Genomic DNA, 144179 nt, shown 5'->3' on the forward strand with positions numbered 1-144179 from the left:
AAAATATGGGAAAATGCGATGTTTTCTTGCTAAGATATGAGTCTTATCTCAAGATATGCTGATATGCTGTTACGACAAATTCAACAATCTATCCGGACACGCTTCAAAATAAAATGAAGTTATCTCAATATTTAAAAATGTCACGTAAATTGAAATCTCGGTCACCTGGAAGTCGCATGTACCGTAGTCTCCTGATAAAAGAAAGTCATTCGTAGTTGCACTTCATGGTACCAATTAGTTGTGGGGCTGGTTACGTGTATTTGTGTTTTTTATGGGGTTTCAAGCTTGTAGCGAATATGGAGTTGTCTGAAGTGAACGTGAGCTGTATCGATTGCGGGTCCCAAGGTCCAAATCAGAGCAGCCTGCCAGCGCAGAACCCATCCGCTGGAATGACCACAGCGCTAGCCAGCGTGCTGATATTCACCATCGTAGTTGACATCCTGGGAAACATGCTTGTCATCTTGTCAGTATTTAGGAACAAGAAGCTCAGGAATGCAGGTAAGGAGACACTGCTGTTTGTTCACCGCCACTACCTCCCCACCCTCACTTTTTTTTGGTAAATATAAAATATTCATCTGTTGTATTAATCGTTCAGTAACCTGTATTTAACTATTATGTACAATATCCTGTATTGTACAGTATTTCTTATTTCACAAGGCCATATTGAAATAGTGGCCTTATTAATATCCCGCAACTTGTTGCACTATGTAACTTCGTTAACAGTTTCAGAAATACGTGATAGCGTATTGTACGAATTGTAGTTATTTTATGTAAGATGTCTTAGATAAAGGCGTCTGCTAATTCATGATAATCCAAATAAACGGATTTCAGGTTTAGTTTAAGATTTTAGATTTGTCTTAATGGTGTAATAAGAATACCCCAAAAGTTCGTTAATTTTTTCTTATTTTTATAAGATGTTTTTATTATCCATTATTTAATGCTAATAATAGTAATTGTGGGCGCAGTGGCAGCTCCGTTAATTATTTTTTAAGATTATTAATGTTAAATGGTTTGGTTGAGCTAAGGTAATGCACGTGTATTATAGCAGATTTATCCATGAAAGTACAAGATGGCAACAGGTATGAATAATTTCTACATATAGTGAGTGTTTCATACAAAAAACAAATTTAATGTTATCAAATACCACAAAAGAATATAGAATGTTGTAAAGAATAGTACATCAGTTAACAGTAATTAATTAAACACGAAGTGGGATTATACCAATACTTTGTGAATAGAGGGCTACTGACAAGGATTGGCAAATGAAACGTATTATCCGACTGGAGTCATAATATTGGAAAGAGAGTTTAGTGGTGAAACAGAAGTAGTGGCAATCTGTTATGTAATTTCTCAATTCAGTAAATTAAATGTCACCTTTACTCTCGGCTGACCGATCTTCTTGAATGGAGGTCAAACATCTTTTGTATATGGTACAGTGTATGCTGTAAAGAATCCTGACTACATCGTTTTGAAAGCAGAAAGTTCATTAATTTTATCACGCAGTTACAAATTCCAAAATGAATACAATAATTTCTTTCAAAGGACAGGAAATGCACTATATAGTAATGTTAAAGGTCTTGCTTATCAGTTATAACTCTTTGAAGCTAAATGTTGTATCGATGAATGTGCCAAGTCGCTCGTTCAAATCTGTCTGGAGTGGCCAGATTTTATTACTGAGACTTGCAGTGTGAAAATGATTCAAAATTAACTCTAAAGGCCATTTGAGTGACATATTCATTGAAAAGATGACATACTAAACTGTCTGGGTTGGAATGTTTCAAGAACTCCAGATGTTGATCCAAAAAAATATCTGCTTTATAAATCCTTTTGCAAAGCCAAATGTAGAAGGAAAGGAATACATCTAAAAACATATACTGTATGCACAAATTTAGTAAGCTTAATTTACTTTCTAGAAATACATTTTTGATTTTATATGATATAAAATAACATGGACTCTAATTTTAAGTCTAATCTCAATATATTGTACACTTTGGCATATTCATAGGATGGGCAAGATAATGCAAAACTGTATTTCTGTCAGCTCTGAATAATTTTCAAATACTTTTTTACTCCTGGTATGTAATCATTAGTGTTTACTGGAGCTGGCAATCAGTCAGTTGTAACTTACACATAAGTTGTGAATCTATCTTGATTCTAATAGAAGATCTTGAAGATGTTAACTCTAGGTATAGCAAATATGAACCATCCACACTTATTGTGAGATTCCTTATAATCTACCATGTAGGAACCATTCCAAGTGTTGCTAAAGAAAAAGATAGCAGAAATTGGCATTTTCATTTTAGAAAGGGTTTTGGAGATTTTTGGGCTTATTATAAAAGCATGATAAATGGTTGCAATTTTAATAAAACAAATACAAATGTTCTAGTTTCAGATGTAGTGACTATTAGATTAAGAAATTCTGGGTGCAGCTACTAGGGCTTTGTGTGTGCTGTATTTCAAAGGGCAGAAATATATTTTGAGGAACCTGAATATCATTTATTCCAGTACAATTGTTTTGGATGCAAATATTATGTTTAAAAGAAAATACTCAATTGCAGTTTTAATTTTCTGATTTGCTTATCGCTTTAGAGGTAAACCATTGCGTTTAAACGATGATACATACAAAAGCCCTTTTCTGTTTTGCTGTACAAATACTGCTTTATATTGAGTCTTAAGGAAATATACCCTGATTGGTCATCTTTCTGGGGTTATAAATATGTGTGTGTAAAAAAGCAATTTCGTCTTCAATTCAATAGTTGTGGTTTGACTAGTGAGACCAGTTTAACTTATAAAAAGAAATTAAAATAAAACAGAAACTAATGTTTTATAATGCAATATTCATCAACTTGGACTAAGGTACATCTTATCTCCAGTTGTCTCCAGCCTGCAAGAACTTAAATATTTATTTTATGTCAAGAAATAAAATTATCTAGGAAGCAAAATTATATTAACTTATTAAAATTGAGATTTCTCGCAAAGAAATATATCCTGAAAAAGTTGGAGCACAGTATTTTATTTCCATTTCTAAAAACTAACAGAACTGTAACCCAACAATTATCACAAAATTGTCAAGTCCTATTTACTATATTATAATTACAACCAGCAATAAAAATGGGCTGTAAAGCCTGTTAATTTAAACTTAACTGAGTTTGTATTAATTCAGTTAAATAATTCACGAATACAGTTAATCCTATTATGAAATGTATGAACTGAATTGTAATACTCACTGCCAGGATGTGGTATATGCAGGAGTATAGAATTAAATAATAATAATTCTTTGTTGAATATTCAATTAGAATCTTGCACAGTTTCCTTTTCAGAATAATATGGCTTTGTATTTAGGTTTCCCGCTCTTATTTGGACCAGTTTGGTATAGAAATGTTGAAAACCATCCCAAAACTGTTTTGGAGAGACTTGTGCACATACGCGCCACTTAAAAGCCAGAAAAGTGGATATTGTCCATCAAGCGCAAGGACGATCCACATTTGTTTTGCTGTCAAGTTGGATCTTCATTGTCTTAATCTTCAAAGTATTGGATTCTGCCCCTTTCATCTTCTTTATCCTTTTTTCCTCTGTCACGTGAAAGCAATTTTTGGGTTTAGGCATGCAAATAAGGAGTATTCAACTTGTCAGACTTAATGTTAACTTGAACAGGAAACTATAAAAATGTACTAATTCAATTTGTGCTCTGCCTCCTTTTAATTAAACCCGAGCTCTTTTCTCACTACAGAGCAGTGATTTCATTGAAATGATTTATCCTTTTTAGCACAGCACAGAGTTACCTTCTCAAGTTGTAGGATTTGTAGCCTCCTAAAATATTCTGACGTTTCAAGAAATTTGTATGAGATTTTTTTTCATTTGCTACCAGTAACACGTTAAAGAAATATAAAAAATAAATCTTTGAGTAATAAAAGACAACAGAAAAATGCTTGCCTGAAACTTTGGGTGTACAGATGAAAGTTTCTGTCCAAATTCTGGGCAAGCAAAGCATTATTTACTAAAATATGTAAGACTTTAAGTAGTTTAAGTAGTAGTAATAGTGTAAGGAGTAGCTGTAGATCACATTTTTATTTGTGGTTTATTTAAACTGTCAGGCATTCAAATGGTGCTTTAAAGTGTTATGCAAAAGAAATAGTAATAGGTTTATTCCATGCTGAAATGTGAGAACACACCTGAAGAAGGCTCCACGGCCGAAACGTTGTGTTTTCTTTCTTGTCTTTTAAGCATGGAATAAACTATTACTTGTTCCATTGCAACCTACGCATGCTGACATAGCTGCCCACCTGAATCTTTAAAGTGTTATGTTGACTGCTTGCAAATATAAACCAAGATGTGATGGCTTTTGAATTCACAGTAAATAGTTTTGCACATCAAATGTTATCCCGTGTGTAACTTACCTAAGCTTATTTTTCTGTTCTATGAAAAATATTTTGGATTCAAATCACACTGTATATTAATAAATGGATAATAACACTTAAATGACAGCATTTTTCTTCATCTTTACATCAGTGGCTTGCTTGCTGTTGCTGTGACTGCCCACTTAAGAGTTCTATGACTATATTGAAAGCCTGGAAAAGAGAGCTCCTTTCCTTAGGTTATATTAATTGTATTGTGGAGATAAGGTTCAGGCCAGTTATTAAGTTGATAACCCCCATGAGGAATTACAGTCTTACTGCACCAAAGCGGTTTGCCAGAGCATTCTTATCTAAGAACAAATAATCTCTTTTCCGCCTGTGTTCATCATTTGAGGAAAGAGCAGCCATAAATTATATGAAATTCTTTGATCAAGACTTGTAATGTGACAAACAAACACCCGGGGTTAGACATCTGTTTATCTGAGCTTTCCATTCTGATAAATGTGGCATGTTTTCTTCCAGATAATAATATAGTATCAAACATATCAGAAACATCCAAAGGAAATACAAATTGGAATTGGTTGATTCGTATGATACTTTGAATTTAAAAAGACAAAGATCAACTACAGCGACTAAAAGTGAAGGATTGTGCTAGACTACTGCTGCTTTTTAAGCTTTGTTCCTAATGAAGCTATTGTTCGGATTTTCACTTATGTAGTTGTTGGCAATTAATTTTGTTACTGTGACTGAAAAATTCGTGTAAATAAATATGATGAAAATCGGTGTCCTGAAATGTTCAGATAAAGTAAACCAATGTAAAACTAAGGTCATGCAAAACATTCATAAAACACAACGTACTGAGAGGCATTAAAAATGCAACAGACAGAAGTTTTTTAACTAATAGTAGGTATTTGATAGGTATTTGTTGTGTTTTCAATGCCTCTCAATATACAAAAGTAAAATGGAATCTTAGGATATGAGAATGCCAAAGCATTAAATTCCAAACTTATCATTTATAACTGTGAAAGTTACATGCCATATATCTATATTTACAATAAGAAATATTTCATAAATTAGGGAAATGCTTGTTTACAGAGGCTGTATGTATATTCTGTTACTGGATTGAATGAAGTCGAACTTCAGAGTTAAATGCTGTAACAGCATGCTGCAATATGGCCTTTAAGAGGCAGCTGTGAACCCAGTCAGAAGTAAGTGCCCTTGTGTGTCCTGCATTAATAAAGACATTATGGAGCACTAGAATCTTATGTCAGTGTTGTCAGAATTTAAATCAGAAGGGTTTCATGGGACTGTTTCAAAGTCACAGTTGTATGGTTTGTGAAGAATCCCAGCAAGCATGTACAGTAAGTAGTGCACGTGCTTTGAACTGAAAGCAGAAATAGTTTACTGAAGCACAGCTTGCCATGATACTAAATAATGGATGATAGGTTCAAAATTGGCTTTTTAAACTTAAAGCATGTCAGAAGTGAGTTTATTTTTTCTTATATATTTTATTTTTCATTTTATCATTATATCTCCCACCCAGTTTGGAAGTGCCAATTGTGTTTTCAGGTCTGGGCTCACAGCGAAGACTCTAGTACCCTCATGGGGAGAAAGAGGCAGTATAGACAGGCTCCTCCGATGTATCTACCCATCAACTCATCCAGCTTTATGACACTCCACAGCAAGCTCTGCCTACAAGCTCTGTAGTGACATGCCAGAGGTTCAGTGCTGATTGTAGGAAAAGAGCATCTCATACTGATGTCAGCACTATGCTACAGGTGCCGTGGAAGTCAAAGGACTCACTCTTCTGTTGAAATTAGAGAGACCAAGGTCGACTGTTCCTGGTCAGTTGTTCACTTCTGTTTGAGGAGGGTAGTGGATTTTCTTTAAAACTCTAATTATTTCTGAAGGAGTGTTCTGAGCATATACAGAAGTTCAAAAATTTTGAATACTATGTCATTGTGGATAATGGAACTTCAGTAACTGAAGAAAAATCGAATTTTAGCTTTTGGCATACAACGCCTGTTGGAACTTTAATTCTTTATCATAAAACAGCCCGACATTTTACCAAAGTATGCGATTATGCAGCTGACATCATTTGTATTTCTAGAAACATGCTAAAATAATTTCACATGAACAGCTCAACTGGTAAAGCAGTAGAATAATGACCCCTTCATTCTGAGTTTTGTTTAAAAAAACACCTTTCCTGCCAGGTGGGGTCATTCTTCAGCTGAAAATGTAAGACACATTATGAATGATACTACATTCAAGGTAAGAAAACAACATTTTCTGAAATAATGCCTAATGAGGTAAAAAATATGAAAAAGTTCTGATCAATCATTTGCATCATTGTTAATGATTGACAATAATCTTCTCTAATATGTGAGAAGACTGTTCTTTAAATGTAGTCTAAATGACTTGTTTTGGGGATAAGATTTCCTTACTGATACAATGTTAACTTATTTTGTTAGCATTTTTGATTAAAGATTCATTAAGTTAGAAGGTAGCAATCTTTTTTAACAAAAATGTAGAAAACAAAAATGTGTTTTTCACCACTCCAAAGCAATTAATAGGCATTTTACAGTTTTAACAGTTTTATATTGCATTATTGAGGAATTATGTCTAAGTCTTAAATAGTTTATTATTATTCTTGATGAAGGATGATAAAAAATGAAAGTGCAAAATTGCACATTGCACATCACCTCAGATATTGAAAAAAAAATCAAAATTTGATATAAAGAAAAAGATGTGAGTTTCAATACACCCTTAACAGTACATCATTGTGGGTCAGCTATGAAAGCATTTCATAGGAAAAAGTTATAAAGAACATATTCCATATATAACTTTGGACTTCTTTAGAAGTAGGTCAAATGCTTTATAATTCATAAAACAAAATTCATCTTGTAGTAAAAGATTCTGCATCTGAAAACGTTTCATATAAATACATCTGCAGTGGAATTTGTTTACTAATAGCATTTTGAAATAAGTAATGGCAAATGGTTTAGAAGGAACAAACACAGTTCGTTGAGCACCAGAGTCTGTAACAGAGTACAGCTAGTGTGAAAGCCATGTGCACTGTACAATTGTATCTTTCTCTAAGGAAGGCTTTGTTGCTGCAAAACATTTAGCTATCCGTTTTGCTAAGTCTGCATAAAATAACAATAAATACCAGCTTTCCTTCTGAGGGATGGCATGGTGGTGCAGTGGTTAACATTGCAGCATTACAGCAGTGGGGCCCTAGGTTCAATTCTTTTCCTGGGGTGCTATCTGTGTGGAATTTGTATGTTCTCCCCATGTTTGTCTGGGTTTCCTCTGGATGCTCCTGTTTCCTCCCACAGTCCACAGAGGTACTGGAAATAATTAGGAAGTAATTAGCTTCTAGGAAAATTGACCTTAGGTGTGAGTGTGTTTGTGTCTCTGTGGCTGCCCTAGGATGGACTGGCATCTTTGAAACACTGTGTCTAGAAAACACCTCCACTTTTAGTATTTATAGGGGAATTTGATTTTCAGGGCTATAACGAACATCCCTCCTGAGGTCCTGCAGTCAAAATAAGTGAAACAAAGTTGATTGGTTTTATATATCACAAAAGTTGACCACTTTACTAATTGCTAGAAATTTTGTTGACACTCCTTGGTGGTACTATGTGTTGTAATAGAACATTGGTTACTAAAATAAACCAGTTATCCATGTAATGAAAGACCTCAGGCATTACATAGTATGAATTCATGAACCATGAATGTCAGTGGTAATGATAATGAAACATGAATGTTCAAGGATTAAATTCTCATATAATGGGATGGCATCATGATTAGCACTATTGCCTCACAGCTTCAGGGTTCTGTCTTAGGCTTTCTGTCTGTGGAGAGAGTTCATGTGTCCCTGTGTTTTTTGGGAGTTTTTCCGGGTGCCCCAGTTTCCTTACAAAGACAAGCAGGTTAGGTTGTAATGAAAACTCTTAACTGCCCTTCTCCAGAAAAGGGATGTTTGAGGGAATTTTATACCTTACACTTAAATTACTATACTTTAGGAGTGTTGTTCCTATTATAATTAGTACTGCAACTTGGTTATAGAGAAATACAGTATAGTAGGACCTAATGAGCACAATGGGTAAGTGGGCTCTGCTCATTTTTAACCATTATGATATATGGGTAGGATAACAGATTGGATTTCAAATGTTATATATTTTTGTAAAATAAATCTATCATGAATGCCTGCTTTCTTTGCGAGCTTATGCAATAACAATAAACCAAGACGGGAAACTTGCTTCGTGCTAGAAGGCAATGTCAGCTGCTTAGGACTTATTTTGTATTCTGCACATAGCCTTTTGGACACAGTGTGGTTAAGGAGATGTAATTTAGTGAGATTGTTTTTAAATGCATTTGAATATAATTCATTTGAGAAGTCCTGATTTACTAATTAGTGACTTAAGTGTCATCATTAGCAGTAAAGCGCAGTAATTAATATAATCCTAACAACACAATATGATGTTATGCATTTAGAAGGTTACTGGCAGAGAAACCCCTAATTAAATGATTTAATGTGATTCGTTAATGATTAAAAAAATGTATTTTTCCATATCACAGTAGATTATATGCATTTTGGGGTGCAGAAATACAGTACACTTAGATCGACTGTAGATTGTTTTCTTATGATCACCAAAACATACAGTGGTAAAAATGTACAAGTGAAAACACAATCAGTTGTGTTACACTACAAATTAGTTATGAGGTAAGCAGATATAGTGGCCTCTAAGTGTATTCATATCCTTGATGAACTCTAACTAACATTGATTTAACAAAGAAAATGTAGCTGTACTTTGATGTTTTGCAACATCATGTTTTGCATGTATAAAAATAAATGAATATATACGGAATATATCAATTGTCCAGCTGTATCAATGGCCCTGCTGCAAAAATATGCATTTAGAAATTAACTGTATTCATATGTATTCAGACTCAGCATATACTGTATAATGAAAAGAAATGTCAATTTATTGTAATCTTCTGTTGTTTTTTAGTCAAATGGTAGTTTCACAAAACCTTGGGAAGCTTAAGATGCTTCTGAAAGTCACTTTGATTACCATATTCCAGTTTCATCTGTAGTGTCCATCGAGGCTTAAGTATTATACAAAAGGTTGTCCTTTAGTATCTGAATTTTCTTTTAATTCTATATGTACTCCTCATTTTTCATGCTGACTTTAATAATAAAAGTTCTTGCATTTTTATAGTGATTTACTTTATAGGTGAGGACCCATTTCATTCAACTAAGTAATGCACAGGAGCTATTATGTGCCACAAGGCTAACTACATAGCAGCTCAGGAAAAGGTCATTAAATTGAGGAAGAAATTAAGGGAGACCAGGTAGTGTAAGATCCAAGTGCAATTTAGCCAGGACACTGGGTAACACCCATCTCTTATAAACAGTGCATTGGGATCTTAAATGGATCCCTTTAATAATCTAATAATCCTCCCTTTAATAATTTAATAATAATATGTAAGCACCTCAGTTGAGCATCCTGTATAAAGGATGGCACCCCTCACACCAGTTTCCTGAATCGCCATACTAGGAAAATTTATCCTACTGGTCCACCAACACCACTTGCAGGAGCAATGCAATGTTCATTAGAGGTCTTCCACCCTAGTACTAATGCAACCCAATTTTGCTTATCTTTTGAGATGAAGATCTGATGGGGTGACGCAGTGAGGTTGTAACAGTGTTGCTGTTGACCCCTGAAAGTGGAAAATACAGTGCTGACATCAGCATGTGCATTCTCTCCTGCACTTTTAAAGGCTAATCCATAAACCAAATGGGAGAACGTTTACTTCTAACCTCCGTCCTTTGTGAAATTTAATAGGCTAGGATACCAAATCAATATGGTTGTGATGTGTAGGTTGAACACAAGCCAGTGAAGGTCAGCCTTCAGTCACTGTTGCAGTTTTAAAACTTACTTAGCTGGCCACATTTTTGTGCCAGATGTAATGCTTCGCGTTTAGACTAGAAAGTTGGTTCTTGTCTGACTGCAAAACCTTTGTCCTGGCATGACTTACCACATGTTTGCAGTATGAAACTGAGAAGCTTTGTTGCAGACTTCAAGCAAGATTTGAGATGGGTTTGTCAACAGGCCAGTTTTGTGGTGTGACCACGATATTATTGACTCTTTATACATTTTTTCTCATCTCAGGCATTGAACTCTGTCTTTTAAAATTGCCACTGGCCTCGTGATGGCCTCCCTAGCCAGTTTCCTCCTGCTCAGTGCCTGGTTGCATACATCTTCCACTACTCAATGATTGATCTTACCATGCTCAAAGGGGTATTTAGAAGCTTTCTAGAAGCTTTTTTTAGAAGCTAGACGTTTTGTATGCTCTTCTCCTGAAGTGCTGGAGTGTGCCTTTCTTCAGCTTTATCCCTGAGTTTTTTTTTTAAATTCCAAGGTCTTCATGGTAAAATGTTTGCCTGAAATTCAATAGCTGACTTTGGACCTTACAGAGACAGGTGTATTTATTCTGTAATCATTTGAACCACTATTTTTGCACACAGAGAGAGTGCAGTCAACTAATTGTGTTACCTATAAAACTGCGTTTGTGCACCTGAACTAGTGTAGGTTTGCTATAGCAAAGATAGTGAGTACTTATGATATTAAACATATTTTAGTTTTGAAGAAGTTCAAGTAGGTAGCTACGTCAGCATGCAGAAAAGAGAAGAAAAGAAACACAACATTTTGGCTATGGAGCATTCTTCAGGTGTGTCATGAAACTGTGTTTCTTTTTTTCTCATATTTTAGTTTTTAATACATTTATATTTTTTCAAAAATGTGTGTATTGTAAATGGTCAAAATGGGACATTATTGAAAGGGGGTGAATACTTTAGCAAAGCACTGCATTTTGTACTAAACACAGAGGAAAACAGTCTTCACTACAGCGAGCTTTGTAGACTATTTTTAAAAAGAATTGCTTGCTTCCACCTACAAATTGCATCTCATTATATACATGTAAATCCTCTGCTTTGTCATATGTGGGTTGCACAAGAATAAAGGATTTTATCCCTAAATGTGCGGTACTGGTGACATTTCATTTATACCATGGTGTTTTTATAAAAAAACCTAGGTGTACAGTAACTGTCCTAATGGACTTTTTCATTAGTTCAGGTTTTACAATAATTAAAACTATACTGTTTTCTAATCTCCCATTATCTGTGAAAGCAGAATTTATTTGAATATACATAGTGAGCTAATTCATTAAAAGTCAAATAACATCAGCCAACCTAAATCCCTCAAGAGAAACATGAAACTCTTGTTATCTGCTGTGTGTTATAAATAGCAGAAAAATCATATCAAAACAATGAAATGGACCCATTTGTAACCCATAAAGAGAATGTTATTTTCTTTCTAATGCCTGCTAGTAGTTGAACCCCTGCAGCTACAGTGTCTGCCTTTTAAGCACTTGAAATCTCCATTTATACAAGATGAAGAACAGGAACAGCAGATTAAGAGATGGGTGGGTGGCACAATATTGTTTGTGTAAGTAGCTAAATCATAGCACTTCTATTCATAAGCGAATTGAAGATAAAACTGGAAATAATGGAAACATATTTCACTGTTACAATGGGATTTTGAGTATGATACAGTTAGTATCAGTAACGTATTCCAAGATAGAAAACTGCAATGCACATTGATATGATTGTTAAGATAAGGTAATAAAATAAAATGACAGATTAAGACAAAATCAACTCAAACAATGAGGTATATCCATTGATAGATGGATTATACTTTACATATACGAGCAGCTATAGATGTTCTTTAGAGATGAATTAAAAATAGGGTAACAAGGGCATAAGCAAGGCCAATAATAGAATTGCTAGCACAAAAGCAGTTTTTGTGGGTTTTGGTTGTTGTTCTAAGGAAGAGAGAAAAGATCAAATAAGCACAAATGTACTGTGTGAAAAATTGTATTCTATTTGGAAAACACGACATCTGTTAATCACATTAACTAACCTGTCCTTTTCAAAGCAGGAGTGACACAGAGATAGGCTACAATATGTATTTGTCATTTTCAGAAATCTCATTATAAGGGCCTACCAAATATCATCTCTTTATTAGCTGTTCAAAGTATTGCTTTCGATAGAGACTTTACAGTTTAAACTTACAATGTAGTGGTTATATTAATAGTAAAATATCACAGTAAAAGAATTTTTGCAGAGGTGGCAGAGTATATATGCAGTAGTCAAAGCAATTCCATTGTTGTGCAAAACTGATTAGTTTAAGTGACTGTCACAGCAATGACAAGTGGATCATATCTTCCCAGAACCCACTGGGCAGCCACTGACCAGGGTCCCTGAAGAACTGTGTGAAAAGTATTGATTTTTAATAAATGTAATTTTTATGTTTTAAAGACAGAGAAGAAGCACCCATCTAGGCCCAGTTGAGGGCTTTGGTTTGGCCCTGTGTAAATACGCCTACTGATAAAGCAACTCAAAGCAGACTTTGAATTACACACACCTGAGCTTTGACATTGGGGCATTCAGAGGATTAATTAGAATTCCATAGGAGGGAAACAAACTGTTCGGATGGGCTCTCTTGGAGGTAGCCTCACCCATGAGCAATTCAGAGCCTTGTGAGAGAATCACCTCAGGAGATAGTAGGAGGCAGAGAGGTAGAAGTCTGCTCCTAGACACAAATGGGAAGGAGCAACATATCAGACTGCCTGCTGCTTTGTCATGGTGCCAGTTTTTAGTATAGAGAGGCATCCATGACCAAATGAGATCAGTGGGGAGGGAGAGAACTTTAGGGTTAAGCAAATAAGAGCTGGAGCTACACTGGGCAAGCTATCAGCCTGTGGAACTAAGAACACAGTGGGCTGCATGATAGCTTGAAAAGATACAATATACTCAGGTTTGTCACAATTATTGGACAGGTGGGATGCATGATAACTCATTGACAAGGCCTAAAGACCAGAGGATGAGTCTGAAGTTATAACATAACAACAGGCCACTAAACTTTAGTTATTGGGAAAATATTGGTGCAGGTCCGATGACATTAGATCATGGTTGGCTGAAAGTTATAGTTGTCACACCCCCTTCAATTAAATAATTTGCTCTGCAGGATACAGTTTTGCACAATTTTGTTGTACCACCCCTGTAAATAACCTTTGGATTCACCACATACAAAATTCACTTTTAGGTTGTTTTGTCAACAATGCCAAGGGGACCCAGTTGTAATGTGACTGTTATCATGGAAGCTGGAGGCTAGCAGTGGAGAGACCGGTGGAATGAGAAGACCCTATGCGAAGCGTCAGGAACTGAGCAAAAGTGGGGGGTCCGCTGGGGGCTCAAGGTATTGGGCGGAGTCGGGGACAAGACCAAAGCTCTCAGGCCACAGACGTGGGGCGACCTGGTGAGGCCAGCCTCACGACATCCGGTCCCAATGCCAAGCGAGGAAGACAGGACAGACTGGAAATAAATAGCACACCACCAACAAACGCACTGGAAGCACAAGAAAGAGCACAGGGAGGTTAGGAACAGGACAGAAAGGTGGAGCGCCCTCTAGGGGTAGGAAGAGGTTCATGACAATTGCACTTAATTCAGGGCATTTTTAATTTAAAAAAGATGATCCAACTGTTTTGAATGTATACAGGGGCTCTGCTCGAATTCTCACACTTTCAGTGTGTTTTCTCTCTGAGCTGCATGAAGTTAAATTACTTCCAGATTGAATACTATTGTAAATGGATCTGTTGAGAAATATACATTTTATATTTCTCACGTCTGAATTTCTTAGGATGCAAACTCATTAGGCTGCATATTTGCTGAGTTTGAGCAGAAAGCAGGATTTAGATATGCTGTTCAAAACTCTTTGTGAAAGTTGAATTGCTCTTTATGTGGTAAACGTCTTGCATTTGCATTCCGTATGCTATCAAGCAATTTAAAAGAAAGATCTGAGGAATTATTTTGCCACCCTTCGGTGGGTAACTATTTCTTGAGAAAATTGTTGTGGTGCTGTCCAGCAGCATAACGAAATTGAGAAGCAAAAAAAACCACCCTCTCTTAAGCTTAACTTGAATTCATAATTCTTTGTTATTTATTGATCTGAAGCTGCATGACCAGCAAAGTGTAATGTATAAAATATGTCAATATAAACACTATATCAAGTTAACCAAGGTTGGATTCCCATCCAGATAATCTTGGATTTCACTTATTATAAAATACATCATTATAACATGTTTACAGCTATGCTTCTCTTTCTGTCTGTGTGTTTCATGGAGAGAAAGTTGGGGTATGCGAAAAGACAAATTCCTCATACAAGAACTTGTATATGGCCAATAAAATGATCTTATCTATCTGTCTTATCTAAAATACAGTGTTTTCATAGATAAAAGAAGCATAATTATACCATCTTTAGTAATGAATTTAGTGTTTCATTTTGAGTGCAATTTAATACAGTGATACATGCCTTTCACAAGGTTTCAAACTTACATTGCTGTGTAAACGTTTGTATGCTGCGTTTTTCTCTCTTTACCAATTTTTCTTATTTTTGCAGAAGCTCAATTCTATGGCAGAGTTTTAATTAAATTCTAGCTGTTACATTTCAAGGTAGCAGTTAATCCAGACTATACTTGAGGCTGAAAGGACTCTAATTTGCAACTTTTTGCAAATGTATGTTGTGTGTTATGTTATAAATGTTCTGTTATGTTCTTATGTCTGCGTTTTGCAAAGCAGTTCATGTATTTCTTTGGGGTTCAGACTCGGTTCAATGAGTTCCTTCATATCATGGAAATATACAGGGCATGAACAAGGTGAAGCCCATGAGAATCTTTCTGGTTCCTAGAAACACAGTACCTCAAAGAGCATTTTCCTGTGAATTTCATGTGCCACGGGAGTAGAACTTTCAGTGGAGGTGTGTGGAATGTGGTCTGGTGAGGTTGCATGTTTAAAGTGGACTTTAAGTTTGTTAAGTTACTTTTCTTACATCCCAGTAGTCAAGTCCTTCCTGAAGCAAAGTAGCCTTTGGATGTAAAAGAAAATCCACTGTAATTTATATGCTTTCATACTTTGTTGATAGTGAAATAATATACTTTATATGACTTATGCACTTTGAAAAATCAACAGTTTGGTGTTCATTAGCTTAAAAACATTTTATGAGCACGAAAGGTGCTCATTTGGTGAAGTGATTGAGCCCTGTAGTCTAGACGTGATGAGTCTGAGACTGGCCTGTGTCATTACCTGAATATGACTGGGATTTCTCATGCAGTAGTGCACATTTGGCCACGAACAGCTAGTATATAGTTTTCCAGAGTGTCCTCAGCTTGTTAAATACCAGTGAATTCAGTCAATTGAAATCAAAATGAAATATTGTCTTCAAAATACAAAGTTGAAAATTTAAAGTTGGAGTGCAGAGCTGATAAGGCAATCATTAAGGTGGGAGATACAATATAGAATGTAGTCATAAAACAGTCCCATGGGACTGAGACCTAACTGAGATCTAAGAGAAATAAATTGTTGAAAACTGTATGAGGATTGTGGGGATGTTTGGTCTTGAACAGATGCCAATGAACATCACTGTGAAATAATCAACTAGTGTCAGTAAGTTCTGACATCTCGGTCATTTTTCTTTCCGAGTCCGAGAGTGGTGAACTTTAAGCCTGTGCAGAAAACATAAAGGACAACTTGATATAATCAGGCCATTTAAGAGTGTATGTTTGTAACAGAAACACGTGCCCTTTGGCTCCCTGGTATTTTGGTATCATTTATTAAGAATTTTTGTTCTTATTGGCTCCTGTAAGTCTGTTACGTATAAATGAACTTATTTCTGTCAGTCAAATGACCAAATGCATTTTTTTTCAGCAACAGCAGTCTGGGATCATTTTGTGTCTCAAATGGCTGCTTCAGATACTGAGATTTAAAGAGTTGATGGGAGAGGAGCTCCCCATCTAAAGATTTCCTATTTCATCTTTTTTTGGATCGTCTTATTTGTGTTATGCCAAAATGGATTTGGTAGTGATTGCAATATGTATGCACACACTCAGAACACACTTACAATACAGTACGTACATAGCAAATAGGTTGGGAAAACTAATTTAATAAGATGCCCTTTTAAAAACTAACTGCAAACTGTCTCATCTAAAATGGTAGTCATGCGAAACCTTTCATATGTTCTGCTTTATGAGTCTATTTCCATAAAATAATTCAGCTTTTCTCAAAATAGCTCTTTTACAAGTGTTATAATCAGGAAGCACTGTGAAGTATTAGAAAAAATGACCTGCCATCTTACATGGAATTGACAAACGTAAGCCAAATGTATTTTTTCTCAGTAAATCTAAGAAAAAAAGCAGCATCTGTCTTTTGCTCCATGACAATTAATGGCTGGCTTCCACATATCTCACTGTCAGATCCTCATCTCAAAACCATCATGTTGGAAAGGAGAATTAATAAGTGGCAATTAAACTATGATTGCCGATGTCATCCTGTAATTAAATTTAACTGCCGTTTCCCTCGTAAGCAGTTCCAAAAATTAATTGTGCTGCTAATTTGCTTTGAAATTAAATTTTAATTCATGTTGCGCCTAATGAAGACTTTATTTTATTACGACTCCTAAAAATAATTAAAACCCAGCAGTTTTCTATAAAGTTTAATAAATAGGAATCCTAACACATGTTCTTGCGATGTTGTTGATGTATTTATCTGTTCTTTTACTTGAACGGGTAAGGTGTGACCTCTCATCTAAAATGTGAGACTATAAAAAGAGTAAATTTTCTAGACAGATTAATCCATATGAAAGAAATGTTACAGGAATCACATATGCAGTAGTGCTGTTATCGTTTTATCAGTGGAGTGCTCCACGAAATTCTCTGTGTCAGTTTTTTACAAAGTCTGGCTGTTGGTGACAGGTTGAGTCCATTTCTTTGTTGGATTCTTTAGCATCTTCTTATGGGGTCCATTCATCAGGAATCCTAGCTGGAGTTCACTGTAACTGCATCTATCAAAGTGTCAAAACAGACCCAGTTGAGTGTGCTTTGCCTGTAAGACTCCTTTCTGTCCTGTTACCTTCTAAATTCCTAAATTTTATAATGCAAATTGTAACCATGGTCACAGTTTGTCATTTGTTACATATTCTATTAGAAGTGTCATACTTGGTTTTAATTGTTTCTTCTTTCTTTTGCTATCTCACTGTTCTATTAAACTTGTGGAAACTTCACATAATGTTCCACTGGCAGCATCATCTGCATTAAGTATTTTAGGAGGGAATGTACTAGTATAATATTTATGAAGAGATGCAGTGAAGTCTGTACATTAAAATTAAGCAGTTATATTAACACAGGAGTCGAGGTGAGTGTGTATTATGGTATATTATCAGGAAGTAGACAAGTGAACTGTACAGTACTTGGATGAATGTTGCTGAAGTTTATATAGTCTTTATTGTGGTGTTTAAGAGGTAGGTCTCTAGATCCAGCACTTTGATTTAAAATTGTAACTAAATTTGAGGTGACTTAAGCTTTATTATCCCTAAGGGAATTTGTCTTGCACATCAAGAGCTCACAAACATATAACATATAGAACAACAATAATACAATACAACAGCAGTACAATACCAGAATACAAAACAGCATTCAACAACATCGCTCAATCAGAACTCTTCCACTACCATATCGTTAAAAAATAGTTAGCTTGTAAAGAGTCTAAACACAATAATAATAATACTTTCAAACAATTTTCTTTGTTGTTGAGCAATTAAATGCTTTTAAGTATCAAGGAAGTAAATAATCTCTTAGTGTTTATACAGGGAATTTGTTACCTCCTCTTAGATTACACTGTAGGGGAGTATATGCTAAAAACAATCCGTTTTGTGTACCTTCTGTGTACCTTTCCTTGTTCATTCATATGAAACAAGTCATACAAAGTTTTTTTAGATAGTTGTGTCTCAGTTAAGGGACATAGTGCTAAATGAGTAAAATTGACATTTGGAGAAATAATAATAGTAATAATAATAATAATAATAATTGCTTACACTTATATAGCGCTTTTATGGACACTCCAGTCAAAGTGCTTTACAGGTAATGGGGACTCCCCTCCACCACCACCAATGTGCAGCATCCACCTGGATGATGCGACGGCAGCCATGGTGCGCCAGAACGCTCACCACACATCAGCTATCAGTGGGGAGGAGAGCAGAGTAATGAAGCCAATTCATAGATGGGGATTATTAGGAGGCCATGATTGGTAAGGGCCAATGGGAAATTTGGCCAGGACACCGGGGTTACACCCCTACTCTTTTCGAGAAATGCCCTGGGATTTTTAATAACCACAAGAGTCAGGACTTTGGTTTTACGTCTCATCCGAAGGACAGCGCCTGTTTACAGTGTAGTGTCCCTGTCACTATACTGGGGCATTAGGACCCACATGAACCACAGGGTGAGCGCAAAAAAACAGAAGTAATGGAAAATGAGTAAACTGTTTTCTGCCTAGTGTGATCTGAGCCAATAGCATAATTTTCAAATTGAATACACCCATGGCTTTAAACGATTAAAATATTAATTCTTAGATAATTATGGTGACAATATTCCCCGTAGCCAAAAATGGGACACATGCATTTTTTTTGGTTTCTGGGGGGCATCTCCTACATTTTCCCTCCTTTTTCATCTCATACATTTTTTAATTTCAGAAGCACAGACCTCTTAGCATTTTTGCTTTCCAAAAAATGGGACAGATAGCTATTTTTTTTTAAGTGAGGACGCTCAGTACAGACCTTAAATACCAGGCTATCCTGGCGAATATGGGACACACAGTCAAGCTACAAATAATTCAAAATGTTATTTTATAGGATGTACAGTAAATGCATTAATCATCTTGATACTCTCTGTAAATTAAGATGCTGGTCTGACTAGGAAGGTTTTGTTGTCTGTGTGATAACTCCTGATCTGGCTGTGTCTAAAGAACATACCAAAATTGTGTTCTTGAATCCAACAGAGGGCATAGAACTTTTGCCACAACTCTACTGGTAATTATATATGGTTAATTCATTTGTAATGTATTAATCAAGCAAGCAATTGATATAATATTTGTATCCTACACAAATCTCAGGATAAAATAAAATACTACACAGTTTAACTGACTTCTTTTTTAGAATGTACTTTCTTGCTAACAGGGACATTTATATCAGCATAATCAATGATACTACATGCTGTCTGATTCAAACCTGACAAGATCAATTTCTGAGAACAATAGCATGCTTCTACCAACATCTGTTTCAAACCATTTCTTTTTGAATAGTGTACATCCTTATAGTTCCACTATCATTATAGGTCCACAGGTGATTCCCATAGGTGGGGATATATCTGCTATAGAGTATAAGTCTCCTTTGTCACACGAATTCGTATATACGCATAGACGGAAAAATCGTTCATGCTGTTAGGAACTGTGTAGCATTCATAAAAATGGGGTGTGCTTCTCAAATATATGAACTCATCCATCAAGAGCAAGCCAGTGAGATTTCTGTGCTTTATTCTCCTTGATGGATGCAGGTCAAGACACATTCCACTGGATGTGGAAAAGTTGGATTCTTTTCTTCTCCATTCTTAAAAATGCTAGAACCACTAATCAACCTCAGCCACTTGTCAGTTTAATATGATTTCTTCTCTGAATGCACATATATACCGTATATGTATAATAGAACCAGAAAATATTTGTAAAATATGGAAGAAGAATGTAAAGTTTTACTTAACCCGTGGTGCGTGCTTATTTATTTTTCCATTTCTTAACCACAGCCAGGGTAAATGTTCAAATTTAGCTAGTCATTTTCCTTTTCAGCTGAGGTAGCTTAATTCATTGAAGTATATAAATAAGCCATCAAAAGACTGTCCTTCTTCTTCCTTGGTGTTGTATTTCCCCTGAACTGACTACAGAAGAAACAGGGCACAGCTGATACAATAGGTGCCAACAAGGCAGCTTCTTTGAACAAGGGATAAAAACATAATTGTTGCTTAGTCTTAAATTGTACATCTGTCCATCTACCACGTACTGTACCATTAAACATCAACTAGAAATTAACCATTTAAACACCTTGTAAGTGAAAGGATGGATATGCTACAGTATCACGCATTGTCTTATATCTGTGTGAGCATTGTCTTAAATCTGTGAAAACGCCTGCGTATCAGGTTGTAAATGGTTAATCAAAGGACTATGTGATACTTTTTGTGATACTTTAACATTGATAAATAGCCATTGCAAGCTAAATTATTTTGGAGCTATTTTATTTTTTCTCCATCTCTTCAGGGATTGTGGAGTTTATTTCAGGATAAGTTAGTGGATGGATGTTAATATTAAAAATATTTAAAAAAAAATAACAAAATCTCCATATGACTGCTGAAAAGCGGTGCTGTGTGGACAAAGATTTTATTAGCCCTTGACCTGGGGATAGACAGGCATGATATGATTTTCAGTTTGATTGCATTTAATAAAACACCTCTCATTTTTAAATTGTAGTGCACAGAAAAAAAAAGAAACCCCATATTTTTAGGATTGAAGTCTTTCTCACTGTGAGTGTAACTCTTTGATGAATACTTTGGAAGACATTTGCAAGCAGCTAACACAAGGCTAATAACTTACAATCATTGATCAAATGGATTTGTCTGTTCTCTTTAAGAATGCATGAACAATTCCATGCCTCATTTTATATTTCTGATCATAGAATTTGGAAGTCATCCAAATTCAGGCTCAAAGGAATTAAAAATGATACAATTTTTAAAGTTAAAGAAAATGTAAGGAAGAAACTAGAAAACTTTGATGCAATATTATGAATTTCACTGCATACTTTTATTTCTGTAATTTGGATCTGAGGAATTTATGGAGCCTAAGGCCTCAGCATTAAATATTTTTTTAGCAAGCCAACATATCTATGGATTTTAGATAATCAACTCTAACACTTCAGACCAGTGGTTTGATGGAACATTTTGGATGCTAAAGCATTATAGAAAACTCCAAATATAACACTGTATATCACACAACAAATTATGGTTGTTTTAACATATACAAAGCAAAACATTATATACAGTAGTTCAGGTGGGTAGCTGTGTCAGCATGCATAGGCTGCAAAGGAACAAGTAATAGGTTTATTCCATGCTGAAAAGTGAAGAAAAAAAACACTATGTTTCGGCTGTGGAGCCTTCTTCAGGTGTGAGCTCACTCGCAAATGGTACCTGAGGAAGTAATATTAAATTTGCATTCACTGACAGTGTTACTTAACGAAAAAGCTCCAGAAATGTACAAATGCAACATGTATGTACAGTACACACACACTTGGCTTACAAAGAGTATGATAACTCTTTAAGATAAAGTTGTTGTAACATCGTTATAAAAGTGTGATTGGAGAGACAGAATAAACTATAATCTCAGTAATTAAAGTTTTTGATTATGCAAATCAGTACTGTGTAAAATTGCGAAATCTGAAATTAAGGTGCCAAAGATTAATGTTGGTAGGAAAGTTGTGTATTGTTTTCTTTCATTTTGTGCTAAATCTTATTGTTAAGAACTTTATAATTATAATATAAAGTATTTTTTATTTACTTTTCATTCTTTTCTTCATAACCTCAAATTCAGATAACTGACTCACAAGTGTGCAATGTAAATTAATATTAGAGGCTTTAGGAACAATTTTCATATCATGTACATACTGTACATATTTTTGTCTAAAATCCAAATTGCTTGACTATACATCAAATATAGCAAGTTTGACTTACCTTAGGACCTCACTGTGTATGAGGGATTTTATTTTTGTGTATTTCTGCACATACACTCTTTAATGTTTTAGAATAATACCACTTTTTGGGTTCCATTCCCCTATTTATGGTGTGTGCAAGTAGTGGAACAAATTGACTTCAAGCAAATTGAAGTAGTATAAAACTTAGTATTTGGTAGTAAATCCTTTAAACACAATAACTGCATCAAGCCTGTGACCTGCTGACACCAAACTCTTAGTTTACTCTTTTGAGAAGCTTTGGCAGATCTTTGCTGTAGCCATTTTCAGTTGCTGTTTGTTTTTGGGGTATTTCTGACTTCAGTCTCCTTTTCAGCAAATGAAATTCATTCTAAATTGGATTTAAGTCAGGAGATTGACTTGGCCAGTCTAAGACTTTCCACTTTTCTCCCCCCTGATGAACTCCTTGACTTTGTTGTGCTTTGGGTCTTTGTCCAGCTGCATGATGAAGCCTCAGCCAATGAATTCAGAAGCATTTTCTTGTACAGAGGCAGACAAGGTGTTTCTGTACACTTCTGAAGTCATTTTGCTGCTACAGTGATTTACAACGTCAATATAGGTGAGTGCGCCAGTTCCAGAGGTGGCCAAGTCATGACACCACCTCCTTCATGTTTCCCAGATGAAATGGTGCTTTGGATCGTCTGCAGTTCATTCCTTTCTCCACACTTTCACCTTGCTGTCACTTTTGCACAAGATTATCTTTGTCTCATCTGTCCACTCTGTTCCAGAACTCTCCTGTCTCATCTTCGTCCTTTTTAGGAAACTGTTCTTCGACCTTTCTGCTTTTGGTGCTAATGAGAGGTTTGCATCTTGCGGTGTAGCCTTTATAATTCTACTGTGCAAAGTCTTCTGCGAACTGTAGATTGTGATACCATCACTCTTGCACTTTAGAGGTTGTTGGTGATTTCACCGACAGTTGTTTTAGAGCTCTTCTTCACAGCTCTGAGAATTTTTCAGCTGTAGTTGTTTTCCTCAGCTGACCTGGTCGTTGCCGAGTGCTAAGTTCACCAGTTCACTGGTTTCTTTCTTTTTCAAGACATTCCAAATTGTTGATTTTGCTATGCTCATTTTCTGCGTATTGGTTCTGATGGAATTGTTCTTTTCTTTAAGCACCCAGATTGCTATTTTTTTCATAGACAGCTCTCTAGTCTTCATGTTGGTTTGGACCTACTTACTCCAAAGGCAGGCCAAAGGGAAGAAAAAAGACTACAACCATCATTACACATTTACAGCTTCTTTATCTCAATCAATGCAACAGTGTGCTCAACCAATGCAACAGGAAACACCTGACCAATCAGAAACACCTGGCAGCTGATTGTCCCAATATTATCTTACCTGAAATGGGAGAATTGAGCACAAAAAGTGCTATTAATTTAAAATGGTAAAAAAAAACATAAACACAGAAATACCCAGAAATAAAGTGACATTCTGTAATTTTGCATCATATTCATCTTTTCATCTCAAATCTGAATTGCAAGAGTACAACAGCAGCCATATCATCCTGCAGATCACAAATGGCAACCCACTGAAGCTAAGTAGGTGTGAGCCTGGTTAGTACCTGGATGGAAGACCTCCTGGGAAAAACGAAGTCTTTCTCTGCTTAGAAGAGGTATTAGATGGGCCAGTAGGGGGAATTCACCCTGTGGTCTGTGTGGGTCCTAATGCCCCAGTATACTGTAAAAAAGGGTGAGACATAAAACCGAGGTCCTGACTCTTTGGTCCCAGGATGTTTCTCGAATAGAGTAAGGGTGTTACCCCTTTACCAATCATGGCCTCCTAATAATCCCCATCTACAATACGAACTGGCTTCATCACACTGTTCTCTTTCCCACGGATAGCTTGTGTGGCTGCTGTTGCATCATCCAGGTGGATGATGCACATTGGTGGAGGTGGAGGGGAGTCCCCATTACCTGTAAAGTACTTTGAGTGGAGTGTCCATGAATTATATTATTGTATAGCAAAAATAGCAATTGTCGCTTAGTTGTCTCAATATTTATGGAGGCCCCCAGTGTGAAAACTGCTTTCATATTTTCGAACTGAGCACCAAATTGACTTAAGAGTTTTCAACTGGGGTTTCTCAGCAGTCCAGGTTTCCAGAAATAAAGGAGAAAGACCAGATTTGTCCAAAATCAACACTCTTGATTGCACAGTAATTCCTGTGCAATCTGGTAATTCGTTTTCGTTGTACTAAATAATTAACAGAATAAATTATGACAGTTGTATGTTTTGATTAGATTACATGTTTAAACTGTGATTATCCTTATTGAATCCGACTTCTTAAAAACTGAGTAGATTAAACTTCAATGAATCCTCATCCCATTTGAGGAAAATCAACTCTCAATTTGCGTATTTCTAAAAAATGAGTATAATCTTTACCTTCTGGGTGCTAGGAGACTTGTATATAGGTTTGTTCCCTCTACAAATATTCACAGTTCTTCATTAGCAATAATTTTGATGCCAAATGAATTGCATTTACATTATGCATTTTGCACTGACAAGCTAAGTGTGTAGTCTTTTGCTGGCTAGTGTAATTGAGTGTGTAGATCCCCTTTTATTTTGCCTGTGTGGAACTTATCATATATGTTAATAGGAAAAGCTCAGTAAGTCAATCCACTCAAGTGCTTGTTGTTTGTTGCTTGGCACCTACCTTCAAGGCATAAAGATTTTTTTTTAAATTATAAGCACTTAAATATAATCAAAACATCCACTCCAATTAGTAGAATATTCTGCATTTAGAGAAATGGAAATCATATACTGTGGCATCTGAAGAGTGCTGATTTATTGTAGAACTAACAAAAACAGACAAGAACAAATAATTATGTATGTAAAATGAATTGAACAATTCATGTGTTCCCTTCAGGCACTGGGTCTGCTGACTGAAACGTTTCTGTAAAGCAAATCATGTGTTAAACAAAAGCATCAATTTAAAAACAGATTTTTTTTCAAATTTATTTTAATTAAGTTTTCTGGGTATACAGGAAATAAACTCCTTATAATGTTTTTAGAACATTTAGTATTTGGGTCTTTAGCTTCTGAAGATTAGTAAGTAAGAATGGGATGCTTCCTGGTGAAATAAAACATTAAAAACTGGTGCAATGGAAAGGTTAAAAGCATCAATGTTATATAAGAAAAACAGTACTAGATTAATGACAGAACTGTCTTGTCTTGTTCCATTAATCATGTCAGGTTTTTTCCATGCATGCCTGAAGGAGCAACTGAGATCCCTTTCAAGATGAATCTGCCATTAGTGGCATTTTATGACAATTAATAAATGAACATGCAAGGAAATTATGAAACTAACTCTGGACTATGTGGAAATAAACAAGGACAGTGGCAACAATCAGAACATCACAGAGGCCAGAAGACTGTATAAATTATTGTGCCCAATTGATTTTGTTTCTTTAAAGTTTTTAACTTTATATCTCTATAGAGTCTTTATAGTTTTCAGGATAAGGCTTGTCGCAAAGTTTCATCTTTGGTAACCATGGGAATTTATGTTTTTTCCTGATAGAGTTTAATAATAGAGAAAAGATTTACTTTACTGTGGTGTTACCCATAAACATTTTGATGTCATAATTACATGCTGGTACTGTCACACCCTCTGCAGCTAGAGGGCTCTCCTTCTCTATCCTGTCTCTCGTTTCCGGTGCTTTGCTGTTCTTCCGGTGTTTCTCTGTCTCTGGGGCTATATATTGATGTTCGGATGTCCTGAAACCCGCCTAGCACCAGGTCGCCCCACGTCCGCTACCTGAGGGCATAGGTTTCCATATGGCATTTCCTGAACAGCTGAGCCCAGGCTAATCCCCGTTTCGCCGCTACGCATAGGGTCTCTTACGCTCTTCTGCCATTCCATGGTTCGTCCCTTCCGACATCCATGACACTGGCTTTGATAGACAAGGCAGACTCCTTGAAAACATAACATTCTCACTCTGCTATTTTCTACTTTACTCCTTAAAGGTAATGCCCATTTGCCTCACACTGGAGCGCTGAAAGTATTCACATTCCAGCAAATATTTTAATATGCTATTTTAATAATAAAGGGAGATATCACCAATGGTGATACTTGGTGGCCAAAGAAAATGAAAGCTTTTAGATGTTTTTCCCCACTTTATTGTTGTCACGAACTGCATTCCTATGAGCACCTCTCATTGCCAACACCCGCACACTAATTAATTAATTTTCATTCCTCATGCTCTTCCCTATTTATACCCCCTCACTCCACTCAGTCCCTGCTCAATATTGAGAATAACCCTTGGCTTTCTCTTGTGCGTGTATACTACTCTTGACCTGATTTCTGGCTACCCGACCTTGTTTCCTCCTGCTTCAACTTCGCCTGGCTTTTTGTTTTGGATTTGGATACTCTCGACCTGACTCTTGTGATACCCAACCTAGTTCATTTACCTCGACTACGACTTTATGCCTTTTACCTTTGGGATTTGGACGCCAATCACTAGCAACAACCTACAGTCTCAGTGCCGCATAAGGTCCAACCAGGTGCTCCTAATGCCCTCGCTGACAATTGTCAGATAGATTCGTTCAGTTCAAATCAGTTTTATGATTAAGTTGTTTTTATCATTTTATGGTTTAATGGATTACGTGTCAAGTACTGTAACGAAATAATTCCCATCCAGCAGTTATAGTATATAAAATGGCAGTTGTTTTCGTATAGTAGGGAAAGCAAAAGAGTACAAACACCTAGATCAAAATTCTTTTGTTTTTGCACTGAAAGTCCTTACAGTTGAGTGTCATCCATTTGTTATCAATTTACAGAAGCTTTAAACAGTCTCTACAGTAACAGTTGCAGTCATTGCCCTTTTTAGCTCACAGATAAACACATACATAATATCACCAATTAATGCAAATTGCCTTTCCAACCTATCACTCCTTTCTGCAGATAAAGTCTGCAGGGGTGTTCTCTTCTAACATTGCTGCATGATGTATGTGTTAAAAAAAGTCTCGTATGTAGGACCTGAAACAAATTAGATACAAATATATTAAATTTTTTCTCAAGGAAAATTTCCTTGTGGTGGATGGGATATATTAAATTCCTTTGAGAGATACAAAATATTTGAACAGGATCTGGGCTTTTGAATAGCATCTGAAGTTACATTTCAGGAAATCACCTATATTAGGTGATTGTTTTGGACAATGTGGACTCTTGACCTGAGGGTTTTGAGTTCAGATCCCAGTTAGGTCCTACCCTTGATCAAGGCACTTTTGCTCAAATTGCTTCAGTAAGTCTGGTACAGTGTAGTATAAGTATAGTACTCTGGTATAAGTGTAGTATAATTAAGTTAGTCTGGGTAAGTATAGTACTCTGCTATACTGTATAAGTGGGCACTGTAAATTTTTGTAACTGTTTTTTGCCTCATTGTTTATATACACAATTCCATTAAATAAAACAGAATGGTAAAGTAATTTATTTTTGTCATGTTCAACTGGTGCCATTTCTTGAGATGCTATTAGATTTGAATAATTACTTCCATATGTTGTTAGCTGTTAGCAAGATTATAATGATTTTAAAGTAAATCACATTTGAGAAAAAAAAACGTCATCACCATAATTTTCATCATCATTATAATAGTTAAAAAAATTTCATCTTTAATTTATTTAGCACATTTCATAATGGATCATCGTAAGGTACCTTACAATAAAACAATAAAAGGGATAGATATACATGTACTGTATTAATAGAGCAAACTAAACAGAATTAAAGGCTACTGTGAGGATTTTAGGAAAGAATTTGAAGGTTAAGATTGGAGCGCTTTTTAACATCTACTATGACATTCAAAAGAATATGGGGAGGTTAATTCCATGCTGATGTGTAAAAAGAAGGAAGAAAAAGCACAACGTTCCATCTGTCACATACCTGATGAAGGCTCCACAGTCAGAACTTTGTTTTTTTTCTTTCCTTTTACTTTCCAATGTGGAATTAACCTCTACTTTTTCCATTGCAGATCTGAAAGTGCTGACTGACTTTCAAGATCTGATATGAGCTGGGAGATCATTCCACAGCATTGGAGCAACTGTACAGAAATCACAGTCTCCCAGGGTCCAGAGCCTCATTTTTTTAACTAAAATAAGGCCCAAATCCAAAGAGCACAAACAATATAAATGTGTATAGTGTTGTGTCACACAAATGACAGCAATTCGGGTGTCCATGTAGCAGAAGTCTTCTTTATTACATATGCATATGGGAGCCTAGCTCTTTCTGGACAGACTCAAAGAAGTATTACAAAGAGTGGTCTTTTTATACAGTAAGGTCTGTAAAACTTGTCCATAAATGGGATTTGACTTTGGCTGTGCACGTGAAGACCAGTCAAGCAAGTTCCTCATTGTTTTTGTAACTCTGCAAGGAATATATGGCAGTTATACCTTGCAACATAACATACTGTATGTTGAGAATACAGCATATATAGACAAAAGCAGAACAACATACTTTCACAACCATTGGAAAGTTTCAAGACACAAGTGTTTAAGATATAAAAGACCTATCAGACAAGGAATTAAGAATAATTTCCTCGACAGGGAGTTAACACTTCATTGATGTGGCCATGTGCATGTACATATATAGGGAGTTAACAGCTCACTGATGTGGTCAGAAGCATGCATATTACTTTTCTTGTGAGTTGTTGGCTGGTATTTTAAAGTCAAAATAATTTTGTTCATCCTCTAGTCAATCTGCTGGAAAGCAGCGGTGCACAATTGATAAATATCTGAAATCCAAGCTTTATAATTAAGGAATTGTTTGTAAAAATAGTACTTTTTTGCCTAACTTTGTAAATATGGTTACTACTGAATTTTATATATACATACTTTTATTTATTCTCCAAATGTTTTAAGTCCACATATTTTCAAAGAATGCCCTAAGGATGTTTTTGCATAAATCATAAAGTATTTGAATTTAGCCAGTTTGGACATTTAGGAAGGTATTGTAAGGTACATTCGTGCAAGGTAAAGTACATTGTGCCATATTATGCTGAACTGTCACTCAAAAAGCATAAAAAAGGAACTAACTAAACCTTTTTGTGTATATATATCAGTCATCATTTGCCTGTCCTTTAAAAACACAAAACATAATGACATCTTATTATTTCACTTAATGTGTTATGTACAATATTAGAAAATGTTTGTGTGATATTCCACTGCTTTAACAATAAAGTGTTAAATGAAAAACATGGTCTCCCATGTTGAATTTGCTTTTAGTCGTTAATACTCCTGTCAGCACTTAGACATGACATATTTTCTCATTTTAAAAAAGGTCTGTATTCCCATTGAAGGGTTTGGCAAACTTGTTTACTGAGGAACTGCTGTCACTAACCAGCACATATAATCTATAGCTTGACTGCAGTCTGCAGATCTCCTCAAGGAATCAGTTTATGAGTGTGCAGGGAAATAGATTTTTGAAAGATCAGCCAATGATGACACTAAAATGTGGGGAGAGATTGATCAATTTTAATCAAAGTAGCTCTATTTTGAAGAGCTGTTTCTCAGTCTAGAAAATACTACAATTCTAATAACTGATACTAATATGCATTTTTAATCTGCATGTTTTCTAAAGAATGTTGTGATACAAAAACATTTTCCACAATGTGTAATGTGTAAATGTTTGTACATTATATATAGGAGCAAGATAAAATACACTATTATCTTTCATTTGGCTTCTGTTCATTTTTTCTACAGTATGTTTTGTCAGACATGAGTTTCAATCTGCAAGTGCAATTTAAAATAAATTTTCGGAAATAGATTTCAAAAACTTTAATTCAGTTATACAACATTCCTCGTTTACTAAAATAGCTGAAAAGCTGTAAAGTGATTTACCCCTTTCAGCTACTACTTTCTGTATTCATGAGAATTAATGAAAAGTATGCAAGTGTATTTAGTTTAAATGATATCTTGCCAATTAGGGTAAGAATGAAGACCTTTCTACAAACACCTTGTACTTCTTACTTGTTCACTTGCTTTTTAAAACCAAAGTTGTTTTTAATTTGCTATTTGCATAATACAATGGATGTCTATACATCTTTTCAATAAAGAGTATTATAAGAAAGAGCAGGAAGGATATTGTACTCATTTGGATCTTCTTTAAAAACAAGTATACCTTTGTTTAAGGTCTAGCTAATAACAATTTTATTAAATAAAGCTTTTGAAAAATTGCTCCCTAAACCCTGTTGATTTTTTGGAAAAAATTGTGAAATTCTAAGAACATTAGTTTGACTATTGTCGTGTCAAACTAAATGTCTTGTAGTGTAGAAAATACTACAATACTAGTGACTAATATTATATGCATTTTGGCTCAACTGGTGAAGGATTTTCATTACTTGCTACTACCTCTCTCTTGCCGCACCCATGAACTAGTTAACAACGATGTATTTCATGTTAACTTAATGGGCTCCAGTTCCCCCGTCACCCTGTATTAGATAAAGCACTTAGAAAATGGATGGATGTTATGTTGTTGATTATGGGTAACTAGCCTGATCCATGCCACTTTTCATACAATGTAACTGAAGGACCCGAGCTGGCAAAATAGATATATAATCTATTTAAGTGATAGCACTATGGCACTATAGTAGGACAGTCAAACAGGGCTCACGTCTTTGTATATCCGTTGTATGTCCTTGCTTGGTGTGGCCACAAGAGGAAGCTAAATCTCCGTAGGGCACCTCTCACAGTGCAGTTTTTTGGTTAATCCGAGAAAGTGTTAGCAAAGCCAGTGGTGCACGCATTACCCACTGTCACTTCTTAAATTTGCTTTCATAACTAGAGGCGCTAGAATGAGAATAGAAAATAATATCTATTCAAAATGTAATACAGTAACTGTTTGGCTGTTACCTACATTTGGTTATCATCCACAAAACTTTTTTTTACTAATGCACCTTTTTCCATCACTTTCACATGCAGCTGTTTTTGTCACTGTTGGAAACCAGTACTGGTAACCTAAGAAAAAAAAAACAGCATCCCCTTGTAAAGAGAGCTATCTATACCATAGAAGAGATATCAGCTTGTGATGGTATCAGTTACTGATGTATTTTGTTTTTCATGGTTGGGTCGTGTTCTGATTACGTAAAGTTCTTCCTGCTCAGGGTGTCATCATCTTCGTTAACGTATGACAGGAACTGTATGAAATCCAAGCCTGTGAAAGACAGAGCTGCTGTTTGCATGTCTATTTTTTTATTTTCAAATCAAGATTTGAGGTACTAGCCTGACCTTGCCTGACTTGACAGAGTTAATCAGCCATCACCACTGAAAAATATTACCGAATTCCATTCCCTGAATCTTGTGTGATTTATCACTACTCTGGGACTGAAGCCAGTACTAGAATTCAGAATACTGTTCTATGAATTATAGAATGAAAAAAAGCTGATGTGTGTTTTGTTTTATAGCTTTGCAGGTTACGAGCAAAGAGATCAAATTCCTCAATTTCAAATTAACTGTTGCTTATAAGCTTCTGCAATTCCTTGTGATGTTTAGGATGCAGTGAATAAATTAGAATGGTTAGAAGTGCCTCAGGGTGTTCTAAATTTGAAAATGTTAACATATTTGAGCCTTTCTATTGATGTTACCTAAACCACACCAAAAGGGTGACATTTTTTAGTTACAATCCGATTTCTTCTTTGAAATGTGTCCATTTCGCTACATGTGTGTGTTTTCTTTGCTGAAGTGTTTCAAGTTAGTGTGTATGCTTGTTATTATGTCTTTTAATTCTTTAAAATGAAATGACAGTTCATCTTTTTTAAAATAAAATATTCCTATTTAGGTGCTTTGCAGACACAGACACCTAAATAAGTAGACACTGGTATAGGCCTAGTCAGCTCTATTAAATAATGATCTTTATACAGAAGATGAGCTGCATAGAGTAGTGGGTAAGGCTCTGAACTCCTAAATAGGAGGTTATGAGATAAAGTAACTGCCATGGATAAACCTCTTCAAGCAAGATAATTTACCCCAATTGCTGCAGATTGTCAGGAGTGCTGACTGCTCATTGAGAGAACCTGTGAAATGGGTTGCAGCTGCTTTTAATGAGTAATTAGTACTCAGGGGAAGAGACATTCTACATGAGGGAAAAGGAGCTATTGTGTTTAGCTCTGTGTGCGATGGACCATTGTGCTGGGATATGTGCCTTATAAGAGTAGCTGAGAAAAAAGTAATGGTCTAAGTGTAGGCTGCAACCTGAAAAAGAGTTAGTGTCTGAGAGCTGTACTGGGGGCTTGTGAGAATCTGCAGGTCTAGGGTACTTGAGAAAATGCAGCTTACCTCTGTACTGATGTGCCGGACAGGTGGTTGGGTAGTTCTTACTAGGCTTACTGGGGTTGTAGTTTGTTGCAAAGGAATAGGGTGGGCCAACTAAACCAGGGCTGCTGGGAAGCATTATTACCTGATGGAGTTGGTACTAACTGAAGATTTCTGGTTAGTGTAGCAGCATGCTTTCTCCTCCTTGATAAGCAACAGAAGTCTAGACAGCATAGGCTTAGTCTTGAGTATTCAGCTTTAATGTCAGCAAAAAATGGGCAGTCTAGGTGCAGAATTAGAAAATGATAAAACAGTCTGCTGCTGCTGTGTCAGGGGGCACAGCTTTTTATATAAGAATGTTCTCCATGGCCAAACAGGATCAGCCAGTAGAAATTCTAATGAGAGAACTCAGTGGTTACTAATTAAGACCAAGTGGGGTTAAGCTGTGTTCAATGCATCAGTGTCTTTGTGTAAAAGTGACTTGTTGAATATTGTAAATGGGCAACCAGCGGAAACTGAGTGAAATTCAGCTTTGCCTATTGACTTTGGAATGACAGGCTACTGAAAAGAAGTTATAGTGGCTTGAATGCATTTAACCAAGTGAACTGCAGCTTAGTGGTGGAGAGGACCTTGCTTTCTTCATTGAGAGAGAAACGCCTTTAGATTTCGGATTCTGGTCAGGGTCTGAAAGACAAGGACAGACCACTCAAATGTGAAAAACAAAAGTGACATTCTGGTGGTGTCAATTACACTGGTGGTGGTGGTACTGAGTGTGCTGGCACTGTCACACAGTCCACCTAACTGTAAACCATTAATACAAGGTATAATGCTGCGATTGACTAACATCCCATCCACTTGTGATGAGCTTCCAGTTTGATGAATGCTACAGAAATGGAGATAAGCTCTGACCTGATGAGTCACTTGACCCGTGAAAAGTCTTACTACTACTTTCTTTCACAGAAAAAGCTGAAGATGTCTGATACTTAAGAGGCCTAGCACAAGATGTCATCTTCTTCAGCAGAGCACCAGGCTGGGTCGAGTACCACTGATGACATTGTTACTGAACTTGGCAATGTTCTTAACACTACTATCCTACCTTGCAATCTCCTGAACATCTCTACCACAGATTGATTCCTTCTCCCTTAAGTAAAATCCTCTCTCCCATTGTTACAGGTACGCCTAAATTCTAATTTCTCCAAATCAAGCAAAATAGCATACATAAAAGTAGTACTATCTGAAAAACAATCCCACAATATGATACTGCAGTACTTTATTGTCTGACTTCTCAGAAATGTATTTTACATTCAAGCAGCTGTGTTTTACACACATGGAAACTTACAATTAATCTGTTTATGTATTCCCATTCTGGCTTTTAAACACAAAATGAAAAAAGAAAACATTTATTTATTACTTAAGGGAAAGAGAGGATTTAAAAAAAAAGAATGATCTGTGGGGGAACCTTGGTGCATGGTGCTGTAAAATTTAGCTTCATATCGCCATTCCATGAAACCTTAGAATTTGGGGGAAAGCCACTTTCATTTCAGCTAATGTAACTAGGTGTATTCAGTCCAGCAATAGTAATATTAAATGAGAGAGTATAGGAAGTCTGAAGTGTTATTTTGATTTAAATATGAAGACTAATATGCGAAATATGTTCTGAAAATGAGACTCACACTCTTCAGCCTTTTATTTTTGACTTAGGAAAAGTGAGCAGAGCACAGTTAGCTGGTTTTAAAAAAAGCTGTGGTGTGTAAAGCTCATTTGTTAGAAATCATTCATTTTATGCAAAAGGTAAAATATTTTTGTTTTGGAATAAGCAAAATAATTTGAGTACATAAAAAATGGTATTATGACCACATTAGAGAAGGAAGTCATCCTTTAATAATGTTGCATTTTTTAAATATATTTTTTTCTTAGAGTGACATTGAAATGGAACACTTTTAATGCCCTGACCTTGTCCAATATCAATTTTGCTGATCTGGACAGTGATTTTACACTCTATGGGTGAAGAGTTATTGAAACAGATCCCCCTGGAACCACACTATCTTTTCAAGAGCAACTGCAATACACCGCACTGTTAGTCTCCCATGTCAAATACACTAGCTACCTTGGGTTTAAAAAGCCCCAAGGATATGTTGCTGTGCTGGATATTGTCAGTTTAATAGATATCTCTCCCACCATCTTTGGCAATAAAAGACAGTGCTGTCACATAGAGAAATACACTGTTTCATAATTTCCAAACAAAACAAAAAAGAAATCAAAACATATTTCTGTGATGCCAAGGTACATTGTTTAGAACATCTAAATTTTGACTCTAGTATGATTGTTCAAATACTATGTTACAGGTTGCAAATACAGACAAGTAAATTTTCCTGCTTTTACATTTTTTTTCAGCCAGGTGTAGGACTAATGAGGTAAGGGGGATGCTATTGGATTCTCCTGATTGATCCCTTCAAATCTTTTGGTAGTAACTTCGAAATCAATAAAATATACAGACTCTGCAGACTTCCAGTCCTTGCACTTTTCTGAGAATTACTGTTTTGTTGTGTGATGATCAAAAGAGTGTGACATTTAATTTTTTAGTGAATGACTATTTTTGAACTTGAAAAAGTGACCTATCCTTTGGACTCAAGAGGAATAGATACTTTTTTTTTCTCTTGTCCACATCAAAGCGTTTCCATAAAAGTGATTTCTAAGTGTGAGTATTGCGGGTATCAGGTGATAATTTTTTATAAGTTCTCTAAATTGTCCAGAACAAGTACTCAAGACACAGTGTGCCTGCACATTTTCATTTCATTTAGGCTATAATCACTTAACTTATCTCATTATTGACTCAAGGGATCCAGTTTAAAAAACTTCTCTTAGCTCTTCAGGTGCTTTGAAAGGACCTACACATCCTTCAAATACACCAGCCTTCTGGCAATAGGATTGCCCATCCCTTAGAATATATAAATATTCATAAGTATCTTGTTCAGCCTCAGAATGTTTTTTTTTGCTTCCAGCAAGTCACACTTTGCACTCCTCTAAATTAAATGTCATCTTCCAGGTGTTTGCTCAGGCTTGAGATTTCTTAACATTATTTAGGAGTTCTTTTGCATCTTCTATAGTGTTCACTAAAACTCCTGTTTTGGTATCATGTGCAAACTTGCCTAGTTAACTAATCATGCCAGAATCTAAGTTATTGATATAAATTAGGAAGAGCAGTCGTCCTAATAAAAACACTAATTACTTCAGTCCAATTTGAGCATTCACCCATTATCTGTGCCCTCTGTTTCATGTCCACTAACCAGTTTCCAATCTAAATTCATGCATTACATCAAATACTTATTGCCTTTAATTTGAGAAATAATCTTTTATGAAGAACTTTAACAGAATCCTTCTTAATATACCATATCTTATTGAATACTGTATTTGTTTGTTCCAAGTACTCTAACAAGTTAAACAAGACCTGCTGTTTTTAAATCCATGCTGACTACCCTGCAGAGTTATTTTCTGTACAAATACTGCAAATACTCTAGTTAAGTTCTAATTATCGTTTTACCAAACTTTGCATTTAATATTAGTAAAACATTTAATACATCAGACACTGATCCCATGTCTTTTCTTTCCTTTTCTATGTCTCTTAACTCTCATTTCTTCATAGTCCCCTTTCCTGAAAATGTATGCATGTTTTGAACTTTATGTGTACAGTTTAAAAATATGAAACTAAATACACTTGACAATAAACAGATTGCAGCACCATTTCAGATTTTATGCTAGGAATGCTTTCCTGTACAACTCGTACCTGCATCCACACACAGAATGTCAGTCCTAGAAGAAAGCTCTGGAATTCATATACTATACAACTTCCAGACTGATGCACTTGCAGTTCTTCTATAACAGCACTGCTGTTACATATTAAACAGCTTTTAATCCATCAGTCCATTATCAGAAAGCCAATTATCCTGGTCAAGGTCTTGGCAAGTGCAGCCAATGCTAAAAGCACAGGGCACAAGGTGGAGTCTTGGGCATATTTCTCATCACTCCCTGTAATAGTTGCTAGTGCATTGCAGGATCGCTGAGAAAAAGACAAGTGTAAACAGACTCCAGCCTAGGCAGCTTATACCTTTTGGAAGTGGAAAGACACCAGAGCACTCGGCAGAAGCTCACATCAGTACAGAGAGAACATGAAGATTTAGCACAGTCCCTCACCTGAGGCTGGAATGGACCCCAGGAACCTGGAGCTACGCACTAGCTCTGACTTTTGGAAGATCACCAATGAAAATGCTAAAATGAGAAAATTATTTTATGATTTTCAGTATTTTGTGCACTTGAAATGCAGTGGTAATGAACATATACAGCATTCACATTTACTGATAAAACACATTTTTATGAATAGCATTGATGTTAAGTCTTACCTGCTTACATAAACTGCAAAGCACAGGGCATTGTGATGAAGTGCAATTAGTTATCGACAAATATGTAACTGCTTCTTTCACATTTAGTATTATTTCTCCCTGACTGTAATATGACTTGTGTAATCTTTCTCTTAAACCATAGTCCCTCAGATAATAGTCTACTGCTATTTTCCTGTGTTAAAAAATAATCATACCATACTTTATGACCCAATTAGGGATACAGACAGTACACTAATGCTTTTTAGCAATTTTGTACTGTCTTCTTTCCTGAGCAATATGCCCCATTTTACAAACCACAATACAGTTCTGCAGAAGATGAAAAAGATAATTGAGATGAGCACAGAAATTATGCTATATCTCTTTGATTTGTTTTCTTTTGCTTTAAATGTATCTTGGTAGATTGGTAGATTGCTAATAAAAAATGGAAACTGTATCATAGAACTAAGAGATCATCTTTGTGCTGCACTGGTAAAGAACCATAATCAAGGAATATCTTATCTAAAGTCAGTTATAGCTCTGTTGTAAATAAAATGGGACAGGTTAAAAAACGAATGGAAATTTCCATTTGCTATTCTTGTAGTTACTTCAGAAAGTGGCAAGACTGATCAGGACAAGTTCTTAATTTATCCATTGTCATACAACCCTTGAAAAATCTATCCTGAGTAGGAATGAATGAATTTATCTTGTAGACAAACTGTTCCTTTGCCTTAGCATGAATGTGATATAGAAGTAGAATCAATAATAGAGAATATGACTGTTTTAGGAGAGTAGAAGAACAAACAGAAAAAAGCTTATTTACTGAAACTAATTTTGCAACCTATACATATACTGTACACATACATATACACCAATCCATACATTCAATCTGTAAATATTCAGTTTAGTACAGGGGTCAGCAACCTTTCAGAAAGGGTGTGCTGAGAGTTAGCCCATGCACTTGTTTTTTACAGATGTGCCGTCGATACTTTTTTAAGGTCAATAATAGCCATATTTTGATTAATACAAATGTAACATTTAAATATAATAACTTCTAAAAATAATAAATCAATACACAGGATTAATAATTTGAATTATAATAATTAATAATCTGAATTAATAATAGGCTCATAGTTTAACACTTCTTCAGTTGGAAACTGGCCACAGGAGAGACAAAGACAAAGACAAAGAACTGAATTTATGCATGAAAATACCTGCTCACAGAGGTGTGCGGATCCAAATGCATTGAAAATGCTACTTTCTCCAAAGAGTCAAGTTTCACTGCCAGGGACTTCCAACAGACCATGATAGAGACACTGTGATCACTATAAGTAGCCTTAAATGTGTTTTGCAGTTCCATATACCTAAGCACTGTAATTAATTTAGATGCATTTCAAAATCCTCAACACCTTCCCACTGAGCCATCCAATAATGGCACTTGTGTTTGTAGGTTGCCAATCCCTAATTTAGTGCATTGTATTTTCCTAGTAATTTATAAACCATTTTCCCCCTGTTATTAACTGAATTTTGGGTGTTTTAGGCTTTGTGTTGTAATGGGACCATTAGGTAGGCCTACTGTAGGTAGACCAATGTATGATACATTAAAAAGATTTCAGTGGTATTATAAATCTTCTTTTTGTAATCAATATTTTATAATTACATACAATTTGGAATTGTCTTGTTTCTCTAGCGACAACTCCCAGATCTACATGGGAGAGAACAAGACACATGGATTAGACCTTCTAACACCTACTGTACCTGGAGAGTCACTTGTCATTTGACTCTTGTTACTGTAGGTGCCTGACAGGAGAATTAGCACTGATTAAAGGAGTAGTGTATCTCCCACTGATACCACTACAAGCCTGCAGGCTTCCTGCAAATCATTATAGTTGTTTGCCATAATGCCTAGAGAGCCCTGGCCAGATAAGCCTAGCCCCGTCTTTGTGGGATTCTGCCTAGTGTGTTATACTGCTTAGGGAATCTCATTCATAGTTAGGACTCATGACCAAGACTCATATTAGTGACGTGGATTGTAGTACTCAGTTTGTGCTCTTTATAAGTGCCTTTGGTGGTTCAGCCTTTTGGGAGAACCCTGATTCATTGAAATCTACTGCTAAGGCAGTGTAAAGTATCATAAAAATAAACAGCAAAGCAAATGATCATACTTCTAAGGGTGAAATGCCTTCTAGTCCTAGCGTTATCGAAGATAACTTATTCAACATTGATATTTCAATGTTCCGTATTGTTGCAAATCTGTTCTAAATATAATTTCACCAGGAATAACAACACCCAAGAATTAAGTGTACTGAAAGGATTGGAGTGTTTTAGTCAAAATGTGGCTTATTCCGCTTGGCTGAGAGCTAGCCTCCTAGCCATAGGATGAGGAGACTAGGGCCCCAATGTTGAATGAGGAGTCACCAAGGGGCAGCTGCAAAGGTGGAGGTGGGATGCAGAAAGACATGTGCAAGGAGAGAAGGGGACAACTTATAGTATTTATTATGTTTTCAGTGTGGAAATGACATCAAGAGTGATTACGAATTATTGACAGCTCAGTGCGATTGAACTTGGCTGTTGTCATCCCTCCCAAACTTTCATTATAAACTCCATTTTATGTCTCACAGATGTTGTGAAGAGAAAAATAAACACTAAGCCCCCAATATTCATTAACCGGCCTTGACATTTCAGAGGTTTCACCAAAGCAATATCTTAGTACATATTCGTCTTGTAGTTCTCACTAGGTGAAGCTGAAAAATAGTTTATTCAAGACAGACCTGAATTAAGAGAAAGTACTCAACACAAAAAGAGGAAAAAGAAATTCTTCGATTCACATATGAAACACCTATGAAAGAGTAATTGAGGCTTTGGAGACGTTCTGACATTAAGTGATGAAATCTGCAAAACAAATAATGGTATTTTTATGTTTTTTTCACCCCACATAAGACAATAACATTTAAATGCAATAAAAAGTATTTTATTGCTTTTTATGAAACTCCAGCTTTTATATTTGTGATAAAGAGAGCTGTAATGAACCTGTTTACAGTAAAAAAACGTCTCTTTATCTCTGTACTGAGATCACTATAATGATAATAGTCACAATACACTCTTGGAAAAAGATATTTTATCTCTAGATATCCTTCCTACATATTAAATAAAATCATTTTGTACAACATATCAGACTCCTTCACACCACAAGAAAAAATCTCCAAAAGTTGTCCCCAGAATTGAAGGATGTTAGCAGGATTCATCACAGGTTTGGCATGCCTACTATTACACATCAAGCCCCACTGAATAGGCTGGATGATTTTCAAGGTTGAACAAGAGATTGGGAAATGGCTGCTGAATATTGATTTCACATAGGACAGAAATCTGTTTCTGACATCTGTTTTTGAGGAATAAGCTACAGTATGAGAAAACCTGCAATATTGATGTAGAATTAAAGACAAAAAAATCTACATATTAAAATGACACACAAGTGAATAAGGAAGTGTGCTTGAAAATGTGAGGAGATAGATAAATAGATTTTTATTGTTATTTATTGTTAAGCTATAAAGAAGCAGCATTTTCCTAAATCTGCACTTCAAACCTAAAGCTATACATTGTTCATAATCCATAGTTTCTGGATTTTGGCTGCTGGAGAGCTGTTTTTATTACCAAATATGGGAAAAACTTGGAAAGAAATCTGCTGCAAGTATTCATCTTCACAGGAAGGGAGAGTATGCATTATTAGCACCCTGAGGGGCAGACTAGTGAAACAGTATTATTTTACTAACACTAAGCATAAAGAAATTGATCTATGGAAAATAAGCTTGAAGATGGATGTCCCAGGGAATCTGAAGAAAAGTGAACAATCGAGGGAATCTGAACAACTTGGAAAACACCTGCTTCGGGTATACAAGAGAAGGAGACATATCAGTCTGGGTCTTTAGACCGACCAGCGAGGAGGTGACGAGACACAGAGTGAGACAGAAAAAAATAACTTTTTTTGGAGAAGGAATTTGATCTGGCATTTTTGAACTTGAATTGGCTGAGGAATATCAAGTTCAGGGTCAAGTTCAAGTTTATTTGTCATTCCAGCCATATACAAGTACTATATACAGATGAGCGAGATATCGTTCTCTAGGTCTACGGTAAATATACAGACAAGGCACTGACAAGACAATGCTGTAGACGAGGTAGACATAGACATTTCTGACAAGGTACAGGGTACATAAAGTGCAATGTGCATAGATCAATTTGCTTTACAGGATTGTTCAAATAATTGTGCAAAGAATACATCAGACAGTATACCTGACATTATGCAAAAAAAGAACTAAGTTTCAAGATTTGGAGTAGGTGCAGTAGGTACAGGGAGCCTGACAGCCTGTGGAAAAAAGCTGTTTCGGAGCCTGGTGGAGCTGGCCTGTATACTGTGATACCCTTTATCAGATGGTAGGAGGGAAAAGAGGTTGCAGGAGGGGTGGGAGGGATCGTTCACAATACTGGAGGGTTTGTGTGTGCAGTGTTTGTGGTATATGTCCTGAATGGACGGAAGGGAGGCTCCAATGATGTTTTCTGCTGTATTGACAATTCGTTGCAGGGACTTGCGGTCTGAGACCTTACAATTCCCAAACCAAACAATGATACAGTTTGTCAAGATGCTCTCGATGGTACCTCTATAGAATGTGGATAGTATGGGGGGGGGAAGGTTTGACCTTCTCAGTTGTGCAGGAAGTGGAGACGTTGTTTTGCTTTTTTAGCTAGGGAGGTGGTGTTGATGGTCTAAGTGAGGTCATCTGTGATATGCACACCAAGAAAGTACTTCTAGCTGTCTCCACAGGGGAGCCATTGATGTGCAGTGGGGAGTGATCAGCGCGGGCCATCCTGAAGTCAATTATCATCTCTTTTGTCTTATCTACATTCAGAGACAGATTGCTGTTTAAGCACCTAATTGCTCCACCTCCCCTCTGTATGGTGCCTCCTCGTTGTTACTAATGAGGCCCACCACTCTCATGTCATCAGCAAATTTGATTATGTAATTTGCACTGTGTTTAGCAGTGCAGTCATGAGTCATCAGAGTGAACAGGAGCGGGCTGAGTACACAGCCCAGGGAGGGGGGTTTCGGTGTTCAGTATGGTGATACTAGAGATGTTGAATATGATTCTGGGGGAAATGAAAATAGACAGAAAGATAGGGAAAAAAAAGCAGTTTTATAAATAAAATAGTACTGTTTTCTCTAAATGCTGCCTATTGATGCCTGCACCCAGTGTGGAACATATAGCATTAGAACATGCAATTTCAGATACCGTCCACTATTAAGTATAGTGGAGGCTCTGTTAACTGTGGGACAGGCTAATCCTTCTACAGCTGAGCTCGAGGAGTGTCACCTAGCAACAGACAAACTATTCGAGATCTTTAAGTCAACAACCTGTAACATTCTTGAGCCTTCTTGTGAGGTAATAATGATTCTGCAGAGAGAATGAATATGTTTGTGGGAAGGGAAGTCCTGGAGGGACACTATGAACAGCTGGGAAAATGACTCAGAGGAAGGAATGTATCTATAGAAACAGGAACCAGAATCTGCTATCTCTGTGATCTGCCGGGATCTTTATCTTGGAACTATCCCCAAAATGTTGGATTTGAAGAACACATGGATGCACAGGAGCCTTCCCAGTGCATTACATTCCAGATTGACTATCTGTTTGACATCTGTCACTAAGCATGCTTAGGGACTCAAGCAAAGTATGATGGATTAACCTGACCTTTGGTGCTGATGAGAAATAAAATGATACAACCATTTTTTGACTATTTCTCATCCAGAAATAGGGTTAGTATAGTCTTAAGATACCTACTGCCTGATTAATTCACTGATTAATGATCCAGCACTACTTCATGTTTGAAGTGGCAGAATCAATTTACGTTAAGTGTGTATTCATTACACTTTATGTGTCATCCCATAATTATGGATGATTTCAGTAACATGAATGATAATTTATAAGTTTCTGTTGCCTAACTTTATAACATGAAGGGCAAAAACAACTTGAAACATAGATATAAAGTGATGCTCTGGCAAGGTTACAGTATTTTCTGTTTATCAGACACCTCATGATTTCTCTTAATTTATCTAACACACAACATTTTTAAAACAAAGGTTCTTGATTTAATTATCTGATTTCCTTTAAACAGTCTCTGTATGTAAGATCAGCTGTTTCAGTCTGGTTTGCATTTGTTTAACCTAAATGAACTTGAAACACTATGTCATCTATCATTTCTTTTCATATAACACTGCTAAATTAAGTTTGCTAAATGTTTCTTCATTTCAATGCTGGTGAGTGTTTAATAAACTGAAATGCAAAGATAAAATATAAGGAGGCTAAGTAACATATTCTTCATAAAGAAGAAACACACAATAACTACTAAAACATAACGTACTTGTGAGAGTTGTGAACAAGTCATTTTTACCTACTGCTTTTCTTGAATATAAGTTTCAGCTTAAATGATGAACTCATGAACAGACTAAACCATTTATGATATAAGGTTTTCACCAAAGTACCATTTGACCACTCAAGGTATTTTTAAAAGGTAATAAAAATTATAAACAAACTGTAACAAAATCATCTTTTAACTGTGTGCATTATTAACAGTAAGTAGTATGTACCACAAGGATATGTCTATACTATACCAAAACAGAAAAAATGAATATTTAAAAAATATATTGTCACAACATACAGTATGTTACATACAGTGCTTATAAATTGAATTCTTTTTATTATGTCTCATAACAGTTAAAGAATTGCTGTTTAATAAGAACAGGGGGCACCTAAGTTTTAAGAAACAGTATTTTAAATAAAATACAAGGACTAGGACTGGGGCATTACCTTTATTGGTAACATATGGACCAGAGAGTATGCAACTTTATAAAAATGATATTATAATGGTACTATGATATTATGAGTTATGGATACAAATAAAATGTCTAAAAATCCTGATTAGTGGGTAGGATGGCAGAGAATATACAGTAAATCGTATTTTATATCATGATTTATGTGTCATTAAGCCCTATATAAGAGTGATAGAAGTAGATTACTTAGTTTTATTTCTTGTGGATTGAAGTTTTATAGGCATTAGATATTGCTTTCATCTTTGCCACATGCCCTGGTGTGGGGTGTCATAAAATAGGAACTTTGATAAGCCAGCCAAGGTAAAACACACACATAAAACAGTTGCAAAGTAAAGAAAAAAAAGTGCTATTTTATTTACAGTGAGCAGGAAAATACTCAAAACAAAATAAAAGCCTTTTGAGCTTTTCAATTGACTTTTTAAAGTCCCCTGACTAACAGTATTCAGGCTAAACTGCATACCAGCCTCAGAACACACAACTCTCAAACTCTGGTCTCTATCTCTGAGACTCTTCCCCCCAGTCTCTCTCTATGATTCTTCAAAACGTCAGTCTCTCTATAAGACTCTTCTCAAAAGAACTATCAAAATTATTCAAACTCACACAATGTTCCTTAGTCTGTGGAGTCACCCAACCAATTGTCTTGTTTCAACAAGTCAGGAGACTGAATGTAGCAGCGCATTCCTCACAGCATTCTGAGGAATTCGATCTTGACAAGAATGACCATTTTGTCTAAACTCAGTCCTTTCACAATTTTTTTAAAATGTCTTGCCAAAGTGTTAATATTATGCTATGGTGTCCTATTTTCTGAAATTACAAAATTATATACACACATTTTAAGATTTTACTCAGAACTTGAAATGTTCAAACTAAGGAGTTCTATGGTATAATACATTACAGTAAAGGTCAGCAAAAACACAAGAAATAAAAATTGAAATATGTTGATTGCATAAGTATTCAGATCCATGAACTCAATATTTGGTGGAAACACATTTGTCAGGAATTACTGCCACAAGTCATTTTGGGTAAGTCTCTACTAACTTTTTTTGCCATTCGTCTTTACAGATTTGCTCAATCTCTGTTACGTTACTTGGGAATTGCTTATGGACAACTTTTCAAGCCTTTCCACAGATTGTCAGTAGGATTCAAGTCAGGACTTAGACAGGGCCACTTAAGGACATTAACTTACTTATTCCTAAAACAGTCCAGTGTAGATTTGACCTTTTGCTGTGGATCATTGTCCTGCAAAAATGTGCATTTCTGTCATGTTTCTCTAAATCCTCTATGATTCCCAGCACTTAACTCCATCTACGATATTTTCCCATTAGTGTTGGCAAGCTTCCCAATCCCTGCTGATGAGAAGCAAATCTTTTACATAAAGCTAATACCACCATACTTGACAGAGGTGATCGTGCTGACCGAGTGATGCACTCTATTGGGTTAGTGGCAGATGTAATGCTTTGCACTTAGGCCAAAGTTACAATTTAGTCTTTTCTCACCGTTTATCACATCTTTTATCACATGTTTTCAGTATAACTCAGGTGTTTGCAGCAAAGCACCTGAGACACTGTGTACGGCAAATAGTATATTTGCAGGATTTAAGATGATGTTTTTTTCAGGTCCATACAAATCCCCTTTGTGTTCTGACCAGGATATACTGTAGTTGACCCATGGATATTTTCTCTCATTTCAGCCACTGAACTCTGTGATTCTTTCAAAGTTGCTGTTGGCCTCACAGTGGCATCCATAACCAGTTTCCTCCTTGCCCAGCTGCTCAGTTTTGAGGGACAGCCTGATCTAGGCAGTTTGTGGGAGCCTTCCACTTCTCAATGGTTGTCTACACCAGGAGCAAAATCGATCAATTACAGTACAAAAACATTTCAATGTTGATCAGTATCAAAGATATTAAAGGTCATTGAAATATTTCAATGCTCTTTCCTTGAACTGTACCTTATAATTTTATCCCTGAGTTACTCCTTGGTCTTCATGGTTGAATCATTTATTGAAATTCTGTGACTATTCAAAAATCATGTAACCTGTTACTTTTGCACACAGATAAAGGACAGTTGATTAATTATGTGCCTCTTTAAGGTAATTTTGTGAACTTAAATTAATTTAGTTTTGCCATAGCAAGAAGTTTGAATACTGCCATCATGACTTTAGTTTTTATGTTTCATAATAATTAGGTTTTTAATTAACTTCTTTCTGTTTTTTTTTACTTCGAAAATGTGGAGTAGGTTGTGTGTATAACATATTAATTGTTACTTCACAGTATCATGACTGCAAGCGTTAAATCCACAAAATAATAAAATTGCTCAATGGTCTGAATGCTTTTTCAAGGCACTGTTAATTGTCACTCAGTTAGTTAATTAATGGATTCTGCAGAATTAGTGCTCAGAGGGAACAGAATCTGCATTATACCTGTAGTGTCAGGTTGGTGTTAACTTTGTCATTTATATTAGATTACAGGCACTGTAACTGGAGTATTCTTCATTGTCAGTGTATGACTTCCAGTGTTGCAAAAACAGAGATAAATAGCAGGAATATCTACATAAAAACACACGTTTTAACCTGATAAATCAATTTTCTTATATAAAGCAAAACAGGAAAAGAGAAATACTGGATTTTAATAAATGGCCACATTATGGTCATTGTTTGCATATGGTTTCCTTTGGAATCTGAAGCTGTGGCATGTTGTGATATCTCAAAAACACCCACCTGTGAAGGAATTCTTAAACATTTTAGATTGGATGTTTTTAGTTATTTATATTTCCAAATATTATCAGTATTTTCACTGACATGGCTTAAATAACTCTCTATACAGATATCCAGATACTGTATAGGAACAAGTAATAGGTTTATTCCATGCTGAAAGAAAACGCAACGTTTCGGCCATGGAGCCTTCTTCAGGTGTCACCAAGGCTGAAACGTTGTGTTTTCTTTCTTCTCTTTCTTTCTTCTCTTCTTCTTTTCTCCTTTGCAGCCTATGCATGCTGACGCAGCTACCCACCTGAACTACTCCAGATACTGTATATGCAGGCTTAAATGGGTCTTTGGCCTCGTTTCTTGTACAGCAGACATTTTCATTAGGCTAGATTGTTTAGAGACTTAACAATAATGCATCTAGCCTGAAGCAGTGCAGCATGAAATGTCTGAATGCAGTTGGTGTCTTGCTTATAATTAATTTCAGAATGGACATTTTTTAATGTTGGCATTTTTTCATGTTTTATGTTGTTTTTAATCAGCATCTTGGTTAGATATGACCCTCTTAACCAGGTCATTTGTAATGAAGAATTTATTCTCATCTTGTTAAATAAGGAACTGATTAATTGGCTGATTTATGTGTTATTTATGTGTTTAATTAAATAACCCTTCAAATGAGGGTTATTTAATTATTTAACACAGGGCTCTCAGTGTTTTGTAACATCATGCTTTCCTTTTTCTTCGAATTGACTGCTTTCATGAACGCTCATTAGTAATGTTCAATTTGATAGGGCTAGAATAATATGGATGTACAGTACAAAAATATATCCTTGCATATTTGTAATGGGGCACAATGACTTTCTGTTTTAATGGGTTTACTACGTAACGCTGTATCCATCCCTAGCTAATCTAATTATTCCTCACTGCTATCCTCTGCCTTCTAACATATATGAGGATTCTGGTAGAATGTAAATTTCTTTTTTCACATAAATTGTGTCAAAATGATTGTTCTGGAAGTAAAATTCCACACCATACCTCTGCCCAGTAATTTTAGTCAAGTGTTATTAGTTGTCTATTTTCTGCTTGCATCTCTTTGGATTCTGTTTCTTCTAGATCATTGTTTCTAAATCCTTCTCTTAATGGTTATGAGAGCTTGTTGGATAATACATGGACATTACATGTTGAAACAACTCTAAAATGATGCCTTTGAAACCCTTGTCCATGTGACTTGTGGGTCAGACATGAATGCAGTGACATTATTACACTTTTGCAAAGATCTCTGCTATACTGAACAGAGTGCAAACAAGCAGTATTTTGTATTACAACGTTTATAATAATTTTCAAGGGTGCAACTGCCTAGAATTTGTTAAACAGAACTCCTCTTTATTTTATGGGCTACTCAGACTACTCTTTCCAGATCACGGCAGTCTCAGGAGAGCTAAGGTTTGATGGCTGTACTGCCAACTACTGTACGTGTAGTTGCTGACTTGCATTCTATCGCCCGGATCTTATGTGCTTCACAATCAATTGGGCTCCATCAGTGTGTTTTGTTGTGCACAGCATCCATTTGGGTTTACAACGCTGTTGTGCTTTTGTTTGGGTGTTACTGCGTTACGGCACTTTGGCGGGTTTTTGCCGTTATGGGAGTTATGCACAATAAAGGGCAGACGTCTACGAAACCTGTCCTCCTCACTCCCTGGTTTTCCGCAGTGCAACACAGTGTTCCTCCAAAATATTACACATATGAATCTACTCAATCAAAGCTCTCACCTGCATCATACATGCTTTTAATTTAGTCCTAATGTGGCACGTGTTCTCTGATTTGTTCCTATGAAACTTTCCAACTCACCCCAATATCTCTGCATCCATGTTTTGGGGGATATGGCCTTCTCTGAACCTCAGCAAGGCATGTTAACAACAGACACTAATGTATGAAGTACTCTTTCCCTTTATATTTGTCAGCTGGTTTTTAATTAGAATTTGGCTGAAGTACTGTAATAGGTATTGATGTGGGATCTATGAAAGAAAGAGATTTTCCCTTTCTAGGTACATTCTCTCTGAAACAAGAAATCTAGAGTTAGAAAATTTCTGCAATCTTCAGTATTATGGGTCATTTTATTATTAGCTAAACAGCCGATGTTTTGATGACTCAGTCATGCCTTCAGAGTAATAGGAGTGACTTGGGGGCAACAGTTTGTTTCAGCCATCAGCTTATACAAATTCATTGTGATGCAGCACTGTTATTCATCCAGATAATCAACATGATCATATCACCTACTGTCCTTTAAAGAAATGTACATGAAAACTGAACATATGTCCTCATATGTCCCTTAAAACTCAAACACAAATCTCATTCCATAATCCATCTTTTCTAATTCAAACATTTATACAAATCTAATAGAAAATAGGTTTTATCATTGCACTAGACTGGCAGATGTATGTAAAATAAGAAGTGAGAGAAAACTAAAGCTCAGATTTCATAACTATTCCCATTATAAAAAAAAACCCAGCAAGCATAAAGCATTACACACCACAATATAAATATTCCAGCTGTTTTTTTTCAGTCAGTCTATGTCATTCAGCACATTTTTAGGGTTTTACAACTTTGCTCAAACAAAAAAAGGTGCATTGTATTTTTGAAAAAAAAAACATTTAATGATTTCAGTCATTTTAATTTTTTATAAGATAGTGTGAAGTGGGATTACAGTTTCTGTATAATATATAATTTTAAATGTGCAATTCATTGAAAACTTAAGTAATTTTGAAAATTCAGCAATTTACTACCCCATCTATTGCCAAGCTACATTATAATTATATGACTACTGAGCCAATCAGCTTAACATTAGTCTCCTGCTAGGGTGTGCACTGGAGCTGTGAAGACTTAATCATTAAAACGAGAAAAAAATATAAAACTGTTCAAATGTGTTTGCCATAATTAAACACTCATTTGCATTAGAAATCATGTAATAGATTTGACCCAAAACTGTGCCAAGGTCAGTTTTTAACAGAACAAACACTCCAAAGTCAGCCAGCTATACAGAGTAGCTTAACACATCTGGTGAGTGGAAATGTTTGCTGTTTTGGAGGTGACTCTGTTTCATGTGTACATTATCTTTTAGGAAGAAAATGGCATTGATAGACGATAGATATTATGCGTCGGGCATTGCTTAGTGTAGACCCTGGGGGGGGGTTAAGTTTAAAATCCAGTACACAGTGGTGACTGAGGTGCATGATGTTACCAGAATCCCCAGAATGTTTGTGTATGACAGGAAGGCTTTGAGACAGTGAGGCTACAGGCCCAGGGCAACACATGTGCCTGTGAGCAGATAAAGAGGGAAAGTGCTGCTCCTGCCAATATTTTTATGTAATAAATGAAATGGTATTAAATACTGCCTGGCTGATTCAGGGATTCACTGTGGCCTTCGGCTTTTATTGTCCTTCCACTGTTGTCATGAAGCCAAGGTTCACTTAATTAACTTCATTAACTCCTTTAGACACTTGTAACTACCTGCAAAGAAAGTAAATGGGAAAACATCTAACAGGGATATACTGTAGGCGCAAACACTGATTGTAGTATTTACTGCATATTTAACGGAATGGTGATTGCTTAAGTTTCTGATTGTAATTTTAAAAAAGCTCACATATGTGTTGTACTGGTCAAAAAGGTGTAGCAGCTGATTCCTTTTCTATAACGGTGACTGGGAAATTTACAATTTATCACTCATCCATAAAAATGAAGGCAAAACCAAATCAAGTAATTATAGACTAATACTATTTGTCTTCTGTTATGTGCAAGAATATGCGAACAATAGAACAAGAGTATGACAAGTATGACAAGAGTATTCGTATGACAAGAAGATTCTACAGAGTAGTTAACATGGATTTGCAAAAGGTAGGTTCTGTTTAACTAACTTGTCGGAATAAACAACAGCAATAATGCGTACAAGTAGCATATGATATGGAATATTTTTAGAAGGCTTTTGATGAAGTTAAGGTAAAGGTTTAATTGTCAGATTTTATGAAGTGGGGATTTAAGGTAATGTTTATACAGTACATATATTAAGAATTAGTTAATGGAGAGAGAAAGAGGGTACAGATAGGGGTTTAATAATAAAATTGAGGTGATGTATTTAGTGGGGTACTTGTAGTGGGCATTAGGATCACTGCTCTTCCTAATTTATATCGGTGATCTAGATTCTGCCATAATTAGAAAACTAATTATCTGATAATACCAAGATATAAAGATTAGAAAACACTGAAGAACATGCAAAAGAAATTAAAAAAGATTTACACTAGGAGTTAGAAATCATCTAGAAAATTATGGAGCTGCTGTTTCTCAGAGCTGTCTGTGTTAGTTCAAGCCAGCAGTGGATGGTTTAGGGACAATTTACAGAATAAATGCAGGTATTCACATAAGATTGTAGGAGAGAGATCTGGTTCAGCTTGTTTCAATTAGATTTCTCTATATATAGGTAAGAAACACGGGAGAAGGTGTCTAGTCTTATGCTGATATCAGATCAGTGCAGCCTCTTAGATTAGTATCTTGTGAGAATTGTCTGTTCATAAAGTAAGTTTAAGAGTCAGCAGCTATTCTGGCATCTGATAAAGGTCTGTGTTTGCCCATGGACTCAGGTAACAGGTAACATTTACAGTGTAAAAGTATTTGTCACTGGTTAGTCACATAGATATCTCTCTCCAAGCAGCCAGGGCTCTGTGGGGAAAGGTGAGACAAAGAAAGTTCTACAGCTGGTTCAGGGTGAAGCAACCCCTTTAAGGATTAGATGAAAGGAGGAATTGAATAGGCTAGCAGGTTGTGGAGAAGATAGATATGTGTCGAGCATTGCTAGGATGGGATAGTGATTTTATTACACCGGTTTTGGTAAAGCCTTACCCCCCACCTCCAAGTTTCCTTGTAGTTTGGGTGCTTCATTTAAATAGGTCCTCCTATACCATGCAATTGGGTAAGGGAGAACCCACTATAGTGACCTTTAAACTAGACAAGTGTAGAGTTGTTGATATGATAAGGACTTATGTTTTATGTGAACACATCTTCCAGGCAAAGTGGAGAAGCAATAAAAAGGCAAACAGAATGTTAGGATATACAGTAGTACACAGTATGTTAAAGAATAGAAATGAAGAGATGCTATGTGAAAATTGTACAATGTGCGATTGCTAAAAATACTGCCTTTAGAATATTGTGTACAGTTCAAATCACCACGTTACAAAAAAGTTATTGTTGCCCTGGAGTCAGTTCAGAGAAAAGCAACCAGATATAAATAACAAAGCCTAACTTTGCCTGATGTAAACCTTGTTTTGCTTTACATTTGCCAGATACAACAAATACATCTGCCATTCATCCAGCGATAGAAGAGGACACACACATCCTCTAAAACGTACTGTATATCAGTAAATAATTGTCCTCTTTTTGCACTATAATGATAGAATGCTAGCATGAGACATATTTCATTTAGTACTTTAGTTCTTTAGTCATTTAGTTCTCAAACAACTTTCACATTTTCACAAAAATATCTTAAAATAAGTGGCTTACATACAAATATTTCCATGGCACTTGTAATAGTTTCTGCTATTTTTTTACTTAGAAAGATAATAATTTTTGGGAGTTGGCATGTTAATGAAACAAAGTGAATTGTTCTTTGAAGATAAGCCATCCATGATTTTGGTTATAGATAAAATAAATATGTGGTATTTATTTTGTGCATGATGGATTCATAATGTCTAAAGTCATCAAAAATGAGGATGTGTGCTTTGTGAACAGTAAGGAAGGATATCTTCGTGCAACATGTAAAAATAATTCAAGGAAACTCCACAGATTATATTTGAAGTTCAGTTTATGGTGTTTTAAATTTGGGCATTTGTACTACAGTGTAGCGTAAAACAGTGCCTTCAGTTTCCTGAGGTAAGTGTTAGGGAGTCCATTGAGTGAGGATACATACCTGTTGTTAAAAACAGTCATGCTAAAAGCCAAGGCATTGAGTGGAAGATTAATGTGTCTCTCACCGATAATCCTGTAAACTCACAGCAAGCCATCATAATACTACTGTTAAGCATTAGTCACTTGGCCTGTTGTTGTTAGATGCACAAAGAATCCTGATCACAGTGAATTAGTGAGATGCTCAGAAATAAAGTAGATATATCAGGGCTGTTGGACTCAAAGTGCACTGCATGCTAGTGGCTCTACTGGTGTATTCACTCAGGAGTCCCAGCTGTATTGTTATTTATTTTGATTGACACATTTGCCCATAAGGCTATTCCCTATTGTATTATGAATCATAACATAATGGAAAGCTAATATGGTGGGATGGTGACATAGAGATTGGTACTGCCATATCAGAGCTCTTGTTCTGATTCCACACTTGGATGACCTTGTTGTGACATTTGCATATTTCCATGGGCTTTCTCTTGGGTGAATTGGTTTCCTCCCACCTGTTGGCTAGGCTGATTGATGTCACTGTATTGTCCCTCTATGTCTGCCCACAGATGGACTAGTGTCCTGTACGGGAAATAGTCCCTCCTTGTTCCCTGTGCTTGTTGGTTTAGATTCCAATCTGCTATGACCTTCTATAGGATAAAATGGCTATGAATAATGGATAGATGGAATTAAAATAAGAAAACACTTGTCTTCTTTCATAATAAACATGTCAGCTGATTTGGCTTATGCTTTGGTTATGAAAGATACAGCTCACTGAACTCTGGTAGAAAAAGGTAACTCGATTTGTAGAAATCTTAGCAGAAACTGGTAATATAAATTAAATACAATTTAGGTCCACAGATGGGAATGAATGATCTTTAAATTATGCTGATACAGATCTTGCAGTCCTTGGAAAAAAGTGATGAGACATTCTGTTTAATATGCTATGTGAATTTGCATATGATAACTGGAATATTTATACGTACAGATTTGGCCATTAACATTTCAGAATGAAACGTGTTCTGTTGAGGATCAAATGCTAATTTAGAACTATGCAGGGCCTTCAATCAACTTCAAGTGCTGTTTGATGAGCATCTTGAAGAAAGCCATCCAATAATGTTCACATGGTGTGGACAAACCAAGACCAACAAGATTAATCACCTTACCTGCTCTGGGATGCTTGTCAAACAGAGTAAAAACTGTATTAGTATGGGTTTCAGCTGTGAGTACAGAGCTAACACACAGAGATAAAATGAAACAGACTGGAGGAAGTGGAGCTCTGACCAGCTTGACATGGGCAATGCCAATGGCATCACAGCAGTGAAATGTCAAACCCTTTACAAGTCTAAAACAGGAAATTATAAGCAATGCTTTGACTTGTGGTGAGAACTCAGGAGGTCAGCTTTGTTACAATCTACATTACATAAAAAGTAGATTACTAATAATGAGGATTCACTTTCATCGCAGAAGCTGATTTAAAATGTGAAAACGGTTCTAGCCTCAAATAAATATTTATAATGTGAAAAATGAATGAAATTGGGACTTGGATTAAATCAAACATTTGTTTTGGCAATTAAAGTACTTGTGTCATGGGAGCTGGTTCTGACTCCCATGAAATGTGTAGTTAAAGACCCTATGCAAGATCGTATAATCCAGAAGTGACTGGAGTAGGACATCAGGGAAGACACAGCAGGATCAGGTCAGGTAGAAACACAGGGGGTGCTGATGGCAGTGATCTGGTGCATGGGGGGAGCACAGGTGAACGAGTCCAAAAGGAAGTCCATTGGGGGAAATTTGGGCGCAGTCCAAGGTCCAGGTGCTGGGAGATCCATCTAAGATGAACACAGGGAACAGGGAACTAGGAATACGGATAGTTAAAACCTTGACGGGACAAGGCGCTTCGAGCTCCGGACTCAGAGGTCAGGACGCTGTGATGAAGCCTGTGCCCTTGGGCCATTCCTGTGCCCTGTGGTGGGCAGGCTTCTGGGCGTACATCTTCCAAAGCTGAGCCCAGAACTACGGAGACGCCGGGCTTAAATAGGGAAAAGGGGATAAGACACAGCTGGGACAAATAAAACTGGGAACACAAAGAAAAAGGTAGGAGTGCCCTCGAGAGGAAGGATGATGACCGTGACACTTGATGACATCTTTCCATTGGGTGGTTGCAAGAATCCTGCCATGAAGTGACACAATTGGAATTTGCTATTGTAGGATGAGGTTAGATTTAATCCACTTCTAGCTTTCTTTCCCACAACTCAATTGAGTGATTTGGCCCAGACTCAAGAGAGCAAGAGCTTTCTTTTGATGCTTTAACAATTTCCTGAAACATGAGCATAGAAAAATGAGGGAACATGAGGACAGGAGCAGGAGTGATGTCCAATTTAACCACAAGTGTAATTGGTGATTACAAGTACTCTAAAACACGCATATTTGCAAAGCTCAATGAGCTTCAACAAGGTATGGAAAAAAGAGACCAGAGAACAGTTTTTAATTTTAAAGAACAATAAATGCAGAATGTTGGTGGCGGGGTGGCACAGTGGTTAGCATTGTTACCTCACAGCAGTGGGGCTCTGGGTTCATTCCTGGTGCTGTTTGCATGGACGTTGTATGTTCCTTCCATTCACGTTCACGTGGGTTTCTTCCAGGTGCTCCAGTTTTCTCCCACAGTCCAAAGACAGATTGGTAGGTTAATTAGCTTCTGGGAGAAATTGGCCCTGGTGTATGTGTTCATTTCTGTGTGCCCTGTGAGAGACTGACATCCTGTCCAGGGTGTATCCTGCCTTGTTGTCTGTTGCTTGCAGGGTTAGGCTCCAGCGTCCCCCGTGATCCTGTACTGGATAAAGCAGATAAAAAATGGATGAATAAAGACAAAAAAGCTTATGTTCGATACTCAATACTCAAGTTCAATCATGTACATTCAGCCATATGCAAAATGCTGTTTTCAGGTATGGGTGTGGAAGAGTTGCTTCTAATGTAAAAAAATGGTTTTAGTCTGTTAGTGGCGAAGACCCTTTTAGCCATTGTCCGCCTGGAATTTCCTCCCCTTAAACAGTTTGTTATAACTCTGCAGCAGAGCATAGCAGGAGCCTGGCTCAGCTAACCCCCTTGGCTTTGAGTGTGAACAGTCAACTTTCTTGTCTTTCTTAATTTGTCCACTCAGTAGACAAACATATGAAAAAACACCACCCAAAAAACAGCAGGCAGAAATTCTGTTTTGGACTTCAGTGGTCAGACTTTTTAATTCTAGGCCTGTCAGGTAGCTGGAAATGCTTTGTAGACATTGTCCTAGGTGTCTACTAGCTTGGATGAAAAAATTCTACATAATGTTTTGTAAAGACTGGACATGGAATGAAATTTCTCACATCTAATAAATAAATCATAAAAAATATTGAAAGCAATAACAATAAAAACCATTGCAATTGCTATAAAAACCTTTGACACTGCTAGAGAGCCTTTTTCTGCTGTAAGGCATTGAAAAAAAAAACCCGAGTTGCCTTCTGGTGTGAAAAAAGGAGCACTGATAAGATGCTAAGATGATGATAAGATTCTGATTCTGATTCTGAGTCAATGAGCTAGAAAGCAAGTGGCATGCAGCCTGAGGCTTCTAGAGGAAGTCTTACCCCCTAAGGCCTCTGAATGGCTGAAAATACAATGAATGACAGTGTTTTTTACCAATCGGATTGCCTTATTTCTTGCGGTTCTGCTTCAAATATCTATTACAAAGTCAATAACCTATCAGTAGCCTCCAGGTCTGGAGGAGGGTTAGTCTTGGCTCTGTGGGTATATATCGTGCTTCAGAATAAGGTAAAAACATGGGATATATATATATATATTTTTTGCCAGTTTTTTCTTTTGTGGTCTTGTTTTGCTGGCTTATTAATTACCTTATCGATGCATTTTGGAAGCTTGGAAGTGCATCATCAGATAAAAAGTGACTTTGTGATCGATTGTCTTGTTTTTTTTTAAAAAAACAAATGTTTTTTTAAAGCTCCAGTTGTCCTTTTTCGATTGATAACATGTTTTTGTGGTTTTGTTGGTAATAAACAATTAAATATGATGCAGGAATCAAAAGTAGGTATTGATTTACACCATGGACGCTTGTGACTACGCCAAGCATGGGACACGTTTGATTATATGAACGTTTTTTCTTTCGGTTTTGAAAACGGTTTTGTGAAGCTCTAGCTGAACCTTTTTCGATTGATAAAAGGTTTTCTGTAAAGGTTTTGTGGTTTTGGTGATGTAAAACTATGAAGTGAGATGCTCCTTTTGAGTCAAGTTTTTCTTAGAACGTAGGCGCTTGCGTCCATGACCAGCATTAGACCTGTAATTCTTGGGAAATGTAAAAAGTCCTTAACTCTCTGTTATGACTATTCCTGCACTTTTATTTCAATTTACCATTAAAATGCAAATTCGAATAAAAATATTTTCTTGTTGTTTTGTATCAAGGTGTAGGAGGACAACGCCTTCTTGTATTCCAACATAAAAAAGTTTAAAAATGATAGCTGGCTATTTGATTCATCTAGCCTATTAGGTAGTTAGAAGTTAATTGATACAAGAATCTCCTCCAGGTTTCTTGAAAAAAAAAACAGGTTATCGGCTTCAACAACATGGCAAGGAAATCTGTTCCATACAACCACAACACTTTTTGTTCTTGGCTTTAAGTGCACTTCAATGTAGCTTTCACTGGTGTCCGCTGGTTTGTGTTTGAATATTCATTTAGAAGAATTCCGCTGGGTTGACTTCAGTGCCTCTGAGAATTTTGAACATTTGTATCAGGTCCCCTTGTAGTCTTCTGTGTTCAAAACTGAAAAGGTTCAGTTCCTTCAGTCTATCAGTCTAGGGCATTCCCTTAAGCACCAGAATGTATCTGGTTCTTTCAGTTGCTTTCCCTGTGTTGAACTGCTGGAGGAGTGGCATCAATGGCTCTTGAATGACATCTGTTGATTTCCTGAGTACAACTGACAAGATACTATCAAGCCCTTGAGACTTGAGTGCTTGAGTGCTTCTAGTACCTGAAACACTTCTGCATATTCTATACTTTTTATTACAGAATATTTTCCTTCCACTGCCTGAGGCATGTTGCATGTTGTCCTTAGTGAAGATTTGAGGGAAATACTCATTTGATACATTAGTAATTTCCTTTGCATTATCTTGAAGTTTTCCACTATACTAGATATATCATCCGTCATCTTTGATGTTTTTGTTTGCTGTTGTAGGACTGAGAGAATTTTTTATTATTTATTTTACCTCCACTGCAATATTCCTTTCAATTTCCTTCTTGCTCTTTCTAATATCCTTTTTTACCTGTGCTTGCAATTCCCTGTACTCATATTCTTTATCTGAATCCTGATTTGTTTTAAAATAAAATCATTTCATGAAGCAATGCTCCTAATTAATTTGTTCATGCATTTGTGATACCAGTTTTTTTAAGCTTTTGATTAGCCTTTGGAATAAATCTGTTCTGTGCTTCAAGCAGAAACAGTTTAATCCACTGCCATCCATGTTCCACTGATTTCATATATAATATATAATTCCATTCTACCTGTCTTAAGCTCAGTCTCTTTCTTGTAAAAGCCTCAGTTCTGGAAATCATAAACCTTTGCTTTGTACTCAATTTGTATAGTTTCATAAGATACTTCAAAGCATGCCATATTATGATTCTGGTTCTCTAATTGTGCATTCATCTCCATTTGCCTGACTCTGTCTTATTTGTTTAAAAGAACTCTATGCCAGTATAGACATACAAGAAGTCAGTAAAGGCCTGAGATAATTTTTCATTTGTGATGTAAAAGGCTATTTCTGTAGAACACGGTAGGAGAGTGTTTATGAGTGACCATTACCTAGATATTAGAACCATAAAAAATATTTCCACTTATGGCACAGTGGCTATTCTTGATGTTACCCCCACCTTTCAGTTATTTCCAAGATGTCACATACAGCAGGTGTGTGTTTACGATGCACTCAAGCCAGGTTAAGAGTAATGATCCCAGGCCAAGGTCAGATTTCTACAGTAGCTGTTGCTGACATTCCCTTAGATTGATTCCCCAGTTTACAGAATTATTGGCACCCTTGATAAACATGAACAAAAAAAAGCCATAAAAATAAACAGCAAAGATAATGAGCTATATTTTAATGCCAAAAATGAACAAACTACAGGCTTCTATTCTTATACAATTATTTTGATGGAAAAAAAACAACAAATAATACATTTTTCTCAAAAACACAGGTGTCAAAATTATTGATGGCCTGTAACATACCCCTCAGGATTATACCATTGAAATATTTCTGACCCATAAAGATTCAGAGACATTTACTGCAGACAAAATTACTGATCCTTTCTTTTGTTTTTAGCTTTGGTTCAGCCTTGGTCTTTCCACTCCATATACTGTATCTTCCTTTTCAGTTCTCGACTGAAATTTTTAATTTCAAGACACTTGTCAGGGAATCTATCTCTGTTGAATGACCTTTATCTTATGTTACCAAGGTCAGCACAAACGTTAGAAGTGCCAGGCTGAAGAAGAGGCTAAGTAAAAAAAAAAACTTCAAGTGCAAGTGTAACTCACACATTCTTAAAGCCAAAAAAACAGCACAAAAATCATCTTAAAACAAATTAATACATGAAGTCTTCATTGAGATCCAGACCTCTGTTTTTGTGTGTAAAATAACATTTTCTCTGGTAATCAGAGACATTATTAGAATGTGCACATAGCTTATCACGGGTGTCAGAATAACAGGAGTCTTACCAGTGCAAATCAAACCCATTACACATTGATATTTTCTCCTCTTGACATTTCCTTGACCAAGGTTTAGTTATAATCAGGTACGCACCACTTCCTGTTGTGCTGACCCTTAAGTTTGTTCGCTTTGTTTCACTCTGGTTCTTATACAACATGGCAATGGGACAAGCAGGTCAGAGGTCATGCTATATATTTGCTAAGTACCTAAGCATAGGTGAACAAAGTTTGCAGGAATAAAACTGAAAAAGTTGAAAAAATGAATATTAGACAATGGTGTGTATCAAAATGATATTAAAACAAATCTTTGTAAAAATAAAGACAAAATATGAAAGCTCTTATTGGCAGAGGAATGCTTTATTAGTAGAAGTGATTCAGTTTGCTGCCAAGTTTCTTCAATTCCACTAAAGCTGTGTTGTGTGTTGTGCTGTGTTAAACAATATAATGGAGCCAGTAAGAACAATTATAAGATGGAGCCAGTATGAGCAAGAAGATAATTCATAGAGGACAAACTGTAATTAAACACCGTTCAGTACTGACCATTGTCTTGCTACAATTGGTTAAAAACATAGCTAATACATTTTGCTTAAGATTCCCCTAAAGAATACTTACAGTATATCCACTGATTCATGTGATATATTGCTATTAAGAGGGGGACTTTCTAGATTTCATTTTGTCCTATTTATTAAAATGAATGCAAACTTTAACTGAACCATAAAAATCGATCCTGTTACCAAAGCTATTACAGCAGCTGTCAATTGCCCTTCATGTCTTCAACAAGTCATCACTGTAGGCAAACCTGGCAGGTTGTGAATGCAGTCATTGGGGATTAATGCTTCCATGCATCTGTCATCATACAAGGCTTAAATTGTCATTGTGACTTCAGGCTTTTTTGGGGTGGTAATAAAAAGAACTAAAGACTATATAAAACTTTTAGATCAGATAATCTGAATTTTGAGTACTAAAACATGTTTAGTTTGCAGTTTTGGGAATAATATAGGCGAGACATCATGTCATAGGCATAATGTGTCTGCTTTACCGTTGCCCCCTTGAAATTATACATGGAAATTGTATTCTGAATGGATCTAGTGCAGTGGTGGAATGCTTTTATCCCAGAGAGGCACCAGTCCAGTAGAGTTTGTAGGTCAAACTTATATCATTATTTCTAACACCTGAAAAAATTACATTTTGTTAACCAAAGCAGGCACTGTGTTTGACTAAGCAATTTATAGGTCATTTGAAGTTACAAAATGAATACTCTGCAGCTTCTTCCAAATCAGGGTCTCCGGGGAGCTGGAGCCCACTGTATGTCAGCAAGCAACAGGTGCAAGGCAGAGCACACCCTGGACGGGACACCGATCCATCACAGAGCAGACACAAACACACACTCTCAAAGCAGGGCCAAATTTCCCAGATGCCAATTAACCTACCAGGAGTTTTTTGCACTGGACTGTGGGAGGAAACAGAAGCACTAGGAGGAAACCCATGAAAACACGACAAGAGCATACAAAGTCCACACAGACAGCACCCTAGATCCGTAATTGAACCCAGGGCGTTAGAGTAGAGAGGCAGCAATGCTCACCACAGCACCACTGTGCCATCCAAATGTGTTAACTTACTCTTATTAATCAACAGCATGTATTCAATGTATTATAAAGAAATCCATTTATAAATAATAGGGCATAATAAAGAATATTAAGCATTTTTAATTTTATGTAACTTTTACATTTACAGTTTTTTGTAGATAGGTTATCCAATACATCTTAAATTATTCTCTTGATGGTTGTTTTGTTTGAATTTAATCCAATTAATATTACAACTGATATTTCTAAAAATATTATTTTTGATTTCCATTTGTTATTTGCTATGATTCACAATGTACAGCAGATTACCCTGCTAATTCATTCACGAGTGGCATCACATGACAAGGTTAATATGGTTTTAGACTTTTTTCATAAGTTTCATAATAATCACTGCATGTTATTTGCAGAATTTTCTCTATTTAAATTGTGGTAAGACTGAGGCTATTTTATTTGGGTCCTCCCATCAGTTACACAAAGAAGATGATGTAACCCTGAAGGCACTGTGCTTGAGTTTTAATAAATTAATAATTAGGGGTAGATTTCAACTGGATTTTTGGTCTTAAATGCAGAATTTTGTTGTTTTTCTATCTGAAAAAAACATTGTGAGGCTGCATCCTATGCTGTCTGCGTCTATAGCTGTAAAACTAATTAATGTGCTTACACTGGTTTTAATGATTGATAATTGTAATGTATAGTTTAGTGACTCCTACAAATAGGACTTTATAGCTTAGAATATATTGAGAATTTGCCAGCTAGAATTCTGACTATTCTCACCTCAGCACCTCTCTGATTTATCTTCCTATTCCTCACCTCGCAACCTTTGTTTGTCTGACTCCGGTTCCCCTGTTTGTCCCCCAAGCTCATCTACGTACTATGGGTGATGGGGCCTTCTCCTACTATGTCCCAGAGCTTTGGAATTCTATCCCTCGAGATATCAGACAGTCACCTTCCCTTTCAAATCCAGGCGCAGAACCTTCTTCTTCAGAAAGGCTGTTATTTAACTGATGCCTGTGTCTGCCTCTTGCGATCTTCTGCTGGATTCTAAACCCTTGTTTTTAAGTTTTCTGATTCTGTTATCTCCTCACCTTGTTTTCTTTCTTACTCTAAAGTGCTTTGAAAAGCTACTTTTAAAGGGCTATATACAGTAAAATATTTGTACTGGTTATGTTTAGGCATCTACATGGCTTGGATTTCAGCTATTCAACATACAGTACATGTTTTGCTTGTACTGTCCACCATATGACTTTTGATCAGCTGATTCTGTTTCTATGTGTTCCCACAGTTTGCCTACACTCTGTGGGTGACAGGACCTTTTGTAGCTATGCCCCAGAGGTCTGAAACACTATCCCAGAAGAGACCAGAGACTCAACCACATTGCTTTTTAAGTTACCATGCTTTAAAATCTAGCCTTAATCTGAATTTTTCTGAGTTTTTTGTGATTGTTTTATTTTCTGTATTTACTTTGTTTTCTTGGTATTTGTAATTATACTTAATCTTATTTTATTGTGTAACACACTTCATGCTTTTATTGTGAAATACTTAGGAGACATTTGATTTTAAAAGCACTAAAGTTTATTTTTTGCTTGACCACATCATAAAGGTTTTTAACAGATGCAATCTTTAATATCAGGCCAGTTGTGTATCATTTTTAAATTTAAATTTCAAGCATGTGCGAGATTAGTTACTGTAATGGCACATCATTTATCCTTCTACAGATGTAAATTACTGTAAAACCAAAGGCAACGTACACTGCTCTTATCTTTGAGTCACATGCTCCTTGTGAAGAAAAAGTACATTATGACTCACAATGTACAACTCCATTTAGATTCCATATTAATGTTAGACAAAACCGATATTGACATATGATTGTGCTTCTGTCCTCTAATGAAAGCTCAAATATCCACCCATCTATTTTCTAAGCTCTTTATACAGCGTAGGGGAGCCAGAGCCTATCATGGCAACCACTGGGTGCAAGGTAGGATACCCCTAAAACAGGATGCCAGTCCATCCTAGGGCACACAGACATAAAGATGCACACTTACACCAGGGTCAATTTTTTCCCAGAAGCCAATTAACCTAGCAGTGTGTGTTTAGACTGTGGGAGGAAACCAGAGCACTCAGGGAAACCCACACTTACATGAGAACTTCCAAGTAGCAGCCTGAGTCTGGAATTGTACCCAGGGCCCTAGCACTGAGAAGCAGCAGTGCTAACCACTGCACCACACTGCCAACCCGAACATAATGTTCAGAAATGTGCATACAATTAAACATAAATCTCATTGTTGTTAAGTATAGCTTCCCTATTAGCATCCTCTTAAAACATCAGAAAAAAGGAAAATAATAAATATTCTGAAGTTCTATTCTGATCAATTATAACATTTCTGAATGATTTACTGTACGAAAAATTATTCCCTAGGCCATTGAATTCTATGACTACTGCACTAAGTCATATGTAAATTTGTAGGCAGCCAGGTGACATGAATGTGTAAATCTCATGACTGTCTAAGTCAATTAAATTCATTTCTACAGTATATACAATTTTAATTTAATGCAAAGCAAGGCTCTTTACCTACATTTCTAAGTTTTTGCAGATAAACTCTTACATCTTCTTCACTATAGCCTATTTAAAGTTTAGGTTTAACCAAATCCTAATTGAAGGCACACTTTTTCATCATATAAACTATATATGTTCTTCAAGGGTGACCATAGCCCCTGTAATCCCCAAATATTACTCAGTATCTCTAACTTCTGTACCATTCAACAAGTTAAAATAACCAATCAAACCCACAGAATCACAGAGAGAATATGTAATAGGTTTATTCCATGCTGAAAAAAAGAAGAAAGAGAACACAACGTTTCAGCCGTGGAGCCTTCTTCAGGTGTGAGAGAGACAGGACAGTAGGCAAAGGTAAAGTAGCGGGAGAACAAAGGTTGGGAGGGAGGAGGAGTGAGAGGCGGGAGCAGGGGATAGAAAGAGAGGCCAATCAAGAGGTGTGAAGTCAGAATGGGTGCAGAGAGGTATGAAATGAAACTTCCAATGAATGGAGAAAATTTAAAAGAACAGTAGTCTGTCGTTAAGAGAAGGGAGAATGTGTGATCCTAGCTGCAGAATAATTTTGGTTTCGGTGGTCTTTCTGATGTATGAGTTCGGAAAACTGTCTTTGAGAACACAGACGGAGAGATTAGAGTGGTTGTGGCCGTCAGAGGTGAAATGAGAAACAATGGGCTTGGAAGATCTTGGAAGACAGAGAGAATATGCTTACTTATACAGTAAGTCTGGTGTCAGATTTGAAGACATTGAGTTGTGAGATAGATGCATTAATCAATACGCCACCCTGAGGCCAGATTACATATTGTAACACCCTCGCCCGGTGGTGAGGAGGAAGCGCACCTAGGCTTTCATAGTACCGCAGAGCAGGCTGGGAGTTGTAGCCGGGGAGAGTCTGAGGGTCAGCACAATGACCAGCAGCTGACCCTGCATATGTAAATAGTGTCATAGCAGTTTTAGTGTCCGGTGTAGCCATATAATTGTATAGCCTGTTGTTAAGAAGGACCACCCTAAGGATGTGTACGTGTTCAGTCAGTCTCCTCATGTGGTATATATCCTGTGTTTGGTTTTGTGTGTTTTTTTGGTCAGAAGAATAAAAGCCGTCTCTTGGTTCACTTATCGCATCTCCACTAGTCCTTTGTCCTGAAAGAACCTGTATACACTACAATATTTTTTTAAATCAACTAAATCAAATTTTTACCTCACAAACAGTAGTGACATTTTTGTGTCTGTTACATTCTGCTTTTTGTTTAGGATAAACAATATATACAATAACCATTTATACATGATAATTTCAATTTTTTTTCTGAATATCACCCAGAAAACAATACCCCACATCCATAAAAATAATTCCCTCAGGAAAATGATGAAACCTTAAGTGTTACAGTAAGATTTATGTTTCTTACTGCAGAGTTCCAAAATATTTATACAGAACCCCAAATTAGTCCTCATATACATTATGACTGAGAAAATGCATGGCATTACTTTTTACAGTAGATTGTTCAGTATAATCATAGATTATAATCCCTGTACTAGATGTAGTTAAGCAATTTCTTTGTTTCACAAAATGCATTAATATGTACATTTAGCTGAAATGCTCTGTTATTTATGATTTCTACAGGGAAAACAACACCAAAAATGAATGTTCTTTAGAAAAGCAACTGTGCTTTTGGGAAGTGTTTAGATCTGCCTACAGTGCTATCACATTTCACCATATGGTGCTGTTTAATATCAACCTCTCTGTCTAACACTACATCTGTGGCCCTGCCCGACTCAGTTGTCACTACTGCTTGTCTGGTTTCAACTAGTTGCTCTCACTTAGGGACAACACAAGTCAAGACCAGAAACAACAAAATTGTGTGGCCTTAATTTACCCACCTTCCTAAGATGCTCTAAATAAAGGCTTTGATGTTAAATGCAGTTTTATAGAAGAAGGCTTATTTTTTGTCTTTTGAAAGATAGTAGCTAATTTTGAGTAGCAGAAAATACAGCTACATAAAGGTCTCCTTATTTAATGGAACAATGTGAGGTCAGGACTGGGACAAAAGCACTGCAGGCAAATCACGTTTTCTTTAATCTGGCTGCAAAGCTGAAGTATTTATACAGCTGTTTTAACATTTCCACATACTTTCAATTTTTTAACATTGTACTGATGTGGGGGTTTTAGTTTACTGTAACAATCAGAAATTGTAATGATAAAATGCAAGAGTACTTGATGACTTTTAGGAATCAATAAAACATAATTTACAGTCTCACCCATGAATTCTAAATACAAAATTTATTTATATAATTTATTGATAAAACACCAATAACATGAATACCAAACAACAAATTTAATAGAATGTACTGTATGTGAAATGAACTGCTGTGATATGATAACTGATTGTTCACTCAGGTATTACAAAGAGAAGAGTTAATAACTTCAGTGTTAAAAACCAATGACTGTAAGATGTGTTCATTTCACAAAGTTACATCCATTTGTATTCTCAGATACAAGTAATTATGCATTTACTATCATGAACTAAAGGTGTTCAAACATCAACATGTTTGGAATAACTCTCGAGAATTATAATGTTAATAAAGAATTTTTATACTCAAAAATCTGTTGGCCAAACGTCCCTGATAAATTTAAACTTCTCGTTGAGAAGATGGAGCTGGTTGCACTTGACAGCTGCTTAGTTTGTGCAGGGATAGTCCCAGGTGCACAGAGGAGAGAGAGAAAGAGGGAGAGCTCTGCAAGAAAGTAGTGTCACACTGACTACCGTCTTCAGATGTAGTATTCAAAGCAGTCTGTACACAGTTGTCTTCCTGGGTCCAACCCCAAGGTAGACAGGTCAGAGTACTTGGTTCTGAATATGCTCAGATATTCAGGATGTCAAAAAAAGAGTCCAATTGTAGTACTTCGTGGATCGGGTGAAAATAACAGTGGGTTCACTATCATAAGATTTCTTCTGTTTCAGAAAGAACATCTTGGGCAGAATTCTGTACTTTACTGTCTCATTTTCTCGGTCTGGTGTTTTGGGGAAAAGTTGAAGTCCCAACTCAAACTGCTTGCAGTCACGTGGTTGAGAAAGTCAGAATAGCCAGGCTAGCTGGAGAAAGATGAGGAGCCAATGAGTTAAACAATGAAAAATGAGATGGGTGCTAGCTAGTAAGGTGTGACATCACAGCTGGTGATTGATTGAGGATGCTATCGGGTTTGGTCCTGGTACCTTGGATCTTTCATAGGTGGATCTTCCTTTGGGAGATGAACAGTGATCTTGGATGCATGATGTTGGAAAGAAACGGTCTACAGACTTGATGGAGCCCATCTTTGCTATATACAGTATCATTAGATGGTTCAGCATTGGATATATGTCATGACGGCCGAATCGGACTTCCGTGGAGTGAGTTGTAAAAGACCCTATGCATGACGGTATAATCCGGAAGTCTCTGGAGAATGACGTCAGGGAAGGCATAGCGAGGTAAGGTCAGGATGACAGACAGGGGGCAGTGACTGAAGTGATCCAGTGCATGGGGGGAGCGCAGGCGAATGAGTACAGAGGAAGTCCAAAGGGGAAGTAAGGCACAGTCCAAAAATTAGAAACTGGGAGATCCATCAGAGACGCAGGTGGTTAAAAACAGGAACAAGAAACTGGGACCAGGAACATGAGAGGTTAAAAGCATAACGGGGTAAGGGTCTCTGAGTCCCGGACTCTGAGGTCAGGACGCCTAGACGAATTCTGTGCCCTCGGGTCACTCCTGAGCCTGGTGGTAGGCGGGCTTCCGGCCATCTATCTTCCAAAGCTGAGCCCGGAACTACGGAGACACAGGGTTTAAATGACAGAAAGGGAATGAAACACAGGTGACACTAATAAAATTAAGAAAAGTACGAGAAAGGTAGGAGTGCACTCTTGAGGAGGGATGACGACTGTGACAATACAGCTTTATGATGTCTCCTATCAGAGGAACTTCTCAACCACATTCCTCTGCATTTTCACAGAGGCCTAAGCTGGATGGTCAAGGCAACATAAAGATAATTAGAAATCTTAAATAACACTTACTTCTAAGTGTAATAATATTCATTGCTGCTACAACGTACTACTTTTTTTCGTAAAACCTTCAAGGTTAAAACCTGTAATGTTATGAACAAATGTTGCTATATGGCACACAGTAATTTGTTTTCTTTACTTGAAATAACACAAAAGGTTAAACATCAGTAAATTTTATACTAGATCCATTTGTCCTTTATCAGATAGTTGATTATTCCCAGTAAAGCAAGCCAGAATCTATCCTGGAAGCTCAGTGTTGCTACAGAAGCGAGACGAGACTGTATCCTGAACAGGATGCTATTTTAATAAAGGTTATAAGTACATGCAAGCAAGTACTATTTACAGAAATCAGTTAACCTAAACTGCATTTCCTAGGAAAATGAGAGGCAACTATTTCGAAAACCTGTTCGAAAAAGAACAGAAAAAGCCATGCAAACACAAGTGGGACATTGGACCCCAATTCAGGATCAAACACGGGACCCCAATGGTGTGAGGCAGCAATTCTGCCACCCTTATACTATTTCACTTAAAATTAAACATTCAAAGCAAAAAAATATTAATTATAATTGATATATTATAGTATAATTCCAGGCATAATCCTGGTTATATGCTTATGCATGTAAGAAATGTGTGCTGAAAGACTAGAACTGTGTTTAAATTATAGACATTTTTCAGAAACTTTACAAAGCTGTTATTTCAATTTTTCTGGAACTACAGTAAATCTTTATTTTTTGCCCACAGCTTTGTTCAGTTAAGTACATAAATCAAAGTGAAACAAAAATTACTTATTACTAAGAAATGTTCAAATTAATTCATATTTCAAAACTCAGAATGTACATTGTAATTAACTGTACAAGGTAAACATATAGTATTATATATAATAGTAATTCTCAAGTATTATGTCTTCAGTCAATTTCAGATTAGAGACTTGTAGACATCCTAGCTTGCACTCCTGAATTGGTTCAGTGGTGCCAAGAGTGTCTGAAGATGTTGGCAGGGTAGTCTTTGGCACACAGAAACATTTTCTTGGCTGGCACAGTGTCTGTAAGTTCAAGCATTCCTGACTTCCACTTGGCACCTGAAATTCTGATTTCTCTGCTCATGTTCATAATGTGTTAGTGCGAGTCTAGATCAGCAGTACATCTCAACTGATGGCTTGCTTGCCTTCTGTGTCTGCTGGTAAGTGCAGGAAAGTGGTAATCAGGCAGGAAAGTCTACGAGAGCATAATTAAAGGAGATTAAAAGGCTTGACTTTTCTAACAGTTTAAGAACATAATTTAATAAAGAAGGAGGAAATTGTGTTAATGTTGCTGGCACATCACAGTTTTCTTTTTAATTTAACATTTTATTTAACCAGGTAAGTCAAATGAGAAGAAATTCTAATTTGCAGTGACGACATGTGGTATACTCTTTTATTGTGTAATGCTCCTAGATGGGATTGCTATTTTTTTCCCTGTCATTGAAATGACCAGCTACAGCCTGCTTACAACTGAATTAAATGTAAATTGGAACAGTGAATGTATTAAATTAATGGAAATAATGGTATTTTTGTAGTTTCTGCTTTAATGTTTTGAATAACTAGTTTGCTGATAGTGTAACCAGTTCTTTACATCTCATATATTAAAAAAGTATGCAAGAATGTACACACTTAATATGGATAAATAAATGTGTATGATGTCTTGAGATATTTTACCAAGCAGTAAGTGCCTAATGTATAATTGTTATAAGGCTTCTATTGTCAATACTAAATGGAGATCTAAAAAATATTGGAGTAATTATTGACTGTGTTTCTGAACATAGCAAAGTTGATTTAAACATAAAGCTAAATTAAATTTGTAATAACACCATGGAAAAATTATTTTCCTAAATATTTCAGCTTTAAATATTTTGGTGTTTGGTCAAAGTTTCATGATTTGATTTTAAAAAGTGCTAGCAATGAGTATTTGTTAATTAGGAGGTCAATTAGTTTTCACATTTGAATAATGGAAGAAATTGTTTTTGCGCCAGGGATATTTTTTGAGAATCAAGTTTCCCTAGGAAAGAAATTGAAAAGCTCTTTTGTGGATAAAAAATCCATCATTCCTATAAATATCTTATGTTTGCGCAATTTAAAAAAAAAATAATCGCTGAAGATTCTATTTCTTGTATTGCTTAGACCTTACAAGGATAACAAAGATGATCATGAGAACATTACTATTTATTGCATTAGGTCTCCATCATAAAACTCACTGGCTTTAAATCTTGGCTGAAGAGACTGTCAAGCCCTCCTTAATTAAGTCTTGTCATAAAACTTTCAGTATGACCCTAGAAAAACAGAGCAGAACAGTATCCCACGTTGCTGACCATCTGCTACATTTAAAGTAATTAGCAAAACAGTAGCACTTAGTATTTCATGTATACAGTTTGCTCATGAGTCTCCTTATTGAGATGTCTTTATTAAAAGGAAAATCCATTTTCACAGAGGAGGAGAGGGTAATTCATTAAGTTCAAGGGGAAAAGCAGGGGTTAGTAAAGTACAGAAAAAAGCGCCCGGACCGTGCTGGCAACCTGAGGGGTTCTAGTGGTTTGGCTGGTTCGGCAGCCTCCGGAGCATAAAAACATAAACACCCCGGAGTCACCGAGAGTCCCCTGAGAAGCACTGCCTCATGACGGGGAGCTGGCCCCTCAGGTGTAGAGAAGGAAGAGGAAGACTTCCCTGAGTCGTTGAGAGTCACTTTGAGAGGTGCTGCCTCACGACTGGGCTAGGCCCTAAGGTGATACAAAGGAGGAGAGTCGCTCCGAGGCGCTGCATCACAATTGGAAATGAATCCCTCAAGGGGAAAGAGAAAGAACCCCTTGACTGGAGGAATCGCTTTGAGAGGCGCTGCCCCAGGGGTGAAGAATGAAGAGAAAGAGCTGCTTGAGAAGAAAGTGAAAGAAGAGAAGTCCCCTGACTCGCTGAGAGTCACTTAGAAGGCTCTGTCTTGCGACTGAGCTGGGCTCTCAGGGAACCGAGAGGAGGAGAATTAGTAGGTTAGAGCTGCTGAGAACAATGTATCTCTCATGCTGAGAGAACCTCCCCAGGAGGGGTCAAGATGGCCCTGCCAATTTGAGGTCAGGGAAGTGAGAGGAGGATGGAGGAGGGAGCATGGAGGGAACTCAAACTTTAGATGAGGGAGTGTTAGCATGAATAGGGTTTAAATAGAAACATAAGAAAGCTGAACGATAGAGGAAGGGGAAGAGCACTCCCCATCTTCTGCCCCAGAATCTTCACCTGTTGGTTTCCATTAAAACAGAGTTGTACAATTTAAGCTAGCTTCAAACTGACTGCAAGAAACAATGAGATATGACATTTGAAGCACATTAATTTGACACTGAATTGAAAGGTTGGACATTTGATAAATTTAATTTAGATTTTCAAATCAGTCATTGACCACTTGTATATATTATGCAATACAATTAGTAACTGTTATTTGACAACTTGTCGAAGTTTGTTTTCTAATGCATTGTGCTGTCCCAACTGATTTGAGATTTAAAGCAACTTTGGCAGCTACTGCATGTCTGAAAAAACACTGGAATTCAATTATACCATTATAATGGGAATGGGGAAGGGATTTGTTGTAATTACAGTGAGCAATATCAAAGCCCTATGAAGTATTAGCATTCTCAACTTCAATTATGTATTAATATTTTTATGTTGGTGAGACTAAAACAAGGAAGTGTAGCTGTAACAGAATAAATAATAAAATGGAATTTGTCAAATCTAAATGAACTGGCTTTTTAAACATTTGCAATTATAAACTAGGGAGTTAATATCATTTTTTTGTCTCCTACATTTGGTTGTGTAGTTTGTAAGTTGTTCTTAAAACAAAAACAAGATCATGGAAGTGTTGTGGGACTATGGAACAAACTCCCCAGCTATGTTGTTGAAACTGATACTCCAGTTTCTTTTCACGAAACAGCTGGATGAGATCTTTGGATCAATTAATTACGAGGGGCAATCGGTTCTCATTAATTTAGGTGATTATTCACACTGTGATTTGCCACGTTGCAGACAAAGCAAATAAGTACGTAAGGGGCAACTTTTCTTCCATGGACTTCTTCCATTTCTTTTCCTTTTACCAATAATGCTGTAATTTTCAGCTTTATGTTTTTTTGCCAACCTTTTAAACATGAAATAGAATTCGACTATTTTTTAGTGCTATTTCTATTGTTGCTCTGAACCTAAATTAAGTGAATAGTCCACCATACAGTACATACTGTATCTCAATCATCCATTTTTATTACAACACTTCTGAAGAGTTGCCTTAGGCACTGCATGATATGAGAAGCAAAGTTCCCTTACGCCTACTGACATTTATTTTTGGTAATGTTTCATGCATATACCAAGTGGTCCATTTTTGTATACAGTATCATGGCTTTGTACTACATAATTCAAATAATACTTTAAATACAAGCTGAGACAATTCCTAATAAATAATAGGTATTCTATTATTATTAATTACCTATACCATTATTTATCATTTACTACATCATAAACATTGAGTGTCATGTTTAAAAAGAATATATACAGACATCTTTCTCTTCTTTCTTTGCAGGGAACATCTTTGTCGTCAGCCTGTCTGTCGCAGACCTGGTGGTGGCAGTGTATCCTTATCCCTTAGTCTTAATGGCCATCTTCCACAATGGTTGGAAAATGGGGGATATGCACTGCCAGGTCAGTGGTTTCATAATGGGGCTCAGTGTCATTGGATCAATTTTCAACATCACAGCTATCGCCATCAACCGGTACTGCTACATCTGCCACAGTCTCCAGTATGACAGGCTCTATAGCATAAAGAACACGTGTTGCTACCTGTGTCTGACATGGGTTCTGACTGCCATTGCCACTGTGCCAAACTTCTTTGTTGGTTCTTTACAGTATGACCCCCGTGTATTTTCCTGTACATTTGCCCAGACTGTCAGCTCGTACTACACAATAGCTGTGGTGGTGATTCATTTCATAGTACCTCTTTTAGTGGTTTCCTTTTGCTACTTAAGGATTTGGGTTTTAGTCATCCAAGTCAAACATCGTGTCAAACCAGACAATAAACAGAAAATAAAACCCAGTGACCTTCGAAACTTCCTGACTATGTTTGTGGTCTTTGTCTTGTTTGCAGTCTGCTGGGCACCTCTCAACTTTATTGGTCTAGCTGTGGCGATCAACCCCATGAAAGTTGTGCCACAAATCCCAGAGTGGCTCTTTGTCACAAGCTACTTCATGGCCTATTTCAACAGCTGCCTCAATGCTGTCATATATGGGCTTCTCAACCAAAACTTCCGAAAGGAATACAAACGAATACTCTTAACACTGTGCACTCCTCGCATGCTTTTCATGGACACATCAAAATGTGGGACAGAAGGAATGAAGAGCAAGCCATCACCGGCAGTAACAAACAACAACCAAGCAGAGATAAACTTGTAAATAAAAACGAAACAAAATGTACCATCTTGTTATTTTTCTTGACTTGTTCATCTTAAGTGAAATGAGTTATTTTACAAGAACAAATCCTTGAGAAGAGCTTTATCATAAATATTACTATCACTGTGTGCCTACAGTATGAGCTTAGGATGAGTGAGTCGGTATGGTTCTCTTTATCCTATAAGGTACAGTTTGTTTTTACTATACATACATTTTAGTTTTTACCTTCTTCTGATAATTTGAAATGTCGCAATTTCATTTGATAATTAAAATGAAAAAATAAAGAGGTTGGGTTGTTTTATATTACCCCATATATAGCCACTATATTGTACTTTAAAATAAAGCCTGTCACAAGTAAATTTGTCAATATGTATGTTTAATTCCACATGGCGCCATAGAGCCTTGCATGCGCAAATCAGCTTTAATGCATCAGTGAGAGTTGGAGGAACTGATGCGGTATATTTTGCCACTGTTTTGAGTTATTTTTACTTTTTTGGATGCACTTTCATACTTCCTTTTAAAGAAAAAACTGCAGATATATTTATGAATGATGAATTATTTGGGTTGTTGTGTTGAAACATTTTTATCTATTTTGTGGTTAAAAAAACAGGAATAAAATTCATTTTAAGCACAAATTATTAGATTGATTTTTATTTTACAAGCCTAGAAAGCAGAACCTCTTCCCACTGAAACCTTGTTTCCCCTTGTCCAGATGCTGTATAAGAAAATTGTTTATTAATTGATAGCTAGGAAGAGCTGCAGGAGCACAAAAAGAATGGAAGATTAAAGAATTAAAGGTAATAGTATAAATCAATGCTTACACTTTGTATTTGGAGTTCTTTTAGGTCAGCCAGTCAATTAACCATCTATCTTTCAACAACCAAGTTGAGAGTTTTTTTAAAGTGGCACAAAGACTAAAAAACATTGCTAACTTTTGGTGAAAAACAGAAACTTGATCTATTCTCTCTCACACCGACATTTTGGACTTTGTTGATGCTCCTCTTCCTCTCAGGCTGTTGCTGCAAGGAAGAACTAAGGTTAGCAGTCTTAATTAAATGGTCAGCAACATCATTGAGAAAAGTCGACGAGCTTCCAGAGGATGCTTTCGAAGCTTATGAATTCCCCAATATTTTATATGTTAGATTTCCTTATAATAGGTAAGGTTTAGTTTGTTGCATGTGCTTACCTTGAATTAACCTCCTGACATTATTACACAAGAAATTGTCTTAGGTCATATTGCACCTCAAATTATTTTGCTCCACAGGTGACATTGAGTAATATGCTGATACGGAAGAGAAATTATTAAGAATGCATCGTTAAAGATGAAGAAGTAATATAGATTTTTAATGTGCTGCTGTGATGTCTTGGTATTAAACAGAGGCAAAATAACATAAGCTTAAAAAAAAGACAATGGGTTCCCTTTCCCATTCTAATTGACATCTATTGATAATTAACTGACAAAGAACACTGGCTGGTTTTACTGTTTCATTTCTCTGGAATGATTTTCCACCATTTGACTGGAACAATGACTGGTCTGGACATGGTGCTGTATGGCTTGAGGCTTGCACTCAAAGACAAACATGGAATTTTAAGAAAAATTGAATATTGTTCTTTATGCTGGAGAAAAAATATTTAATCTCATTCTTAAGACAATGTTTTTTAATTTACTTTTATGCACATGAATAAACAACACAGAATCTGAGCATAAGATCATACATAAGATTTTAGAATGACCCCGTTTTAAGAGCAGATACCAAGAGTGGTTTTCTGTTCCTGGTTGTCATTTCCTGAATATTCTTTTCTATAATATAAATAAACAGCATAAGTGACATGCAGTCTCAGTTTTTGTAGAGTTATGCCAAGAGTCAGTCTCTTGTTGTGGTAATGCACTTTGAACTTTGTCCCTGGTATCCTTAAACTAAGTATTTTGTTTGTCATGCATTCTGTGCATTAACCACAGAAATAAGAGTAGGGAGCCTGTCCACGCAGTGAAAAGATTTCTCTTTTGCATCGAAACTGCACCTAAAATGCTTCCAGACAGGTTGGAATTCACAAACAATACTGTTCACTTTGCATTGGTTAACATTAAATTATATGGTGGTGCATCCTACATGTCCATGCAGGAGTGAGTTAACTTTCTTTCTTTAAAATGCCCAAGAAGGACTGTTGGGACCCGTTTTTCTTGGTCAGCAGCAGGCTGTTCCATTAAATCTGATATTATGTTTACCACACATCGTGAGCATGGGAAGGCAGCGCCCGTATTTGATTCCTAATGATTTTTTCTGTGCTGTTTACAATCTATATGGAGCCTTGTAAAACTCTGTAACTTTAACTACTCTTCTGAGACGCCTACGGTTTTCATGAACCCTGAACTGGGTAACCATATTTGTACATCTACAGCAAGGATGTCTAACTTTAGAGTTTGCTCATTGCTTAAGATATGCTATGTACTTAAGCCAAGGGGCATTATAGGCAAGCTGCACACAATTTAGAAGGAGTCTGCCAAAAGTTTTACAAAGAAATGTTTTAATGCATGGAGTTAGTTTTAACTAATTTTTCTAAACCATCTACAACAATATAATATTCAAGATGATATTTCTTAACTCTTGAGAGAATGTAAGATAAAGTTTTTTATAAAAGAAATAAACACAACTCAGTGGGTTTACTTTTAATATCTTGGTATGAAATGCTGTCTTCACCAGTTACACTGCCGAATATGGAAAATTCCACATTGGTGCGTACAAGGTAATACTGTATATGTCACATAAATTAAGTACACCTGTCTTGGCTCCCTTTACTGCTGTTGCAGACATTTTTCTTCTCTGAAAGGAACCTTGAACAAAAACAAGACATTTTAATTCAGTTCTTAATAATCCTGATTGAAACAAAATGAAGAAAACGTGCTTTATTTTGTAAAAGATGGTTACATTTTCAGAGCTTAAATGTTAAGTCATCTAAGTCAGGTACATGTTGAGCATTCAGATAATGTTGTCAATGGTCTGTCTTTATGAGAGTTTAAAACAAAGAAATAACAAACTTTGAATTTGGCTACAGCGCTGCTGTTTCACGTCAAGGTAATGGGGAATTAAGTCAAGATGGGAAGTTGTTGGACAAAACAGGATTCTGACTTTAATCATCTTACTTTACAATCTCAGAATATAAAATTACTTGCCAAGAAGCACACTGAAAGTGTAACCAGGTAAAGTCTGATTTATATCAAAGCATTATCACATCTTGGCAAACTGTCATCCCTGTTATCTCAGGATCACCCTTTATCCTGTCCCCGTTTGGGCTGGTGCTGCTTTGTTTGAAGCACTGTGATCTTCTGTGTATATTGATCCTAGAGACATTTTCCTGTGAGTTGAAAGCTGTTAAGACATCACACCAGACACGTGTCATAGCTAAAGCTTTGTCTCTTATCTGCTCTATATTACAAAGATTTTGACTCATGGATGAATAAAGCTGAACAGAAAAAAATGAAATTCTGTGTTTTTCTAAAAAAAGGAAGGTGAGCATTATAAATACTTTTAATTTTGTCACTATGAATGTAGAAATTGAGTATATCTGACTTAATTGTCACATTTTTATGATAACACAAAACTTATTTTAATCCAGAAAATACTACCTTGTTATAGATAGATAGTAAAGAGAGGGCAATCTCTTGTGTTTCATGACTATTTCTTGTCCACAAGGGCAAGTCATACTAGCTAGCTCAGGTCAAAGGTTCAATGAAAGCCTTTCTTGCCCTTCATCTACAGATACGTATTGTGCTGTATGACGGCAAAATGTAATTGCAATCAACATTGATGTTATTTTTTTATCAAAGAACTTCTCAAATTCTTTTGTGTGTATTTTTACTGGTTCCGTGGGCTTCAGCTGTACTCAATATTAATGATTTTTTATTATTTAAGATTACAAAAGCAGCAATACTGGGGTGCTATATTATCTAGGATACTGTAATAGCTTATAATTTGTTAAGGTAGTGTGAAGGAATATATATATATAGCACATATCTGTTAGATAGGTCAGCAAAAATATGCAACAATTTTTACTCAGTGGCTGATAATCAGAAATGAACTCCACACACAAAACATAGTTTCAGCTTTTGTTATTGTTACACTACTACTTGTGCTAGTAAGTATTCCACTGGATTTTTGAACAATCTTTTGGATGACAGTCATACTATATTGTGAAGGAACAAGCCATCTTCAGGTGTGAGAAAGACAGGGCAAACAGCAAAGATTAAATAGCACAGAAGAACAAAAGCTGGGAGAGGGGAGGAGGCATGTGGGACAGAGAGGCAGAGAGGCCACTCAGGAAGTGCAAAGTGGAGAGGGGAGAAGAAAGCTATGAAGTCAGAACCTGCATGAGAATAGAGAAGATTACATGAAAGTAGGTCGGTCATTGAGAGAAGCAGGACGGTGTGAACCGAGTTTCAGGATGAGTTTAGTTTCTGTTGTTTTTCTGCTATGGGAGTTGAGAAACCATTCTTTAAGAACAGAGACAGAGAGATCAGTGTGATCATGGCCGTCAAAGGTGAAATGTGAAATTATGGGCTTGGAGAAATCTTTCATCTTCACAGCCCTTACATGTTCTCTGAAGCCGCCTCCTTCTGGTTTTTCCAACGTAGATAACTGGGCATTTTTGGCAGGAGATAAAGTAAATGAGGTTGCTGGAGGTACAGCATGTCGTCTGGGTGATCCGGAATTGACCCGAGGGACCCTGAATGAGCGTGTTGTTCGATATGTATTTGCAGGTGATACAGCGAGTTTTGCTGCAGGGGAAGGTGCCTGGTAGGGATGATTGTGACTGCGGTCAAGGGAGCTGTGAGCCAGATTGGGTGGTCGGTGACATGAGATGATTGGGCGGTCAGAAAAAAGGGTACCGATGGAGGGATCGCCCAGTAAAATGGAGTAGTTGTTAATAATGGTCCTGGGGATAGAAAGTGTGTTAAGAGTGGTAGGGAAGCACCAAAGGAATGCGGTTGTGAGACCGGAAGTTCCTAGTCGAGTTGATAATCCGGGGGCTGTTTTTGGCTCGGGTGAGGGCCCTATCGATAACATGGGTAGGGTATCCTCTGTTGATGAAAAAACAATTCATTTTGAGTGCTTGGTCCTGGAAAGAGTGGTGGAAGATATGTGTATCCATACCACACCAATTATTTTATATACATTCAGTACAATATTGTTTTGTTTGCCAAATATTTAGATTATTAGAACCTTATCATGATTAAAAGGAAATTCTTTCTAGTTCGTTATTTAATGTATTTTAAATAAATTAAAGTACGTTTTACTTCATAACTGTTTCTGGTTGTATACTGTGTTTGTACAATTGATTTTAAAAAATGCCAATATATGATATACTGTAGGCTTCCTCAAAATATGGTGTACTGTATACGTTTTAATTTTCTTAAAAGTGTGTTTTTTCAAACCTTTACATTTTTTCAGTTCTAAAAAAGAGTTTTGGAAAGATACAAATTCAAAGGAAGTATAGGGTTACTTCCTCATTATGTATTGCGTAAAAATGCATTTTTATGTGAGCTTATTTTACTATTAAAAATGAGTAACATTGCTCCAATTGAAAGCATTTGCTTTTCCATTGACCCGGTATCTACCAAATGTAAGTGAATGAGAAAGTACTCACTCTAATGATAAATGGAGCTTGAAGAAATTGACTTTCTTCTTAAATATCAACATTCATAGAATCAATTTAAATGGGACTCTCTTCTCTTAATCAGGCACTTTCTTTCTTTTATGAAAGAAAAACAGAAAGACGAAAGCTTGCACATTGCATAAGAAAATGGTATGATCTATTATTTTGGTGCAAAAAAAGAGAAACAAATGCAAGATTTTCCCTTATGATTAGTCCCCCAAAAATGCAATCTAGCTTTTATTTCAATGGCCACAGGATATGAATAACATCATCATGCTAAAAGGTAATCTTATGACAGCTTGAATGTGCCCGAAAGCATATCAGAACAAATAAAGTTATGTGCTTTGACAGCCTCAGTGCACTAATTCATCTTTGAAAAAAACAAAAGCTGTTCATTAATTAACAGTGGGAGGCAAAACACTGCTGAGGAATTGAAATCAAAAATAGAGTTTTTATGATTTGAAAAGATGCTTCAGGTAAAATCATTGTTACACTTAAAATGCTAAAACTGAATGTGCTGTTTAAATTACTTTAAATATATTTTATTACAAGCACTCTTTATGCTTTTCTAAAAGAAGGTATACATTTTCATTGTTATTAACATTTGATATTTTATCTGGAAATGATTTTTTGGTCATTGTATAAAACAGTCCATCATTTGTATATGCTACCCATTAATAAAAAAAAATACATACTGTATTTGTGACACATTTTTGAGTCTGTTTTTAAGTTTTGAATGAACTGTAGCGAACTGTATATATGTATATTTTTAGAAATATTAACTGCCTTTTCCTGAGATACCCCATTAATAAAATTATAAGAAGAGAGCTTTCCCAGGAATATTTAAACATTCATTGAAAAAGAAGAAAAAAACATTCATTGTTTGCAGTAGTGAGAGGTGCATATAATTTAGGAAACACAAGGCAGATTCTTTTTGCCTTGTATAAGTATCAGTTAATATTATTTCATCATATACCCCCAGTCTTGGGGAACTGTATAGTTGAATGTGATACCATTCAGAGCTGTACATCAAATTCTTAGCTGCTGCCTAATTATTGAGCAAGTGGGTGTTTAATCAGGTTTCTTTCTATTTTAATCTTTATTCTTGATATTACTTTATAACATTAAGAAGAGAGAGACTATAATGCTTATTTTTCCTGAAGGAAAATGTTTTACATTTGCCTCATAAAAAAGCACAGTGAGCAACGTGAAAACCTCTGAAGATGCATTTTTTGTTTATTTTTATGGATTTTTTTAAAGATTGCGTGTCTACAATATCTCAAATTAGTTATTGAATTTAAATGAAATATAGTCTCCTGAAACTATTGTCAGGAAATATTTCAAAGTATTATGTTTGAAAATCCATACTGTTTTCCCTGTCAGATGTTCTCTCTCTTCTTTATATTATTTATAGTCTTTATATTTTGCTACAGGCTACTGTCTTCATCTCACATAACTATCATAAGGCACCAGATTTCACCATCATCAAAAACATTCTTAATTTTTAAAATATATATACATACATGTTGTAAATGGCCTGATGGACAGGAAGAAGAAAAAAAATTGGCTCCAGAATTCAAGTGAAAATCTCCATAATGATTGTGCATTTTCCAAATACTGTAAGTTGATATACTCTCATAGTCCTTTGTTGCTGTACCAAAGATTTATGAAGAACGTCATTACTGTTGTGACATTCTATCTGATTTCCTTAAGGCCATCAGTACGTTTTATTTGAGAACTTCAGTACAATAGAGCTCACCACAGCAAAACATTAAAGAACAGTAATCCAAAGTATGTCTAGTTAAGTTTAGGCACAAATTAGAAACATTGTATAAAATAAACAAAGATAAAGATAAAAGAGCTTTAGAACTTTTCCGGAGACTTTTCTTAAGGAGAAGGTATACATCCATCCATTTTCTAACCAGTAAAAAATTAGTTGGAACCTATCCTGACAAGCAACAAGCACAAAGCAAGATATACTGTACCCTGGATGGGACACCAGTGCATATCAGAGCACACAGACACAAACATGTACTGTATACCCTCACACCAGGGCAAGTGAACTGTGGAAGGATGCCAGGTGGAAAACCACACAAAAATAGAAAGAGAATAGAGAGTCCATGCAGGTAGCACAAAAGGTCCAGATTTGATCCTGGGCCTCTAGGGCTTCAAGGCAGAAATACTAACCACTGTGCCACCATTCCACCTAAATGTGTACACTATACAGTACCTTATATAACTATAGATACCTGAAGGTACCTTGCAAACTTTTTCAGACTGTTGTAGAGTTTTCACATTTTGTTGCTTTAAAGTTTGCAGTCATCGAACACTTTAAAGTAGCAATTAATATTTGAGATGTACACCAACGTCTTCACACAATCATAGCAATAACCAAGAAAAATTGAAAAGGCATGACTGCATAAGTATTCAAACCTTTGCTGAAGCAAATCTAAATTAATTAAGACACACAAAATTAGCTGAGTGGTATTTGACTGTGTTGAATAATAATGGTTTACATTATTTCAAAATAAACACACCTATCTTTGTAAGGTCTCCCATTCAGGTTGTGAATTTCAAACACGGATTCAACCATGAAAATCAAAGAGCTTGAATAGGAACTCCAGGTTAGAGCTATATAAAAGTACTGATCAGGAGAAGAGTATAAAAACATTTCAAAGACCTTTAATATCTCTTTGAGCAGGTGAAGTCAATCATTAAACCTCGATCAGGTTGACCCTCCAAACTGAGCAGCTGGGCAAGGAGAAAACTGGTTAGTGATGCCATGATGCCACTGTGAGGAGAAAATTTCCCGTTAGCTGATGATACCCCTGTCATTCCACAAAAGGGTCTTGTATAGAATTGAATACCACAAAGGATTTGCAACAAAACACCTAGGTGATACTGCAAATGTGGTAAAGGGCTCTGTGGTCAGACAAGAAAAAAACTTTTTTGGTCTAAGTGTGCTTCTCATCAATGAGGGGACTGGCATGCTTGTCAAGACTGGTGGGAACATAGTTAGAGCAAATATTAGAAGCAAACCTGGCTTCAGACCTGGGATGAAAATTGGGAGTGGCTTAAAAATAAGAAAGTGAATGCCTTTCAGCATCTCAGTCAGGCCTGACTATTGAGCAGATGAGAGAGACTTTGAGTAAATCTGCCAAGAAGAACAGCTTGCAAAGTTGGTAGACACTTACTAAAAAAGACTAGCAGCTCTATTTATTGCCACAGGTGCTTCCAGCAAATATTGAGGTCATGGGTCTGAATGCTTATACAATCAACATGTGTAGGTTTTTCCTCTTTGGTTTTTGCTGACAGTTACTGTAACCTATCTGACCCATAGAAGCCTTCATTCTTAGAATGTAGGTTACGAATAAAATATTACTTTTTAAAAACATGTATGTATCATTCTATAACAAAATGGGACATAATAGGAAGGTTCTGAATACATTCCCAAGGCTTTGTAATACATTCTGGAGGAAAAGTCTCAGGAATCAGGAATCAGGAATTCCATTATGTGCATGTCACACTCTAAGAAATGAACTCTAAGCCTCCACTAAAGATTTCTAAAACCTGTCACTGTTATTAAAACTATGTTTGGGTGAAAATAAACCAATGTTTGTTATGTTCTTTGCCTACCTTAGCAAACGTTAATTGCATTCATTAAAATATTCATGAGTTTGATCACAGATCCTTTAGATCATCTATGCATGAGCAGCCGATATGAAATGTTGTTGGAGCTAGTCCATCCTACCACCTATCATCTAATTAACCCATTGGCATTAAACCTTTGAATGTATACAGGGATAATCTACAGAACCTTTCCTTTTTAAGAACTTATTTAAAGTGTTATTATTTCTGTTTGAAAAACATGCACATGCAATTCAACTAAAATAATCCCCTTTTTAGTATTTTACAGTTAATCAAAGTGTTATAGAGCTCATTTTTCGAATGAAACGTTAATCTATAAAGATAAAATGTCACATAATATGTGTGTTCAATATGGCCTCAATTAGCATCAAACTAATGGTCTCATTTTAAACTAATGGTCTCATTTTAAAGTAATTCAGTAAATGTGTTAATCCTACAATCAAAAATATGCTAGACACATTTTAAGAGGATGTGAGATTTTCCATTCATAATGTTGTACCAATATCAAATTCCATCTCAATTTCTGACTTTGTTGTTACTTGGGGTGAACAGAGCTTATGTATAATTTAATTATTACGAATATTTTGTTGATGCCTAATATTTAAATATAGAGAAAATTGAATCTACTCATCAGCTCAATATGTGCCAGTCTGGAATGAAGTTTTGTCTAACCCTTTATCATACGTGTCAACAGGACATCTGCGACATTTAGGGGGAGCAATGACATTGACAATGACAATGACTCATTGACATCGGAGTCTGTGGAATGCCCTGCCTGCACTCTTCAAAATCAGGAAAGAGTTCAACACAAGAAAATGTAGGGTGGAGTGAAATTTTCCCCTGGCTGCAAAGAACGATTTATTTGGATTTGCAGCCTACACGTCTTCCCTAACTTCTTTGGATATGTTGATTATTTTTGAGTCTTTTCCTCTTTATGTTTTGGCCTTGCAGTTGGAAGGAGAAATTTGAGTGAGAGTAAATGAGCCCACATGATTAGAAGAAAACTTGTCCATATCACCTTGACTTTTATCATCTGATTGTGGTAGAGCCTTCTCTTCACAGTTCATTATCATTACTGATTGGAATGATAAATCAGGTGACATTTGATGGATCACATATGCATCACCCCCTCCCACTTTTAGTGGTTTCTTTCAACTACACCTCTGATTTACATACACATAAGGCCTAAAGTGCAAAGAGATGTTATTTCAGCAAATCGTGCCTTAAAGGATCATTTATACTATTCATTTGTGATTTAAGTATCACATCTAAAATCACACAACCAGTTTTATGGTTGTAAAGCAATTATTTTAGCAGTCTCCCCTGGAGCTTTTTACAGAAGGTGATATCACCTCCTAGGAAGCTTGATAGTGTTGCATTTTCCAGAGGAAAGAATGTCCAGCCCTTTAGACTATAAGAGTTCTATACTGCCTGGGGAGTAGCACTGTGTGTCTCTGAACCTGTAAGTGCCCAACAGAGGTTGTGATTGAATCTTACTGGAGGAAGAGCTAAAGTACACTCATTAAGTATGGATTTTAACTTGTTTTTAATTAATTTTTTATGAGGTTAATCTGTTTTATGTGTGCTTATAATAGTGAGTACAAGGTGCTTTCCACCTGTTTTACTGCAGTAGCTAAATAAGTCCAGGTTCTGGATGTGTTAAACAAGAGTTTCTCAATTGGACTTCCAATCTTCCTGTTCACTCCAGAGAATTCTGTGCTGAAGTTTGTTTCGCAGAAGAGATTTTTAAAGAGATTGTCTGGAGTGTAGGGTGGTGCACTAAACATTGTGGTAAGTGTCCAAAGCATTTAAAGAAAAGTCAGAGATGGGAGGTCTTGGTGACCCTGGGAGGTTAGTGTGAACTGTTTTCTGTTGTTGCAGGCTGGTCCAAAGTAATTGGTTAGTTTAAAATTTTGGTACTTTTAGGTGGATTTACAAGGCTCATTGATGTGACATTCTTATTGGCTCTTCAATTAGTTCAATGGGCCTGTTCTGGATGACAATTTCATGTTTGTTTTCTAGGTAATTGCTAATACAAACTGGTGCCCTTGAGGTGAGAATACCCAGCCTAGGTGAGAAACAACCCCCACCTCCATGAGTGTTGGTGTTATTATCCTCATTCCTATGTGGTCTTTCAATATGAAGATGGTCTGTAGAGGTATAGAAATCCACCCTCCATTTTGCAACTTGGGCTGGTTAACAATTCGTTACTAATTCATCTGAATGACATTTTCCTACATACATTTTAAAAACCTTGTAGTAGCAGATGATTAATGGCATGGCAGATTCGTGAGTTCATGCAGGAGGATCCTAAAATCGTGATGACATTAATACTGATTACTGATTAATACTGATTAATACTAAGACAGAGTGTAGTTGGGCAGCTGAAGTAGAACACTCTATTTAGTCATATGCCCTCCTAAGATGTACTTTATTTCTCTGCACTAATTTGGCAGCTTATGTTGGAGGTAAAAAATCAAATGTGTTTTTAATACAGAGATCATGTGTGTAATGAACAGTTCTTTCCGGACCCTATGCGGACGACACAATCTGAAGAAGTGGGGAAACACTAGGAAAAAGTCATGCAGGAATACGGGGCTGAAAACGGGGGGGGCGTGTCCAAAGTGCACTGGTGCACGGGGGAGGTGTGGCCGAGGCAAACAATCCAAAAGTAATCCATAGAGGGAATCCAAAAATGCAAGAAAGTCCATATCCAGGAGATCCATCCAAACAAGGAATTAAAAACACGAACCGGGTCGGAACCGGCGGACAGGGAACGAGAACAGAGATTAAAACCTTAACGGGACCAGGCGCTTCCAGGTCCCGGACTCGTACGGTGCGGAAACCAGATGCAGAGCCAGGATGAACGTCAGCGCCTGGCTTTTAAGGTGGGCTGGGAAAAAGGGTCAGGTGCACAGAATTAAGTCTGAAGTGAAAGGGCTGGAGCACCCTTAAGGAGGAGGGACTATACTCGTGACAATGTGTTCATGATAAAATTATTTCTCCTCCTTCTTCACAGCCATGGACATTTCATAGGCAGTGCCAAGGATTACTGAGGGTCACCATTTCCTCAGTCATTACAAATCCAGATGATTTATTCTCTGTTTTTTACTGTTTTCTTTATTCACTGCTGTTTTATTCTCTCAAAACAGCAGTACATTCACATTGATTAATTTGAAAGACCTTGGTTTAAACTTCAGTGTAGCCTTAAATTGCTACAAAGAAAAGATAACCTATTTTGATTACCAGTAAAGAATGAGCTGCTAGTAGAGATGATTATATTAAAATATATTTCATTCAGAATGAATGCAACTTGATTTTCTTGTCACTTGAGTGCTTTGTGCTACATTTAAAGGCTGGAATTCTATTAATAACATTTAATACTGTAGTATGTTTTTGGTAGTGATTATATACAGAAGAAGACAAGTTAATCTCCTTTCAAGTAGGAACTCATTACAGACTTTACATCTAGGTTTTTAAACTACATTGTCATAATAAATTACACCAATTAAACCACATCAACCATAAATGGCTTCTCTATATATTTATTATTGATCCACTATTGGGTGAAGGCATGTTTGTGATTTTTCCAACTCTCATGGGTCTTAGCTGATCTGGATGGTTTGATGGTTTTGTTCATTCACTTTGTGAGGGATCATAAAAAGATAAGAAAGTAAGATGTTACAAATGAGAAAAGTCAATTTGGCATATCTATTTTGTTTGGTAGTTCATATCTAAGTGATCCATGGGTGACAGAAGCCTGGGTATCAGCTTCAACAATAAGGCTGGGCAGGTTGTTCCATAGTCATACAACCCTTTGGGTTTCTGTGTGTTCTTGGTTTTAAAAGCAGTTCCACATAGTTTCCATTTGTGTTCTCTGGTTCAGGTTTCACTGGCCATTCTGAAGAAATCCACTTGTTTGACTTTGTCAAAGCCTGTGAGAATTTTGATATTTGTATCATGTCCCCTCATATTCTTCCCTGTTCAGGACTAACAAGGTTTAGATCTTTCAGTCTGTCAGAGTAAGACGTTATCTTAAGCATCAGAATGTAGTCTATCTGGTTACTCTTCTCTGGACTGATTCCAGAGCAGCAGAATCTTTTCTGAAACATGGTGACCAAAACTATAGTCTAAATGAGTTTTTACTAGTGCATTATACAGTTTTAACTTGATTTATGTAAGCTGATGTAGAATCTGACAATTCAGCAGTTAGTATATAGTGATGACAATAAATTGCATTTGAACTAATTATCATTCATGCAAATAAGGTCTAATTAAGTATGAAATACTTTTTGTTTAAGAGGAAGAAACCATCATTCATATTTTCACAAGACAAGTGATGCAATTAATATACTTTGCTAATAAGGTTCATTTGAATTAAGTTTTATTTGTTATACCAAAGGATAATGGGATTCAGGCATTCCTGTAAAATATTTGTATTTGTATATAATTCAGTTAAGGACAAACCAATCAAAGTAAACAACAAATATAATCATTTGAGTTTGTTCAGCAAACTATTGACATTTGTGTAATCTCTTAATTAAACTGTGTAAATAATGGGCAATTCAAGAGAAAGCTCATAAACTGAAGGGAAATCTATTTTACTAAACACAACAGACTCAAGGTTTACAGGTTAGATTAATATACTGAAATTAACAATTTATTTTACATAATAAAACATAATCTTATTTAAATAAAAAACATTAACATACAGTTACTGTTTCCAGACAAGTCATGTGTTACTTCCCGTCTTCTTGTGTGATGGAAATGACCATCTGTTTGGTTTGGCATCTAGACTAGGCACGTTGGTGAACATTTTGATATAAGTCAGATCCATATCAAGACATTACTTAATGATTAAGAATTTAACAGTACGTTATGTGCTGCCAACAGTACGTTTTGTGTTGCATTGTTTCACACAGACCAAACCATAAAGATGTGGTCTTAGTCCTTTCAAATATAATTCAGTTAAGAAGTTGACTGTTGTTAGAAAAGGGGTGCTATGGTTACGTTTTTTTTTTACAAAATGGCTGGTATGAGCTAGCAAACAGATCTCAAAGTTTCTAGGTTTAGTATGAAAGACAATGACAATAATCAGGCAACCTAATCTCCTTCTGAAAGAAAGGAAAACACTGTATTATGAAATGAGAGAATGTGTGTTTAGGAGGATTTAGTAGTCCAGGTGGGTAGCTGCATCAGCATGTGTAGGCTGAAGAAGGCTCCACACCTGAAGAAGGCTCCACGGCCGAAACGTTGTGTTTTCTTTCTTCTTTTTTTCAGCATGGAATAAACCTATTACTTGTTCCTATTTGGGAAGATTTTCTGCTAACCCCTACACATTCATGTTGACAGGAAAAAATGTACAGCTCATATCTGACAGCACATACTGTTTTCAAAATGTAACTCATTGATCGGTCCTCATCGACAGTACTGCCTGAAGCAATCTCAAAGTGGTGCTTTAATGTTTATGCTGTAGTTTCCATCTTTATTAACACAACCAAGCTGTTAACTTGAGAAAGTCTGTATCATCTTCAGCAGCTGAACAAACAAATCAACCACCGTTTGGGGCACAAATGTATTTTTTACTGAGCAAATTTCTGGGAGCTGTGGTTTAATCAGCCTTCTTGCCTTTTAACGTATTTTCCTCTAGTTCCTGTTTTACACATCGATTATGTACAGTATATTGATTATTCTGAATTGAAAAATCTGTCCATATCCATTTGTTGTGCTTTAATGGAGAATTGATGTGCATTTTGTACATGCAGGTGATGCTGCTTTCTTGTAGCAAGGCCGTGTTTGCCAAAGCCCTCAAGATATTATAAGAAAATACACAAAATCAGCTGGGAATGAGGATGTACTGTATTATTCCTCAAAACAGGATAAATCTCAAGCGGAAGCAGAGATTTGGGATCATTTCCTATTTTTTTCTTATCTTTCCATGAGGAGTACTTCCCATGCCCTTTGCGTGCTCAAAGCAACCTTGCATGTAAAAGCAATTAATAAAGCCTTGGGGTTTTTATCCCATTACAAGCCCTCAAGTTATGAATGACATGGGCCATTAGTGGTATTATTGTGCAAACAAAGGATTTCTGCAGTTACAGCCCCTATGAGTTCTGTCTCATTGGGTTTGATGTTTTGGCACACTGTGGATTGAAAACCAATGGACTGGCTGATAAAGCACAGGGATTTAGAACAATACCCAAATGTTATAGTGTATATACAGAACCACACACTGTATGCTTCTTGTAACACTGATAAATAGACTGACATTTTCTTATCTCAAAAGAAGGCTTAGCCAATGTTGAATGTGCCTTTTAGTAACTGAAAAGCAGGCTTATCTAATATAAAATACATATTTTAGATTGTAAAATGGAAAACCTTCCCTTTTAGTCACAATAATTTATTAAATGCATAAAATAATTCAGATGGTTGAATGTATGTTCCCTTGTGGCAAAGAGCATGTGAGGAAAGCAGTGGGAGTAGGCAGGACTGGTATAGTGGAATCAACTGAAAATAATTCAGAATTGATCTACTTTATTTTTATTTCTATGGGAAACAAACTGCACATCATCTAAAAGATATAAGTAGACTAGGACTAAATGTATGGAAGTACTCCTCTGCATACTGGACATTTGAAGATGACATACTTCAGCATCTAAGTTGTTCTGTCTTCAAAAGATTGAATGTGACTTTGAAAAAATATTTTCAATATGCAGTGGAATTATGTGTTTTGTATGCTCTGCTTGGTGTACCCAATTGTATAATCCACAGACCACTGGCTTTGAAGCAGTGGGCCAGCTTGTGAGGTATCATGAGAAAAATGTGTATACTGTATGTTCCAACTCCTTTCTTGAAAACAGTCTCATTATAAAATCAGTTGAAAGGTATAATTGAAAATTGTACTCCTTGCTAATTGAAAATATATACACAATTAATTTTCCTGTTGATCAGCAGGGATAACTACTAAGAGAAGAATATTGTCTTCATGTCTTGTATTATACAGATCACAGCAGGGGATATATTATTTTTTGGAGTCTGATTAACTTAACTCTTTTAAAAGGAAGCATTGTTAAACAGTGCATCAGCAAAAAAAAACATTTGTAGAGTCAATGGCTCTGCTCAATAAGAATTAGCAAGAATAACTGGAGACTACTGTATAACCTGCATCTGAAATCCAAATAAAAAAACAAAACAACAAAACAAACTTTTCCCTCATTAGACAGGATTAAAACACATTTCTGATGATTCTAACTGCTTAATTCAAAGGGTTGTGGAGGAGTGAGTCAGTCTATCCCAGCAAGCAATGGGTGTATGGTTGGTTACACCATGAATAGGATTTCAGTCCACTGCAGGAAACACACAGACACAAACACAGACATGTACACATTTGCACCACGGCCAGTTTCCCAGAAGCGAATTAGCCTACCAATATGTCTTCGGACTATGGGTAGAAACTGAAGCACCCAGATGAAAACATGAACACAAGAATGTGCAAACTCCTTACAATGATAGGGAGAGCACACAGACAGCACCTTAGGAAATGAATCCTAGGCCCCAGTGCTGCAAGACAACAATGCCAACCAGTGCACCACTGTGCCGCCAAGCAGCTTTTATATTAACACAAAGTACTAAGTCGTATTGGTTTAGTGTTTTTTTTAAAAGCAGGAGAGGAAAGAACAAACAGATCTGTTGAACAAACTGTCTAATTGTAAATCTCTTTTCACTAAGCCCACAGTCTTAAAATGATGAATATTTTAAAGCCAGGTGGGATGTACTCCCTGACAGACTGCACTCCCATTTTTTCCATGATTGTATCCACAAGTCGAAATTAATCTACATATTTGCCAGCGGAAATGGAACACTCAAGCAGAAGGAAAATAAGTAAGCTGTTAAACACAAATGCTGTTGCCAGTATAACTGTTAATATATACACACACAGTATAGATTTATGTGAAATCAAAAGTACTTGAGGTGCTCAAAGTAACATGGGATTTAAAATATGATTGTAAATTTAGAAATACACATAGCATTCTTGAAGGGGATTTTCAATTCAATTTAATTTATTTTTATATAGCGCCTTACACAACAAAGTTGCCCCAAAGCACTTAACAAAGTTGTGTGACAGTACATGATATTACAGTACAGAAATAGAAAAGGCCAGAATACACCGGAGGATTAAGCATCAAAAATACATCATCAGGAGCAGCATACTCTAGACATACTCTGAGCTTGCAGTCAAGTTTTGTAAGTTAAAGATTCTGAACAAAACAGCAAAACAATTGGATTTTTAAACCTTTTTACCATATTATTATTATTAATTCTTTTGCCTATTTTTTCAGCTTTTGAAAAGATATCAATATTCTTGAATGGCAAAGGGTTTTGACCCTTGTCTTGGAGATCTGTCTCTCTTCTGGTTTCAGAAACAGCTTTTACTTAATTGTCACATTAATTGGCTTAACCAGTTCTTTTTTAGATTTATTTCTCACCTTGGAAGCAATTAAAAAGGTTGCATTAAGTCCATTATTATTTTAATTAAAGTATTACTCTTGAATGATTGACAGCTTGTTGAAAGAAACGATTCAGATTCTCTAGAATAAAACAACTGGTTCATAGGTTTCTTCCATGTCATCACCTATTTAAGATCATGGAAACGTCTTCAATTTGTGTTAGGTATTTAAGTAGTAAATTAAGAAATAAAATCGAACAAAAGATTGCAAGGGATTTCTTTAAATCTGTTCAGAATTCTTCAAAATATTTTCATTTCTTTCCAAGAAAAGCTTCAAATTTAGGACACAGAGCAAAACATCGGGAGAGAGATTTATTTTTGATTGTAAGAGGGAAGAAAAATTATTCTTCTCCATGGGTCTGCTGTGTAATTGCAGGTCTTGTGAGCTGGGAAAATAAATGTTTTGTTAAAATGAATGTAGATATCCATCAAAATTCAGAATGTAAATACAGAATGTCCTTTGACTTTCTTTTTTCTTATTGTATTTTCCTCTATAAATGTGCTGAATAGGAATTCAATATTGTTCACCAGCAAAACATTTTGTAGCTCTTTAACATTAACTTGGAATACTAAGAGATCCAAAAGAACTACATGCACCAGTTACTGACAACAGAAGACAATAATAAATTCAGCAATTCCTATTCAAACTCACTACACATTGTGACGACTGTTTCTCTGCCTTTGGCTGAAAGTTATTTCAACAGTACTGTACATTGTTTTAAATTGAATATTTATGATTTCAGCTTGTGGGAGAAAGAAAAAGAAAAAATGCAGTGCAAATGTTGACTAACATTACAGTTACATCAGAAATTTCTCAAACAAATTAAACATATTTTATACTCTCCTACAAAAATACCCCTAATAGCAAGGTGCTTCACATTTCATTAGCAATAATAGCACATTTGAAATATTTTGTGGTAATCATTCCATTAGATGCTCCGAATTGTCTGTGAAGATACAGTATGGGACCAGTCTGGGATGTTGTCACTGGATTTGAAGTCTGTGCATTTGGCCTAGCTTTTTAAAGCCTGAAATATTTTTTCAGTGTTTTTTATCCACTTACCACTGCAAGTCCTGTCTGAATTGACTAACTAGCCAAGTCTACTGGTGCCTTCAGCACTGCACTAGAAGCAAATGCACCAATAATTATACCACTTGTGAGTCCACTTCCAATACTCCACTAATCCTGCAACTGTTTCACAGTCTTCAGGAATCACGGGAGATACCTCTACTTAATTTAGAGCTCATCTCTGAAGAATATATAGCAAACTTTTAATATATAGTATGCGTTAAAAGTGCTTCTGCATTAATTTGCAGCATTAGCAAGTTGATTCATGAGTGCACTCAGACCCCACTGGGAAAACAATGTCAAGTGCAATATAAATGACTTAAGTGCATTCTGAAGGATCACCTGTATTACCTAGCTATTCTTTATGAATTATTGTCCGTTGTTGTCTTCAAAAATCAATCATGTGGAATTCACCTGTGATTCTGTGGGGCAACAGCAATAACATGCATCACACTTTATATAATACTTTATAGAAGGACTTTCTAGTCGTAGCAGTCATTAAGAGTTACGCATCATGGATCTTCCATTACACCTAAGAAGTTTAAGATTGAATTCTCCTGTACAATGAATCACTTCCAACACTATGATGATAGTTCAATAAATTTGAAAGTTAAAACAGATCATTTGTAAGGGACCAAAATGTCCCTTACAAAAAAGAATTTCGATTAGCACAAATGAAAACTTTTACTTGGAGGTGCCACACAGCCTGTTCAAGCATAAAAATGATTCCTTCTATTTAATTATTCTGCCGATTTAACTTAAATTTTGGTAGCATGTGAAAGTGCAGTGTTGCATTTACTTCACAAAGAAAGGATATAATTGAATAATAATAAAAAATAAAGTTAATAATTACATTCCTAGCTGGTAGCAATAAGGTTTGCAATGATGTAAGTTGATTTCTTCTTCCATAACACCTTTCATTATGGAAAATGACCAAGGATTATTTCTTAACTTGTATTTTATAGAATTTGTTGATTTGTTCCTTTCATGTAATACAAGTGTATTAGAAGTAAGAAGATTAATTTCTTATAGGTCTGGAGGTTATTTCACAATGGCTAAACAAATTGGACATCAAAATATTCATTTAAAGAAGTGATTTGCTTATGTGTAATCCAGCAGCCTTTTGTGTAAAGCTTGTGACAAAATTAGCTACCCTGAAGGTTCAGCAACAATTACTAAAATTTTACACTTAAAACAGAGAAAAAGCATGTCAAACCTTTACATTATAACACTTGTTTAAAAAAGAGAGCCTATTAATTTTCCTTGAAATTATGTTCTGCTTTTAGAAATAAAGAAGGAAAAGGAACAATATACCATAAAATTAAGTGTAAAAGAAAAAAATTCCTCTTTTGCAATAAACATGAACTATTGCTGATCTTGGTAACAGTGATAATAATTCATACAATGACTTGCTTTAAAGGATGCTGTCATGCCACTTTGAAGCAGCAACACATGTGTAATGGAACAGTTCTTTCCAGACCCTATGCTGACAACACGATCCAGGGAAAAGTGAAGAAACACTGGGAAAAGATCATGCTGGATATGGGGATGAAAACAGGGGGCGTGTCCTTGGTGCACTGGTGTTCGGGGGAGGTGTGGCCTAGGCAAACAATCCTGGAGAAAATCCAAAGGGGAATCCAAACAAAAGCAAAAGTCCAAAACCGGGCGGTCCATCCAAGACAAGATTTAAAAATGGGAACCGGATCGGAACTGGTGGGAGACAGGAACAGAGAATAAAACCTTAACGGGACCAGGAGCTTCCAGGTCCCTGACTCGCATGATACGGAGATCAAATGCAGAGCCCCGAATAAAGTGAGCGCCTTTGTGGCTTTTAAGGAGAACTGAAAGGGGGTTAGAACAGGGAGCAGGTGCGGGAGATGAGTGGAAAACAAGGAAGGGCTGGAGCGTCCTTAAGAGGAGGGGTCTACGAACGTGACAACATGTTTGTTACATACACAACCTACTCCACACATTTAAAGCATATACTGTAAGAAAGAAGTACTGTAAATAGACAATATGAAAAAAGAAAAAGTCATGATTGCTTACGTATTCAAACCTTATACTGTGGCAAACCTAAATTCATTTAGGTGGAACAATTTGCCTTACTAAGTCACTAAATTTACCTGAGTGTCCTCTGTGTGCCACAATAGTGATTTTCATTAGTCTAGGATAAAAATATTATTCTGGAATATTATATTATTACTCTGTGAAGTTGCTTGGTCAGGTAACAAATTTCAAACAGAACCTGAAGATACATTTTTCCATAGCAAATCAAGTTAAGAAAAATGATCAGAGTCTGTGAATATCCCTCTGTATACAGTCTACTCAATGGTGTACTGTACCACCAAGACACTACCTAGATTGGGCTGGCCCTGCAAACCGAGCAGCCAGTAAAGAGAAAACCTGTGAGGTGTGAGGTGGCCACTGTGAGGTGGCAACAACAACTTTGAAAAAGCTACCTGTACAGAGTTCAATGGCTGAGATGGAAGAAAATGTCAGACAGCAATATCCCAGTGTTTCTATAAAGCTAACCTGTATGGCAAAATGGAAAATTCATTTTAAATCCTGCTTGGAGTTTACAGCAAAGCATTTAATTGAAGTTGCACAAAAAAAAGGTTATGTGGTTAGACAAGACAAAATTGAAATTTTTGGGTCTAAATGCAAAGTTTTGCATCTGATGCAAACTCAGCATAGTGCATCTGTCAGTGAACTGGCAGGTAGTTTTCTGAAGATCCTGTGCATAGCCATGAATTCTGCGGGATGCAGAGGCAAACAATCCAAAATCGAAATCCAGAAGCAAGGTCGATAGGAGAAGGTAGAGATCAGTTAACCAGAAAGAGCCGAGACAAACCGAGAAGACAATCCAAGAGACGAGATGGAAAAGGGAAAAGTTGAGTCCAAAAACCGGGAAATTTAGGAAATCTAAAGGAGGATCCTCAATAGTGAGCATGGTTTGGTGCGTGAGGGAACTTTAAATACTGAAGGGAGAGGGACGTGGTTGGATAATTGGTCCAGGAGTGAGACTCTGTGGAATCTGGTGCCTGTGAGAATGTGATGGGTTCAGTTAGGAATGAGATCGTGAAACAGTGGTTTTGGGAATGTAATGGCATTTGCGAGGGAGAGTGCAGGGTGTGACAGCATCACTCAGTCACCACTGCCCCTAATGACAAACATGGTGATGGAAGCATTATGTCATAGTTTTGCCTATAGTTTTTAACTACTACTGTGTCTTTGCATCTGAGCTTTCTGTCCAGGGAGAATGGGGTTAAAGCAACAATGCAGCTTTTGGTCTTAAGAAAAAATTTTTCGGTTGTATTTTTGTATTTAATGAGCTATCCATTAAGCTACATTTAAAACACTCCCTGAGAAAGACTAATCCAGTTAGATTAATAGGAGGAACACTGTACAATTTGATTTATCGTTGAAAATGAGATGTCATCATTAAAATATTATGGTAACAGACAAAAATGTATTTTGTTCTTTAGCCAGCATGTATTGGATTATATAATGGCATAGGCAAGCTGCCAGAGGACGATTTTCTTTGGGACTTTTTCAGATGTATTCCTAATTAAAAAGTGAATTACGAAATTGAATTTTATACAGCTATGCTGATGAGAAAGCAAATAGATGTTTTATATGAGGTGTATCAACAATATAATTTCGTCATGGGGTTACAATGAAATTTAAGTATGTGAAACTACTCCCTTTTGGGTGTTGGAACAACCTTTAACGTCCTTCCAGATCCGGAAGTGTCCAACCACCACCTGGCTGGCAGGATTGTTGAGCCCATTTACAGTGCATAGCCTTTCTTAGCCCTCCTGCTATTCAGCGAGCTCACTTGACTAGGGTCCTGCCAACATCTTTGGCTCTCTATGATTGGATCCTTGAGGATCTTTGTCTTTGTCAGGTTGGGTTGGGCTTTGAGCTCTGTGTGTTCTTCCTTAGTATACATGTTATTATTCATTTGTGTAGCACACGTCATTATGTTTTGGATGCAGCATACAGTAGCTATCTGTGAGCTTCAGGTCTCTGCACTCTGCCATCAAGTCCCTTCAGAACATTTTAATACCATGATTTCTGGTTGCTCTTCCTAATGGCAGGGGTACTTATTACCATGATCCTGGTTCCCTGAAAAGGAATGCGGTAATTATCCTAATTTATCAGAAGATGACAATGAGATACACTGTTAAACCTTGCAACAGAAGAAGGGCAAGGTGAAATGGGAGACTCTGGTTGTATGACTTATATGTACTAAGAGGAAGACCAGTGACATACAGTAGCACTACTCCAAGAGCTAACAGCAGCGCTCCTATGAAGAGAACCAAGGTTATGACAACAAACCAACCCTAAGGTAATTGCTTTCCCTCTGCATGGCATCAATGGAAGAACCATACCAGAGTGCCCCTCAATTAAGATTAAAAAGTAAAATAGGTTTGCAATTTTATGGATGATGTCATTAATATTTATTAGTCTTAACGTCAAAGTTGAATTTGGTATTCAGAATCATAAAAATACAGTAAATTGTTGGGAGACATTTCTTGCGTGTTTTTCATTTATTACCTTTAAAATGGGATGGGATATATCAGTATTTCATGCATAATTTTCTGCTCACTGATGTGTAAATAGTATGGCATATTTCATACACTTTGCTTGATTTATTTTGAATATATTATAATATGTTTTCACTGCAATTACAGCATATTCCATTTTGATACTTCTGGGACCAAAAGCTGATGTTTTTCTTTGTAACAATGCACCTGATTTCTACAGTTCTTCTCTTGTTTTGAATTAAAATTCAATGAAATTAAATACGGAACAATCAAACACAAACACACTTGCTCATTGACTTAAACTATCTGGAAATTTATGCCCTGAGAATGTCTGCATTACTTCAATTTTTATTCCCACAGACTCTCATAATTAAACCCACACTATTTGATCCCTTATTTACTATTAAGGATTATGGCACAAATAATTCCCTTGCTAAAACTGACGGCTTAATTTGAGATGCGGAAGACAAACTAACAAAGCTCAGACCTCTAGACAGACTAGACACATTCTAACGATACTTACACAGTACAGTATATAAATGTTAGTCTTTAAAGTAGAAAAAAAGTGTTTTAGAGCTAAGTAGGCAAGAGTAACACTAAATGTTTTACCATTTCCACCTTTTCTCCTGGCTCATCCCTCTGTAATTGCTAAAAGAGGTTGTATGTGTTTAGCCACCTGATACTCAAGCCACGATGCGTAGGGGTGTTGAAATAGTTCTGTGAATTCAATGGGGGCACAGATATATTTAAAACACAGCAAAGTGTTCTACTTTCCCATGAGGCTCTGTCTGATAATTCATGGGAATTCACGGCCTGCCGAAATGTTTTATAGACCCCAATTATGATTTAAAAAAATTCATTGTGTGCTCTGTTGACTAAACCTTCTTTGACCATTTACTGGCAATGCTAATTATTTGGTACTATGATCATGAAAAACCAGAAGGATCCAATCTATTTTTGTATGCCAGTTTTCAAATTTATATACGTAATGGAAAATTTTGAAAATGTTTTTTTATTGTTATGCTAGAACAACACTGGTTTTAAAAGATGCCAAGAGCATTATTTGATATATTGTGCCATTGATAAAGCTAAAAGAGATAATATTAGTAACACAGCTGACCATTAAAAACTGGACAGAACTGAATTCTCCCACGGCAAAAAACACCATTGAGGCTAAATTCACCGCTATCTGGGGAGTGCCATGTTGCTCGGGAGAAAAATGCTTCTGGCGAAATTGCAGTAGAGGCAGTGCTATACACATCATACAGTATTGGTGAGATGTCTCAAACCATAGATACTGATGTCTGTCACTTGCTGTGGTTGCTGAGAAGGAGCTGGGTGTGTTCAGTAGGGAGTGTGTCATAGTGCCCAGAGACGCAAAAGCGTTCCATCACCCACTTTGGTACCTATATTACACTGTATTTTCCTGTACAGGAGACTTTCAGTCATTTGTCTTGCCACTGCCTGGGGAGTGGTACTGTGTGGCCTGAGACACTATGCAAATTTGAGGCAAGTCTGAGTTTGAAAGGCCCTTCTTCTCAATATCTGGCTGAACATCAGCTGATTAACTTGCTGGAGAAAAACATGTCATGTTGCCAATGCAAATACAAAGGAAGAGACTCATTTTCACAAAGTATTTTTTCCCAGGCTAATTACATATAAGCATAGACAACAATTCAATTAAGTAGAAAATATTAAACTTCTCTTTGTTATCAAACATTTGTATATATTATTATATTAAATATCAAATCAATTAACTAAAAATGAAAGACATATATATAACTAAATTATTCTTGCCGAGATCTTAATTTATCTGCTAAAAATATTGTGAATTTAAGATTGGAAATTTGCATTGTGTTCCTGAAAACCAGTCATTATCCAATTCATAATTTATGAGGGGTGTTTCACAAAACACATATGTTGTGCTTACTAGAGTGACCTTATTTTTAACTATTATTGGTAGCATAATTGTAATACTGTGACATTAATGGAAGTAGGTTTCTGTTTGTTGATTATGAAACAATTTCAGGGTGTTTATAATCCTCTGTCTAACATCACCTGTTACAACCATATACTGTATCTCTCGTAACAGAAGAAGGGCAAGGTGAACTGGGAGACTCTGATTGGATGACTCAATATTCTTTTTGTTTAATTGAAGTCTTTAAAAGTTAAATCTCATTTTATATTTGTATATGTGCCTTCAACGAGTATGATGGGTGGAAAAAAAAATAACCTGGAAGGAAACTACTGAGTGGCTCCAACTGTAAAGGCACCTGTTCAGAATGCAGGTTAGGTCTTAAATCCCACATTAATTCAGGTCTAAACTCATACTTTTTGTCATGGGATCCCAAAGTACTTCAGCTATAGGATGTTTCTCACTATGTTCAACACTGAAACTATAGCAAAGCACCTGCCTGGATGCTGTGTGATGTCACCAGCAGCCTCATTTTATAGCAAAAAAGAACGTGCATACTGTAGCAAATCTTCACCAACTGAATTAAGGGGGAAATATAGGGAGAACATTTAAGTTTGATTGGACATTAAGGAAAGACAGAATTTAATTGAAAACAAAACATGTAAATGCACTAATGTTTAAATGTATAACAGAGTGTTCTTATTTCTCTTTAAAAAAATCAAAATGCACACAGTAGTGTAATATTCTTTGGCAAAGTTCACTTCAACATATGGTTAGACAGATGGCTTCAGACATAAAAGAAACTTTTAAACTGGAAGACTTCATCAGGTGAGCTCAAAGAATAATTATCATGATTGAAACATCAGTGTGAGAGATGCATCATTAAATAAGCAAGAAGTGTGATAGACTAAGGTAATATACAAATTGGTCTTTTAATGCTACTACATTTTTTGCTAATTATAATAATTACACAGACTGAATACGGTTCCTTTTTTGTGTGAAAATGATTAAAGTAAGTGAAACGTTTTTTTTATTTATGGTCTTTCTAAAAACATTTAAGTGTTCTCTATACACTACCTCTACTCATATGTAGAAATAATGTGTGGTACAGTTAAAACCTAGAAAACATTTTTTTGCTCTATTCCTGGTTAAACAGTGACTTCATTATTTTTACATTTATTTGCATTATTCTATCTTCTATCTTTTATTTATTTACCATGTGAGTATTTAACGGCAACAAATGAGAAAATAGTTCCATTGCTCACAATAAAATTCAAATCGTATTTCTCATTATATAGAGGTTACCTTGCTTTCTTCGGAACAATAAAATGTTTAGATTCACAGGTTATTTCCTCATTTGCTCCTGCATAGTTGCCAGAAAAGTCTATCAGTTTATGATTTCAATAAGCAAGGTGGCACAGTGATTAGTATTTCTGTGTTGCCCAGGGCTCAATTTCTAGGTTGCTATCTGTGTGGAGTTTGTATGTTCTCATGGGTTTCCTCTGGGTGCTCCAGTTTTCTCTCACAGGCCAAAGATACACAGTACTGTTAGGTTAATTGGCTGTGAGTGTTTATGTGTTTGTGGCCTTGCAGTGGACTGGCACCCCACTGTTCTAGTAGGTCAGCAGGAATTGGATGAGATTCACTCAAAGATTTTGAAAGCTACGGATAATATTCAGGCTTCCTAATTAACAGGCATCTTCAATTTTGTGTATTGTAGGTGCTTTGCCAGTCCTTAATGGTGAAAGAGGAGCCTTGGTCTCACGCAAAACACCCAGTTTACAGATCAATCTACAGTATGTCCCCATCCTCATCAATGGTCATGAACTTCGGATGTGAATGAAAGTAGAAGATTGCTGGTATAAGTGGAGAAAATGCATTTCTTTAGAGGGGCTTGTTAATTTTACTCAATGTGACAGGGTGAGCGTTGCTTTTTGGGAAAGACTCAGAGCACTCACTCACTGCTCCTCTGGATAAAAAGGTTGGCTCTGCACCCGGGGGCTCCACAGGGTGTGTCCTACTGGATGGAGACCTTGTGGCCAACCCAAAACACACTAGAAGAACTGTTTCTTTTATTTGGCCTGTGAAAGTTTAGGCATTTCCTATTGCAGAGAAAAAACATATCATGTCCTCTGTACATAGCATTCAAGCAGATTGAAACTGAACGCATGTATTGATGGACATTTAGTCTATATGTATTCACATGCATATTACAGTCACTGTATGGTCACAGGTTTTCTCTTTATTTGATGAGGTTTTAGAATTGATTTTTTAGATTTAGGACTGACTGATCCCTTTTTCTTACTATTTTTCAATGTGCAATTAACCTTTAATTTTCTAAGCGAAGCTTGCATACTGACGCAGACTTCTGCTCCAGCCTGCTTTATCAGATTCTGATTATCACAACTCTAATGTCCTCTTTCCAGACATAATGAGCTGTACATTACGCCATGCCAAGATCACCAATGGTTTGATCTGCTGCAAGAATTCGATTATGTGATGTGAACTAGTTTTGTCAATTTTAAGCATTGTAGTTTATTTGTGCAGTTACTGTGTCACACATTTTCTTATTACTTATCTGTAATCTTTGCTCTCCGATTAGCTGCTTACTGTATGTTTCATCACTGGAAATAGTTCAATTTTGCATTACATTTAGCAGAGACATTAATCAAGGCTAGGCTGGATTCACTTTCCAAAGTTTGTCTGTTTGATCTATTTTTTGGAAATTCTATTCTAAAACCAATATACAATCATGCAGATATAAACAAATCTCATAAAGAAAGGTTGACTAAAAACTACATAAGCTAGATAGCATGTCATCTTTTGGTCTTCTTGAATAGATACTGTATAGTACAGTATATCCATGTTGCCAATGACTACAAAAATATTTACTCTGAAGTATTTTTCTTCTTAAGTTTAATGAAACAGTGCAGTGAGCTCATTAAAACTACATACCAAAGTCCACTTTGCTGATGCTCATTAGAGAATTAATTATCTTCCTTTCTTGCCTCTGAGCAGATATTCTGCTTTTTCTAATCTACTTCTAAAGAGGTTTTATAAGACAACATTTTATGCTTTAAGGGTGCATAAAGTGCATCTTTATATTTATTGTGTCCTAAGGTACACAAAATTCATAGAAGATATGGTGTGGAATACATTATTCAGTTTCCACAACAACACAAGTAGAGCTGCCAGCTCTAAAATTAAAAGGGTTTTCACAGGTGGGAAAGTGAATTACCAGGAAATGAATTAAAGGTTATGGAAGATATGTTTCATCATATTGCAATTGCTGATGAGCACACTCCCTGGTACAGATCCAGAGAGCCAGTGCCAGTTGCTCCAACCATACTGACAAAGTGGTGACAAGCTTGTCTGTGGCGGCTGTAGTCCATGTCTGAGTCCTGTCCTTGGCTGACTCTAGTCACTTAGCACTACAATGTTCTACGATGTCAACATTTCTAATAATAGAGATCATAAAAAGAAATGCTTCTGTACTATGAAATTACAAAAGGCCTCTGTTTTAATAAATGACCGTGGTAATTTCAGCCTTAAACATATTAACATTTCTTTCTCCTTGTGTCTGCACTGGCTTTCTTTCAGCTTGCTTCTGGCTCATAATGGTCATTTTATTTCCTCTTTTCTTCCTTAACACATCATTTGCTAATGTGTTGATTGTTGTGAAAAGTCACAGCAACCAGATTTTTAGAGTGTAAATAATTTTGGCAGGATCAAATCTTTGTAGAAGAATTAATTTAGAACAAAAGCCTACTGTGTCAATGAGCAGGGCTCTAATGCTAATATATTTTCAGGAAACCTGCAAGCTTAAGAAACTGTCATTTCCTCTGCTGAGTGGTACAGCAAATATTACTAACCTTTCACATCTGCTGTTGAATGTAAAACTATATACCATTATTATGGTTTGTATTGTTGTAGCCTTCTGGCACTTCCACAGAAAACAGCAGAAAATGATTACTGGTAATGACAAGTTACAAGAAGTAGAAACATAAGAAGTCTGCTAATGAGACTACTATAGAATTTTGTATTCCTTGGTCCTTTGCAGCACTTGAAAAGTTCAATTATCATTCTACAGTATGTATGGCATGTAAGTGAATACTTAATGTAACTATATTCTAGATTTCATTTTTCAGTGTTTACATGTTCCATCCTTCACTTGTAACATATCAAAACATCTGCAAATTCATCTCCACCAATGAAGAAATAACATGGTTTATATAATTTACTGTCAGGCATTTCTTGCACAAATAGCTTCAATCTCAAGGAAAGATTTTTTTCTGTTGGAAAGAAAACATGTTTGAAATAGAATAGAAACAATTTGAAAAAGACTAAGACAAAAAGAAAACTTTTCTATAAAGTGCAAACTCTTATTTGTCAACAAAACAGCTTTTTATTTGTAAGCAGGCACGCAAATATCTATAATATTCATATAATTATAATATTACAGCCAATATATAAAAGACTATAATATAGTGTTTCACATAATAATTGTTTTTTGAAGACCTTTAATTTTCTTAATTTCAGACTGCCAATAAGAAATCAATTGCATTACATTTTGTAAATCCATACCAGGTCCAAACATTTTCTGACATCTAATTATTTTTAGAACTCATCAGTTTGCAGGGGAAAGTTCAGGTTTCAACAAATTTTTACGTAGAAAAGATTTTCTTTAATTAAAGATTAGAAAAGATCAGGTGAGGCATAACTTGGCAGGTATTTTTTGCTTTAGATTAGTAGATAGTATGAAATGATTAAAAATAATGATAGGCTTCTATCTTTGAATGGTGGTTCAAACTCCCATGTGTATGATCAGACTTTGGCAGTTATTTGTATGCTATTTTTTATGTGTTACGGGATAGCCAAATGTGATTCAGTCAAGGAAATAGTATATGTAGGAACGATCAATACAATCAGTGCATGCTTCTCTTTAGTTTAAACTGCTGATTAAAAAAACTTTACTCATCGACAGGTTATAACTCACTTGGGTCCACCCATTAAAATGCATGTAACATCAATCTTAACGGCATTTCTATCTGATAAATAAAGGGGCTTCTACCAGAATACATTCAGGTTACTATCCCTTTGTGAATTAGAATGCTAAGGTGTTTTAACCTTTAAATGCCCTCTAGATTACAAATATACTATAATGGAGCATATAAATGTATTCTGAATTACACAGCATGGTTGATTATTTAAAGATCTTTAAATATTTTATGACATTTGCTAATTAATCAATTTTCAAAATGTTAGCTTGTCACAGTAATGCAGCAAACATGACATTACCTGTCAGTCAGTCAAGCAATTATAAAACATTCATCCTACTGGGATTTAGGTACCTAAAGGTTTTGAATATAGAATCCATATTAATAAATTAGTCATGTGCTGTGATTACTGAGTGTGCAATAACTGTTACCCTTTTCAAGTCAGAAGGATTACTGGGTTCTGAGAAAATAATGTCCTTGCCAAGTGAAATCATATTTTACTCTTTCTTAGGTTAAAATCTTTTTTTGTTTAAATTGTACAGTTATCTTATTTTTTATTCTGCTTTTTTACCATCACTATTAATTAGACTACTGCACTGTCAACTAGAAATTACATTCTTACCATTTATAGCCTGAGAAAGATAACATTTAATATCAAATTTCAGACAGAAGTCTAAGTCTGTCTTGATTAAAATGACCGAGCAAGCTAAATGTAGATTGCAAAAACTGTAAGTGACCTTTTTCCAAGAAAGAGCATTTAATCCAGTGTATGTACAAAACCTATAAGTCTATAGAATTCAAAAATTGATTTTCCCTGGTGCATTTAAATGTTTTTGTCTGAGGTGAAACTATGTTACAGGGTATGCATAAATTTGAATTTGAGAACTGTTGTTAGAAAATAAGATTTATTTGTACAGTAAAAGTCACATTGCTGAGATGTATCTTCTTTTTTTTCTATTTCTTTGAAAAGGCTAATCTGAGTTATTAAACTGAAAGAAGCTCTTTACCTAAAACAGACATCAGGTTAGGGGAAAAAGTTGTGTAAAAAATATCATTTTCTGAAGCTGTACTGTAGGTGGCTTCTAATTTCCTCATATCTTAAAAATAAAAAATATGGATATTATTAGTAGGAAATGTAGTTACAGTATTCATCAATTTTGAATGCTGCCTTAACTCATTAGTTTTTTAATGCTGCATTAATACTTTGAACTTGCTTCAAACTTGAACTTGGTTCAAAGCATCTGTTTTTGTTACAGCCAGAAATGCTCTTTAAAACATGCTTTATACAATGGCATTACAAATAAACAGAAATAGGCAATGAGTGTGTAAGATTAACTTCACAATGCCATTTTCATAGAAATTCCTACTGGATCTGCCCCTACTTTTTTCACTATGTTAAGACCTAGTGTGATTTCTATGTTTCTCTTTGGGGAAGCTTATTTAACACAATGCATTTGGACTGAACCTGCAGATGTAGTTTATGTAACAAAATTAATTAAAATTAAGCAAAATTGCAATCCATACAACGTATGTTAAAATGGATTTTGAATGATTAGTGCTTTTCTTATATACTACGTACAGTATATACACACTATATTACAGACCAAGATCCCACCACATTAGGCCTTTGATATTAAAGTCAGGTTAAGGTCACTGGCATTTTCACACGAGAAACAGATAAACAATAATTAACTTAGAAAGAAAAGGCTTAATTCAAGATCTATGAAACCCTTAATATTTAAAGCATTCTTGTTTAGTCTAAATGCTTTCATCCTTAGAGCAATATGCTGATCAGTCATCACTTTTATTATGAGAGACAGCTAGTAGACTAGATTAAAAACTGCTTAGTGACTCATAATGAGAAAAATCCTAGAGGGCCTTTTAAATATAACCAATAAGCCTTCAAGAGGCAGTGTTAGGAACACTGAGATGCAAAAGATCTTTAAGATCAAATGCCACCAATTCACTGGGAGGCTAACATGAACAGTAGAAAACATCAAAGCAGAGACAGAGTGTTATCATATGCCAGTAAAAGGCCATGAAAATTAAGGTCAACAAGCTCAGGATGCTTGTGTCTCTCTTGCATTTTTTCAGGTAACAACATTATAAACTTATTCTTTATGGTTGAGATTCCTCTGAATTTTGTAATCATCACTGCCCCTGTTACTATGCTAACCTGTGCATAGTGCATCAGAATAAGCTTTTCATACTGTACACAGTCTATGGGGATAGAGGCATGGTTTTTCCTAAAGATCCTGACTATGATTTTGGCACAAAAAGACTTAGTCAAAGAGTTTAGGTGCAATTAATTGTGTATTGCTTTTTGTGTTGTTACAACCACAAGGTATTTTTTACAGTATTGCTAGTATAAATGAAAAATAAAAAAAGTCTTAATGTAGAACATGCTCACAGTCCTGTGCCGGTCACAGACATTTTATGACAACAGCATATTATGACTATTATTACTAATCAGCATATTATAAGTAGTATTAGTATTATGCTAGGCAGTGAGAGGTGAGAGAGTGCCACCTCTTAATGAAACAGAAAAATTCCTACACTGCACACTTGGTCTGATTAAGTAATTAACACTCAAAGGAGTGAAATTCCATATGAGGCACTGGAACTCTGGGGATTGACTTTGCATGAATTAGCCACTCCTCTGGGATGTTAAAGAGGCTTATAGAACAGCCAGGAGGAAAAGGTTTTAAGTCTGTATCTAGGGTTGGGTAGGTGAACCAGATTACATGAGGCATTAGCTCCTGGAGAAGTGAGGCAAGGAAGAAGCAAACCTTCTCCCCGGAGCTGAGAGAGAAATCTAAACGGCATAAGTTGAGCTCTGAGTATTCCCTGGGCTATCAGTAGACAGACGTGACTTCTTTGAGTGTGAAAAGTGAAATAGAACCACAAACCGGCTGCTGCTCTGTCAGTGACACATCTTGATTAGAGAGGTGTCCCTGGCCAAACAGGATCAGCTGGGATAGTTGGTGATGGAAAAATTGTAATGTGTATAAACAGTAAGAATGAAAACTTGAGCTAAAATAATCATTGTGATGATTGTAATATTGTGTTAATTGGGTTAAATACTCTGGTGCATGGCGATGAATAAAGAAGAATTAATGAGAAAATGTAGTAAATGTAATATACAGTCTTTAGTGACTAATGAAGACAGAAAGTACAGAGTATATATAAGAAAGTAGAGACCTGTGGATAGAGCGGAAGAGTAACCTTCAAGGAAGAGTAAAGAAGACCATGCGTGTGCCATCAGTTGTTGTGTATTGGTATTAGATACTAACTGTGCATTCATGAGTTTCATATGTTCTTCTATTGGATGGGTTAATGTTTTACATTCTCATGCACATCTTTGAATGTTTCAAATACACTTTCTCTATATCATAAAATGCAAAACAATAGTCAATCTTGCCATGGACTTAATGGAATGTAACTCTAATTCATAACTTCCTACACACAAGTGAGTATTTATAGGACTGCTAAAGCTGGTTTGCAATCCAGTGTGATAGGTCAACAAGTACAATTTGAAACTGTGTGCCTGATGTTAGCCACACAGACCACTTATGTTCTTCCAGTTCCAAATTGACTTTTTATCTATTGTTAGAATTAAATACAGTTTAAAATGTAAGCGTTTTATAAAACCTTATAAAACAGAGATTCTAAATACAATTAGATTCATGGTATCCAATAATTACAGAAATTACATCCAAAGTCACCTCCCAGAGCAAAAAGAGGTGCGTGTTACAGGAAGGTAGGAATTAAATAGGAGAGAGGAGGTGGGAGCCCTGCCTGGAGCAAACTTTATTATATCACATTATTGAATGAGACATATTTTCAGAAACATTAGGAATTTCTGAAAATGAAACTTTGTTAAAGTTGAAGTCTTTTAGGAAATGTATCAGGTTTTATTCAAAATGTTACAGTACTTTTTAAAAGAACAAACAGAAGCAAAATGTTTCATATAAATCACTTGAGCATTTCTGCATCCTGGTGTGTTACGACAAATACAAAGTTTCATTAACTGTGTAACTCATGAAGGCCATTTTATATTTTTAAAGTTATAATTTATTCTATTATATATTAATATTCAAATACAGTACCTGACATACAAGCATGTAATAATGAAAAAAAGAAATCACAGCTGAGTGCTGCTAAAACAAAATTGTTTTAGAAATGTGGTGTGCACATTTCAAATGACTGAATTCATCCCCCTAGATATATCCGGTACTCTAAATAAATTATGGCTGAATTGCTTCAAAACAAAAAGTTGACATTAACCACCTATCCTCTGAGGAATTGTTGTATCATGGGCAGTAATTTAATCTGTTTGGATTTATTGGCAAATACACAAACAAATCCAAGTGGGATTCCAATAACTTATCATTCAGCTTGCTGTCCTGGCATTATAACACAGTAAGTGTTTGTGTCTAGGAGCAATAAAACATAAGGCAAGGTACTGATTAATTGTATAGTAAATGCTCTGTTGTATGTAAATGAAACACAAGCAGATGTCTAAGTAAGAGTTTACTGTTGTACTTTATTGAAGCATTATATTAAGCCTTATTAAAAAAAGTAGCCTGCACAATACTGCAATATATATTTAATATATACTTGCTTTGTTAAGCGCCTTGGGGCAACCTTGTTGTGAAAGGCGCTATATAAAAATAAATTGAATTTAATGTACGCAAACCCATTTTCACTTCTGGATAGATGTGAATATTTGTATCTGTTTTTTTTCCAGGCAAAATAAAAAAACCCATTCTTTAATACACTTTAGACAACAGCAACAATTTTGTTAGTAAGTGTTTGTGGTCTTTTTCAATCTTCCAATGCTGTTGACACCACTGTATTTTGGTACAGTTTATACTGCGTTGTAATTTGAGTTGCATGCTTATTCACATATCCAATTTGTGCAAGAATAAAATCTATTTTTGGTACTACTTTATTTGAAAAAACACGACACTATAATAACTCATTCATAAACACAACACAATATAATGTGTAATCCTAATGCAGGTACAGAGAACTCAGGTGAAAATGATGGAAGATACCATGGAGGACTTCAGAGCTGGCAAGGCCTTTCTGTAAAAGCAGCTCACTCAGTAATAGTAGTTCTGGTATGTTTATGCAAAATTACAGTTTGGTATATGGTTTTGATGAGTGTTTTACTGTGTTGAGTAGCGTGGAGTTATGACTGTTTTTTTTACTCCAGTAAAACACTACTAAATCATTAGCACTAAATATTCCTCAAGTTATTGCTAACCACAGGAAGAAAGGCTACTCTGTTTATTTGAAACTTCATTCACCCTGAGTATTTTTGCTCAAGGAATATATAAATTGTTTTATGAGAATGATGATGAAGCTAAGCAATGCCAAAAACAAGTAACGATTAATCAGGCACCATAAAAACTGTATTTACAAGAATACTGGGGGCTTCACAATAGCATTATTGTGACTTAATTCTTTAGGTTTGTTTTTTCATTTTGTGGAGTTCTTGGTCATACCTCCAGAACTACAGAACTACTGTATTTCTATTAAAAGATACCCTCAGTAAATTGACCTATTAGAAAATAAAGCTTAATAGTTTCTTGGCCCTAGAACTCTGTTTTATGACTCTGAGGCTGGAGATGTACAGTACTGTACTTCAATATACTTTAAATTATTATTAATAGATTGGAATTAAGTCTTTTTTTATTCTAACAAGAATTTTTATTGTAAATCATCTTTATCTATAAAGTAGTTCAAGTAGGTAGCTGTGTCAGCATTCATAGGCTGCAAAGGAACAAGTAAAGGTTTATCCCATGTTGAAAAGAGAAGAAAAAAACCACAAAGTTTCAGCTATGGAGCCTTATTTGGGTGTGACGCACACCCGAAGAAGGCTCCACAGCCGAAACATTTGTTTCTTTTCTTCAATTTTCAGCATGGCATAAACCTTTCCTTGTTCCTTTATGTATAAAGCATGTTTGATACCTGTCATTTGTGAAATTTGTTAAAGGTTTTTGAACTTGGGTGCAAATTAATCTAAATACCACTAAACACAAAAGAGCAAAAAAAAAACAGACTCCCCTGATATTCTGTATATATAAATAAAAAGTATTCAGACACTTGGAAATCCTTCTATGGCAAATATTCCAGATTACATCTAATGAGATTGACAACAGTTGACCTGGCTCAAGGATCCACAGCAAACTTTAAAAACAATAGCTACACCGGAATGGAAAATGGGGAATCCAAATAAAATCCTCAAGGGAGATACACAGGCAGTGGACACAAAGAAAACCCAAGGGAAAAAAATAACATAAGGGTCTGGTAATTAAGTGATTATACCTAAATGCCAAGAGTATTAGCAGCATAATGAAACCTAGCAAATACTGCATTAGCATGTGATTAAGGTTAAAAGACAGTAACGGAGAACAATACGACATTAATGAATGCACAACATTCTAGAGAGACAGGAATGATGGAAGAGGGGAAGGCGTGGCACTATACATCAAAAAGAGCACTCGGACAGGAACTCAGAAACCACAGGGGGTTAGACGGAAAACATTCAAAAAGTTTTAAAACCGTGTTATGCCTTTGCTACAGCCATCAAATTCTGATGTAAATTAGAATTCAACCTTATATACTGAGCTTCACAAGAAATGCATGTACTGTATGATTTTAGAAAATAAGGATCCAGAGTGTTTTTATATTGATCTATTCTTTTTCACTTTGTGATTAATTGATTGTGACTGACAGTGACGCCTCCAGGTGTCTTTGACTTTTGCATAAACCATAAATCACTTCATTAGTGAGAGGTGATTGAAAGCAGTTTGTAGAGGTCATTTAATCTGTTGAATGTGAATCGGTTACTGCATTCTCAGACCAAAAAATAAGATAATCTACTTTTAGTTAAAGGAAACTGCAGTGCCAATTTCTCAGACCGGTTATTACATCTCGGTAACAAAAAAAAAGCATTGATGGTACAAGAAAAAATGGATACATTTGAATTAGGCACAAAATCGTGAACATTGTGAAAGTCCAGGAAGTTGCCATGTTGTCGTAAACCCCCGGTCACACCACGGGCGAGAGTGAGATTCCCGCAAATAGTGATCTGATGTGGCCTCTTCCTGCTCGTTAGTCATTGTAATAAATTATGTAATGCGATGTCCGAGAGAAAAAATTCAGGTTGTGCAACAGATAAGGCAGAAAGTTTCCAATGTGATCTACAGGTACATGCAGAGTAAAGACATAAGTTCCATTTATCGGGAAAACTGTCTTGAAGTCAAAAGCAAATATTTCTGTTGGATTAACCTACTGTTAATGTCACGGATGTCGGAGGGGACGAACCGTGGAATGACAGGAGAGCGAAAAGACCCTATGCGTAGCGGCGAGACGGGGGTTAGCCCGGGCTCAGCTGTTCAGGGAATGCCGTATAGAAAACTATGCCCTCAGGTAGCGGACGTGGCGCGACCTGGTGCTAGGCGAGTCTCAGGACATCCGAACGTCAATGCTGAGCCAAGGCAGACTGAAAGACCCGGAAATATATAGTCCCAGAGAGAGAGAAACACCAGAAGGACAGCAGAGAACTGGAAATGAGAGACAGGACAGAGAAGGAGCGCCCTCTGGCTGCAGAGGGCGTGACAGTTAACCTAAGAAGCGCGTCTCACTTCATCGTGTTATATCAACAAAACCACAAAACCTTTATAGAAAACCTTTTATCAATAGAAAAGGGACAACTGGAGCTTCACAAAACCGTTTTCAGAACCGAAAAACAACCAAGGTAATAAAAAAATGATTGTGCACTGCGTTACCGCAGCAGAAAAAGGCTCTCTAGCAGTGTCTAAAGGTTTTTATAGCAATTGCAATGGCTTTTATTGTTATTGCTTTCAATAATTGTTATAATTTATTTTGGGATGCGAGAAATTTCATTCCAGCTGTTTTCATGTGTAAAGGATGTTTCTGAACTTCGTATTAATGCTTTGTAATTATGCTATTGAAGAAAAGAACAATAATGTGTGGTAAAAAAGAGGTGGAGAAATGTATATTTATTCGTAGATGTCACGACTGTAGTCCCTCCCCCTTAAGGGCGCTCCGGCTCTTTCACTTTGGACTTGACTATGTGAACCTGACTCCTGTTCCCAGTCCACCTTAAAAGCCAGGCGCTGACATTCATCTGGGCTCTACATCTGATTTCCGTATCGTACGAGTACGGGACCTGGAAGCGCCTGGTCTCGTTAAGGTTTTAATCTCTGTTCCCGTTCCCTTTCCGCCGGTTCCGATTCGGTTCATGTTTTTAATTCCTTGTTGGATGGATCACCTGGCTATGGATTTACTCTTGTGTTTTTGGATTCCCTCTCTGGATTATTTTTGGATTGTTTGCCTCGGCCACACCTCCCCCGTGCACCAGCGCACTTTGGACATGCCCCCCTGTTTTCATCCCCGTATTCCTGCATGATCTTTTCCCCCAGTGTTTCCTCACTATTTTGGATTGTGTCGTCCGCATAGGGTCCGGAAAGAACTGTTCGTTACAGTCCTCCACCTGATTTCCCGAGTAAGCACACACAAGCAGCGGTCCTGCTGGCATAGATAATTCATAAGGAGAGGTAGGTGTATCAGTCCTTAGAAGTAACCATGTAAAGTACCATTACCAACTTCTTAATTTTATTATTTATTCATTCATACTAATTTCAGCTTGTTTGGGATTTTTGTAGTTAATCAACCATCACAGTTCTTGATTAAAATACGTGGCTCTAAAATAATTCCTTACACTTATATAGAACTTTTCTGGACACTCCACTCAAAGCCCTTTGCAGGTAATGGGGACTCTCCTTCACCACCAATGTGTAGCATCCACCTAGATGATGCTAAGGCCACAGTTTACTAAAATACCAGCTTGATGTGGGCTGGTGTGTGTCAAATTTATATATTCTATTATATTCTGTTTTTATGTTTCATTTTTATTTGAATGTTGGTTCTAAGCTCTGGATATTCTAAAGAAGTCTAATAGCATCTTCATTGACATACACTACTTACTGGCCTAGGCTTTATACCCCTATGTAACTTACAAGTACTGTAAAAACCCTGCTTGGCTATAATTCAGCTTTTATTTGCATAACACCAATAATCTACGGTTGTTTGTGTGTTTTAAATGCCTCTTGGTATGTTTAATATGTATTGAAAAACTTTAGACTAACCAATTACATATTATTGTTCCAAGTATTTTTTTAAAAAGCTGTTAACACTGTTAAAGAATTTTCACTATTCTTTGTGGTCATAATGAAATTTGTTTGGGTGACTTTTTTGTTCCAAAGTTATTATAAACCTCAGGATTTACTTTTATAAAAGTAATTGGTTCACTGTAGAAGAATTCAGGAAATGTGTGCGTTTTGTTGGTGAGGTCAATGTATTGGAGATGTGGTTAATATTCCTTTGAAATAACAGGACACTGTGGCAAGTGTAGTTCTTCAAATTCTCAAGGGTGTCTCATCACCTCGTTGAACTTCCTCCACTTTTTGCAGAACAACAAATGTAACATTAAGGTCTCAAGAAAGTATTTTACATCTTGTTGGCTTTTGCAAATTGGTACAGATATAGAATCATGTCATTAACAGGTGAGAACACTATGGATGCTGGAATGTTGCACTCTCTCCAATCGGCACACAAATACGTGCATGACAAGTGTCATTGTCTCCCTAATCATTTTCAAAATGACAATGTTTGAGAAAGTAGTTTCCAAGGTTTTGGAAACCAGATATTCACATTAAACGCTCCCAGGACATACAGTAGATACCACAGAGAAAGGCATGATGCTTTAGTCTCCTCTTTGATCCTTATTACAACTCCAGTAGAGTTTTTACGAGTTGAGATGTGCGATTTCAGCTTTTAGGTAATTTCTTCTGCTTATCTTTGCCTCTGTGGTGATTGAAAGCTATTGTGTTGTGAGTAGAGGATGGAGATAAAAGAGAATTTACTAAAGAAAATGGTCCAAAGTACTGCACATTAAAATATATCTACAATCTACTGTTACATAACCCATCCCCCTAAAAAGAACTCAAGTGAAATTTAATTACCAGTCAAAAAGTTCACTATTCTCCTGAGGATCTTAATTGTCCTGGTATTTTGTTTTTTAGTATTGATAGACATATATAATATATGAATATATAATTATAAAAAGTATTCTGATTGAAATTCAATGTACATGCTTGTGACTGTCTAAGCAACTGTAGAAATTAAGGCTTATCTGGGTTTTAAATGCTTTTCCATGCACAGAGCTATTTCTTAACCAATTATCCCTTTTAGTAGACAGTACTAAAAGCAAAACTGGCTCAAATATTGTTCATTTACTGTATTTTTGTAACCCGTAATTACTCGTTTTGTGACTGTTTTCACTTTTTCATGGAGCAATTAACAGCTATGTCAATTTTAACTGTGTTGATTTTTTTCCCAATTGCCTATGCCATTGTTTCTCAAACTACAATGATGCCTCAAGCAGAAGAACAATGAAGCACATTAATCTAATAGGATCCTCTTAGAAACAGCGGCAAACAATTTGGTATTTGAGGGTGAAAAAAGCTGAGGCTTTCTCAGCTAGTGTATGTCTCTTTCATCAAAAGTTTGAAGCCTTTTTCATATTTCACATCTAAGCCAGTGTTTCTCAGCCTTTCTGATTCCAGGGATTACTTCTGAAACTGTAACAGATTGCTTAGTCCTTTGTAGGTCCAGGTAAGCTTGCCTGTTTGTTTACTGTTGAAATTAGCTGAATGTAGCTTTGGGGCCTACATATGACCTGTATGGTCCAAATAATGTAGTACTAAAAAAGTTCACACTGTTGTGAATTTTGCACAGTGCTTTACTACCAGATAGGAGTTTCATTTCCTGAGATGTATTTGATGATCTTATTAGTACGATGTTGGACATATTGCATGCAAGACAGTCAAAATACTACATGGTCAGAATGCGTCATTCCATCTACTGTACTCCCAGTGCATAGTTGCTTGTTGCATTCATACTAAAATGTCACATACTATATAGTACCTGAAAGAAAACAGGATTATTCTGACAGTTTAAAATAGAGAATCATAATGTTGCAGTGGAGCTGGAGCCTATCCCGGCAAGCAACAGGCACCACTCCATCACAGGGTACACACAGACACAAACACACAGGCGCTAACACCAGAACCAATTTTCCCAAACCCAGTAAACAGACCTATATTATGTCTTTGGACTGTGGGAGTAAACAGAGGAGGCCTAAAAACATACAGAGGAAATACAGTATACTGCTCAAATCCCAGGAATTGAACCCAGGGTTATAACACTGTGAGGCAGCAATGCTATTCACTGTGCCGTCCTGGTGCCCTCTTTAAAATTATATTTCACAGATATTGTTCACGCTCTAAAACTTGGAGAAAATCTGTTACTGTTGAGCATCATTAAGTTGGATCCTGTTCCTTCAATTACTTATCTTTTATAACAGAAACTATGGAACCAGATAAAACAATCCAAGCTATTACTTACAATACATATTGTTACAAATGGAGGGTTATGAAAATGGAAAAAATCAGGAACTGACCAAGCTGATAAATCAATAAGTAAAAGAAAAATACATTTTGCAAGTATAGTATATTTATCATAGGACCACTTCTAAGAAATTCTTTGTTAGTTTTTACGTATACTTGAATCTCTATGAAGACTGACACTCCTCAGAATGTTTGCCCCAGCCTGGTTTATTAGGACATCAGTCAAACATTTATTGCTGCCTTTATGCCACATTTTTAATAGTCAGATATTTGATTTATGTATCTGGAATTATTATACAGTAATAGACATCTGATACGAAAAGAGTGCTGAATTTAAAAGTAAACTGAAATTATTATTAGAATTGTTTAACATTCTAAAAGCAGATTAATAATTTAAAATAGAAATACTGAATAATTATTTCTGCAATTATGTGATATCCTGAAAAAAGAACATGTTTTTATGTTTTTAAATTTGTGTGTGAGCTTAAAATCGTATAGTATACACCTGTGAAGTTCCTGAAGAACATCTATTGTTTCAATGGTTGTAATTGTCTGCAGATTCCATACTCTTTTCTGAGTAGGTGTTTCCCATGAGTCACTTTCATTGATTGCAATTTGGGATCTACTTCTTTTCATTGTCAGTTGTGGGTGTTCAGCACTCACAAAGAAAGGTTAGAGCTCCCAGTCTACATGAATTCTGGTTATATCCTGGATCATTACTCCCTGCTATTTTCTGATGTGTTTTGTACCTGCTCTGCTCTCCACTCACTCAGTAATGTATTAAATTCTGGAGACAAACAACATAGCTCCTGCCAATATCAAGAGTGCTAAAGCGGCTTTGAAATAAATGAAATTGAAGGAGTATAAAATAAGGACTGTCAGGAGAATTATTCATGCATTTCCTTAAAGTATGAAAGTGTGTTGAGACAAAAGATATGAAGTCTGTGTCTATGCTTTTTAAAATTTTTGAAATTTCAGGAATTCTTCTTGTATATGTTTCTGCTCAGAATGCAACTTTCCAGCTGGGTTCCAGCAACTACTATTACGACTACCAAGTAGTAAAATTATTAGTCCCTGTTTAATGATGTCAGAAGTCAAGTTTGACAGGGGTGTGTTTTTGGTCACAAACAGTGGGTCTTGGTCACCCCATGACCTGTACACTTCCATCATGCAAACTTTTCCAGAGTTTGAAGTAATTTCATCACTGAACCACCAATAGTTTCACCGAAGCTGTTTTCATGTGTAAAGGATGTTTCTGAACTTCGTATTAATGCTTTGTGATTATGCTATTGAAGAAAAGAACAATAATGTGTGGTAAAAAGGAGGTGGAGAAATGTATATTTATTAGTAGATGTCACGACTGTAGTCCCTCCCCCTTAAGGACGCTCCGGCTCTTTCACTTTGGACTTGATTTTGTGCACCTGTCTCCTGTTCCCAGTCGACCTTAAAAGCCAGGCGGTGACATTAATCCGGGCTCTGCATCTGATCTCTGTATCATGCGAGTCCGGGACCTGGAAGCGCCTGGTCCCATTAAGGTTTTATTCTCCGTTCCCGTTCCTATTCCGCCGGTTCCGACACAGTTCTAGGTTTTATCTTGTTTGTTCCCAGGTGGACTCCCCAGCTTTGGACTTTGCTTGTGTTCGGATTTCCCATTTGGATTACTACTGGATTGTTTGCCCCCCCCCCCAACCCCCCCCCCCCACTCCCCGAACACCAGCGCACCAAGGACACACCCCCTGTTTTGATCCCCAATTCCTGCATGACTTTTCTTCCCAGTGTTTCCTCACTATTCCGGATTGTGTCGTCCGCATAGGGACCGAAAAGAACTGTTTCGTTACAGTAGAATGCCTAGGAAAGCTGACATGCCTGATTTTTACGACAGGTTGCTGTTGCTGCAGAGCAATAGCAGTAGTTATAGAACTCAAATGTTTGCTATTGCGGATATCTACAGAAGTAATGTTCTGCATTTTCTATGTTTGTTTTCTGTCATGTAACTAAATATAGAAAGATTTTTCTGCCAATTATAATGAAACATTGCAAACTACATTTCATTTGTCATCCTAAGTACTGTTAATCTTATCAGTTCCTCAAACAGATTTGACATGATGCTGGTCATTAATGCCAGAGTCTGTATAATTTGCATTTCAATCCTACAGTTTACCAATTAATATATGTATACACACAGAGGTCAGTTAAGCCTTTATCATTACTCAAAAACTGTTTGAAAACTGAAATTTAATATGAGAGACATGTAGATGCTTACCACTTGTTCTTAAGGTGTACAGTATGTCTGGAAAATCAAAATCAAATTATTGCATGTTCATGATAATTAACCCATTTAACTGGGTGAACCAATTAACACAGCTTCACAATTTTTCTAAAAAAAAATGTATACTCTTGAATTTAGGCCAGCTTTCATTATTTTATTTTGTAACACCTGAAACATTGGCAAATGTTTGGGCAACAATCATATTAAAAATAAGGAGGATAGAAAATTACTAAGTATGCAAGATCACAATGGAAGTGGCTGCAATGTAAAGTGCATTTCTGAGTGTATAGTAAGGGAGGGTGTACTGTCACTGGTCATTTATTTTCACAAGTAATTGAACAAGATGTCCCAGCAACATTCTTTTAAACAGTTTGCATTGTAAGAAAACATTGGGTATTAAAATGAACCTGGCTGGACTTCACCTTGACTTCTATTACTTTTTAAAATGTAATCTAGTTTTTATAAAATTTGAAAGTGTGATATATTTTCTTCAGTCTACATTTAACAACAAAAGTATTGTCAATAGTCATGTTGCAACTTCCTAGACTGATATTCAGTAAGGCCCTTGATTGGCTAGAAGTACTTCAGGAAAATATCTAAATTTGTGATTACTGTTTGTTACGCTTTTCGTATGATTAGTCAAATACAGTATCTTTAAAGGTGAACCAAAAAAAGCCATATATTAGTAAGAGGTTATTTTCTGTTTTTTTTTTATTGTAGAATTATGTGTTTAGGAACTAAATGTAAGAACAGGTATGTATTCATTCTGCAGATGGCTTTCTTCCTCTAAAAGGCAATTTCACAGTCTGTAGACAGAATCCAGCTTCAAAATTGTTAACAGCTTTCTTAATATATTGTGATGTAATTCTATTGTGTTTGTTCATTTTTGTTTTTTGATAATGTTGATTTCCTTTTAAAAAACAATCCCAAAAACACAATATTACATAGGCTTCTATTCTTAAATGAACAAAAGGAGCACCTGGGTCTAACTGATGTGATTAGTTTTTCTTGGTGATATTAGAGTGTTCAGTGCTATTCAAAGACACTGCCCCCTCTTTAAAAAAGGCAACTTTAAGGAAATTAGTGTGAATAAACTTTGAATTTACAAAACATTCAGCTCAGATCCAAAATCTTAGTTGCAGTGAAGCACTCACATGAATGTTTTTCAATTATTTCCTGGCATTTACAACAGTGCCTTCTCTAGATATGCATATAGTAGGAGGTATCAAATTCATTATGCTAAGTTGTAAGGGCTTCTGCTTTTCAGAAAGTATATATTTTGCCCAAATGGGTGGTTCAGCAAGACATGAATGGCATACTACTGTTATTTACCACCGGGGTAAAAAAAAGAACACAATAAATTGTCATTTTGGAAATAATTTTAAATTTGATTACTTTTAATTTCTGTATTTTACCCATGCCTATAATTTACACATGCTTTTGTGGTTTAATGCTTTCTTGAAATAGATGTTTGTTAGTATCAGAGCATGTGTGCAATGTAGAGCTATAAATGGGTATAAATTAATCTTAAATATGCACTGTATGTACAGTAAATACCTCGTACTAACAAGCTATCCTGGAAGCAGTAGGACAACTATCTGAACTCCATGTGAGCAAACTGGAGACAATCCAGTGAAATCTGTCCTTCTGGCATTCAGGCCTGTGTATAGCCACTGGGAATTCTTGTACACAATCAGAGATGGTCACAGTCTGGATTCCAACCATCAATATCTAGGAAACAGGCTTGCAGTCAACTGATCCAAAGAACCTATTCTTAGTACCAGCCTGGAAGTAAGCTCTGTTAAAATGTTTCATGCTGTTCAAGCTACAGTAAATACTATATATTTGTGTTCTACAACATATTCATTGAGCACTTCATGCTGGATAAGTTTCTGAATTACCATTAACAGATCAGTGACCATGAACTAATGAATAAATCTCATTTGTAACATGTATCATGTGCTTTCTACTGTATATAGCTACAATCCAGAATTAATCTTAGACATAGAAAAGTAAAGGGATTTTATATTCTAATACATTAACAAAGTAATGTTTTTGTCAGAATGCGTTATTTTTAATTGAAATAACTAGGAACATTTTACCATGTCAGAAGTTACTAAGAACAATCTTTTTCATCAGAGTTTTTAAGGAAAACACAGCATTATTCAGCCATTAAGTAATTACAAAATGATATACTGTATATAAAAACCTATTTCAAACCAATAAGTTAATTATTTTTCTAACTATGTTGTGGTGTATGAATGTGTCAATGTGTATGTATATGCTTTTAAGGGAGGTGTGTTGAGGCAGGGTGATGTATATCAGTGAATATCTAAAAAATATATAATTTCAAAATACTTTTATTTTTCAGTCTATAGCTGATAAATGCTGTCACTTTTTTAAATGGTTCAGAACTGTTTTCATTAAATAGAATCCATTTATCCTTCCTAATTTTTTTTGTTCATTCAGCCACATAATTTATTTGTTTCTTTGCTTCCTTTGGTGTTCGTAAGTGATGTGAACATTATTGCTGACAGTGTTATGGATTCTGTGTCGCTGAAACCCAAGGGATTATTTCATGTTTAAATTTTTTTTCTGCCAAAAGCCTAGGTCTTTTAAATAGACTGTATTAACCTTTCTCCTACTATTATATTTATAGAAGTAGTACTGTAGTTCAGGTGGGTAGCTGCTTCAGCCTGCGTAGGCTGCAAAGGAACAAGTAATAGGTTTATACCATGCTGAAAAAAAGAAGAAAGAAAACGCAACGTTTCGGCCGTGGAGCCTTCTTCAGGTGTGAGCCACCTCACAGAAGTAGTACTTCATCCCCCTTACTTGATGTATTGATTACTAGGTGTATCCATCTAAACGAAAACAGGTGTGGGGTGGCTCCCCTATAATTTAGATAGACACAATTTATGCCACAGTAGCTTTTGTTTTTAAATTTGCATGGGCTACTGCTGTGCTGACCAAGATCTACAGAAATAATGGTTCAAGTAATACAATATACAGTATGTGTTTTCATATAGTTACTACTTCGGAAATACAGCAAATGGTACAGGGAGGCCAAGAAGTATAAGGGAAACAGAAGAGAAGAATGCATGATGCCACTAATCCTGGAAGATGAATGAACTTCCTTTCTACACTCGCAGCTCAAAAGTGATCATAGGTGGAATGTGTATATCTATATATACACACAGATATTTCCTGCTGCCTGTTATATCATTAGTAATAATGTCACCACAAAAAACTTCACCATCTGTGGGATTAGTTATTGCTTGGGAGGCAATGTAGATCAGAGACAGGGAAAGGGATCTTTAATGATTTTGAAAATTCAAAAACCATTCTAATGCTACTGGGACAGCAAGTGTAGATACAGCCCCATATCACCAATCACACATTATTGCAAGCATTTTTGCAAGAGTGTTGTCCTTGCATTCTTGTGGTTTGTACCTCACCACACAATTTATTCTTTGATTTTCAAATTGAGAAAGAGATGGTCACACCTTATGCATACTGTCCGATCACAGCTGAGTATATTCCAGACTCAGGCATATGTCAGATAGCTGAGGATTTGACCCAACGAGTGCTAGCCTACTTTCTGCTGGCATGTACTACTGATGTGGATCTAGCAAGACGTCCTGGACTTGAGCCATGTCAGGGGGGATAAAGTAGGAATCTTCAAACTAAGAACTTTGAATCTTCTGGGAATTAATTCTGTATTGTAGCATTATATGACATTGACAGTAGAATTGATTGAAAAACAAGTTTACTTTTCTTTTTGCTGAGCTGAAGTATGGGATTTGCCAGGAACATTCTCTACAAAATAATTCTTAAGCCTTTAAACTTTTGTGTACTTTAGAAAAAATGTTTTTCTTTCCACTCTTTCATTTTTTAAATTATTTTTTCTAGCCTCTCCAGAAACCTCTCTCTTATCTCACATATTTATCATATAAAAGGACTGAAAACTCACCACAGAATACCTTCCATTGGAGACATACTGTATTGTTTTATTTAATAGCCTCTAATCATTTGTGTACCTGGGATACTAAACAGCATCCTGTAAATAGATTTGACAGAATGCTTACTACTGCACAAAGGTATCATAGTCTATCATATTTATTTACTGACACTTAATGTTTTAGATTCTATAATGGTGACGGAAATGTCACTGTCAGTCATAGCACCTAGAATTGTATCCGTGATTTCTGGCGCTTCTGACTAATGAAATCTACACTCAACACCAATCCAATTCCAAATCTGCATCAAGAGGCACTCACTGAGCAGTAACAAGGACTGCTTCATGAAATCAGGGTGTATTAAGCCAGTCATTTGGAAGATAGAGCTTCGTCAAAGCTGGCACAAGTCCATGCCGATGCACATAATCATGCTTCATTCACAACAGTCTGTTCTGCAAAATCCTTCAGAGAAGCTTAATACAAAGAACTGTTTCATTTTTTGGAATTTACAAACTGGCACTTCATAACTGAAGCTATATTTTTAAGAACATCATTATAAAATCATGACATCACTTTCGATAACCACTTATCCACTTTAGGGACCTGGTAGACGAGAGCCTATCCCAGGAAGCTTTGGACGCAAGGTAGGACACACCCAGGACAGGATGCCAGTCCATTACATGGCACACACAGACACACACACTCATTCACACTACGGCCAATTTTCCCAAAACCCAATTAACCTACCAACATATTTTTGGACCTTGGGAGGAAACTGGAGAACCCGAAGGAAACCCATACAAACATGGGGAGGACATACAAACTTCACACAAATAGCACCCTAGGAATTGAACCAAGGACCCTATCACGGCAAAGCTGCAGTGCTAATCCCTGCACCACAGTACTGCTCTTTTTAAGAACATAGTAAGAAAATATTAAGGACTTAAAAATAAATCCTTTATAGGTTTTCAGTATACTGTGATATGTTTTATTTTTATAGTAGTAATGCATCTAAATTATAGTCCGTAGCTATAACATACAATGATAATGATCTAAAAAACACTAATATAAAATGAAGTACATATCTGTTATGCACTTTCCAGTAAAATGTTATTATATTCAGGTTATTTAGATAAATATGTAATACAAGGAGATGCACGTTATTGAGTCTATATACAGTATTTGAAAATATTGTAAAAGAAATCTGAAAAAAATGATGAATTGTTAGAATAATAGCACTTTTAAATTTTTTAATTCTTCCTAATTGATGGCATTACATTTTCACCATCTAACCCAGGTGATACTCATTCCAGGTAATTGGTTTTGATGACATAGTTCTTCAAGCTCACCTGTCTCTAAGGGGCCCTAAAGCTGGCTTGTAGGTTGCCCTCTTGTGGTTTATTTTGTGTGATTTATTGTACAGGGAAGGGAAGAAATAAGAATAAGTACAACTTTCACTCTAAGAAAGAGTGATGTGTGCCTACAGGATTTTAGTGTGTCTGTGTTTTAATGAAGAATCAGCTTAATGTACTTTAAAACATTAGTAGAGAAATGTCAGCTTCTCTACTAGTCCCTTGCACTCCTGTATTGTTTCTTCTGATTTGAATTCCTTTGAGGTGTTTGGTTCTGATGTGTTTTGCTGAAGAGACTATAAAAATGCTAATTAAATGTTGATTTAAGATGTCAGATACAACAAAGAAGCTTTGGTTTTGTTTTAGTTTGTTGCTGTTGCATTCACTTTCCTGAGAATACAAAATCTGTCATTCTCAGAAGCCTTTAGCATTGCAGCATTTTTAACAGTTGCATTTTTTAATTACAAGAGCATTAAATGAAAGAATGAGGTTAAGAACAAATGCTGTACTTGCCCCTCAGTATGCACCATAAAATCAGTATATAATTGTATATTTTAAACACATTTTCAACAATACAGGACAAGGCATTGTTGCTGTATTTTTATAATGAATAACCTGTAATAAGTACAGTATGTTATTTAACAGTATGGGTATGTATGGGTGGAGGACAAATTCTAATGTTCTGCTTCCACTTCTCTAAATCTTCCCTAGCTGCACACAACTCTGTATGCATCTTTTCTAGCTCCCCTCCCTCCACCCCAACTTCACCCTTTACCACATTCTCCCTGGTTCATTCCTCATGAGTGTCCTTACTTACAAGGCAAGAGCCATCATTTTCTTAGCTTGAGGAGTTAAAGCCAAAGTATTAATTGCCTATCCTTCTATATTTGTCAGCTTATGTCATTGTTATTAGAATTTGACAAAACAATTGAAATGGCCTTTTCTGACCACACATTCTTGTCTTGCCTCTTTTGAACTTATTTTTCACAGAATCTTCTTGAGGTGAACATAAACACTCATAGTTTATCACAATCTGTACAGCACTATAACATACAGTAGACTGACTTAGCAAGGGAGAGAGTAGGCTTGTTGGAAGAAAATATTTTTTTGGAAACATGGTATTTATAAGCAATGAAAAGAGCGTGACTGAACAGTTGCATAAAAGCATGATACAGAGACATTTAAAATGAATTAATAAGAATTTTTAAATACATATTGAATTAGAATTAGAAGAAAAATGAGTCCATGTTCTCAATGTCAATGTTTTATGATAAATGAAATGTACTGTAGTTTTAGCTTTTGTTTTGGCTTAAGACCTGATACAGGGGCCATCAATAAGTTAGCTGCCATTAACATTCTCTGTAGGAAAGATTCTGATCTGCTTCTTTCTCTTCTCAGGTTTTTGGCTCAAGAGGGGGAGATACAAGACCTGATATTGCAATTCGTTTGGAGTCCTGCTCAATGGAACTGTTCTCTTTGCCCATTCTAAGGCACATTATTATGTCTCACAATATATCTTAAGAGCTCATGACACGAGGAAACATGAGATCAGCTTAAAAAGAGCTCCCGGGAGTAAATCTTATACAGTGCCATGAGGCAGTGGGCCTGGTCAGGTCAGCAGACACAAAACAATAAGAGAGGAAGTGATCATCTATGCAGTATGAGCAATTCTGACACAATGAGTAGGGACAGCATGCCCACAGAGAAAATTAAACATCCCCTGACTGACCCTTCTCTTGTGCTAGATCCATGCAAGCTGCGGTAACAACGAGCAGTTTTCTATTATGATTTCTAACCACAGCCTACAGAGAAAGGCTTTGTATTTCATTTTACATTGTGTAATATGAGAACCTGATTTCTAAGTAAACTACCTAGCTGAGAACTCATGATGTTCACAAGTCAAAAAGTGACTTTGAAAAGCACTTTGTGAAATAACAATAATAGGAACAGTACAGCCATAAAAACATCTTCACAATATTTTAAAGCCCAGTCTTTCATTTCAACTGTTTGCACTAGGACAGAACCTTGCAAAAATGACATTTACTCAATGAAAATGAGAAACTTTCTGCCAAGAAAACAGTTTTTGCCTGTATCCTAAATGATCAACATTTACAATTGGTTTGTCTAGTTTGCTTCATTTAATCTCTTTTTGCTTTCAGTAAGATTGGCCAAACGTTTTCCTGAAAACAGTACAATATGTGGTTTTGCTTCAAATTCTCTACGAGACTGTTTGAAAACAATTTCATTTTTCTTACTAATGTATCAGATAACTACACAGCCTTTAAAAGAGGGTAGAAGTAACTAGAAATCCCCATGGCATTATAGAAGGGAATTTTATAATTTCATAAAAGATTGCAAATACTGACAGATATGTATTTTTCTGAGCAACATAGTTTTCTTTTGTGAAAAGAAAAAATATATTTTTTCTGCTAAAGTCATTTACAGAAAGTTCTTCAGATTGAAAAGCTTGTAAATGGTGACAGAAAACATGGTGTTAATTTTATAGGAAATATGTACAGTACTTTTGCTGCCCTAGGTGACCGTTAGTGCATAAAATTAATTTAATCTATGAATTAGTCCAATAAATATGCATACTTTCAGTAGATGTGGGATAAATATCTGGCTGTGAGGCAGAAACCTGCAAATCAACATTCAAAATCTGCATGTGTTTGGTATAGTTATTAATAATTAAGAATGAAGAGAGAACACTGAGGTCAGGGTCTTTAAGTTGCAAAAAACAAATGATATGGCATTTACAATTCATTCACTCTAATGAGGCGCTTCAAAAACAGTCATTTTAATACTGTTCACTCACAGTCTGGAAAATCAGATTGTTCTTACAGTGCAGTGGCATTTGATTAATCCATCACATGGCAGAATGAACGCCCTAGAGTAATGTCAGGAAAGCTAGGAAGAACCGTAGCACAGAGACATGCACCATTTGTTTAGAGGGGTGAGGGGAAAGGTATTTGAGTACATTCAGGCTCAGGGTCTTAAAAAGTGCAGTGCACATGACTAACAAATCACACTTCAATCAAATAAAAGTCCCAATAACATTCCTTTAAACTTCATAGGTAAATATTTATTCTGACAGTCATTATTTTTATAGGTTACTTTAAAAATTCAGATAATCTGATATACAAACCATGGGTCAACACTTTGAAAACTTTAGATGTTTTTACAAGATTTTTTAAAAATTATTATTACTGTTATTGATGTTGTCATTAATTGAAATATATTAACTAAGAACATTCATCAATCACTGAAATGTGAATGATCGAATTAGTGTCCAGTCAGTGCATTAAAGTTATTCAATTTTGTCTTGTTATTATCAAGGACAGTGCATCAAAATGTTTCATAATGTGATGCATTACTATAGGTGGGATTTTTCAGTCATCAAAAATAGATATGTACATATACTGTATGCTTTACTTTATCAAATTGCAATGACAAATGATTAAACATCTGTGAAATACATTTGGTCTTGTTGAGTCTGGTGTTCCTCAGGGCTCAATACTGGGCCCCTTGCTTTTCAGCATTTACATTTTTCCACTTAGTCAGCTTTTAAGGTTGCATGGCCTCAGCTATCATTTCTATGCTGATGATACTCAAATATACATCCATACCAAACCTGACACTGATGTGGCTGTCTCTATTCTATCTGATTGCATCTCTGACATAAAAACCTGGATGACTCAAAATTCCCTTCATCTTAATTGTGAGAAGACTGAAGTCATGCTTATTGGCACCCCCCATCAACTTTGTAAAGCCAATCCTGTAACCCTATCTATAGATGACTCTGTACTTGAGCTTCAGTCTAAATTGAAAAACCTTGGGGTGATATTCGATTATGGCTTAACATTCGACCCACATGTGCATCATATTGTCAAAACATCTTTTTTTTGCCTCAGAAATATCGCTAGACTATGCCCTATGTTATTACTAACTGTAGCTGAAAAGCTAATCAACACATTTGTGTTCTCTCGAATTGACTACTGTAATGCTCTACTCGCTGGGTTATCAAAATCTACATTGACCAAACTGCAGTATGTTCAAAATTCGGCAGCCAGAATCCTGACCAGGTCTAGTGCAAGTGATCACATTACTCCTATCCTAAAGTCCTTGCACTGGCTTCCTGTCAAATTCCATGTGGACTTTAAAATCTTCATGCTCACCTATAAGGCTCTGCATGGCTTGGCACCTCTGTACCTGTCTAAACTATTATCGCCCTACTCCGAACCTCGCAACCTTTGCTCTTCTAATTCTGGTCTCCTAACTGTCCCCAAGCCCGTCTACATACTATGGATGACAGGGCCGTCTCCTGTTATGTCCCCAAGCTCTGGAACTTTCTCCACAAGGATATCAGAGAGTCACCTTCTCTAAACTCCTTCAGATCCAGACTCAAAAACTTCTTCTTTAGAAAAGCCTTGACTTAACTGGTTCCATTCTTTACCCCTCTGCTCCTACTATACTTAGTACCACCATCCATGGTCTCCTCTGTGTATTGTAATTGTGTTTTGTCTTGTGTATTCTTTTTATTTATTGTTGTTGTCATTCTGTAAAGTGCTTTGAGAAGCCATATAAAATAAAGTTTATTATTATTTACCTAAATTAAATTGTCAATTTTTAATATTGAGCTTAGTATTCATTAAATAGGAAGACACCACTGCAAATCTTTAACATACCATCACATATAAAATTTCCACCAACAAAAATCCCAGAAATTATGTTTTCTATTTAGATTAATAAGATTTGAAGTGACACATTTGGATGTAACCTAGTATCTGCATTTCCCAAACATGAATATATAATAAAGGTAAAGTACACAAGAGTGATTGGATTCTGTCTATACAGTATGCAGACAGGATATTAAATACTGTATACCTTTATACTTTACATTCTGTCAATGTACCACTCTTATAGGTACAGAAGAGGTCTTTTACTACTAACTATCCTATAAACTAAACATAAAATCAGATCCAAAGAAAATTATTTTCTACTCCCATGCTGATTACAATTACAATTGGTGTTTTCTTCCATACTCATTCATATGCTAAACATTCCAGTTTTCTTATTTTTGTTATGAATATCATATTTTTGTTTCTAAGGGTGCATCTTCCATTTACATGAATAATGTGCTTTCTTCAGGTTGGGTTGGTAATTTCCATATCCAGACCACATTGGCTCATCAGCCCAGAGTTTATCCTGTTTTTCATGAAGTAAAGCGGACAAGAGAGTATGTGACTCCTTCTCATCTGGGGGACTGGAGCAAATGGGGTAACATGCCTCACTCAAGGTACAACAGCCGGATCTACAGCAGGGACCTGAAACCTCAATAAACAAAATTATGAGACCAAAGGCTTATTTGCTACATTATATGGTTCTCTCAACCCAGATTATCCCACCTGAATTTCTGTTCTAACTTGATTTTTAGACATTCTGGGACATTTTCTGGATTACAGAGAAAACATACAAACCAGTCCTCCTGAGTCCCCCTGCTGCAGAGTATCAAATTTAAACTCCTGTTTCCTGCATTTTTTGGTATCCTTTCTCACTTTTTGTAGTTAGTAGGTTTGTAGTTTGAAATGCAGTTGTGAATTGTTCGTACATGTGTAAATATGGCCATCTCATCATCTCCACTACACCTCTGATCCGATCTGCTGACAAGGTGTATCTTCATCTCCTGATCACAGGTGATTAATCATGTTCTATACAAGACATTAAATTCAAAATATTAAAGAACAAGAAGTCATTAAGAAGTCATTACATGTAACAAAATAGTTTATTTAACCAAACAACATGGCAACATCATAGAAAATGTGCAATATAGTACAGACATGTTGTGGCAAGTCGTATTTGTAGATCCCAGGGGATATTGTCAAAAGCAAGAATGTTCTTTACAGTGTTGTCACAGCAAGAATATAATGCCAACACAATGCTGCTGCAGGGCTAAATTGTCATTTTAGGATTTTGTAACATTCTGACATTTAATAATCTGTATAGAATAACCCCAAGTAATGTCTCTTAAAACGTACAGAATAGATCTTTAAGTATTTGCATTGTGACTACAATCTTATGTCTGAAGGCCAGGCATAACCAAACTCCATCCTTCCAGCAACTTTGCAAAAACCTTGCTAAAAGATTTTGGTCTAATATAAATAAACCAACACCTTCCAGCCACAACTGGAAATGTTGTTGTAATATTTGTTTTTAGTTGGATAGTGGCTATTTAACCCGCAGAAGGCATATGATGTATGCTTTCTTGAGCACGCTTTCCATAATTTGCATTTTAAAACCTAATTGTCTGTTTGATTTAATGTGGACACTTAAAGATGTACCTACTCTACTCTGACAGTTCTTCTAAATCTATAGTGATAGTGTCTGGTTTGCCATGCCCATTAGAATAAACTGGATAAATTAGAACAGTGTAAAGATAATAATCATGCCTTCAACCTCTTGTTAGAGGCTATCAATCTGACACAAAAGGGCAGAATACAGAAATGTTAGAATATGTGTGCCTATTTAAAAACCTCAAATTTCTTTACAATAAATGTACATTTAAAATAGCGTATATGTAAATAGGAGTACCTGTTCACAATCACTAATAATAACATACCTTTAAATATGGGTCTTTTTAGATCTTTAGGTATTTTCACCATTTAATGTTGCACACATTTTAATGACTAATTGAATGTATATTCTAGACTTAAGATTAAACTGAAACTCCAAATCTTTAGACACTATGTTCCCAGAGACAACATATCCACTGACTCAATAACTGCCTTTAGACACCTGCCTGACATTTATATGTGTAAGCGGTTCGTTTTCTGTACTGAATACATTATTCAGAGTTAAATGGTCATGGTAAAGTACTTTTGGAATCTGTGTTACTAAAAACATTTAACAAAATCTTCTCTATCAATGTAAAGTGTTACTGTATTTATGAAAAAGACTTAGGAGTTAATGTTAACACATTTAATATATTTTCTGGCCAAGATGAAGAAGCAATTTTAATATACATAAAAAAGAAGAATGCAAATAAAAGACACTTACAGGCTATTGGAACATAATCTATCTATTAACCAAAGAAGACTATGAAAGGACAGAATATACTGCAAGTATTCAAAATCCTCAGACATTAACAAAGTTGACCCAACAGATTTTTTCAGAATGAACAGTGAAACACAAACCAGAAGGCAAAACTACATGGGACTGCATTTAAAACTGTGAACAGAAGGCATTTATTTACCCAGATCATTGTGGGAATATGGAACAATATACCCAGCCATGTTGTTGAAGCTGCTACCCTGGTTTTGTTCAAGAAATGAATAGATCAGATTCTTAGATCAATTAACTACTAACTTCCAAAACCGGACAGATGAGCCAAATGGATTCCATTTCTTTGTAACTAAATGAAATGCATATGAATGTTTTATCATTCATGTGCATTTAATTTAGCTATGAACTGTTCTCAAAAATCTTTTCTTGAAGTGTGTATGGGGTATTTTTTTTACAGATGAAATACCTTTAGAGTGGTAGTTCTCTAAGGGTAGTTCATTCTTCCTCTAGGTTCTTGTGCCCTATCTGGAGTTTGCATGTTCTCTTCCATGTCCTTTCTTAGCTGGGTCAATTAACTCTTTAAATTATACCTTTAAATTATCTCTAAATTAAACCAGACCTGAAATGGTCTGGTGTTATTTACATTGTGTCTTCCTACTTTGCACCCTGTTCTTCCCAGATTGGCTTTGGGATTACATTGTCATTTTAGGATTTTGTAACATTCTGACATTTAATAATCTGGATGAACAAATGACTACGTTTAGGTGACATAAGATAAGATTACTTCATTGGCCATATACAATTTCTTGTATTAGGAATTTGTCTTTTCACATACCCCAGCTTGCTCTCCATGAGACACACAGCCAAGGAGAGAAGCTTGGGGTCAGAGCGCAGGGTCAGCCATTTACTGTATACAGCACCCCTGGAGCAGTTAGGGTTAAGGGCCTTGCTCAAGGGCCCAACGGTGTAGGATTCCTCTGCCAGCCACAGGTACGAACCAGCAATTTTCCATCCACCGCACTAGGATGGAACAGTATATATTTACCAGTTTATTATCTTGCCTTAGTGTAAAAAAAGAAGTAATTTTTTTTCCCATTCATTAAATGATATTATTTTTTTGCATGATGTTAAGAGATAATCATTCTAAGTAATCAAGGCTGTGCTGATTTGTGAAATCATTGTCGGTGCACATCTGCCAGATTATATGTCACCATAAGAGCAGAGCTCAGAGTGGAAGGCATTTTGCTTTGCAGTAAGTGTATTGGACCCATATTGACATACACCCTTCACTCCAGACCGTTTTTTATTTCTTTAGTTGTTATGGTCTAATAAGCTTTTTTCAGTCTAGGGATGCCTCCTGAATTTTTAATGTCCCTGATGTTTTCATTAGGGAGTTTTTCCTAGATTGTTCTCTGGCCTTTCAGTGACCTGTTGTCAACCTGAAGGTGGTCTTTTAGTAAAGCTCATAGAAGTTAGAGTTTAAGTTCTGAAGATGAATTGACTTCACCTGGGGTTATGGTTATTGTAGAAGAAGGCTTTGTATACATTTTTAAAATGACAACTTGTTAAAAGATTTTTAGCCAGTTTAGTGACAGCTGTAGTGAGTCAGATAATGTCTGCAGTTCTGTCAAACTCCAGCTTTTTCTGCGGGAAATGTGAGAGACTAAAATATATTTTTTCTATATCACTACATAGGTGGAACTCACTAAGATTAAGAAGTGTTGCTTATGGTAATTACATTTAACACAAGCCCTTATAAACTGAAAATAAACTGAAAGACTGAAAAATCCATTGCACTTCAATATATTTTAAAGATTTACAAGCCCACAGGCTAGAAAATGTTTGAAAAAAATTCTAACATCAGGAATATATATGGACTGACAGGATCTTTTATCACAAAAATAACGATTTTCTTCATGTGTGCATATGATAGAGGGCTGTTTCATGTTACATGACCTCATATGAGATCTTTCACATCTCATTTTCTTTATTCCATTACCTGTTTCATCTTTGTCGTCATTCTGAACCATCTAAAAAATATATATATTATTTATTTACTGACTTCTGTCATTGTTGTCATTATTAATATTCTTGATTTCTTTGATGTATTGGTTGCTGTTATTTGTATTTGTGTCTTACCTCTTTCAGATTCTCAGTGTTTTACTTGTTTCCTGTCTGTTATGCCATTTTGTGTCATATTGCCGTATCACCCTGCAACTCACAACTGGCAACCCACTGAAGCTAAGCAGGTGTGAGCCTGGTCAGTACCTGGATGAGAGACCTCCTGGGGAAAAACTAAGGTTGCTGCTGGAAGAGGTGTTAGTGGGGCCAGCAGGGGGCACTCACCCTGCGGTCCATGTGGGTCCTAATGCCCCAGTATAGTGACGGGGACACTATACTGTAAACAGGCGCCGTCCTTTGGATGAGACGTAAAACCGAGGTCCTGACTCTCTGTGGTCATTAAAAATCCCAGGGTGTTTCTTGAAAAGAGTAAGGGTGTAACCCCGGTGTCCTGGCCACATTTCCCAGTGGCCCTTACCAATCATGGCCTCCTAATAATCCCCATCTATGAATGGGCTTCATTACTCTGCTCTCCTCCCCACTGATAGCTGATGTGTGGTGAGCGTTCTGGCACACTATGGCTGCCGTCGCATCATCCAGGTGGATGCTGTACATTGGTGGTGGTGGAGGGAAGTCCCCATTATCTGTAAAGCGCTTTGAGTGGAGTGTCCAGAAAGGTGCTATATACGTGTAAGCAAATTATTATTATTATGTTAGATACTCTGCCTCAGCTCTGGTTTAAATGTAATGTCTTACCTGTCCATCAAGGAGAGCTGGGGGTGAAACTTAGGGTAATTAACTCAGTAATCATAGTGTAGCAGTCAATTAGGTTCTGTTTTTCCCTAGTTAGTATAACCTCAATCACACCTGGGTTTCTAGTAGACCTGCAATTCTTTAATTGTGTTAGTTAGTGTTAGTAGGGGATTCTCTGGAAATCTATAGCGTTTACTTGTTCTTCTACAGCTCTACAGACCTATACTGTAGTTCATTCCATTGTAATATCTAGTATATATATAATATATATATATATTTCAGGTGGGTAGCTGCGTCAGCATGCGTAGGCTGCAAAGGAACAAGTAATAAGTTTATTCCATGCTGAAAAAAAGAAGAAAGAGAACACAACATTTCAGCCATGGAGCTTTCTTCAGGTGTGAGAGAGACAGGGCAGTAGGCAAAGGTAAAGTAGCGGGAGAACAAAGGTTGGGAGGGAGGAGGAGTGAGAGGCGGGAGCAGGGGACAGAAAGAGAGGCCAATCAAGAGGTGTGAAGTCAGAATGGGTGCAGAGAGGTGTGAAATGAAACTTCCAGTGAATGGAGAAAATTTAAAAGAACAGTAGTCTGTCGTTAAGAGAAGGGAGAATGTGTGATCCTAGCTGCAGAATAATTTTTGTTTCGGTGGTCTTTCTGATGTATGAGTTCGGAAAACCGTCTTTGAGAACACAGACAGAGAGATTAGAGTGGTCGTGGCCGTCAGAGGTGAAATGAGAAACAATGGGCTTGGAGAGATCTTTAATCTTCACAGCCCTGACGTGTTCTCTGAAGCTGTCTCCGAGTCTCCGTCCTGTTTCTTCAATGTAGATGGCTGGGCATTTACTGCAAGAGATACAGTAAATAAGGTTGCTGGAGGTACAAGATGCTGTCTGGGTGATCCGGAATTGTCCTGAGGGGCCTTGAATGAGTGTGGTGGTGGATGTGTACTTGCAGGTGATACAGCGAGCTCTGTTACAAGGGAAAGTGCCTGGTGTGGATGGTTGTTGAGGGCGGTCAAGGGAGCTGTGAACAAGGAGGTTACGCAGATTAGGTGGTCGGCGATATGAGATGATAGGGCGATCAGAAAAGAGGGCCCCAATGGAGGGATCATCCTGTAGGATGAAAAAGTTGTGGTTAATGGTCCTGGAGATAGAAAGTGTGTTAGGGTGGTAAGGAAGCACCAAAGGAATGCGGTTGTTACGGCGGGAGTTCCTGATCGGGTTGATGGTCCAGGGGGTGTTTTTGGCTCGGGCAAGGGCCCTGTCAATCACACTGCTGGGGTATCCTCTGTTGATGAAAAAGGAGTACATTTCGAGGGCTTGGTTCTCGAAGTTGATGTCGTCGCTGCATAATCGTCGTAGCCTAAGGAACTGTGAAAAAGGAAGAGAGTTTTTAGTGTGGTTGGGGTGGAATGAGCTGTACAGGAGGTAGCTGTGTGAATCCGTGGGTTTGTAATAAACTGAAGTGGACAGTCGGGGGTAGTTGATGGAGAAGTTGATGTCTAGAAATGGAAGAGTAGTGGAAGATATGTTAACCGTATATTTGAGGGACGGGTGGAAGTTGGTGAAATGGTCCAGGAAGAACTCAAGCTGATCGTTGGAGCATGTGATGGCACCGACGCAATCATCAATATATCATTTGTAGAGGTCAGGGACATAGCCAGTGTAGGAAGCAAAGAAGCGTTCTTCTACCCAGCTGACAAAAATATTGGCATAGCTGGGTCCCATTCTGGTGCCTATGGCAACTCCACTGACCTGTTGGTAAAAAAGATTATTGAAAGAGAATGCGTTCAGTGTGAGGACCAATTCTGCAAGGCGTACCAGAGTGTGGGTGGGTGGATCAAGCACTGTGCGTTTGTCCAGCGTGTGCTTGAGGGCTGTAAGGCCATCATTATGGGGAATGACGGTGTACAGAGATGTGATGTCCATGGTAAAAATGTAGCATTCGGTACCCTGAAATTGGAAATCATTAAAAAGTTGGAGCGCGTGGTTGGTGTCTTTGATGTATGAGGGAAGATCTTCAACCAGCGGTCTCATGAGGCTGTCGAGAAAGGCTGAGATGTAAGTAGTTGGACAGTTACATGCTGATACGATAGGGCGTCCAGGGGTATCCGGTTTGTGGATTTTGGGGAGGAGGTAAAATTGAGATACCTGCGGATGTTCCATGATGAGCCGGTTCGCCTCCTGGGGGAGCTCATTACTGCTGATAAGAGAAATGGTGTATACCACTTCCTTTTGGTAGTCAGTGGTAGGGTCCTGTTGGAGAGGGAGGTAGGCAGAAGTGTCAGTTAGTTGTTTAGAGGGTTCCAAGATATATAGATCCTTACGCCACACCACAACAGCGCCTCCTTTGTCCGCTGGTTTGATGACGATATCATCCCTGTTGCGGAGAGACTGGGGCGCCTGATTTTCTCCTTGGGTGAGGTTAGACCTGTGTTTACTGGGTATAGAGAGTGCCTTGGGAGCTTGATTAGTGCATTGGTTGTACTATATATATATTAATATATATATAGTTCAGGTGGGTAGCTGCGTCAGCATGCGTAGGCTGCAAAGGAACAAGTAATAGATTTATTCCATGCTGAAAAAAAGAAGAGAGAAAAAACACAACGTTTCGGCCGTGGAGCCTTCTTCAGGTGTGAGAGAGACAAGGCAGTAGGCAAAGGTAATGTAGTGGGAGAACAAAGGCTGGGAGGGAGGAGGGGTTAGAGGCGGGAGCAGGGGACAGAAAGAGAGGCCATTCAAGAGGTGTGCAGTCAGGATAGGTGTAGAAAGATGTGAAATGAAACTTCTAATGAATGGAGAAAATTTAGTAGAATAGTAGTCTGTCATTAAGAGAAGGGGGAAGGTATGATCCTAGCTGCAGATATATATATCTTACAAGGAACACCACTCAGGGTTGTGTGTTTTAAGACCAAGCAATTGGTATGAATTATGTGAATAAATATTCATTAGCACTCACTTATATGCCTAAAAATGGCAAATAACCTGCCTCTGATGATTGTGAACTTATAAATTCAAAAATCTCCTCAGATGTTTGTGTTCCCCTCACTTTAAGGAACAAAGAATGCTAATCAGTCGTTTCCTAAAAAAATATAGATCATTCAATACAGACAGGATGAAGTGTCAGAATAAGTAATGTTTTAACAATATTGTTATTGTTTTAAGCAAAGACTGAATAAATAAAGCTAAACAGTGAGAGTGAAATACCCCATAAGAAGTCTAAGTTGCATTAATTTGAATTAGGAACCAGTTTTAGGCTTAATCCAGGTCTGTATCATTTATTTGAATCTTTTTGATATTGCTGAAGAAAACATTAGAAAACTGTGTGAATGTTAATTAAAAAAGATTCCAGATTTCACGTGTTACTTCCACATAGAGAAAAATGAATATTGCTGTTGAATACCAACATTCTAGTTAATCGGCTATTTTAAAAAAAAGTAGGGGTGATAAATGCAAATTAATGCAATTTTGCCTTATTTTTGCTTGGTACTTTATTTTAACTCTATTTAGTAAGAAGTAAAACTGACGTTTGTGTATTTGAAGGAGCATTGATATGCAAGTGAAGAATCGGATAAGTAATATTATGAGATAATAACAATAACCAACTGTATTACTTCAGGGAAAGACACATTAGATTTAGAAATTACATACATACTGTGTGAAAAACGTGTGCCTGCCCGGTGAAAATACGTGACATGACGTGACATGACGGGGGGGGAGGGGGAGAAGAATAACACCTTACACGGGTACAGTTCCCTCGGGACTGTCCATGTAAACAACACAGTGTGCATTTTATAGGACCTGCACAACTGTGGCTCATCCTCTAGGAGCCGGAACAGCTGTGACTACAAAGGCGAGGCATTGCCCTTCATCCAGGGCTTTGTGATTTCTGAGTCGTGGGGAAGAATGCGGGAAGGTACATCAGGGACAGGGAGTTTTCCTTGGCATTCTGCTGCTGGAACCAGGAAGGGCAGGGCGCATCTTGTTAGGGTGTTCAGTAGGGGGGGGGGGGGCACCAGGAGCCAAACTGAACTGAGCGCGCACTGTCCGGGTGGCGTGCTCTTGTGGCAGGTGCTCGGTGTCAGAGAGGAACTGCAGAGGACGTGCCAGGGACCGGAGCAGAGCTGTAGTGTTATGCCCTCAGGGCGGTCGGCTCTTGACTCCAGGGTGTCAGGGTAGCTGGGTCAGCTGAGCTAAGCAAGTGCTGTCAGGATGGAACTGCAACAGAAAATAGCATAATGGTACTGAAAAAAACAGGAAAATAAAAATTATGGCAGTAAATAAAGATATAGTAAAAAAAAAAGTAAATGAAAAGGGAAAATTTGTATAACTTAAAATATCAAGCCTTTATCAAGTCACTGTTCCTGAGAGTGTGCAGTACAATTCATGTAGGTGGGTATAACCATCTATTCTAAACGGGCATAATGCCATGCTCTTATTTTTTGCATATTTAAAATTGAAAAACAAATAACTGTCTACACGCTAAAGATTTAATATTATATTAAGTGACACAGAACAGTGTAAACAATGTAAGATAGAATAGTAGCTTGAATATTTTAAGGCAGGAAATTTAATAAATGAGTGCTGTACAGCCACAGTAAATCCCTAAGAGTAGATATGTTTCAGCTACATGTTCTTGAGCAAATCCATCCACTGCCAAGATGTATACAGGATTGCAAAAATATTTGTAAGTCCAGGAATATTCCTACTTTGCAAGTATTTTCAGAGTCACACAGAGAATCAGGTACAAACTTAATCATTAACTTATTATTAACTTATTAGATAAAGGATTTATAGATAAATGCTTCAATCATTTTATTTTCTATCCAAATGAACTGCACTATCCAAAAATATTATTTGTGAAAATATACTTTATATACACTGTATATCAGGTCCTGTCACCATCTAAGCTAGCACACAAATTCTATAAATTAAATTAATAATGGGGGATTGGGGTTGGTAATACTAGAGGAAAACCTAGCACTGCCACTAATATGCACATGTCTTTTTGTTCTATGGCATGTTGAGGCAGCACAGTAACTGATTTCTGCATTGGCTTTTATGCTGATTTAGGACATACAAGTCCTATGTCCCATTCTCATGAAGACTGGTAAATATTGGTAAATATTATTAAAACTAAGCCTGGACTTGTGGATTATTGCTGCTCATTACAATCACAATAGTCACAGCAGATCAGGTGGTCTAGTCATCTTGCTTGCATGGTCACTACCCAATTGGTGTGCAGTATGGAGCATATACTGTAAGAGCAGGATGTCGGGGTACAAGGCGAGAAGTTGAACTAGAAAAATCTGGATTGAGGGAGTTAACCAGATATTAAGAACACATGACTTTCCCCTTAACAGGGCCTTGTGGTTGGCAGAAGACTGACAGTTTTTTCTCTCTACAACACCTCATGGTATAAGTGGATGGATGATGCTCAGATGGCAAGGTACTGTACTGTATGTGACAGCTGGGCAAATACTCAAAAAATGTCCATTGTCTTAAGTTAAAGAATAGGGTACACCAAGAGGGGAAATTTAAACATGATGATACTGCCACACATAACAATGGTTTATCATCTTGAAAAACACATACAGTATAACTTAATCCCAGAGTGAGAGAAGTTTTAATTTGATAAGTTAATTACTAAGAATATACTGTACAGTATTTACATTAAACCAAGACTACACAAAGTATGGCCAGCAGTGCTATCTGTCAAAACATTTTGAATGTCAGGATTTCGTAGGAAAGGCTGTTCAACATTGTCAGCTTACCAAATTATTTCTGTTGGTCAGCTGTTATAATATTAACCTCATTCATTTCTGCATCTTGCAAAAGTTGACAAAACAAAGCAAAGCAGCATTTCTTTGAAAACATTGATTGTTGTATTTTTTGTAACATTATATGGCTTCATTTCATAGTAAGTTGGCCACAGTGTGACTTTCAACGAGATAAAACATTTTTGTGTGTGTATTTGTCTAGGAACAAAAGAGAATCTCATAAGAATTAAAGCTGCATCCAAATTTAAAACATTCATTATAATCTGCTATGAAACACATTCCTACTATCAGTGTAGAACAGCATTTTCAATGGATTTAGTAGTCAAGATAAATCATCAACCAAAAATGGAAAAAGCTTTAAATTGGGATTGTAGTGTAGGTTCATTATCTTCATTCACTTTTATGGGATAAAGAAACACACAGTTCTAGACTCTAGACTCTCATTGGATATTTTTCTCTAGGAAATATGGGATTGGGAATACAAAGTGAATGGAAAGCTCTGTAGTTATAAATCTGTAGTAATAAAAGGGTTGAATTAAAGTCATTTCTGTTCTACATTTTTCCACGGACTACTAGTTTCATGGTTTTAAAAAGGACTGTGAGGGTGCCAGAGTACATTCAAATTTTATTTATGATTCAGTGTCTTTTGTTCCTAATGACACAAATCTGAAATTTGATGCTCATGAGACATGTTTATAAGGGCCAAAGGGAAGCCTGTCCTCAGAGTGCAGAAATGCAATTTCATGGTGGCTCCAATAAATATTTGTAAACTTAACCTGAAGCCAATATAAAGAGGCCATAAAACTAAAACGATTTTGAGAATAGTGAATGAGTGCATAGAGGTGCATACAGTGATTCTGATTTATATTTGCACACTCTGCAAAAAGCAGGAGCGCATTCGTATAACTTTCTTATCCTTTGTGCATTATAAAAAAAATGTTTAGAGCTTTATTTCTCACTTGTGAATTTGCAGAGGATTGTAAATATAGCTGTTGAGGACTAATACATTCTCTGAGCCTGGGGTGGTGTATCTTTTTTTTGTCAGTCTTACAGAGAAACATTAATTAGGTGCTCCTCTGGATGTTTTTTAAAGCTTTAATAAGATGAAATGCATTGCTGTCTCAAAGCATTGCATTTTTAGTAAAGCAAACACACTCTTTACTCGCAGGAAGTACAACAAAAATGTTCATCTCTAAGAATTTATCTTCATCCACTGGGACTACATCTATGATACTGCTGTCATTAGTTTTACAAGTTATTTTTGCCATCTTTTTTAAGACTATTTTTTAAAGTAAAGAAGAAATGTGGAGATTTCAATAATTTACACCAAAATACATCTTCAAAAATATATCTGAGCTATTGAAAATGATTAATCAGTCATTAAACATTGAAACTCCTGCCAACAAAGTCCTCTGAGAGATCGAAAGAACAAGAGATTGTGTGCCATTTCATGCTGCTGCAAAAGAAAGAGGGAAAACTACCTTGTCTGTTTGTGAAAAATTTATGCAGGGATCGAAGCAAAAAACATAATCTTTTAGGTAAAGGAATTTTTGCTTCAGATATATCTGGCTGAATAAAATGATGATATAATTCAGTGCAATTAAAATTGCTGCTTTTAGTTTGCTTGAAAAACTGTTTTGAATGGAAGAGGCACTTCTCTAAGACACTAGCATTTTTATTGCTTTCTGTGAGTGCCTCTAAGGCAGGTGTTTATATTTTTTGTAACTTTCTAAATGTCAGTCTTCTATCAATGATGATCTGACCTGAAATAAAATAGTGTGTGGAATGGAAAGAATGGAAAGACTGTGGAGTACTGGCTGTGTTTTTCATCAAATGGGGAAAAATACTAACAATTCCATTAATATAGAACTTTTCATTCCAAAAGATCCCAAATAATTCATCCTTTTAGCAGTCCACAGTAAACAGACCTAAATTGTAAGTAGTTTGGGATGCTTATTGAAATGCAACATAAATCAGTGGGGAAATTGTTTTATCTAGAGTTCTCTGTGGGTGTTATGAGTCAATACTTCTGTGTGATCCCCGCTGTTAGAAGATTTAGTCTTTGTAGATAATGAGCAGACATGGGGTGAGGTTCTGCTTTGAGTATTCTCTGCTGCATACTTGCTCTTCTTTTTACAATTTTCCACTAACGGTTATAGAAAACATTTGGAAAAGTGCAGATCATTTTAACTTAGTTGAGAGACGTACTGTACATGTGTATTCATGCAAAGTGTAAAATAAACACTTATCATATGTTGTGGTTAGCTAAATTTTCTTACCAGAGCCTTATGTTTGCCTTATGTATTCTTGTGAAGAATATCAGGGGAACGTCTCTTCAATGCATATTAACTAGTTGTACTTTTTATGTGTTACATGTAACTAAGTACTGTGTACAGCAGTGATTCTCAGCTGTGGTTCTCAGGGTCTCGAGCAGGACCAGAAGTATAATGTGCGATAATGTGCGCTTAGGTTGAATTGTGAGAGACTTAAGGCGAGTATAATAAAATGTTTCACACTAAGAGATTTTTAAAGTTTAAGAAAAGCTTTTAGATTTTTCATGATATTAAATCTCATGCTATAAGGTTTGAAAAGTTACTTCATTTTTGTTAAAACAAAGACAAAATGAGGAAGCATCTACCAAGGGACAGCAGTACTTGTAACAGCAGTGTTACCACCTGCCATTTGTCAGTTTGGTTTAGTAGTTTCTTGGAGCTATAGAGATGCTTTTGGGTAGTGTCCTTTGATCTGAGTTGTTGCCATAACCAGTATTGCATGTTGCCTTTAGTGTTACACCTGAGTCACAACAGTCTTGCCTTGTGGGATGTCACTGACATTAGCCCTCTTGCCTGTAGTTCAACACATTAAGGCACACACAATAACTCTGTGCGCCACTAATTTACAGGTTTGAGGAATCCTGGGATAAACTGAGCCACTCCCATTATACCGGACAATAAGGAGCAGTCTCTCTAGTAATTTGGTTGTTTATATATATGTTTTATATATGTTTATGTGCATAGAACCTTCTATAGGGTGAAGACAACATTCTTGTCTTACAAGTCATTTATTTCCCGTTTCATGTAAGTTTGGTCTTGAAGGGCAGATAATGCCATTAAACAAGTTAAATGGTAAAAAAATCCATAAAGCGAATGTATTGTCAAGAACGTAAATTGCTAAATGAATAAAAATATATTGCCATTGAAGACTCAGACTGCAATAATGGTGGGGGGGGGGGGGGTAGATATCACGACAGCCTTATGTAAATGTCATTTTATACATGTAGTTTAAAAGAAAGGTACAAGGTCTGATAATTTATGGCAATAGAGGAAAGGTCTGATAATTTATGGCAATAGAGGAAAGGAACAGCAGCTCCAGCAGCTCAGACCAATTTTTGTTTTACAAGGTCAATTAGGGGTGAGAATTGATGTAAACATTCTTCCTTGGTGAACTGCCATTGTTAACCAGAATGCTGACAAACACTGTTGCATAAGCTACTGCTCAAAGAGTAATCAAACACGATAAGCCCATCATAATGGCATCAGTGTTTTTCCTCAGCACGTAATAAACTAGCAGGACACTATTAAAACGGGAAACACAAGCTAGCTGAATTAAGATTTTATGGTCTTCAACAAAACATCTCTCTCTCTGGGTGCCCTTGGTAATTGAAATTTCTAAAGGTTTTTTGTACATGTGCAAAAACACAATTGACTTTCTCTGTCTACTCTCACAATATATTACAGTCTCATAGTTCTTCACTCCAGTGTGAGACGCCAAAGAACATCTAAATGAAAAATGTTATGAGGTTGAACTGCTTGATTAAGACCTAAATCACAAAGTGCTTAATTTATGGCTGAAGTCTCTAAGTATGTTATTTGGAATAATGGACTATTTTCCGTTAGCTTTCAACTATCCAAATAGCTTCCTAGGAGTATAAAGATTTAAATACAGTGACAAAGCTTCTGTAAGCTCAAGGTTTTATGCACGGATAAGTACAGAAATTTCTAATCAGTGAGGTATTATTTTCTTTTCCCATTTTCCGTTTCCGTTTCAAAGAAAGTGCATCATCTTCAGCGGATCTCTCCTCTGTTGATGAGAAAGCCCTGTTTGTATCAGACGTGTGGATGAATGAAGACTCATTCAAAGGGGGCATATTTGCATACAACTAAAGTATATATTCAGCAAACCAATTAAAAAGTGTATTTATGAAGTGTCAGATTAGCTCTTATTCAACTCTGCATGTCAACCTCTCTGATGTGAGGTGAGGACTACTGGGGTATTATGTTCTGCTGACAGTCTGCCTACTTTCGAAGACATCTTACTTCCCTTTCACTGTCAACAACAAAAATGTAACTTTTCTTTACAATTGTGGAGTTATGATGTGGTCTACAAAGAAACAGACTTATATTTACTGTAAAAAAAATCTGCCCAGTCTAAGGAGCCAATTTAGTGTACTGTTTGGTTATATTTAGCAGATGTCTTAACTAAGGTTTGGCAGTGATCTCTGTTGGTAGAATGCAAGGTTTATCCCAGGGGTCCTAAGACGCCATGCACAGCCAGAACTCATATTAAATTTAATTGTCTTCAGCTCCTGCCTGAGTAATGTTTTACTATGGCAGAAAACTGCATTGTTAGTGGTAGGTTTTGACAACCAGTATGAGTCTGTGAAAACAAGTGCATGGACAATTGATCTACTTTATTTAAGCAAACAGTTACCTAGTAACCCAAACTGAAATGACAGCAATGCCTGCTACAGCAAATTGGACACTACACTGTAAATTATACCATTTTATTAAACAGGCCCTTATTAAATGTTTATAAAACTAAGATAATTTAAGATACAATTTATTTTTTCTTGAGTGACTCCACTGGATATTTTCCAATGCAGGCATAAATTGGTACAACATTCAAGTTGTATAAGTCTAAGTTTAATAGACATTGCATTAATCATCATTTTACTGGAAACTGAGTATCGATAGAGTGTTAATGTACAGTAGTGTTCAGATATATTCGGTAGCAATGGTTAAAAGGAAAAAGGAACTGTTTCGCACTAAGAAACTATATCAGCAGAGCAACAATAAAAAGTATAGTCTTGTGTTGTTGTGCATTGTATGTTGCAAATGCACTTAAAAATTCCATCCCGTGATGTCACTGGTTGGTGCACTTGTATGAAGTATCTATGTATAAAACATGGTCAATGCCAGAACAGATAAAGTATCAAATTAATTTGATGATTTAAGGAGTGAAAGTTATGTGTCTCGTACTCAGAACACGCATGAAGGACTGAGAACTGTGCAGACTTTCGGTGCTGATACTTACGACAGACCTAGCTGAGTAATAGATACATTTTGGTGTACCTGCAGGAATATCCAGGTCATAACAACTAAACAGGAGTGAATATGTTGCAATGAAATTGGCAGTGTTCAGCACTGACTGCCAGAAATTTCGCACATTCCAATGTGCATTATTAGCAATGCACTTCAAAGGTGTATGCTTGGATATGGATTTGTTAGATGGCTTCCTGCTACTAATATTCAAGCAGAAACTTTAATCGGATATTGCTAGCAGCAGGAATAATTTTAGTTTATACAGTGCTCAATTGCTGAAAACAATGATGAAACGGTCTGTTTCAGAGGGTTATCAAGATGCTTGAGACATAAAAGAGCAAGCAGCGTTTCCCTATTTCTAGACATACATTAGTATGGAAGGAGAGCGAAAATGGAATGCTAGCAGATGTGCAGTGGCAACCAGTCATTCTGACAAGACTTACTACAGATATAGCCCACACAGGGGCTAGATAGATTTATAGACCCTCCTGTGGATGCTGGCAAAAGATAGCATGAGGGTGTCTTCTGGAAGGAGTCAGATCAGAGGTTGTTAGGGCTTGTCCATGGGGACTGCTGTCTCTTCTGGGTTTTGCTCCAGCTGATGTTTTAATTACAGGCTAATTACAGTATTTCAGTTTCTGTTTTCTTTTTTACTGTATGCTGTTCCCTGAAATGTACCCACATGGACCTGTGTAGAAAGAAAAGGAACACGTATTGAGATCATACATCTGTGATCATCTGTGCCTGCCCATCAACAGTTCATCTGCTGTTAATAGCTGTTTTGTTAGATAGGGTAAGTTAGGGAGTGTCTCCTTAGACATTTATACTGTATGCAAAGGTGTTGGAAAGCAAGTGGGCGAAGTGAGTATTTTTTAAACTCGGTTCAGAAAGAGGCAAAGGCAGACTGCATACAGGCAAGCAGGTCATTTAAAGGCATTGATTAGCACTTGTAATTTAGAGCTCAGCTGGAAAGAGTACCAGCTGGCACAGCAGTCCCCCAGGAGCGGCAGCCAGGGGCAATGTCTTTTACTTCTGCAAAGTAGCATCTCTCACATCATCTTGTACAGCACTTGACCCATAATCAGTGGTTATCCCCAACCCAAAGTCTCACTGTGCCCTGCGCCATGGCCTGGAGTGTTGACAAGAGACATACAGTATATTTAATTTTTTTTGGCTTACCTGTTGATTAATGTGATGGGTTCTTTTCATTAAGTATTGCATTATTTGACAAAATTGTTTGTTTTGTTTCTT

At 36.4% G+C, this 144179-nt stretch overlaps 1 protein-coding gene across 1 annotated transcript; it reads left to right on the plus strand.

The window, feature by feature from the left end:
* The first annotated feature begins 224 nt into the window (after positions 1 to 224).
* On the plus strand, positions 225 to 72543 carry mtnr1c (melatonin receptor 1C). The gene is made up of 2 exons (XM_088925340.1): positions 225 to 498; positions 71676 to 72543. The coding sequence occupies exons 1-2, from the start codon at positions 225 to 227 to the stop codon at positions 72539 to 72541; spliced, it is 1140 nt and encodes a 379-aa protein (XP_088781466.1). The 3' UTR covers positions 72542 to 72543.
* Positions 72544 to 144179: the final 71636 nt, after the last annotated feature.

The sequence above is a fragment of the Atractosteus spatula genome, chromosome 9 (assembly GCF_055471065.1).
Source record: "Atractosteus spatula isolate fAtrSpa1 chromosome 9, fAtrSpa1.hap1, whole genome shotgun sequence".
NCBI lineage: Eukaryota > Metazoa > Chordata > Actinopteri > Semionotiformes > Lepisosteidae > Atractosteus > Atractosteus spatula.

Excerpts from the sequence above, each read along its gene's own strand:
- mtnr1c (XM_088925340.1), top strand. The coding sequence starts at position 225 with ATGGTACCAATTAGTTGTGGGGCTGGTTACGTGTATTTGTGTTTTTTA. Across the intron at positions 499-71,675 it reads CAAGAAGCTCAGGAATGCAG|GGAACATCTTTGTCGTCAGC; the intron begins GTAAGGAGACAC and ends CTTTCTTTGCAG.